Consider the following 144179-nt stretch of genomic DNA (forward strand, 5'->3'; position numbering starts at 1 on the left):
ACTAGCACTATAAGCTAGTTCAAATAATTTTACACTACATTTGAACTAGCTCTATAAGCTAGTTCAAATAATTTTACACTAGAGTTGAACTAGCTCTATAGCCTAGTACAAATAATTTTACACTAGAGTTGAACTAGCACTATAAGCTGGTTCAAATACTCTTACACTGGAGTTGAACTAGCTCTATAGCCTAGTACAAGTAATTTTACCCTAGAGTTGAACTAGCTCTATAAGCTAGTTCAAATAATTTTACACCAGAGTTGAACTAGCTCTATAAGATAATTCAAATAATTTTACACTAGAGTTGAACTAGCACTATAAGCTAGTTCAAATAATTTTACACTAGAGTTGAACTAGCTCTATAGCCTAGTACAAATAATTTTACACCAGAGTTAAACTAGCTCTATAAGCTTGTACAAATAATTTTAGACTAGAGTTGAACTAGCTCTATAAGCTAGTTCAAATAGGTTTACACCAGAGTTGAACTAGCTCTATAAGCTAATTCAAATAATTTCACACTAGAGTTGAACTAGCTCTATAAGGTAGTTTAACTAATTTTACACTAGAGTCGAACTAGCTCTATAGCCTAGTACAAATAATTTTACACTAGAGTTGAACTAGCTCTATAAGCTTGTACAAATAATTTTAGACTAGAGTTGAACTAGCTCTATAAGCTAGTTCAAATAATTTTACACTAGAGTTGAACTAGCACTATAAGTTAGTTCAAATAATTTTACACTACAGTTGAACTAGCTCTATAAGCTAGTTCAAATAATTTTACACTAGATTTGAACTAGCTCTATAGCCTAGTACAAATAATTTTACACTAGAGTTGAACTAGCTCTATAAGCTAGTTCAAATACTCTTACACTGGAGTTGAACTAGCTCTATAGCCTAGTACAAGTAATTTTACACTAGAGTTGAACTAGCTCTATAAGCTAGTTTAAATAATTTTACACTAGAGTTGAACTAGCTCTATAGCCTAGTACAAATAATTTTACACTAGAGTTGAACTAGCTCTATAAGCTTGTACAAATAATTTTACACTATAGTTGAACTAGCTCTATAGTCTAGTACAAATAATTTTACACTGAATGGAACTAGCTCTATAACCTAGTTCAAATAATTTTACACTAGAGTTGAACTAGCTCTATAGCCGAGTACAAATAATTTTACACTAGAGTTGAACTAGATCTATAAGCTAGTTCAAATAATTTTACACTAGAGGTTAACTAGCTGTATAAGCTAGCTCAAATAATTTTACACAAGAGTTGAACTAGCTCTATAGCCTAGTACAAATAATTTTACACTAGAGTTGAACTAGCTCTATAAGCTAGTTCAAATACTCTTACACTGGAGTTGAACTAGCTCTATAGCCCAGTACAAGTAATTTTACACTAGAGTTGAACTAGCTCTATAAGCTAGTTCAATTAATTTTACACCAGAGTTGAACTAGCTCTATAAGCTAATTCAAATAATTTTACACTAGAGTTGAACTAGCACTATAAGCTAGTTCAAATAATTTACACTAAAGTTGAACTAGCTCTATAGCCTAGTACAAATAACTTTACACTAGAGTTAAACTAGCTCTATAAGCTTGTACAAATAATTTTAGACTAGAGTTGAACTAGCTCTATAAGCTAGTTCAAAAATATTTACACTAGAGTTGAACTAGCACTATAAGCTAGGTCAAATAATTTTACACTAGAGTTGAACTAGCTCTATAAGCTCATTCAAATAATTTTACACTAGAGTCGAACTAGCTCTATAGCCTAGTACAAGTAATTTTACACTAGAGTTGAACTAGCTCTATAAGCTTGTACAAATAATTTTAGACTAGAGTTGAACTAGCTCTATAAGCTAGTTCAAATAATTTTACATTACAGTTGAACTAGCACTATAAGCTAGTTCAAATAATTTTACACTTCAGTTGAACTAACTCTATAAGCTAGTTCAAATAATTTTACACTAGAGTTGAACTAGCTCTATAGCCTAGTACAAATAATTTTACACTAGAGTTGAACTAGCTCTATAAGCTAGTTCAAATACTCTTACACTGTAGTTGAACTATCTCTATAGCCTAGTACAAGTAATTTTACACTAGAGTTGAACTAGCTGTATAAGCTAGTTCAAATAATTTTACACTAGAGTTGAACTAGCTCTATAAGCTTGTACAAATAATTTTACACTAGAGTTGAACTAGCTCTATAATCTAGTACAAATAATTTTACACTGAATGGAACTAGCTCTACAACCTAGTTCTAATAAATTTACACTAGAGTTGAACTAGCTCTATAGCCGAGTACAAATAATTTTACACTAGAGTTGAACTAGATCTATAAGCTAGTTCAAATAATTTTACACTAGAGTTGAACTAGCTGTATAAGCTAGCTCAAATAAGTTTACACAAGAGTTGAACTAGCTCTATAGCCTAGTACAAATAATTTTACACTAGAGTTGAACTAGATCTATAAGCTAGTTCAAATACTCTTACACTGGAGTTGAACTAGCTCTATAGCCTAGTACAAGTAGTTTTACACTAGAGTTGAACTAGCTATATAAGCTAGTTCAAATAATTTTACACCAGAGTTGAACAAGCTCTATAAGCTAATTCAAATAATTTTACACTAGAGTTGAACTAGCACTATAAGCTATTTCAAATAATTTACACTAATGTTGAACTATCTCTATAAGCTAGTTCAAAAATATTTACACTAGAGTTGAACTAGCACTATAAGCTAGGTCAAATAATTTTACACTAGAGTTGAACTAGCTCTATAAGCTAGTTCAAATAATTTTACACTAGAGTTGAACTAGCCCTATAAGCTAGTTCAAATAATTTTACACTAGAGTCAAACTAGCTCTATAAGCTTGTACAAATAATTTTACACTAGAGTTGAACTAACTCTATAAGCTAGTTCAAATAATTTTACACTAGAGTCAAACTAGCTCTATAAGCTTGTACAAATAATTTTAGACTAGAGTTGAACTAGCTCTATAAGCTAGTTCAAATAATTTTACACTAGAGTCAAACTAGCTCTATAAGATTGTACAAATAATTTTACACTAGAGTTGAACTAGCTCTATAAGCTAGTTCAAATAATTTTACACTAGAGTCAAACTAGCTCTATAAGCTTGTACAAATAATTTTAGACTAGAGTTGAACTAGCTCTATAAGCTAGTTCAAATAATTTTAGACTAGAGTTGAACTAGCTCTATAAGCTAGTTCAAATAATTTTACACTAGAGTTGAACTAGCACTATAAGCTAGTTCAAATAATTTTACACTACAGTTGAACTAGCTCTATAAGCTAGTTCAAATAATTTTACACTAGAGTTGAACTAGCTCTATAAGCTTGTACAAATAATTTTAGACTAGAGTTTAACTAGCACTATAAGCTAGTTCAAACAATTTTACACTAGAGTTGAACTCGCTCTATAAGCTAGTTCAAATAATTTTACACTAGAGTTGAACTAGCTCTATAGCCTAGTCTAAATAATTTTACACTAGAGTTGAACTAGCTCTATAAGCTAGTTCAAATACTCTTACACTGTAGTTGAACTAGCTCTATAGCCTAGTACAAGTAATTTTACACTAGAGTTGAATTAGCTCTATAAGCTTGTACAAATAATTTTAGACTAGAGTTGAACTAGCTCTATAAGCTAGTTCAAATAATTTTACACTAGAGTTGAACTTGCTCTATAAGCTAGTTCAAATAATTTTACACTAGAGTTGAACTAGCTCTATAAGCTTGTACAAATAATTTTAGACTAGAGTTTAACTAGCACTATAAGCTAGTTCAAACAATTTTACACTAGAGTTGAACTCGCTCTATAAGCTAGTTCAAATAATTTTACACTAGAGTTGAACTAGCTCTATAGCCTAGTCCAAATAATTTTACACTAGAGTTGAACTAGCTCTATAAGCTAGTTCAAATACTCTTACACTGTAGTTGAACTAGCTCTATAGCCAAGTACAAGTAATTTTACACTAGAGTTGAATTAGCTCTATAAGCTTGTACAAATAATTTTAGACTAGAGTTGAACTAGCTCTATAAGCTAGTTCAAATAATTTTACACTAGAGTTGAACTAGCACTATAAGCTAGTTCAAATAATTTTACACTACAGTTGAACTAGCTCTATAAGCTAGTTCAAATAATTTTACACTAGAGTTGAACTAGCTCTATAAGCTTGTACAAATAATTTTAGACTAGAGTTTAACTAGCACTATAAGCTAGTTCAAACAATTTTACACTAGAGTTGAACTCGCTCTATAAGCTAGTTCAAATAATTTTACACTAGAGTTGAACTAGCTCTATAGCCTAGTCCAAATAATTTTACACTAGAGTTGAACTAGCTCTATAAGCTAGTTCAAATACTCTTACACTGTAGTTGAACTAGCTCTATAGCCTAGTACAAGTAATTTTACACTAGAGTTGAATTAGCTCTATAAGCTTGTACAAATAATTTTAGACTAGAGTTGAACTAGCTCTATAAGCTAGTTCAAATAATTTTACACTAGAGTTGAACTTGCTCTATAAGCTAGTTCAAATAATTTTACACTAGAGTTGAACTAGCTCTATAAGTTTGTACAAATAATTTTAGACTAGAGTTGAACTAGCTCTATAAGCTAGTTCAAATAATTTTACACTAGAGTTGAACTAGCTCTATAGCCTAGTACAAATAATTTTACACTAGAGTTGAACTAGCTCTATAAGCTAGTTCAAATACTCTTACACTGTAGTTGAACTAGCTCTATAGCCTAGTACAAGTAATTTTACACAAGAGTTGAACTAGCTCTATAAGCTAGTTCAAATAATTTTACACTAGAGGTTAACTAGCTCTATAGCCTAGTACAAATAATTTTACACTATATTTGAACTAGCTCTATAAGCTAGTTCAAATAATTTTACACTAGAGGTTAACTAGCTGTATAAGCTAGCTCAAATAATTTTACACAAGAGTTGAACTAGCTCTATAGCCTAGTACAAATAATTTTACACTAGAGTTGAACTAGCTCTATAAGCTAGTTCAAATACTCTTACACTGGAGTTGAACTAGCTCTATAGCCCAGTACAAGTAATTTTACACTAGAGTTGAACTAGCTCTATAAGCTAATTCAAATAATTTTACACTAGAGTTGAACTAGCACTATAAGCTAGTTCAAATAATTTACACTAAAGTTGAACTAGCTCTATAGCCTAGTACAAATAACTTTACACTAGAGTTAAACTAGCTCTATAAGCTTGTACAAATAATTTTAGACTAGAGTTGAACTAGCTCTATAAGCTAGTTCAAAAATATTTACACTAGAGTTGAACTAGCACTATAAGCTAGGTCAAATAATTTTACACTAGAGTTGAACTAGCTCTATAAGCTAATTCAAATAATTTTACACTAGAGTCGAACTAGCTTTATAGCCTAGTACAAGTAATTTTACACTAGAGTTGAACTAGCTCTATAAGCTAGTTCAAATACTCTTACACTGTAGTTGAACTATCTCTATAGCCTAGTACAAGTAATTTTACACTAGAGTTGAACTAGCTCTATAAGCTAGTTCAAATAATTTTACACTAGAGTTGAACTAGCTCTATAAGCTTGTACAAATAATTTTACACTAGAGTTGAACTAGCTCTATAATCTAGTACAAATAATTTTACACTGAATGGAACTAGCTCTACAACCTAGTTCTAATAAATTTACACTAGAGTTGAACTAGCTCTATAGCCGAGTACAAATAATTTTACACTAGAGTTGAACTAGATCTATAAGCTAGTTCAAATAATTTTACACTAGAGTTGAACTAGCTGTATAAGCTAGCTCAAATAAGTTTACACAAGAGTTGAACTAGCTCTATAGCCTAGTACAAATAATTTTACACTAGAGTTGAACTAGATCTATAAGCTAGTTCAAATACTCTTACACTGGAGTTGAACTAGCTCTATAGCCTAGTACAAGTAGTTTTACACTAGAGTTGAACTAGCTATATAAGCTAGATCAAATAATTTTACACCAGAGTTGAACAAGCTCTATAAGCTAATTCAAATAATTTTACACTAGAGTTGAACTAGCACTATAAGCTATTTCAAATAATTTACACTAATGTTGAACTATCTCTATAAGCTAGTTCAAAAATATTTACACTAGAGTTGAACTAGCACTATAAGCTAGGTCAAATAATTTTACACTAGAGTTGAACTAGCTCTATAAGCTAGTTCAAATAATTTTACACTAGAGTTGAACTAGCTCTATAAGCTAGTTCAAATAATTTTACACTAGAGTCAAACTAGCTCTATAAGCTTGTACAAATAATTTTACACTAGAGTTGAACTAACTCTATAAGCTAGTTCAAATAATTTTACACTAGAGTCAAACTAGCTCTATAAGCTTGTACAAATAATTTTAGACTAGAGTTGAACTAGCTCTATAAGCTAGTTCAAATAATTTTAGACTAGAGTTGAACTAGCTCTATAAGCTAGTTCAAATAATTTTACACTAGAGTTGAACTAGCACTATAAGCTAGTTCAAATAATTTTACACTACAGTTGAACTAGCTCTATAAGCTAGTTCAAATAATTTTACACTAGAGTTGAACTAGCTCTATAAGCTTGTACAAATAATTTTAGACTAGAGTTTAACTAGCACTATAAGCTAGTTCAAACAATTTTACACTAGAGTTGAACTCGCTCTATAAGCTAGTTCAAATAATTTTACACTAGAGTTGAACTAGCTCTATAGCCTAGTCCAAATAATTTTACACTAGAGTTGAAGTAGCTCTATAAGCTAGTTCAAATACTCTTACACTGTAGTTGAACTAGCTCTATAGCCTAGTACAAGTAATTTTACACTAGAGTTGAATTAGCTCTATAAGCTTGTACAAATAATTTTAGACTAGAGTTGAACTAGCTCTATAAGCTACTTCAAATAATTTTACACTAGAGTTGAACTTGCTCTATAAGCTAGTTCAAATAATTTTACACTAGAGTTGAACTAGCTGTATAAGTTTGTACAAATAATTTTAGACTAGAGTTGAACTAGCTCTATAAGCTAGTTCAAATAATTTTACACTAGATTTGAACTAGCTCTATAGCCTAGTACAAATAATTTTACACTAGAGTTGAACTAGCTCTATAAGCTAGTTCAAATACTCTTACACTGTAGTTGAACTAGCTCTATAGCCTAGTACAAGTAATTTTACACAAGAGTTGAACTAGCTCTATAAGCTAGTTCAAATAATTTTACACTAGAGTTGAACTAGCTCTATAGCCTAGTACAAATAATTTTACACTAGAGTTGAACTAGCTCTATAAGCTTGTACAAATAATTTTACACTAGAGTTGAACTAGCTCTATAGTCTAGTACAAATAATTTTACATTGAATGGAACTAGCTCTATAACCTAGTTCAAATAATTTTACACTAGAGTTGAACTAGCTCTATAGCCGAGTACAAATAATTTTATACTAGAGTTGAACTAAATCTATAAGCTAGTTCAAATAATTTTACACTAGAGTTGAACTAGCTGTATAAGCTAGCTCAAATAATTTTACACAAGAGTTGAACTAGCTCTATAGCCTAGTACAAATAATTTTACACTAGAGTTGAACTAGCTCTATAAGCTAGTTCAAATACTCTTACACTTGAGTTGAACTAGCTCTATAGCCTAGTACAAGTAATTTTACACTAGAGTTGAACTAGCTCTATAAGCTAGTTCAAATACTCTTACACTGTAGTTGAACTAGCTCTATAGCCTAGTACAAGTAATTTTACACAAGAGTTGAACTAGCACTATAAGCTAGGTCAAATAATTTTACACTAGAGTTGAACTAGCTCTATAAGCTAGTTCAAATACTCTTACACTGTAGTTGAACTAGCTCTATAGCCTAGTACAAGTAATTTTACACAAGAGTTGAACTAGCACTATAAGCTAGGTCAAATAATTTTACACTAGAGTTGAACTAGCTCTATAAGCTAGTTCAAATAATTTTACACTAGAGTTGAACTAGCTCTATAAGCTAGTTCAAACAATTTTAGACTAGAGTTGAACTAGCTCTATAAGCTAGTTCAAATAATTTTACACTAGAGTCGAACTAGCTCTATAAGCTAATACAAATAATTTTACACTAGAGTTGAACTAGCTCTATAAGCTAGTTCAAATAATTTTACACTAGAGTCGAACTAGCTCTATAGCCTTGTATAAATAATTTTACACTAGAGTTGAATTAGCTCTATAAGCTTGTACAAATAATTATATACTAGAGTTGAACTAGCTCTATAAGCTAGTTCAAATAATTTTACACTAGAGTTGAACTTGCTCTATAAGCTAGTTCAAATAATTTTACACTAGAGTTGAACTAGCTCTATAAGTTTGTACAAATAATTTTAGACTAGAGTTGAACTAGCTCTATAAGCTAGTTCAAATAATTTTACACTAAAGTTGAACTAGCTCTATAAGCTAGTTCAAATAATTTTACACCAGAGTTGAACAAGCTCTATAAGCTAATTCAAATAATTTTACACTAGAGTTGAACTAGCACTATAAGCTAGTTCAAATAATTTACACTAATGTTGAACTAGCTCTATAGCCTAGTACAAATAATTTTACACTAGAGTTAAACTAGCTCTATAAGCTTGTACAAATAATTTTAGACTAGAGTTGAACTATCTCTATAAGCTAGTTCAAAAATATTTACACTAGAGTTGAACTAGCACTATAAGCTAGCTCAAATAATTTTACACTAGAGTTGAACTAGCTCTATAAGCTAGTTCAAATAATTTTACACTAGAGTTGAACTAGCTCTATAAGCTAGTTCAAATAATTTTACACTAGAGTCAAACTAGCTCTATAAGCTTGTACAAATAATTTTAGACTAGAGTTGAATTAGCTCTATAAGCTAGTTCAAATAATTTTACACTAGAGTTGAACTAGCACTATAAGCTAGTTCAAATAATTTTACACTACAGTTGAACTAGCTCTATAAGCTAGTTCAAATAATTTTACACTATAGTCGAACTAGCTCTATAGCCTAGTACAAATAATTTTACACTAGAGTTGAACTAGCTCTATAAGCTTGTACAAATAATTTTAGACTAGAGTTGAACTATCTCTATAAGCTAGTTCAAAACTATTTACACTAGAGTTGAACTAGCACTATAAGCTAGTTCAAATAATTTTACACTAGAGTTGAACTAGCTCTATAAGCTAGTTCAAATAATTTTACACTAGAGTCAAACTAGCTCTATAAGCTTGTACAAATAATTTTAGACTAGAGTTGAACTAGCTCTATAAGCTAGTTCAAATAATTTTACACTAGAGTTGAACTAGCACTATAAGCTAGTTCAAATAATTTTACACTACAGTTGAACTAGCTCTATAAGCTAGTTCAAATAATTTTACACTAGAGTTGAACTAGCTCTATAAGCTTGTACAAATAATTTTAGACTAGAGTTGAACTAGCTCTATGAGCTAGTTCAAATAATTTTACACTAGAGTTGAACTCGCACTATAAGCTAGTTCAAATAATTTTACACTACAGTTGAACTAGCTCTATAAGCTAGTTCAAATAATTTTACACTAGAGTCGAACTAGCTCTATAGCCTAGTACAAATAATTTTACACTAGAGTTGAACTAGCTCTATAAGCTTGTACAAATAATTTTAGACTAGAGTTGAACTATCTCTGTAAGCTAGTTCAAAAATATTTACACTAGAGTTGAACTAGCACTATAAGCTAGGTCAAATAATTTTACACTAGAGTTGAACTAGCTCTATAAGCTAGTTCAAATAATTTTACACTAGAGTTGAACTAGCTCTATAAGCTAGTTCAAATAATTTTACACTAGAGTCAAACTAGCTCTATAAGCTTGTACAAATAATTTTAGACTAGAGTTGAACTAGCTCTATAAGCTAGTTCAAATAATTTTACACTAGAGTTGAACTAGCACTATAAGCTAGTTCAAATAATTTTACACTACAGTTGAACTAGCTCTATAAGCTAGTTCAAATGATTTTACACTAGAGTCGAACTAGCTCTATAGCCTAGTACAAATAATTTTACACTAGAGTTGAACTAGCTCTATAAGCTTGTACAAATAATTTTAGACTAGAGTTGAACTATCTCTATAAGCTAGTTCAAAAATATTTACACTAGAGTTGAACTAGCACTATAAGCTAGGTCAAATAATTTTACACTAGAGTTGAACTAGCTCTATAAGCTAGTTCAAATAATTTTACACTAGAGTTGAACTAGCTCTATAAGCTAGTTCAAATAATTTTACACTAGAGTCAAACTAGCTCTATAAGCTTGTACAAATAATTTTAGACTAGAGTTGAACTAGCTCTATAAGCTAGTTCAAATAATTTTACACTAGAGTTGAACTAGCACTATAAGCTAGTTCAAATAATTTTACACTACAGTTGAACTAGCTCTATAAGCTAGTTCAAATAATTTTACACTAGAGTCGAACTAGCTCTATAGCCTAGTACAAATAATTTTACACTAGAGTTGAACTAGCTCTATAAGCTTGTACAAATAATTTTAGACTAGAGTTGAACTATCTCTATAAGCTAGTTCAAAAATATTTACACTAGAGTTGAACTAGCACTATAAGCTAGGTCAAATAATTTTACACTAGAGTTGAACTAGCTCTATAAGCTAGTTCAAATAATTTTACACTAGAGTTGAACTAGCTCTATAAGCTAGTTCAAATAATTTTACACTAGAGTTGAACTAGCACTATAAGCTAGTTCAAATAATTTTACACTACAGTTGAACTAGCTCTATAAGCTAGTTCAAATAATTTTACACTAGAGTTGAACTAGCTCTATAAGCTTGTACAAATAATTTTAGACTAGAGTTTAACTAGCACTATAAGCTAGTTCAAACAATTTTACACTAGAGTTGAACTCGCTCTATAAGCTAGTTCAAATAATTTTACACTAGAGTTGAACTAGCTCTATAGCCTAGTACAAATAATTTTACACTAGAGTTGAACTAGCTCTATAAGCTAGTTCAAATACTCTTACACTGTAGTTGAACTAGCTCTATAGCCTAGTACAAGTAATTTTACACTAGAGTTGAATTAGCTCTATAAGCTTGTACAAATAATTTTAGACTAGAGTTGAACTATCTCTATAAGCTAGTTCAAATAATTTTACACTAGAGTTGAACTTGCTCTATCAGCTAGTTCAAATAATTTTACACTAGAGTTGAACTAGCTCTATAAGTTTGTACAAATAATTTTAGACTAGATTTGAACTAGCTCTATAAGCTAGTTCAAATAATTTTACACTAGAGTTGAACTAGCTCTATAGCCTAGTACAAATAATTTTACACTAGAGTTGAACTAGCTCTATAAGCTAGTTCAAATACTCTTACACTGTAGTTGAACTAGCTCTATAGCCTAGTACAAGTAATTTTACACAAGAGTTGAACTAGCTTTATAAGCTAGTTCAAATAATTTTACACTAGAGTTGAACTAGCTCTGTAGCCTTGTACAAATAATTTTACACTAGAAATGAACTAGCTCTATAAGCTTGTACAAATAATTTTACACTAGAGTTGAACTAGCTCTATAGTCTAGTACAAATAATTTTACATTGAATGGAACTAGCTCTATAACCTAGTTCAAATAATTTTACACTAGAGTTGAACTAGCTCTATAGCCGAGTACAAATAATTTTATACTAGAGTTGAACTAAATCTATAAGCTAGTTCAAATAATTTTACACAAGAGTTGAACTAGCTGTATAAGCTAGCTCAAATAATTTTACACAAGAGTTGAACTAGCTCTATAGCCTAGTACAAATAATTTTACACTAGAGTTGAACTAGCTCTATAAGCTAGTTCAAATACTCTTACACTTGAGTTGAACTAGCTCTATAGCCTAGTACAAGTAATTTTACCCTAGAGTTGAACTAGCTCTATAAGCTAGTTCAAATACTCTTACACTTGAGTTGAACTAGCTCTATAGCCTAGTACAAGTAATTTTACACTAGAGTTGAACTAGCTCTGTAAGCTAGTTCAAATAATTTTACACCAGAGTTGAACAAGCTCTATAAGCTAATTCAAATAATTTTACACTAGAGTTGAACTAGCACTATAAGCTAGTTCAAATAATTTACACTAAAGTTGAACTAGCTCTATAGCCTAGTACAAATAATTTTACACTAGAGTTAAACTAGCTCTATAAGCTTGTACAAATAATTTTAGACTAGAGTTGAACTATCTCTATATGCTAGTTCAAAAATATTTACACTAGAGTTGAACACGCACTATAAGCTAGGTCAAATAATTTTACACTAGAGTTGAACTAGCTCTATAAGCTAGTTCAAATAATTTTACACTAGAGTTGAACTAGCTCTATAAGCTAGTTCAAATATTTTAACACTAGAGTCAAACTAGCTCTATAAGCTTGTACAAATAATTTTAGACTAGAGTTGAACTAGCTCTATAAGCTTGTACAAATAATTTTAGACTAGAGTTGAACTAGCTCTATAAGCTAGTTCAAACAATTTTAGACTAGAGTTGAACTAGCTCTATAAGCTAGTTCAAATAATTTTACACTAGAGTCGAACTAGCTCTATAAGCTAATACAAATAATTTTACACTAGAGTTGAACTAGCTCTATAAGCTAGTTCAAATAATTTTACACTAGAGTCGAACTAGCTCTATAGCCTAGTATAAATAATTTTACACTAGAGTTGAATTAGCTCTATAAGCTTGTACAAATAATTTTAGACTAGAGTTGAACTAGCTCTATAAGCTAGTTCAAATAATTTTACACTAGTGTTGAACTTGCTCTATAAGCTAGTTCAAATAATTTTACACTAGAGTTGAACTAGCTCTATAAGTTTGTACAAATAATTTTAGACTAGAGTTGAACTAGCTCTATAAGCTAGTTCAAATAATTTTACACTAGAGTTGAACTAGCTCTATAAGCTAGTTCAAATAATTTTACACCAGAGTTGAACAAGCTCTATAAGCTAATTCAAATAATTTTACACTAGAGTTGAACTAGCACTATAAGCTAGTTCAAATAATTTACACTAATGTTGAACTAGCTCTATAGCCTAGTACAAATAATTTTACACTAGAGTTAAACCAGCTCTATAAGCTTGTACAAATAATTTTAGACTAGAGTTGAACTAGCTCTATAAGCTAGTTCAAACAATTTTAGACTAGAGTTGAACTAGCTCTATAAGCTAGTTCAAATAATTTTACACTAGAGTCGAACTAGCTCTATAAGCTAATACAAATAATTTTACACTACAGTTGAACTAGCTCTATAAGCTAGTTCAAATAATTTTACACTGGAGTCGAACTAGCTCTATAGCCTAGTATAAATAATTTTACACTAGAGTTGAATTAGCTCTATAAGCTTGTACAAATAATTTTAGACTAGAGTTGAACTAGCTCTATAAGCTAGTTCAAATAATTTTACACTAGAGTTGAACTTGCTCTATAAGCTAGTTCAAATAATTTTACACTAGAGTTGAACTAGCTCTATAAGTTTGTACAAATAATTTTAGACTAGAGTTGAACTAGCTCTATAAGCTAGTTCAAATAATTTTACACTAGAGTTGAACTAGCTCTATAAGCTAGTTCAAATAATTTTACACCAGAGTTGAACAAGCTCTATAAGCTAATTCAAATAATTTTACACTAGAGTTGAACTAGCACTATAAGCTAGTTCAAATAATTTACACTAATGTTGAACTAGCTCTATAGCCTAGTACAAATAATTTTACACTAGAGTTAAACTAGCTCTATAAGCTTGTACAAATAATTTTAGACTAGAGTTGAACTATCTCTATAAGCTAGTTCAAAAATATTTACACTAGAGTTGAACTAGCACTATAAGCTAGGTCAAATAATTTTACACTAGAGTTGAACTAGCTCTATAAGCTAGTTCAAATAATTTTACACTAGAGTTGAACTAGCTCTATAAGCTAGTTCAAATAATTTTACACTAGAGTCAAACTAGCTCTATAAGCTTGTACAAATAATTTTAGACTAGAGTTGAACTAGCTCTATAAGCTAGTTCAAATAATTTTACACTAGTGTTGAACTTGCTCTATAAGCTAGTTCAAATAATTTTACACTAGAGTTGAACTAGCTCTATAAGTTTGTACAAATAATTTTAGACTAGAGTTGAACTAGCTCTATAAGCTAGTTCAAATAATTTTACACTAGAGTTGAACTAGCTCTATAAGCTAGTTCAAATAATTTTACACCAGAGTTGAACAAGCTCTATAAGCTAATTCAATTAATTTTACACTAGAGTTGAACTAGCACTATAAGCTAGTTCAAATAATTTACACTAATGTTGAACTAGCTCTATAGCCTAGTACAAATAATTTTACACTAGAGTTAAACCAGCTCTATAAGCTTGTACAAATAATTTTAGACTAGAGTTGAACTAGCTCTATAAGCTAGTTCAAACAATTTTAGACTAGAGTTGAACTAGCTCTATAAGCTAGTTCAAATAATTTTACACTAGAGTCGAACTAGCTCTATAAGCTAATACAAATAATTTTACACTAGAGTTGAACTAGCTCTATAAGCTAGATCAAATAATTTTACACTGGAGTCGAACTAGCTCTATAGCCTAGTATAAATAATTTTACACTAGAGTTGAATTAGCTCTATAAGCTTGTACAAATAATTTTAGACTAGAGTTGAACTAGCTCTATAAGCTAGTTCAAATAATTTTACACTAGAGTTGAACTTGCTCTATAAGCTAGTTCAAATAATTTTACACTAGAGTTGAACTAGCTCTATAAGTTTGTACAAATAATTTTACACTAGAGTTGAACTAGCTCTATAAGCTAGTTCAAATAATTTTACACTAGAGTTGAACTAGCTCTATAAGCTAGTTCAAATAATTTTACACCAGAGTTGAACAAGCTCTATAAGCTAATTCAAATAATTTTACACTAGAGTTGAACTAGCACTATAAGCTAGTTCAAATAATTTACACTGATGTTGAACTAGCTCTATAGCCTAGTACAAATAATTTTACACTAGAGTTAAACTAGCTCTATAAGCTTGTACAAATAATTTTAGACTAGAGTTGAACTATCTCTATAAGCTAGTTCAAAAATATTTACACTAGAGTTGAACTAGCACTATAAGCTAGGTCAAATAATTTTACACTAGAGTTGAACTAGCTCTATAAGCTAGTTCAAATAATTTTACACTAGAGTTGAACTAGCTCTATAAGCTAGTTCAAATAATTTTACACTCGAGTCAAACTAGCTCTATAAGCTTGTACAAATAATTTTAGACTAGAGTTGAACTAGCTCTATAAGCTAGTTCAAATAATTTTACACTAGAGTTGAACTAGCACTATAAGCTAGTTCAAATAATTTTACACTACACTTGAACTAGCTCTATAAGCTAGTTCAAATAATTTTACACTAGATTTGAACTAGCTCATAAGCTTGTACAAATAATTTTAGACTAGAGTTGTACTAGCTCTATAAGCTAGTTCAAACAATTTTAGACTAGAGTTGAACTAGCTCTATAAGCTAGTTCAAATAATTTTACACTAGAGTCAAACTAGCTCTATAAGCTAATACAAATAATTTTACACTAGAGTTGAACTAGCTCCATAAGCTAGTTCAAATAATTTTACACTAGAGTCGAACTAGCTCTATAAGCTAATACAAATAATTTTACACTAGAGTTGAACTAGCTCTATAAGCTAGTTCAAATAATTTCACACTAGAGTCGAACTAGCTCTATAGCCTAGTATAAATAATTTTACACTAGAGTTGAATTAGCTCTATAAGATTGTACAAATAATTTTAGACTAGAGTTGAACTAGCTCTATAAGCTAGTTCAAATAATTTTACACTAGAGTTGAACTTGCTCTATAAGCTAGTTCAAATAATTTTACACTAGAGTTGAACTAGCTCTATAAGTTTGTACAAATAATTTTAGACTAGAGTTGAACTAGCTCTATAAGCTAGTTCAAATAATTTTACACTAGTGTTGAACTTGCTCTATAAGCTAGTTAAAATAATTTTACACTAGAGTTGAACTAGCTCTATAAGTTTGTACAAATAATTTTAGACTAGAGTTGAACTAGCTCTATAAGCTAGTTCAAATAATTTTACACTAGAGTTGAACTAGCTCTATAAGCTAGTTCAAATAATTTTACACCAGAGTTGAACAAGCTCCATAAGCTAATTCAAATAATTTTACACTAGAGTTGAACTAGCACTATAAGCTAGTTCAAATAATTTACACTAATGTTGAACTAGCTCTATAGCCTAGTACAAATAATTTTACACTAGAGTTAAACCAGCTCTATAAGCTTGTACAAATAATTTTAGACTAGAGTTGAACTAGCTCTATAAGCTAGTTCAAACAATTTTAGACTAGAGTTGAACTAGCTCTATAAGCTAGTTCAAATAATTTTACACTAGAGTCGAACTAGCTCTATAAGCTAATACAAATAATTTTACACTACAGTTGAACTAGCTCTATAAGCTAGTTCAAATAATTTTACACTGGAGTCGAACTAGCTCTATAGCCTAGTATAAATAATTTTACACTAGAGTTGAATTAGCTCTATAAGCTTGTACAAATAATTTTAGACTAGAGTTGAACTAGCTCTATAAGCTAGTTCAAATAATTTTACACTAGAGTTGAACTTGCTCTATAAGCTAGTTCAAATAATTTTACACTAGAGTTGAACTAGCTCTATAAGTTTATACAAATAATTTTAGACTAGAGTTGAACTAGCTCTATAAGCTAGTTCAAATAATTTTACACTAGAGTTGAACTAGCTCTATAAGCTAGTTCAAATAATTTTACACCAGAGTTGAACAAGCTCTATAAGCTAATTCAAATAATTTTACACTAGAGTTGAACTAGCACTATAAGCTAGTTCAAATAATTTACACTAATGTTGAACTAGCTCTATAGCCTAGTACAAATAATTTTACACTAGAGTTAAACTAGCTCTATAAGCTTGTACAAATAATTTTAGACTAGAGTTGAACTATCTCTATAAGCTAGTTCAAAAATATTTACACTAGAGTTGAACTCGCACTATAAGCTAGGTCAAATAATTTTACACTAGAGTTGAACTAGCTCTATAAGCTAGTTCAAATAATTTTACACTAGAGTTGAACTAGCTCTATAAGCTAGTTCAAATAATTTTACACTAGAGTCAAACTAGCTCTATAAGCTTGTACAAATAATTTTAGACTAGAGTTGAACTAGCTCTATAAGCTAGTTCAAATAATTTTACACTAGAGTTGAACTAGCACTATAAGCTAGTTCAAATAATTTTACACTACACTTGAACTAGCTCTATAAGCTAGTTCAAATAATTTTACACTAGATTTGAACTAGCTCTATAAGCTTGTACAAATAATTTTAGACTAGAGTTGAACTAGCTCTATAAGCTAGTTCAAACAATTTTAGACTAGAGTTGAACTAGCTCTATAAGCTAGTTCAAATAATTTTACACTAGAGTCGAACTAGCTCTATAAGCTAATACAAATAATTTTACACTAGAGTTGAACTAGCTCCATAAGCTAGTTCAAATAATTTTACACTAGAGTCGAACTAGCTCTATAAGCTAATACAAATAATTTTACACTAGAGTTGAACTAGCTCTATAAGCTAGTTCAAATAATTTTACACTAGAGTCGAACTAGCTCTATAGCCTAGTATAAATAATTTTACACTAGAGTTGAATTAGCTCTATAAGATTGTACAAATAATTTTAGACTAGAGTTGAACTACCTCTATAAGCTAGTTCAAATAATTTTACACTAGAGTTGAACTTGCTCTATAAGCTAGTTCAAATAATTTTACACTAGAGTTGAACTAGCTCTATAAGTTTGTACAAATAATTTTAGACTAGAGTTGAACTAGCTCTATAAGCTAGTTCAAATAATTTTACACTAGAGTTGAACTAGCTCTATAAGCTAGTTCAAATAATTTTACACCAGAGTTGAACAAGCTCTATAAGCTAATTCAAATAATTTTACACTAGAGTTGAAGTAGCACTATCAGCTAGTTCAAATAATTTACACTAATGTTGAACTAGCTCTATAGCCTAGTACAAATAATTTTACACTAGAGTTAAACTAGCTCTATAAGCTTGTACAAATAATTTTAGACTAGAGTTGAACTATCTCTATAAGCTAGTTCAAAAATATTTACACTAGAGTTGAACTAGCACTATAAGCTAGGTCAAATAATTTTACACTAGAGTTGAACTAGCTCTATAAGCTAGTTCAAATAATTTTACACTAGAGTTGAACTAGCTCTATAAGCTAGTTCAAATAATTTTACACTAGAGTCAAACTAGCTCTATAAGCTTGTACAAATAATTTTAGACTAGAGTTGAACTAGCTCTATAAGCTAGTTCAAATAATTTTACACTAGAGTTGAACTAGCACTATAAGCTAGTTCAAATAATTTTACACTACAGTTGAACTAGCTCTATAAGCTAGTTCAAATAATTTTACACTAGAGTTGAACTAGCTCTATAAGTTTGTACAAATAATTTTAGACTAGAGTTGAACTAGCTCTATAAGCTAGTTCAAACAATTTTAGACTAGAGTTGAACTGGCTCTATAAGCTAGTTCAAATAATTTTACACTAGAGTTGAACTTGCTCTATAAGCTAGTTCAAATAGTTTTACACTAGAGTTGAACTAGCTCTATAAGTTTGTACAAATAATTTTAGACTAGAGTTGAACTAGCTCTATAAGCTAGTTCAAATAATTTTACACTAGAGTTGTACTAGCTCTATAGCCTAGTACAAATAATTTTACACTAGAGTTGAACTAGCTCTATAAGCTAGTTCAAATACTCTTACACTAATAGTTGAACTAGCTCTATAGCCTAGTACAAGTAATTTTACACTAGAGTTGAACTAGCTCTATAAGCTAGTTCAAATAATTTTACACTAGAGTTGAACTAGCTCTATAGCCTAGTACAAATGATTTTACACTAGAGTTGAACTAGCTCTATAGTCTAGTACAAATTATTTTACACTAGAGTTGAACTAGCTCTATAGTCTAGTACAAATAATTTTACATTGAATGGAACTAGCTCTATAACCTAGTTCAAATAATTTTACACTAGAGTTGAACTAAATCTATAAGCTAGTTCAAATAATTTTACACTAGAGTTGAACTAGCTGTATAAGCTAGCTCAAATAATTTTACACAAGAGTTGAACTAGCTCTATAGCCTAGTACAAATAATTTTACACTAGAGTTGAACTAGCTCTATAAGCTAGTTCAAATACTCTTACACTTGAGTTGAACTAGCACTATAGCCTAGTACAAGTAATTTTACACTAGAGTTGAACTAGCTCTATAAGCTAGTTCAAATAATTTTACACCAGAGTTGAACAAGCTCTATAAGCTAATTCAAATAATTTTACACTAGAGTTGAACTAGCACTATAAGCTAGTTCGAATAATTTACACTAAAGTTGAACTAGCTCTATAGCCTAGTACAAATAATTTTACACTAGAGTTAAACTATCTCTATAAGTTTGTACAAATAATTTTAGACTAGAGTTGAACTAGCTCTATAAGCTAGTTCAAAAATACTTACACTAGAGTTGAACTAGCACTATAAGCTAGGTCAAATAATTTTACACTAGAGTTGAACTAGCTCTATAAGCTAGTTCAAATAATTTTACACTAGAGTTGAACTAGCTCTATAAGCTAGTTCAAATAATTTTACACTAGAGTCGAACTAGCTCTATAAGCTTGTACAAATAATTTTAGACTAGAGTCGAACTAGCTCTATAAGCTAGTTCAAATAATTTTAGACTAGAGTTGAACTAGCTCTATAAGCTAGTTCAAATAATTTTACACTAGAGTTGAACTAGCACTATAAGCTTGTACAAATAATTTTAGACTAGAGTTGAACTAGCTCTATAAGCTAGTTCAAACAATTTTAGACTAGAGTTGAACTAGCTCTATAAGCTAGTTCAAATAATTTTACACTAGAGTTGAACTTGCTCTATAAGCTAGTTCAAATAATTTTACACTAGAGTTGAACTAGCTCTATAAGTTTGTACAAATAATTTTAGACTAGAGTTGAACTAGCTCTATAAGCTAGTTCAAATAATTTTACGCTAGAATTGAACTAGCTCTATAGCCTAGTACAAATAATTTTACACTAGAGTTGAACTAGCTCTATAAGCTAGTTCAAATACTCTTACACTAATAGTTGAACTAGCTCTATAGCCTAGTACAAGTAATTTGACACTAGAGTTGAACTAGCTCTATAAGATAGTTCAAATAATTTTACACTAGAGTTGAACTAGCTCTATTGCCTAGTACAAATAATTTTACACTAGAGTTGAACTAGCTCTATAGCCTAGTACAAATAATTTTACACTAGAGTTGAACTAGCTCTATAGTCTAGTACAAATAATTTTACATTGAATGGAACTAGCTCTATAACCTAGTTCAAATAATTTTACACTAGAGTTGAACTAAATCTATAAGCTAGTTCAAATAATTTTACACTAGAGTTGAACTAGCTGTATAAGCTAGCTCAAATAATTTTACACAAGAGTTGAACTAGCTCTATAGCTTAGTACAAATAATTTTACACTAGAGTTGAACTAGCTCTATAAGCTAGTTCAAATACTCTTACACTTGAGTTGAACTAGCTCTATAGCCTAGTACAAGTAATTTTACAATAGAGTTGAACTAGCTCTATAAGCTAGTTCAAATAATTTTACACCAGAGTTGAACAAGCTCTATAAGCTAATTCAAATAATTTTACACTAGAGTTGAACTAGCACTATAAGCTAGTTCAAATAATTTACACTAAAGTTGAACTAGCTCTATAGCCTAGTACAAATAATTTTACACTAGAGTTAAACTAGCTCTATAAGCTTGTACAAATAATTTTAGACTAGAGTTGAACTAGCTCTATAAGCTAGTTCAAAAATACTTACACTAGAGTTGAACTAGCACTATAAGCTAGGTCAAATAATTTTACACTAGAGTTGAACTAGCTCTATAAGCTAGTTCAAATAATTTTACACTAGAGTTGAACTAGCTCTATAAGCTAGTTCAAATAATTTTACACTAGAGTCGAACTAGCTCTATAAGCTTGTACAAATAATTTTAGACTAGAGTCGAACTAGCTCTATAAGCTAGTTCAAATAATTTTAGACTAGAGTTGAACTAGCTCTATAAGCTAGTCCAAATAATTTTACACTAGAGTTGAACTAGCACTATTAGCTAGTTCAAATAATTTTACACTACAGTTGAACTAGCTCTATAAGCTAGTTCAAATAATTTTACACTAGATTTGAACTAGCTCTATAAGCTTGTACAAATAATTTTAGACTAGAGTTGAAGTAGCTCTATAAGCTAGTTCAAATAATTTTAGACTAGAGTTGAAAAGCTCTATAAGCTAGTTCAAATAATTTTACACTAGAGTCGAACTAGCTCTATAAGCTGATACAAATAATTTTACACTAGAGTTGAACTAGCTCTATAAGCTAGTTCAAATACTCTTACACTGGAGTTGTACTAGCTCTATAGCCTAGTACAAGTAATTTTACACTAGAGTTGAACTGGCTATATAAGCTAGTTCAAATAATTTTACACCAGAGTTGAACAAGCTCTATAAGCTAATTCAAATAATTTTACATTAGAGTTGAACTAGCACTATAAGCTAGTTCAAATAATTTACACTAAAGTTGAACTAGCTCTATAGCCTAGTACAAATAATTTTACACTAGAGTTAAACTAGCTCTATAAGCTTGTACAAATAATTTTAGAAAAGAGTTGAACTAGCTCTATAAGCTAGTTCAAATAATTTTAGACTAGAGTTGAACTAGCCCTATAAGTTGGTTCAAATAATTTACACTACAATTGAACTAGCTCTATAAGCTAGTTCAAATAATTTTACACTAGAGTTAAACTAGCTCTATAAGCTTGTACAAATAATTTTAGACTAGAGTTGAACTAGCTCTATAAGCTAGTTCAAATAATTTTAGACTAGAGGTGAACTAGCTCTATAAGCTAGTTCAAATAATTTTACACTAGAGTTGAACTAGCACTATAAGCTGGTTCAAATAATTTTACACTACAGTTGAACAAGCTCTATAAGCTAGTTCAAATAATTTTACACTAGAGTTGAACTAGCTCTATAAGCTTGTACAAATAATTTTAGACTAGAGTTGAACTAGCTCTATAAGCTAGTTCAAATAATTTTAGACTAGAGGTGAACTAGCTCTATAAGCTAGTTCAAAAAATTTTACACTACAGTCGAACTAGCTCTATAAGCTAATACAAATAATTTTACACTAGAGTTGAACTAGCTCTATAAGCTAGTTCAAAGAATTTTACACTAGAGTCGAACTAGCTCTATAACCTAGTTCAAATAATTTTACACTAGAGTTGAACTAGCTCTATAGCCGAGTACAAATAATTTTACACTAGAGTTGAACTAGCTCTATAAGCTAGTTCAAATACTCTTACACTGTAGTTGAACTAGCACTATAAGCTAGGTCAAATAATTTTACACTAGAGTTGAACTAGCTCTATAAGCTAGTTCAAATAATTTTACACTAGAGTTGAACTAGCTCTATAGCCTAGTACAAATAATTTTACACTAGAGTTGAACTAGCTCTATAAGCTTGTACAAATAATTTTACACTAGAGTTGAACTAGCTCTATAGTCTAGTACAAATAATTTTACATTGAATGGAACTAGCTCTATAACCTAGTTCAAATAATTTTACACTAGAGCTGAACTAGCTCTATAGCCGAGTACAAATAATTTTACACTAGAGTTGAACTAAATCTATAAGCTAGTTCAAATAATTTTACACTAGAGTTGAACTAGCTGTATAAGCTAGCTCAAATAATTTTACACAAGAGTTGAACTAGCTCTATAGCCTAGTACAAATAATTTTACACTAGAGTTGAACTAGCTCTATAAGCTAGTTCAAATACTCTTACACTTGAGTTGAACTAGCTCTATAGCCTAGTACAAATAATTTTACACTAGAGTTGAACTAGCTCTATAAGCTAGTTCAAATACTCTTACACTAGAGTTGAACTAGCTCTATAGCCTAGTACAAGTAATTTTACACTAGAGTTGAACTAGCTCTATAAGCTAGTTCAAATAATTTTACACCAGAGTTGAACAAGCTCTATAAGCTAATTCAAATAATTTTACACTAGAGTTGAACTAGCACTATAAGCTAGTTCAAATAATTTACACTAAAGTTGAACTAGCTCTATAGCCTAGTACAAATAATTTTACACTAAATTTAAACTAGCTCTATAAGCTTGTACAAATAATTTTAGACTAGAGTTGAACTAGCTCTATAAGCTAGTTCAAAAATATTTACACTAGAGTTGAACTAGCACTATAAGCTAGGTTAAATAATTTTACACTAGAGTTGAACTAGCTCTATACGCTAGTTCAAATAATTTTACACTAGAGTTGAACTTGCTCTATAAGCTAGTTCAAATAATTTTACACTAGAGTCGAACTAGCTCTATAAGCTTGTACAAATAATTTTAGACTAGAGTTGAACTAGCTCTATAAGCTAGTTCAAATAATTTTAGACTAGAGTTGAACTAGCTCTATAAGCTAGTTCAAATAATTTTACACTAGAGTTGAACTAGCACTATAAGCTAGTTCAAATAATTTTACACTACAGTTGAACTAGCTCTATAAGCTAGTTGAAATAATTTTACACTAGAGTTGAACTAGCTCTATAAGCTTGTACAAATAATTTTAGACTAGAGTTGAACTAGCTCTATAAGCTAGTTCAAATAATTTTAGACTAGAGTTGAATAGCTCTATAAGCTAGTTCAAATAATTTTACACTAGAGTCGAACTAGCTCCATAAGCTAATACAAATAATTTTACACTAGAGTTGAACTAGCTCTATAAGCTAGTTCAAATACTCTTACACTGGAGTTGAACTAGCTCTATAGCCTAGTACAAGTAATTTTACACTAGAGTTGAACTAGCTATATAAACTAGTTCAAATAAATTTACACCAGAGTTGAACAAGCTCTATAAGCTAATTCAAATAATTTTACACTAGAGTTGAACTAGCACTATAAGCTAGTTCAAATAATTTACACTAAAGTTGAACTAGCTCTATAGCCTAGTACAAATAATTTTACACTAGAGTTAAACTAGCTCTATAAGCTTGTACAAATAATTTTAGACTAGAGTTGAACTAGCTCTATAAGCTAGTTCAAAAATATTTACACTAGAGTTGAACTAGCACTATAAGCTAGGTCAAATAATTTTACACTAGAGTTGAACTAGCTCTATAAGCTAGTTCAAATAATTTTACACTAGAGTTGAACTAGATCTGTAAGCTAGTTCAAATAATTTTACACTAGAGTCGAACTAGCTCTATAAGATTGTACAAATAATTTTAGACTAGAGTTGAACTAGCTCTATAAGCTAGTTCAAATAATTTTAGACTAGAGTTGAACTAGCTCTATAAGCTAGTTCAAATAATTTTACACTAGAGTGGAACTAGCACTATAAGCTAGTTCAAATAATTTTACACTACAGTTGAACTAGCTCTATAAGCTAGTTCAAATAATTTTACACTAGAGTTGAACTAGCTCTATAAGCTTGTACAAATAATTTTGCACTAGAGTCGAACTAGCTCTATAGCCTAGTACAAATAATTTTACACTAGAGTTGAACTAGCTCTATAAGCTTGTACAAATAATTTTAGACTAGAGTTGAACTAGCTCTATAAGCTAGTTCAAATAATTTTACACTAGAGTTGAACTAGCACTATAAGCTAGTTCAAATAATTTTACACTACAGTTGAACTAGCTCTATAAGCTAGTTCAAATAATTTTACACTAGAGTTGAACTAGCTCTATAAGCTTGTACAAATAATTTTACACCAGAGTTGAACTATCTCTATAAGCTAATTCAAATAATTTTACACTAGAGTTGAACTAGCACTATAAGCTAGTTCAAATAATTTACACTAAAGTTGAACTAGCTCTATAGCTTAGTACAAATAATTTTACACTAGAGTTAAACTAGCTCTATAAGCTTGTACAAATAATTTTAGACTAGAGTTGAACTAGCTCTATAAGCTAGTTCAAAAATACTTACACTAGAGTTGAACTAGCACTATAAGCTAGGTCAAATAATTTTACACTAGAGTTGAACTAGCTCTATAAGATAGTTCAAATAATTTTACACTAGAGTTGAACTAGCTCTATAAGCTAGTTCAATTAATTTTACACTAGAGTCGAACTAGCTCTATAAGCTTGTACAAATAATTTTAGACTAGAGTCGAACTAGCTCTATAAGCTAGTTCAAATAATTTTAGACTAGAGTTGAACTAGCTTTATAAGCTAGTTCAAATAATTTTACACTAGAGTTGAACTAGCTCTATAAGCTAGTTCAAATAATTTTACACTGGAGTCGAACTAGCTCTATAGCCTAGTATAAATAATTTTACACTAGAGTCGAACTAGCTCTATAAGCTAGTTCAAATAATTTTAGACTACAGTTGAACTAGCTCTATAAGCTAGTTCAAATAATTTTAAACTAGATTTGAACTAGCTCTATAAGCTTGTACAAATAATTTTAGACTAGACTTGAAGTAGCTCTATAAGCTAGTTCAAATAATTTTAGACTAGAGTTGATAAGCTCTATAAGCTAGTTCAAATAATTTTACACTAGAGTCGAACTAGCTCTATAAGCTGATACAAATAATTTTACACTAGAGTTGAACTAGCTCTATAAGCTAGTTCAAATACTCTTACACTGGAGTTGTACTAGCTCTATAGCCTAGTACAAGTAATTTTACACTAGAGTTGAACTAGCTATATAAGCTAGTTCAAATAATTTTACACCAGAGTTGAACAAGCTCTATAAGCTAATTCAAATAATTTTACATTAGAGTTGAACTAGCACTATAAGCTAGTTCAAATAATTTACACTAAAGTTGAACTAGCTCTATAGCCTAGTACAAATAATTTTACACTAGAGTTAAACTAGCTCTATAAGCTTGTACAAATAATTTTAGACAAGAGTTGAACTAGCTCTATAAGCTAGTTCAAAAACATTTACACTAGAGTTGAACTAGCACTATAAGCTAGGTCAAATAATTTTACACTAGAGTTGAAATGCTCTATAAGCTAGTTCAAATAATTTTACACTAGAGTTGAACTAGCTCTATAAGCTAGTTCAAATAATTTTACACTAGAGTCGAACTAGCTCTATATGCTTGTACAAATAATTTTGGACTAGAGTTGAACTAGCTCTATAAGCTAGTTCAAATAATTTTAGACTAGAGTTGAACTAGCACTATAAGTTGGTTCAAATAATTTTACACTACAGTTGAACTAGCTCTATAAGCTAGTTCAAATAATTTTACAGTAGAGTTGAACTAGCTCTATAAGCTTGTACAAAGAATTTTAGACTAGAGTTGAACTAGCTCTATAAGCTAGTTCAAATAATTTTAGACTAGAGGTGAACTAGCTCTATAAGCTAGTTCAAATAATTTTACACTAGAGTTGAACTAGCACTATAAGCTGGTTCAAATAATTTTACACTACAGTTGAACAAGCTCTATAAGCTAGTTCAAATAATTTTACACTAGAGTTGAACTAGCTTTATAAACTTGTACAAATAATTTTAGACTAGAGTTGAACTAGCTCTATAAGCTAGTTCAAATAATTTTAGACTAGAGGTGAACTAGCTCTATAAGCTAGTTCAAAAAAATTTACACTACAGTCGAACTAGCTCTATAAGCTAATACAAATAATTTTACACTAGAGTTGAACTAGCTCTATAAGCTAGTTCAAATAATTTTACACTAGAGTCGAACTAGCTCTATAACCTAGTTCAAATAATTTTACACTAGAGTTGAACTAGCTCTATAGCCGAGTACAAATAATTTTACACTAGAGTTGAACTAGCTCTATAAGCTAGTTCAAATACTCTTACACTGTAGTTGAACTAGCACTATAAGCTAGGTCAAATAATTTTACACTAGAGTTGAACTAGCTCTATAAGCTAGTTCAAATAATTTTACACTAGAGTTGAACTAGCTCTATAGCCTAGTACAAATAATTTTACACTAGAGTTGAACTAGCTCTATAAGCTTGTACAAATAATTTTACACTAGAGTTGAACTAGCTCTATAGTCTAGTACAAATAATTTTACATTGAATGGAACTAGCTCTATAACCTAGTTCAAATAATTTTACACTAGAGTTGAACTAGCTCTATAGCCGAGTACAAATAATTTTACACTAGAGTTGAACTAAATCTATAAGCTAGTTCAAATAATTTTACACTAGAGTTGAACTAGCTGTATAAGCTAGCTCAAATAATTTTACACAAGAGTTGAACTAGCTCTATAGCCTAGTACAAATAATTTTACACTAGAGTTGAACTAGCTCTATAAGCTAGTTCAAATACTCTTACACTTGAGTTGAACTAGCTCTATAGCCTAGTACAAGTAATTTTACACTAGAGTTGAACTAGCTCTATAAGCTAGTTCAAATAATTTTACACCAGAGTTGAACAAGCTCTATAAGCTAATTCAAATAATTTTACACTAGAGTTGAACTTGCACTATAAGCTAGTTCAAATAATTTACACTAAAGTTGAACTAGCTCTATAGCCTAGTACAAATAATTTTACACTAAATTTAAACTAGCTCTATAAGCTTGTACAAATAATTTTAGACTAGAGTTGAACTAGCTCTATAAGCTAGTTCAAAAATATTTACACTAGAGTTGAACTAGCACTATAAGCTAGGTTAAATAATTTTACACTAGAGTTGAACTAGCTCTATACGCTAGTTCAAATAATTTTACACTAGAGTTGAACTAGCTCTATAAGCTAGTTCAAATAATTTTACACTAGAGTCGAACTAGCTCTATAAGCTTGTACAAATAATTTTAGACTAGAGTTGAACTAGCTCTATAAGCTAGTTCAAATAATTTTAGACTAGAGTTGAACTAGCTCTATAAGCTAGTTCAAGTAATTTTAAACTAGAGTTGAACTAGCACTATAAGCTAGTTCAAATAATTTTACACTACAGTTGAACTAGCTCTATAAGCTAGTTCAAGTAATTTTACACTAGAGTTGAACTAGCTCTATAAGCTTGTACAAATAATTTTAGACTAGAGTTGAACTAGCTCTATAAGCTAGTTCAAATAATTTTAGACTAGAGTTGAATAGCTCTATAAGCTAGTTCAAATAATTTTACACTAGAGTCGAACTAGCTCCATAAGCTAATACAAATAATTTTACACTAGAGTTGAACTAGCTCTATAAGCTAGTTCAAATACTCTTACACTGGAGTTGAACTAGCTCTATAGCCTAGTACAAGTAATTTTACACTAGAGTTGAACTAGCTATATAAACTAGTTCAAATAAATTTACACCAGAGTTGAACAAGCTCTATAAGCTAATTCAAATAATTTTACACTAGAGTTGAACTAGCACTATAAGCTAGTTCAAATAATTTACACTAAAGTTGAACTAGCTCTATAGCCTAGTACAAATAATTTTACACTAGAGTTAAACTAGCTCTATAAGCTTGTACAAATAATTTTAGACTAGAGTTGAACTAGCTCTATAAGCTAGTTCAAAAATATTTACACTAGAGTTGAACTAGCACTATAAGCTAGGTCAAATAATTTTACACTAGAGTTGAACTAGCTCTATAAGCTAGTTCAAATAATTTACACTAGAGTTGAACTAGCTCTATAAGCTAGTTCAAATAATTTTACACTAGAGTCGAACTGGCTCTATAAGATTGTACAAATAATTTTAGACTAGAGTTGAACTAGCTCTATAAGCTAGTTCAAATAATTTTAGACTAGAGTTGAACTAGCTCTATAAGCTAGTTCAAATAATTTTACACTAGAGTGGAACTAGCACTATAAGCTAGTTCAAATAATTTTACACTACAGTTGAACTAGCTCTATAAGCTAGTTCAAATAATTTTACACTAGAGTTGAACTAGCTCTATAAGCTTGTACAAATAATTTTGCACTAGAGTCGAACTAGCTCTATAGCCTAGTACAAATAATTTTACACTAGAGTTGAACTAGCTCTATAAGCTTGTACAAATAATTTTAGACTAGAGTTGAACTAGCTCTATAAGCTAGTTCAAATAATTTTACACTAGAGTTGAACTAGCACTATAAGCTAGTTCAAATAATTTTACACTACAGTTGAACTAGCTCTATAAGCTAGTTCAAATAATTTTACATTAGAGTTGAACTAGCTCTATAAGCTTGTACAAATAATTTTAGACTAGAGTTGAACTAGCTCTATAAGCTAGTTCAAATAATTTTAGACTAGAGTTGAATAGCTCTATAAGCTAGTTCAAATAATTTTACACTAGAGTCGAACTAGCTCTATAAGCTAATACAAATAATTTTACACTAGAGTTGAACTAGCTCTATAAGCTAGTTCAAATACTCTTACACTGGAGTTGAACTAGCTCTATAGCCTAGTACAAGTAATTTTACACTAGAGTTGAACTAGCTATATAAACTAGTTCAAATAATTTTACACCAAAGTGGAACAAGCTCTATAAGCTAATTCAAATAATTTTACACTAGAGTTGAACTTGCACTATAAGCTAGTTCAAATAATTTACACTAAAGTTGAACTAGCTCTATAGCCTAGTACAAATAATTTTACACTAAATTTAAACTTGCTCTATAAGCTTGTACAAATAATTTTAGACTAGAGTTGAACTAGCTCTATAAGCTAGTTCAAAAATATTTACACTAGAGTTGAACTAGCACTATAAGCTAGGTCAAATAATTTTACACTAGAGTTGAACTAGCTCTATACGCTAGTTCAAATAATTTTACACTAGAGTTGAACTAGCTCTATAAGCTAGTTCAAATAATTTTACACTAGAGTCGAACTACCTCTATAAGCTTGTACAAATAATTTTAGACTAGAGTTGAACTAGCTCTATAAGCTAGTTCAAATAATTTTAGACTAGAGTTGAACTAGCTCTATAAGCTAGTTCAAATAATTTTACACTAGAGTTGAGCTAGCACTATAAGCTAGTTCAAATAATTTTACACTACAGTTGAACTAGCTCTATAAGCTAGTTCAAATAATTTTACACTAGAGTTGAACTAGCTCTATAAGCTTGTACAAATAATTTTAGACTAGAGTTGAACTAGCTCTATAAGCTAGTTCGAATAATTTTACACTAGAGTCGAACTAGCTCTATAAGCTTGTACAAATAATTTTAGACTAGAGTTGAACTAGCTCTATAAGCTAGTTCAAATAATTTTAGACTAGAGTTGAACTAGCTCTATAAGCTAGTTCAAGTAATTTTAAACTAGAGTTGAACTAGCACTATAAGCTAGTTCAAATAATTTTACACTACAGTTGAACTAGCTCTATAAGCTAGTTCAAGTAATTTTACACTTGAGTTGAACTAGCTCTATAAGCTTGTACAAATAATTTTAGACTAGAGTTGAACTAGCTCTATAAGCTAGTTCAAATAATTTTAGACTAGAGTTGAATAGCTCTATAAGCTAGTTCAAATAATTTTACACTAGAGTCGAACTAGCTCCATAAGCTAATACAAATAATTTTACACTAGAGTTGAACTAGCTCTATAAGCTAGTTCAAATACTCTTACACTGGAGTTGAACTAGCTCTATAGCCTAGTACAAGTAATTTTACACTAGAGTTGAACTAGCTATATAAACTAGTTCAAATAAATTTACACCAGAGTTGAACAAGCTCTATAAGCTAATTCAAATAATTTTACACTAGAGTTGAACTAGCACTATAAGCTAGTTCAAATAATTTACACTAAAGTTGAACTAGCTCTATAGCCTAGTACAAATAATTTTACACTAGAGTTAAACTAGCTCTATAAGCTTGTACAAATAATTTTAGACTAGAGTTGAACTAGCTCTATAAGCTAGTTCAAAAATATTTACACTAGAGTTGAACTAGCACTATAAGCTAGGTCAAATAATTTTACACTAGAGTTGAACTAGCTCTATAAGCTAGTTCAAATAATTTTACACTAGAGTTGAACTAGCTCTATAAGCTAGTTCAAATAATTTTACACTAGAGTCGAACTGGCTCTATAAGATTGTACAAATAATTTTAGACTAGAGTTGAACTAGCTCTATAAGCTAGTTCAAATAATTTTAGACTAGAGTTGAACTAGCTCTATAAGCTAGTTCAAATAATTTTACACTAGAGTTAAACTAGCTCTATAAGCTTGTACAAATAATTTTAGACAAGAGTTGAACTAGCTCTATAAGCTAGTTCAAAAACATTTACACTAGAGTTGAACTAGCACTATAAGCTAGGTCAAATAATTTTACACTAGAGTTGAAATGCTCTATAAGTTAGTTCAAATAATTTTACACTAGAGTTGAACTAGCTCTATAAGCTAGTTCAAATAATTTTACACTAGAGTCGAACTAGCTCTATATGCTTGTACAAATAATTTTGGACTAGAGTTGAACTAGCTCTATAAGCTAGTTCAAATAATTTTAGACTAGAGTTGAACTAGCACTATAAGTTGGTTCAAATAATTTTACACTACAGTTGAACTAGCTCTATAAGCTAGTTCAAATAATTTTACAGTAGAGTTGAACTAGCTCTATAAGCTTGTACAAGGAATTTTAGACTAGAGTTGAACTAGCTCTATAAGCTAGTTCAAATAATTTTAGACTAGAGGTGAACTAGCTCTATAAGCTAGTTCAAATAATTTTACACTAGAGTTGAACTAGCACTATAAGCTGGTTCAAATAATTTTACACTACAGTTGAACAAGCTCTATAAGCTAGTTCAAATAATTTTACACTAGAGTTGAACTAGCTTTATAAACTTGTACAAATAATTTTAGACTAGAGTTGAACTAGCTCTATAAGCTAGTTCAAATAATTTTAGACTAGAGGTGAACTAGCTCTATAAGCTAGTTCAAAAAAATTTACACTACAGTCGAACTAGCTCTATAAGCTAATACAAATAATTTTACACTAGAGTTGAACTAGCTCTATAAGCTAGTTCAAATAATTTTACACTAGAGTCGAACTAGCTCTATAACCTAGTTCAAATAATTTTACACTAGAGTTGAACTAGCTCTATAGCCGAGTACAAATAATTTTACACTAGAGTTGAACTAGCTCTATAAGCTAGTTCAAATACTCTTACACTGTAGTTGAACTAGCACTATAAGCTAGGTCAAATAATTTTACACTAGAGTTGAACTAGCTCTATAAGCTAGTTCAAATAATTTTACACTAGAGTTGAACTAGCTCTATAGCCTAGTACAAATAATTTTACACTAGAGTTGAACTAGCTCTATAAGCTTGTACAAATAATTTTACACTAGAGTTGAACTAGCTCTATAGTCTAGTACAAATAATTTTACATTGAATGGAACTAGCTCTATAACCTAGTTCAAATAATTTTACACTAGAGTTGAACTAGCTCTATAGCCGAGTACAAATAATTTTACACTAGAGTTGAACTAAATCTATAAGCTAGTTCAAATAATTTTACACTAGAGTTGAACTAGCTGTATAAGCTAGCTCAAATAATTTTACACAAGAGTTGAACTAGCTCTATAGCCTAGTACAAATAATTTTACACTAGAGTTGAACTAGCTCTATAAGCTAGTTCAAATACTCTTACACTTGAGTTGAACTAGCTCTATAGCCTAGTACAAGTAATTTTACACTAGAGTTGAACTAGCTCTATAAGCTAGTTCAAATAATTTTACACCAGAGTTGAACAAGCTCTATAAGCTAATTCAAATAATTTTACACTAGAGTTGAACTTGCACTATAAGCTAGTTCAAATAATTTACACTAAAGTTGAACTAGCTCTATAGCCTAGTACAAATAATTTTACACTAAATTTAAACTAGCTCTATAAGCTTGTACAAATAATTTTAGACTAGAGTTGAACTAGCTCTATAAGCTAGTTCAAAAATATTTACACTAGAGTTGAACTAGCACTATAAGCTAGGTTAAATAATTTTACACTAGAGTTGAACTAGCTCTATACGCTAGTTCAAATAATTTTACACTAGAGTTGAACTAGCTCTATAAGCTAGTTCAAATAATTTTACACTAGAGTCGAACTAGCTCTATAAGCTTGTACAAATAATTTTAGACTAGAGTTGAACTAGCTCTATAAGCTAGTTCAAATAATTTTAGACTAGAGTTGAACTAGCTCTATAAGCTAGTTCAAGTAATTTTAAACTAGAGTTGAACTAGCACTATAAGCTAGTTCAAATAATTATACACTACAGTTGAACTAGCTCTATAAGCTAGTTCAAGTAATTTTACACTAGAGTTGAACTAGCTCTATAAGCTTGTACAAATAATTTTAGACTAGAGTTGAACTAGCTCTATAAGCTAGTTCAAATAATTTTAGACTAGAGTTGAATAGCTCTATAAGCTAGTTCAAATAATTTTACACTAGAGTCGAACTAGCTCCATAAGCTAATACAAATAATTTTACACTAGAGTTGAACTAGCTCTATAAGCTAGTTCAAATACTCTTACACTGGAGTTGAACTAGCTCTATAGCCTAGTACAAGTAATTTTACACTAGAGTTGAACTAGCTATATAAACTAGTTCAAATAAATTTACACCAGAGTTGAACAAGCTCTATAAGCTAATTCAAATAATTTTACACTAGAGTTGAACTAGCACTATAAGCTAGTTCAAATAATTTACACTAAAGTTGAACTAGCTCTATAGCCTAGTACAAATAATTTTACACTAGAGTTAAACTAGCTCTATAAGCTTGTACAAATAATTTTAGACTAGAGTTGAACTAGCTCTATAAGCTAGTTCAAAAATATTTACACTAGAGTTGAACTAGCACTATAAGCTAGGTCAAATAATTTTACACTAGAGTTGAACTAGCTCTATAAGCTAGTTCAAATAATTTTACACTAGAGTTGAACTAGCTCTATAAGCTAGTTCAAATAATTTTACACTAGAGTCGAACTGGCTCTATAAGATTGTACAAATAATTTTAGACTAGAGTTGAACTAGCTCTATAAGCTAGTTCAAATAATTTTAGACTAGAGTTGAACTAGCTCTATAAGCTAGTTCAAATAATTTTACACTAGAGTGGAACTAGCACTATAAGCTAGTTCAAATAATTTTACACTACAGTTGAACTAGCTCTATAAGCTAGTTCAAATAATTTTACACTAGAGTTGAACTAGCTCTATAAGCTTGTACAAATAATTTTGCACTAGAGTCGAACTAGCTCTATAGCCTAGTACAAATAATTTTACACTAGAGTTGAACTAGCTCTATAAGCTTGTACAAATAATTTTAGACTAGAGTTGAACTAGCTCTATAAGCTAGTTCAAATAATTTTACACTAGAGTTGAACTAGCACTATAAGCTAGTTCAAATAATTTTACACTACAGTTGAACTAGCTCTATAAGCTAGTTCAAATAATTTTACATTAGAGTTGAACTAGCTCTATAAGCTTGTACAAATAATTTTAGACTAGAGTTGAACTAGCTCTATAAGCTAGTTCAAATAATTTTAGACTAGAGTTGAATAGCTCTATAAGCTAGTTCAAATAATTTTACACTAGAGTCGAACTAGCTCTATAAGCTAATACAAATAATTTTACACTAGAGTTGAACTAGCTCTATAAGCTAGTTCAAATACTCTTACACTGGAGTTGAACTAGCTCTATAGCCTAGTACAAGTAATTTTACACTAGAGTTGAACTAGCTATATAAACTAGTTCAAATAATTTTACACCAAAGTGGAACAAGCTCTATAAGCTAATTCAAATAATTTTACACTAGAGTTGAACTTGCACTATAAGCTAGTTCAAATAATTTACACTAAAGTTGAACTAGCTCTATAGCCTAGTACAAATAATTTTACACTAAATTTAAACTTGCTCTATAAGCTTGTACAAATAATTTTAGACTAGAGTTGAACTAGCTCTATAAGCTAGTTCAAAAATATTTACACTAGAGTTGAACTAGCACTATAAGCTAGGTCAAATAATTTTACACTAGAGTTGAACTAGCTCTATACGCTAGTTCAAATAATTTTACACTAGAGTTGAACTAGCTCTATAAGCTAGTTCAAATAATTTTACACTAGAGTCGAACTACCTCTATAAGCTTGTACAAATAATTTTAGACTAGAGTTGAACTAGCTCTATAAGCTAGTTCAAATAATTTTAGACTAGAGTTGAACTAGCTCTATAAGCTAGTTCAAATAATTTTACACTAGAGTTGAACTAGCACTATAAGCTAGTTCAAATAATTTTACACTACAGTTGAACTAGCTCTATAAGCTAGTTCAAATAATTTTACACTAGAGTTGAACTAGCTCTATAAGCTTGTACAAATAATTTTAGACTAGAGTTGAACTAGCTCTATAAGCTAGTTCGAATAATTTTACACTAGAGTCGAACTAGCTCTATAAGCTTGTACAAATAATTTTAGACTAGAGTTGAACTAGCTCTATAAGCTAGTTCAAATAATTTTAGACTAGAGTTGAACTAGCTCTATAAGCTAGTTCAAGTAATTTTAAACTAGAGTTGAACTAGCACTATAAGCTAGTTCAAATAATTTTACACTACAGTTGAACTAGCTCTATAAGCTAGTTCAAGTAATTTTACACTAGAGTTGAACTAGCTCTATAAGCTTGTACAAATAATTTTAGACTAGAGTTGAACTAGCTCTATAAGCTAGTTCAAATAATTTTAGACTAGAGTTGAATAGCTCTATAAGCTAGTTCAAATAATTTTACACTAGAGTCGAACTAGCTCCATAAGCTAATACAAATAATTTTACACTAGAGTTGAACTAGCTCTATAAGCTAGTTCAAATACTCTTACACTGGAGTTGAACTAGCTCTATAGCCTAGTACAAGTAATTTTACACTAGAGTTGAACTAGCTATATAAACTAGTTCAAATAAATTTACACCAGAGTTGAACAAGCTCTATAAGCTAATTCAAATAATTTTACACTAGAGTTGAACTAGCACTATAAGCTAGTTCAAATAATTTACACTAAAGTTGAACTAGCTCTATAGCCTAGTACAAATAATTTTACACTAGAGTTAAACTAGCTCTATAAGCTTGTACAAATAATTTTAGACTAGAGTTGAACTAGCTCTATAAGCTAGTTCAAAAATATTTACACTAGAGTTGAACTAGCACTATAAGCTAGGTCAAATAATTTTACACTAGAGTTGAACTAGCTCTATAAGCTAGTTCAAATAATTTTACACTAGAGTTGAACTAGCTCTATAAGCTAGTTCAAATAATTTTACACTAGAGTCGAACTGGCTCTATAAGATTGTACAAATAATTTTAGACTAGAGTTGAACTAGCTCTATAAGCTAGTTCAAATAATTTTAGACTAGAGTTGAACTAGCTCTATAAGCTAGTTCAAATAATTTTACACTAGAGTGGAACTAGCACTATAAGCTAGTTCAAATAATTTTACACTACAGTTGAACTAGCTCTATAAGCTAGTTCAAATAATTTTACACTAGAGTTGAACTAGCTCTATAAGCTTGTACAAATAATTTTGCACTAGAGTCGAACTAGCTCTATAGCCTAGTACAAATAATTTTACACTAGAGTTGAACTAGCTCTATAAGCTTGTACAAATAATTTTAGACTAGAGTTGAACTAGCTCTATAAGCTAGTTCAAATAATTTTACACTAGAGTTGAACTAGCACTATAAGCTAGTTCAAATAATTTTACACTACAGTTGAACTAGCTCTATAAGCTAGTTCAAATAATTTTACATTAGAGTTGAACTAGCTCTATAAGCTTGTACAAATAATTTTAGACTAGAGTTGAATAGCTCTATAAGCTAGTTCAAATAATTTTACACTAGAGTCGAACTAGCTCTATAAGCTAATACAAATAATTTTACACTAGAGTTGAACTAGCTCTATAAGCTAGTTCAAATACTCTTACACTGGAGTTGAACTAGCTCTATAGCCTAGTACAAGTAATTTTACACTAGAGTTGAACTAGCTATATAAACTAGTTCAAATAATTTTACACCAAAGTGGAACAAGCTCTATAAGCTAATTCAAATAATTTTACACTAGAGTTGAACTTGCACTATAAGCTAGTTCAAATAATTTACACTAAAGTTGAACTAGCTCTATAGCCTAGTACAAATAATTTTACACTAAATTTAAACTAGCTCTATAAGCTTGTACAAATAATTTTAGACTAGAGTTGAACTAGCTCTATAAGCTAGTTCAAAAATATTTACACTAGAGTTGAACTAGCACTATAAGCTAGGTCAAATAATTTTACACTAGAGTTGAACTAGCTCTATACGCTAGTTCAAATAATTTTACACTAGAGTTGAACTAGCTCTATAAGCTAGTTCAAATAATTTTACACTAGAGTCGAACTACCTCTATAAGCTTGTACAAATAATTTTAGACTAGAGTTGAACTAGCTCTATAAGCTAGTTCAAATAATTTTAGACTAGAGTTGAACTAGCTCTATAAGCTAGTTCAAATAATTTTACACTAGAGTTGAACTAGCACTATAAGCTAGTTCAAATAATTTTACACTACAGTTGAACTAGCTCTATAAGCTAGTTCAAATAATTTTACACTAGAGTTGAACTAGCTCTATAAGCTTGTACAAATAATTTTAGACTAGAGTTGAACTAGCTCTATAAGCTAGTTCAAATAATTTTAGACTAGAGTTGAATAGCTCTATAAGCTAGTTCAAATAATTTTACACTAGAGTCGAACTAGCTCTATAAGCTAATACAAATAATTTTACACTAGAGTTGAACTAGCTCTATAAGCTAGTTCAAATACTCTTACACTGGAGTTGAACTAGCTCTATAGCCTAGTACAAGTAATTTTACACTAGAGTTGAACTAGCTATATAAACTAGTTTCAAATAAATTTACACCAGAGTTGAACAAGCTCTATAAGCTAATTCAAATAATTTTACACTAGAGTTGAACTAGCACTATAAGCTAGTTCAAATAATTTACACTAAAGTTGAACTAGCTCTATAGCCTAGTACAAATAATTTTACACTAGAGTTAAACTAGCTCTATAAGCTTGTACAAATAATTTTAGACTAGAGTTGAACTAGCTCTATAAGCTAGTTCAAAAATATTTACACTAGAGTTGAACTAGCACTATAAGCTAGGTCAAATAATTTTACACTAGAGTTGAACTAGCTCTATAAGCTAGTTCAAATAATTTTACACTAGAGTTGAACTAGCTCTATAAGCTTGTACAAATAATTTTACACTAGAGTCGAACTAGCTCTATAAGCTTGTACAAATAATTTTAGACTAGAGTTGAACTAGCTCTATAAGCTAGTTCAAATAATTTTACACTACAGTTGAACTAGCTCTATAAGCTTGTACAAATAATTTTAGACTAGAGTTGAACTAGCTCTATAAGCTAGTTCAAATAATTTTAGACTAGAGTTGAACTAGCTCTATAAGCTAGTTCAAATAATTTTACAGTAGAGTTGAACTAGCACTATAAGCTAGTTCAAATAATTTTACACTACAGTTGAACTAGCTCTATAAGCTAGTTCAAATAATTTTACACTAGAGTTGAACTAGCTCTATAAGCTTGTACAAATAATTTTGCACTAGAGTCGAACTAGCTCTAGAGCCTAGTACAAATAATTTTACACTAGAGTTGAACTAGCTCTATAAGCTTGTACAAATAATTTTAGACTAGAGTTGAACTAGCTCTATAAGCTAGTTCAAATAATATTACACTAGAGTTGAACTAGCACTATAAGCTAGTTCAAATAATTTTACACTACAGTTGAACTAGCTCTATAAGCTAGTTCAAATAATTTTACACTAGAGTTGAACTAGCTCTATAAGCTTGTACAAATAATTTTAGACTAGAGTTGAACTAGCTCTATAAGCTAGTTCAAATAATTTTAGACTAGAGTTGAATAGCTCTATAAGCTAGTTCAAATAATTTTCCACTAGAGTCGAACTAGCTCTATAAGCTAATACAAATAATTTTACACTAGAGTTGAACTAGCTCTATAAGCTAGTTCAAATACTCTTACACTGGAGTTGAACTAGCTCTATAGCCTAGTACAAGTAATTTTACACTAGAGTTGAACTAGATATATAAACTAGTTCAAATAATTTTACACCAAAGTTGAACAAGCTCTATAAGCTAATTCAAATAATTTTACACTAGAGTTGAACTAGCACTATAAGCTAGTTCAAATAATTTACACTAAAGTTGAACTAGCTCTATAGCCTAGTACAAATAATTTTACACTAGAGTTAAACTAGCTCTATAAGCTTGTACAAATAATTTTAGATTAGAGTTGAACTAGCTCTATAAGCTAGTTCAAAAATATTTACACTAGAGTTGAACTAGCACTATAAGCTAGGTCAAATAATTTTACACTAGAGTTGAACTAGCTCTATAAGCTAGTTCAAATAATTTTACACTAGAGTTGAACTAGCTCTATAAGCTAGTTCAAATAATTTTACACTAGAGTCGAACTAGCTCTATAAGCTTGTACAAATAATTTTAGACTAGAGTTGAACTAGCTCTATAAGCTAGTTCAAATAATTTTAGACTAGAGTTGAACTAGCTCGATAAGCTAGTTCAAATAATTTTACACTAGAGTTGAACTAGCACTATAAGCTAGTTCAAATAATTTTACACTACAGTTGAACTAGCTCTATAAGCTAGTTCAAATAATTTTACACTAGAGTTGAACTAGCTCTATAAGCTTGTACAAATAATTTTAGACTAGAGTTGAACTAGCTCTATAAGCTAGTTCAAATAATTTTAGACTAGAGTTGAATAGCTCTATAAGCTAGTTCAAATAATTTTACACTAGAGTCGAACTAGCTCTATAAGCTAATACAAATAATTTTACACTAGAGTTGAACTAGCTCTATAAGCTAGTTCAAATACTCTTACACTGGAGTTGAACTAGCTCTATAGCCTAGTACAAGTAATTTTACACTAGAGTTGAACTAGCTATATAAACTAGTTTCAAATAAATTTACACCAGAGTTGAACAAGCTCTATAAGCTAATTCAAATAATTTTACACTAGAGTTGAACTAGCACTATAAGCTAGTTCAAATAATTTACTCTAAAGTTGAACTAGCTCTATAGCCTAGTACAAATAATTTTACACTAGAGTTAAACTAGCTCTATAAGCTTGTACAAATAATTTTAGACTAGAGTTGAACTAGCTCTATAAGCTAGTTCAAAAATATTTACACTAGAGTTGAACTAGCACTATAAGCTAGGTCAAATAATTTTACACTAGAGTTGAACTAGCTCTATAAGCTAGTTCAAATAATTTTACACTAGAGTTGAACTAGCTCTATAAGCTAGTTCAAATAATTTTACACTAGAGTCGAACTAGCTCTATAAGCTTGTACAAATAATTTTAGACTAGAGTTGAACTAGCTCTATAAGCTAGTTCAAATAATTTTAGACTAGAGTTGAACTAGCTCTATAAGCTAGTTCAAATAATTTTACACTAGAGTTGAACTAGCACTATAAGCTAGTTCAAATAATTTTACACTACAGTTGAACTAGCTCTATAAGCTAGTTCAAATAATTTTACACTAGAGTTGAACTAGCTCTATAAGCTTGTACAAATAATTTTGCACTAGAGTCGAACTAGCTCTAGAGCCTAGTACAAATAATTTTACACTAGAGTTGAACTAGCTCTATAAGCTTGTACAAATAATTTTAGACTAGAGTTGAACTAGCTCTATAAGCTAGTTCAAATAATATTACACTAGAGTTGAACTAGCACTATAAGCTAGTTCAAATAATTTTACACTACAGTTGAACTAGCTCTATAAGCTAGTTCAAATAATTTTACACTAGAGTTGAACTAGCTCTATAAGCTTGTACAAATAATTTTAGACTAGAGTTGAACTAGCTCTATAAGCTAGTTCAAATAATTTTAGACTAGAGTTGAATAGCTCTATAAGCTAGTTCAAATAATTTTCCACTAGAGTCGAACTAGCTCTATAAGCTAATACAAATAATTTTACACTAGAGTTGAACTAGCTCTATAAGCTAGTTCAAATACTCTTACACTGGAGTTGAACTAGCTCTATAGCCTAGTACAAGTAATTTTACACTAGAGTTGAACTAGATATTTAAACTAGTTCAAATAATTTTACACCAAAGTTGAACAAGCTCTATAAGCTAATTCAAATAATTTTACACTAGAGTTGAACTAGCACTATAAGCTAGTTCAAATAATTTACACTAAAGTTGAACTAGCTCTATAGCCTAGTACAAATAATTTTACACTAGAGTTAAACTAGCTCTATAAGCTTGTACAAATAATTTTAGACTAGAGTTGAACTAGCTCTATAAGCTAGTTCAAAAATATTTACACTAGAGTTGAACTAGCACTATAAGCTAGGTCAAATAATTTTACACTAGAGTTGAACTAGCTCTATAAGCTAGTTCAAATAATTTTACACTAGAGTTGAACTAGCTCTATAAGCTAGTTCAAATAATTTTACACTAGAGTCGAACTAGCTCTATAAGCTTGTACAAATAATTTTAGACTAGAGTTGAACTAGCTCTATAAGCTAGTTCAAATAATTTTAGACTAGAGTTGAACTAGCTCTATAAGCTAGTTCAAATAATTTTACACTAGAGTTGAACTAGCACTATAAGCTAGTTCAAATAATTTTACACTACAGTTGAACTAGCTCTATAAGCTAGTTCAAATAATTTTACACTAGAGTTGAACTAGCTCTATAAGCTTGTACAAATAATTTTGCACTAGAGTCGAACTAGCTCTATAGCCTAGCACAAATAATTTTACACTAGAGTTGAACTAGCTCTATAAGCTTGTAGAAATAATTTTAGACTAGAGTTGAACTAGCTCTATAAGCTAGTTCAAATAATTTTACACTAGAGTTGAACTAGCACTATAAGCTAGTTCAAATAATTTTACACTACAGTTGAACTAGCTCTATAAGCTAGTTCAAATAATTTTACACTAGAGTTGAACTAGCTCTATAAGCTTGTACAAATAATTTTAGACTAGAGTTGAACTAGCTCTATAAGCTAGTTCAAATAATTTTAGACTAGAGTTGAATAGCTCTATAAGCTAGTTCAAATAATTTTACACTAGAGTTGAACTAGCACTATAAGCTAGTTCAAATAATTTTACACTACAGTTGAACTAGCTCTATAAGCTAGTTCAAATAATTTTACACTAGAGTCGAACTAGCTCTATAGCCTAGTACAAATAATTTTACACTAGAGTTGAACTAGCTCTATAAGCTTGTACAAATAATTTTAGGCTAGAGTTGAACTAGCTCTATATGCTAGTTCAAATAATTTTACACTACAGTTGAACTAACTCTATAAGCTAGTTCAAATAATTTTACACTACAGTTGAACTAACTCTATAAGCTAGTTCAAATAATTTTACACTAGAGTTGAACTAGCTCTATAGCCTAGTACAAATAATTTTACACTAGAGTTGAACTAGCTCTATAGCCGAGTACAAATAATTTTAGACTAGAGTTGAACTAGCTCTATAAGCTAGTTCAAATAATTTTAGACTAGAGTTGAATAGCTCTATAAGCTAGTTCAAATAATTTTCCACTAGAGTCGAACTAGCTCTATAAGCTAATACAAATAATTTTACACTAGAGTTGAACTAGCTCTATAAGCTAGTTCAATTACTCTTACACTGGAGTTGAACTAGCTCTATAGCCTAGTACAAGTAATTTTACACTAGAGTTGAACTAGATATTTAAACTAGTTCAAATAATTTTACACCAAAGTTGAACAAGCTCTATAAGCTAATTCAAATAATTTTACACTAGAGTTGAACTAGCACTATAAGCTAGTTCAAATAATTTACACTAAAGTTGAACTAGCTCTATAGCCTAGTACAAATAATTTTACACTAGAGTTAAACTAGCTCTATAAGCTTGTACAAATAATTTTAGACTAGAGTTGAACTAGCTCTATAAGCTAGTTCAAAAATATTTACACTAGAGTTGAACTAGCACTATAAGCTAGGTCAAATAATTTTACACTAGAGTTGAACTAGCTCTATAAGCTAGTTCAAATAATTTTACACTAGAGTTGAACTAGCTCTATAAGCTAGTTCAAATAATTTTACACTAGAGTCGAACTAGCTCTATAAGCTTGTACAAATAATTTTAGACTAGAGTTGAACTAGCTCTATAAGCTAGTTCAAATAATTTTAGACTAGAGTTGAACTAGCTCTATAAGCTAGTTCAAATAATTTTACACTAGAGTTGAACTAGCACTATAAGCTAGTTCAAATAATTTTACACTACAGTTGAACTAGCTCTATAAGCTAGTTCAAATAATTTTACACTAGAGTTGAACTAGCTCTATAAGCTTGTACAAATAATTTTGCACTAGAGTCGAACTAGCTCTATAGCCTAGCACAAATAATTTTACACTAGAGTTGAACTAGCTCTATAAGCTTGTAGAAATAATTTTAGACTAGAGTTGAACTAGCTCTATAAGCTAGTTCAAATAATTTTACACTAGAGTTGAACTAGCACTATAAGCTAGTTCAAATAATTTTACACTACAGTTGAACTAGCTCTATAAGCTAGTTCAAATAATTTTACACTAGAGTTGAACTAGCTCTATAAGCTTGTACAAATAATTTTAGACTAGAGTTGAACTAGCTCTATAAGCTAGTTCAAATAATTTTAGACTAGAGTTGAATAGCTCTATAAGCTAGTTCAAATAATTTTACACTAGAGTTGAACTAGCACTATAAGCTAGTTCAAATAATTTTACACTACAGTTGAATTAGCTCTATAAGCTAGTTCAAATAATTTTACACTAGAGTCGAACTAGCTCTATAGCCTAGTACAAATAATTTTACACTAGAGTTGAACTAGCTCTATAAGCTTGTACAAATAATTTTAGGCTAGAGTTGAACTAGCTCTATATGCTAGTTCAAATAATTTTACACTACAGTTGAACTAACTCTATAAGCTAGTTCAAATAATTTTACACTACAGTTGAACTAACTCTATAAGCTAGTTCAAATAATTTTACACTAGAGTTGAACTAGCTCTATAGCCTAGTACAAATAATTTTACACTAGAGTTGAACTAGCTCTATAGCCGAGTACAAATAATTTTAGACTAGAGTTGAACTAGCTCTATAAGCTAGTTCAAATAATTTTAGACTAGAGTTGAATAGCTCTATAAGCTAGTTCAAATAATTTTCCACTAGAGTCGAACTAGCTCTATAAGCTAATACAAATAATTTTACACTAGAGTTGAACTAGCTCTATAAGCTTGTTCAAATACTCTTACACTGGAGTTGAACTAGCTCTATAGCCTAGTACAAGTAATTTTACACTAGAGTTGAACTAGATATTTAAACTAGTTCAAATAATTTTACACCAAAGTTGAACAAGCTCTATAAGCTAATTCAAATAATTTTACACTAGAGTTGAACTAGCACTATAAGCTAGTTCAAATAATTTACACTAAAGTTGAACTAGCTCTATAGCCTAGTACAAATAATTTTACACTAGAGTTAAACTAGCTCTATAAGCTTGTACAAATAATTTTAGACTAGAGTTGAACTAGCTCTATAAGCTAGTTCAAAAATATTTACACTAGAGTTGAACTAGCACTATAAGCTAGGTCAAATAATTTTACACTAGAGTTGAACTAGCTCTATAAGCTAGTTCAAATAATTTTACACTAGAGTTGAACTAGCTCTATAAGCTAGTTCAAATAATTTTACACTAGAGTCGAACTAGCTCTATAAGCTTGTACAAATAATTTTAGACTAGAGTTGAACTAGCTCTATAAGCTAGTTCAAATAATTTTAGACTAGAGTTGAACTAGCTCTATAAGCTAGTTCAAATAATTTTACACTAGAGTTGAACTAGCACTATAAGCTAGTTCAAATAATTTTACACTACAGTTGAACTAGCTCTATAAGCTAGTTCAAATAATTTTACACTAGAGTTGAACTAGCTCTATAAGCTTGTACAAATAATTTTGCACTAGAGTCGAACTAGCTCTATAGCCTAGCACAAATAATTTTACACTAGAGTTGAACTAGCTCTATAAGCTTGTAGAAATAATTTTAGACTAGAGTTGAACTAGCTCTATAAGCTAGTTCAAATAATTTTACACTAGAGTTGAACTAGCACTATAAGCTAGTTCAAATAATTTTACACTACAGTTGAACTAGCTCTATAAGCTAGTTCAAATAATTTTACACTAGAGTTGAACTAGCTCTATAAGCTTGTACAAATAATTTTAGACTAGAGTTGAACTAGCTCTATAAGCTAGTTCAAATAATTTTAGACTAGAGTTGAATAGCTCTATAAGCTAGTTCAAATAATTTTACACTAGAGTTGAACTAGCACTATAAGCTAGTTCAAATAATTTTACACTACAGTTGAACTAGCTCTATAAGCTAGTTCAAATAATTTTACACTAGAGTCGAACTAGCTCTATAGCCTAGTACAAATAATTTTACACTAGAGTTGAACTAGCTCTATAAGCTTGTACAAATAATTTTAGGCTAGAGTTGAACTAGCTCTATATGCTAGTTCAAATAATTTTACACTACAGTTGAACTAACTCTATAAGCTAGTTCAAATAATTTTACACTACAGTTGAACTAACTCTATAAGCTAGTTCAAATAATTTTACACTAGAGTTGAACTAGCTCTATAGCCTAGTACAAATAATTTTACACTAGAGTTGAACTAGCTCTATAGCCGAGTACAAATAATTTTACACTAGAGTTGAACTAGATCTATAAGCTAGTTCAAATAATTTTACACTAGAGTTGAACTAGCTGTATAAGCTAGTTCAAATAATTTTACACTAGAGTTGAACTAGCTCTGTAGCCTAGTACAAATAATTTTACACTAGAGTTGAACTAGCTCTATAAGCTAGTTCAAATACTCTTACACTGGAGTTGAACTAGCTCTATAGCCGAGTACAAATTATTTTACACTAGAGTTGAACTAGATCTATAAGCTAGTTCAAATAATTTTACACTAGAGTTGAACTAGCTGTATAAGCTAGCTCAAATAATTTTACACAGGAGTCGAACTAGCTCTATAGCCTAGTACAAATAATTTTACACTAGAGTTGAACTAGCTCTATAAGCTAGTTCAAATACTCTTACACTGGAGTCGAACTAGCTCTATAGCCTATTACAAGTAATTTTACACTAGAGTTGAACTAGCTCTATAAGGTAGTTCAAATAATTTTACACCAGAGTTGAACTAGCTCTATAAGCTAATTCAAATAATTTTACACTAGAGTTGAACTAGCACTATAAGCTAGTTCAAATAATTTGCACTAAAGTTGAACTAGCTCTATAGCCTAGTACATATAATTTTACACTAGAGTTGAACTAGCTCTATACGCTTGTACAAATAATTTTACACTAGAGGTGAACTAGCACTATTGTCTATTACAAATAATTTTTATACTGACTTGAACTAGCTCTATAACCTAGTTCAAATAATTTTACACTAGAGTTGAACTAGCTCTATAGCCGAGTACAAATAATTTTTACAGTATAGTTGAACTAGATCTATAAGCTAGTTCAAATAATTTAACACTAGAGTTGAACTAGCTGTATAAGCTAGTTCAAATAATTTTACACTAGAGTTGAACTAGCTCTATAGCCTAGTACAAATAATTTTACACTAGAGTTAAACTAGCTCTATAAGCTTGTACAAATAATTTTAGACTAGAGTTGAACTAGCTCTATAAGCTAGTTCAAATAATTTTACACCAGAGTTGAACTAGCTCTATAAGCTAATTCAAATAATTTTACACTAGAGTTGAACTAGCTCTATAAGCTAGTTCAAATAATTTTAGACTAGGGTCGAACTAGCTCTATAGCCTAGTACAAATAATTTTACACTAGAGTTGAACTAGCTCTATAAGCTTGTACAAATAATTTTAGACTAGAGTTGAACTAGCTCTATAAGCTAGTTCAAATAATTTTACACTAGAGTTGAACTAGCACTATAAGCTAGTTCAAATAATTTTACACTACAGTTGAACTAGCTCTATAAGCTAGTTCAAATAATTTTACACTAGAGTCGAACTAGCTCTATAGCCTAGTACAAATAATTTTACACTAGAGTTGAACTAGCTCTATAAGCTTGTACAAATAATTTTAGGCTAGAGCTGAACTAGCTCTATAAGCTAGTTCAAATAATTTTACACTAGAGTTGAACTAGCACTATAAGCTAGTTCAAATAATTTTACACTACAGTTGAACTAACTCTATAAGCTAGTTCAAATAATTTTACACTAGAGTTGAACTAGCTCTATAGCCTAGTACAAATAATTTTACACTAGAGTTGAACTAGCTCTATAGCCGAGTACAACTAATTTTACACTAGAGTTGAACTAGCTCTATAGCCGAGTACAACTAATTTTACACTAGAGGTGAACTAGCTGTATAAGCTAGTTCAAGTAATTTTACAGTAGAGTTGAACTAGCTCTGTAGCCTAGTACAAATAATTTTACACTAGAGTTGACCTAGCTCTATAAGCTAGTTCAAATACTCTTACACTGGAGTTAAACTAGCTCTATAGCCGAGTACAAATTATTTTACACTAGAGTTGAACTAGATCTATAAGCTAGTTCAAATAATTTTACACTAGAGTTGAACTAGCTGTATAAGCTAGCTCAAATAATTTTACACAAGAGTTGAACTAGCTCTATAGCCTAGTACAAATAATTTTACACTAGAGTTAAACTAGCTCTATAAGCTTGTACAAATAATTTTAGACTAGAGTTGAACTAGCTCTATAAGCTAGTTCAAATAATTTTACACCAGAGTTGAACTAGCACTATAAGCTAGTTCAAATAATTTTACACTAGAGTTGAACTAGCTCTATAAGCTAGTTCAAATAATTTTACACTACAGTCGAACTAGCTCTATAAGCTTGTACAAATAATTTTAGACTAGAGTTGAACTAGCTCTATAAGCTAGTTCAAATAATTTTAGACTAGAGTTGAACTAGCTCTATAAGCTAGTTCAAATAATTTTACACTAGAGTTGAGCTAGCACTATAAGCTAGTTAAAATAATTTTCCACTAGAGTTGAGCTAGCTCTATAAGCTAGTTCAAATAATTTTACACTAGAGTTGAACTAGCTCTATAAGCTTGTACAAATAATTTTAGACTAGAGTTGTACTAGCTCTATAAGCTAGTTCAAATAATTTTACACTAGAGTTGAACTAGCTCTATAAGCTAGTTCAAATAATTTTACACTAGAGTCGAACTAGCTCTATAAGCTAATACAAATAATTTTACACTAGAGTTGAACTAGCTGTATAAGCTAGTTCAAATAATTTTACACTAGAGTCGAACTAGCTCTATAGCCTAGTACAAATAATTTTACACTAGAGTTGAACTAGCTCTATAAGCTTGTACAAATAATTTTAGACTAGAGTTGAACTAGCTCTATAAGCTAGTTCAAATGATTTTACACTAGAGTTGAACTAGCACTATAAGCTAGTTCAAATAATTTTACACTAGAGTTGAACTAGCACTATAAGCTAGTTCAAATAATTTACACTAAAGTTGAACTAGCTCTATAGCCTAGTACAAATAATTTTACACTAGAGTTAAACTAGCTCTATAAGCTTGTACAAATAATTTTAGACTAGAGTTGAACTAGCTCTATAAGCTAGTTCAAATAATTTTACACCAGAGTTGAACTAGATCTATAAGCTAATTCAAATAATTTTACACTAGAGTTGAACTAGCTCTATAAGCTAGTTCAAATAATTTTACACTAGAGTCGAACTAGCTCTATAAGCTTGTACAAATAATTTTAGACTAGAGTTGAACTAGCTCTATAAGCTAGTTCAAATAATTTTAGACTAGAGTTGAACTACCTCTATAAGCTAGTTCAAATAATTTTACACTAGAGTTGAACTAGCACTATAAGCTAGTTCAAATAATTTTACACTACATGTTAACTAGCTCTATAAGCTAGTTCAAATAATTTTACACTAGAGTTGCACTAGCTCTATAAGCTTGTACAAATAATTTTAGACTAGAGTTGAACTAGCTCTATAAGCTTCTACAAATAATTTTAGACTAGAGTTAAACTAGCTCTATAAACTAGTTCAAATAATTTTAGACTAGAGTTGAACTAGCTCTATAAGCTAGTTCAAATAATTTTACACTAGAGTCGAACTAGCTCTATAAGCTAATACAAATAATTTTACACTAGAGTCGAACTAGCTCTATAGCCTAGTACAAATAATTTTACACTACAGTTGAACTAGCTCTATAAGCTTGTACAAATAATTTTACACTAGAGTTGAAGTAGCTCTATAAGCTAGTTCAAATAATTTTACACTAGAGTTGAACTAGCACTATAAGCTAGTTCAAATAATTTACACTAAAGTTGAACTAGCTCTATAGCCTAGTACAAATAATTTTACACTAGAGTTAAACTAGCTCTATAAGCTTGTACAAATAATTTTAGCCTAGAGTTGAACTAGCTCTATAAGCTAGTTCAAATAATTTTACACTACAGTTGAACTAGCTCTATAAGCTAGTTCAAATAATTTTACACTAGAGTTGAACTAGCTCTATAAGCTTGTACAAATAATTTTGCACTAGAGTCGAACTAGCTCTATAGCCTAGTACAAATAATTTTACACTAGAGTTGAACTAGCTCTATAAGCTTGTAGAAATAATTTTAGACTAGAGTTGAACTAGCTCTATAAGCTAGTTCAAATAATTTTACACTAGAGTTGAACTAGCACTATAAGCTAGTTCAAATAATTTTACACTACAGTTGAACTAGCTCTATAAGCTTGTACAAATAATTTTACACTAGAGTTGAAGTAGCTCTATAAGCTAGTTCAAATAATTTTACACTAGAGTTGAACTAGCACTATAAGCTAGTTCAAATAATTTACACTAAAGTTGAACTAGCTCTATAGCCTAGTACAAATAATTTTACACTAGAGTTAAACTAGCTCTATAAGCTTGTACAAATAATTTTAGCCTAGAGTTGAACTAGCTCTATAAGCTAGTTCAAATAATTTTACACTACAGTTGAACTAGCTCTATAAGCTAGTTCAAATAATTTTACACTAGAGTTGAACTAGCTCTATAAGCTTGTACAAATAATTTTGCACTAGAGTCGAACTAGCTCTATAGCCTAGTACAAATAATTTTACACTAGAGTTGAACTAGCTCTATAAGCTTGTAGAAATAATTTTAGACTAGAGTTGAACTAGCTCTATAAGCTAGTTCAAATAATTTTACACTAGAGTTGAACTAGCACTATAAGCTAGTTCAAATAATTTTACACTACAGTTGAACTAGCTCTATAAGCTAGTTCAAATAATTTTACACTAGAGTTGAACTAGCTCTATAAGCTTGTACAAATAATTTTAGACTAGAGTTGAACTAGCTCTATAAGCTTGTACAAATAATTTTAGACTAGAGTTAAACTAGCTCTATAAACTAGTTCAAATAATTTTAGACAAGAGTTGAACTAGCTCTATAAGCTAGTTCAAATAATTTTACACTAGAGTCGAACTAGCTCTATAAGCTAATACAAATAATTTTACACTAGAGTCGAACTAGCTCTATAGCCTAGTACAAATAATTTTACACTACAGTTGAACTAGCTCTATAAGCTTGTACAAATAATTTTACACTAGAGTTGAAGTAGCTCTATAAGCTAGTTCAAATAATTTTACACTAGAGTTGAACTAGCACTATAAGCTAGTTCAAATAATTTACACTAAAGATGAACTAGCTCTATAGCCTAGTACAAATAATTTTACACTAGAGTTAAACTAGCTCTATAAGCTTGTACAAATAATTTTAGACTAGAGTTGAACTAGCTCTATAAGCTAGTTCAAATAATTTTACACTACAGTTGCACTAGCTCTATAAGCTAGTTCAAATAATTTTACACTAGAGTTGAACTAGCTCTATAAGCTTGTACAAATAATTTTGCACTAGAGTCGAACTAGCTCTATAGCCTAGTACAAATAATTTTACACTAGAGTTGAACTAGCTCTATAAGCTTGTAGAAATAATTTTAGACTAGAGTTGAACTAGCTCTATAAGCTAGTTCAAATAATTTTACACTAGAGTTGAACTAGCACTATAAGCTAGTTCAAATAATTTTACACTACAGTTGAACTAGCTCTATAAGCTAGTTCAAATAATTTTACACTAGAGTTGAACTAGCTCTATAAGCTTGTACAAATAATTTTAGACTAGAGTTGAACTAGCTCTATAAGCTAGTTCAAATAATTTTAGACTAGAGTTGAATAGCTCTATAAGCTAGTTAAAATAATTTTACACTAGAGTTGAACTAGCACTATAAGCTAGTTCAAATAATTTTACACTACAGTTGAACTAGCTCTATAAGCTAGTTCAAATAATTTTACACTAGAGTCGAACTAGCTCTATAGCCTAGTACAAATAATTTTACACTAGAGTTGAACTAGCTCTATAAGCTTGTACAAATAATTTAGGCTAGAGTTGAACTAGCTCTATAGCCGAGTACAAATAATTTTTACAGTATAGTTGAACTAGATCTATAAGCTAGTTCAAATAATTTAACACTAGAGTTGAACTAGCTGTATAAGCTAGTTCAAATAATTTTACACTAGAGTTGAACTAGCTCTATAGCCTAGTACAAATAATTTTACACTAGAGTTAAACTAGCTCTATAAGCTTGTACAAATAATTTTAGACTACAGTTGAACTAGCTCTATAAGCTAGTTCAAATAATTTTACACCAGAGTTGAACTAGCTCTATATGCTAATTCAAATAATTTTACACTAGAGTTGAACTAGCTCTATAAGCTAGTTCAAATAATTTTAGACTAGGGTCGAACTAGCTCTATAGCCTAGTACAAATAATTTTACACTAGAGTTGAACTAGCTCTATAAGCTTGTACAAATAATTTTAGACTAGAGTTGAACTAGCTCTATAAGCTAGTTCAAATAATTTTACACTAGAGTTGAACTAGCACTATAAGCTAGTTCAAATAATTTTACACTACAGTTGAACTAGCTCTATAAGCTAGTTCAAATAATTTTACACTAGAGTCGAACTAGCTCTATAGCCTAGTACAAATAATTTTACACTAGAGTTGAACTAGCTCTATAAGCTTGTACAAATAATTTTAGGCTAGAGCTGAACTAGCTCTATAAGCTAGTTCAAATAATTTTACACTAGAGTTGAACTAGCACTATAAGCTAGTTCAAATAATTTTACACTACAGTTGAACTAGCTCTATAAGCTAGTTCAAATAATTTTACACTAGAGTCCAACTTGCTCTATAGCCTAGTACAAATAATTTTACACTAGAGTTGAACTAGCTCTATAAGCTTGTACAAATAATTTTAGGCTAGAGCTGAACTAGCTCTATAAGCTAGTTCAAATAATTTTACACTAGAGTTGAACTAGCTCTTTAGCCTAGTACAAATAATTTTACACTAGAGTTGAACTAGCTCTATAAGCTAGTTCAAATACTCTTACACTGGAGTTGAACTAGCTCTATAGCCGAGTACAAATTATTTTACACTAGAGTTGAACTAGATCTATAAGCTAGTTCAAATAATTTTACACTAGAGTTGAACTAGCTGTATAAGCTAGCTCAAATAATTTTACACAGGAGTCGAACTAGCTCTATAGCCTAGTACAAATAATTTTACACTAGAGTTGAACTAGCTCTATAAGCTAGTTCAAATACTCTTACACTGGAGTCGAACTAGCTCTATAGCCTATTACAAGTAATTTTACACTAGAGTTGAACTAGCTCTATAAGGTAGTTCAAATAATTTTACACCAGAGTTGAACTAGCTCTATAAGCTAATTCAAATAATTTTACACTAGAGTTGAACTAGCACTATAAGCTAGTTCAAATAATTTACACTAAAGTTGAACTAGCTCTATAGCCTAGTACATATAATTTTACACTAGAGTTGAACTAGCTCTATACGCTTGTACAAATAATTTTACACTAGAGGTGAACTAGCTCTATTGTCTATTACAAATAATTTTTATACTGACTTGAACTAGCTCTATAACCTAGTTCAAATAATTTTACACTAGAGTTGAACTAGCTCTATAGCCGAGTACAAATAATTTTTACAGTATAGTTGAACTAGATCTATAAGCTAGTTCAAATAATTTAACACTAGAGTTGAACTAGCTGTATAAGCTAGTTCAAATAATTTTACACTAGAGTTGAACTAGCTCTATAGCCTAGTACAAATAATTTTACACTAGAGTTAAACTAGCTCTATAAGCTTGTACAAATAATTTTAGACTACAGTTGCACTAGCTCTATAAGCTAGTTCAAATAATTTTACACTAGAGTTGAACTAGCACTATAAGCTAGTTCAAATAATTTTACACTACAGTTGAACTAACTCTATAAGCTAGTTCAAATAATTTTACACTAGAGTCGAACTAGCTCTATAAGCTAATACAAATAATTTTACACTAGAGTCGAACTAGCTCTATAGCCTAGTACAAATAATTTTACACTAGAGTTGAACTAGCTCTATAAGCTTGTACAAATAATTTTAGACTAGAGTTGAACTAGCTCTATAAGCTAGTTCAAATGATTTTACACTAGAGTTGAACTAGCACTATAAGCTAGTTCAAATAATTTTACACTAGAGTTGAACTAGCTGTATAAGCTAGTTCAAATAATTTACACTAAAGTTGAACTAGCTCTATAGCCTAGTACAAATAATTTTACACTAGAGTTAAACTAGCTCTATAAGCTTGTACAAATAATTTTAGACTAGAGTTGAACTAGCTCTATAAGCTAGTTCAAATAATTTTACACCAGAGTTGAACTAGATCTATAAGCTAATTCAAATAATTTTACACTAGAGTTGAACTAGCTCTATAAGCTAGTTCAAATAATTTTACACTAGAGTCGAACTAGCTCTATAAGCTTGTACAAATAATTTTAGACTAGAGTTGAACTAGCTCTATAAGCTAGTTCAAATAATTTTAGACTAGAGTTGAACTACCTCTATAAGCTAGTTCAAATAATTTTACACTAGAGTTGAACTAGCACTATAAGCTAGTTCAAATAATTTTACACTACATGTTAACTAGCTCTATAAGCTAGTTCAAATAATTTTACACTAGAGTTGCACTAGCTCTATAAGCTTGTACAAATAATTTTAGACTAGAGTTGAACTAGCTCTATAAGCTTCTACAAATAATTTTAGACTAGAGTTAAACTAGCTCTATAAACTAGTTCAAATAATTTTAGACTAGAGTTGAACTAGCTCTATAAGCTAGTTCAAATAATTTTACACTAGAGTCGAACTAGCTCTATAAGCTAATACAAATAATTTTACACTAGAGTCGAACTAGCTCTATAGCCTAGTACAAATAATTTTACACTACAGTTGAACTAGCTCTATAAGCTTGTACAAATAATTTTACACTAGAGTTGAAGTAGCTCTATAAGCTAGTTCAAATAATTTTATACTAGAGTTGAACTAGCACTATAAGCTAGTTCAAATAATTTACACTAAAGTTGAACTAGCTCTATAGCCTAGTACAAATAATTTTACACTAGAGTTAAACTAGCTCTATAAGCTTGTACAAATAATTTTAGCCTAGAGTTGAACTAGCTCTATAAGCTAGTTCAAATAATTTTACACTACAGTTGAACTAGCTCTATAAGCTAGTTCAAATAATTTTACACTAGAGTTGAACTAGCTCTATAAGCTTGTACAAATAATTTTGCACTAGAGTCGAACTAGCTCTATAGCCTAGTACAAATAATTTTACACTAGAGTTGAACTAGCTCTATAAGCTTGTAGAAATAATTTTAGACTAGAGTTGAACTAGCTCTATAAGCTAGTTCAAATAATTTTACACTAGAGTTGAACTAGCACTATAAGCTAGTTCAAATAATTTTACACTACAGTTGAACTAGCTCTATAAGCTAGTTCAAATAATTTTACACTAGAGTTGAACTAGCTCTATAAGCTTGTACAAATAATTTTAGACTAGAGTTGAACTAGCTCTATAAGCTTGTACAAATAATTTTAGACTAGAGTTAAACTAGCTCTATAAACTAGTTCAAATAATTTTAGACAAGAGTTGAACTAGCTCTATAAGCTAGTTCAAATAATTTTACACTAGAGTCGAACTAGCTCTATAAGCTAATACAAATAATTTTACACTAGAGTCGAACTAGCTCTATAGCCTAGTACAAATAATTTTACACTACAGTTGAACTAGCTCTATAAGCTTGTACAAATAATTTTACACTAGAGTTGAAGTAGCTCTATAAGCTAGTTCAAATAATTTTACACTAGAGTTGAACTAGCACTATAAGCTAGTTCAAATAATTTACACTAAAGATGAACTAGCTCTATAGCCTAGTACAAATAATTTTACACTAGAGTTAAACTAGCTCTATAAGCTTGTACAAATAATTTTAGACTAGAGTTGAACTAGCTCTATAAGCTAGTTCAAATAATTTTACACTACAGTTGCACTAGCTCTATAAGCTAGTTCAAATAATTTTACACTAGAGTTGAACTAGCTCTATAAGCTTGTACAAATAATTTTGCACTAGAGTCGAACTAGCTCTATAGCCTAGTACAAATAATTTTACACTAGAGTTGAACTAGCTCTATAAGCTTGTAGAAATAATTTTAGACTAGAGTTGAACTAGCTCTATAAGCTAGTTCAAATAATTTTACACTAGAGTTGAACTAGCACTATAAGCTAGTTCAAATAATTTTACACTACAGTTGAACTAGCTCTATAAGCTAGTTCAAATAATTTTACACTAGAGTTGAACTAGCTCTATAAGCTTGTACAAATAATTTTAGACTAGAGTTGAACTAGCTCTATAAGCTAGTTCAAATAATTTTAGACTAGAGTTGAATAGCTCTATAAGCTAGTTAAAATAATTTTACACTAGAGTTGAACTAGCACTATAAGCTAGTTCAAATAATTTTACACTACAGTTGAACTAGCTCTATAAGCTAGTTCAAATAATTTTACACTAGAGTCGAACTAGCTCTATAGCCTAGTACAAATAATTTTACACTAGAGTTGAACTAGCTCTATAAGCTTGTACAAATAATTTAGGCTAGAGTTGAACTAGCTCTATAGCCGAGTACAAATAATTTTTACAGTATAGTTGAACTAGATCTATAAGCTAGTTCAAATAATTTAACACTAGAGTTGAACTAGCTGTATAAGCTAGTTCAAATAATTTTACACTAGAGTTGAACTAGCTCTATAGCCTAGTACAAATAATTTTACACTAGAGTTAAACTAGCTCTATAAGCTTGTACAAATAATTTTAGACTACAGTTGAACTAGCTCTATAAGCTAGTTCAAATAATTTTACACCAGAGTTGAACTAGCTCTATAAGCTAATTCAAATAATTTTACACTAGAGTTGAACTAGCTCTATAAGCTAGTTCAAATAATTTTAGACTAGGGTCGAACTAGCTCTATAGCCTAGTACAAATAATTTTACACTAGAGTTGAACTAGCTCTATAAGCTTGTACAAATAATTTTAGACTAGAGTTGAACTAGCTCTATAAGCTAGTTCAAATAATTTTACACTAGAGTTGAACTAGCACTATAAGCTAGTTCAAATAATTTTACACTACAGTTGAACTAGCTCTATAAGCTAGTTCAAATAATTTTACACTAGAGTCGAACTAGCTCTATAGCCTAGTACAAATAATTTTACACTAGAGTTGAACTAGCTCTATAAGCTTGTACAAATAATTTTAGGCTAGAGCTGAACTAGCTCTATAAGCTAGTTCAAATAATTTTACACTAGAGTTGAACTAGCACTATAAGCTAGTTCAAATAATTTTACACTACAGTTGAACTAGCTCTATAAGCTAGTTCAAATAATTTTACACTAGAGTCCAACTTGCTCTATAGCCTAGTACAAATAATTTTACACTAGAGTTGAACTAGCTCTATAAGCTTGTACAAATAATTTTAGGCTAGAGCTGAACTAGCTCTATAAGCTAGTTCAAATAATTTTACACTAGAGTTGAACTAGCTCTTTAGCCTAGTACAAATAATTTTACACTAGAGTTGAACTAGCTCTATAAGCTAGTTCAAATACTCTTACACTGGAGTTGAACTAGCTCTATAGCCGAGTACAAATTATTTTACACTAGAGTTGAACTAGATCTATAAGCTAGTTCAAATAATTTTACACTAGAGTTGAACTAGCTGTATAAGCTAGCTCAAATAATTTTACACAGGAGTCGAACTAGCTCTATAGCCTAGTACAAATAATTTTACACTAGAGTTGAACTAGCTCTATAAGCTAGTTCAAATACTCTTACACTGGAGTCGAACTAGCTCTATAGCCTATTACAAGTAATTTTACACTAGAGTTGAACTAGCTCTATAAGGTAGTTCAAATAATTTTACACCAGAGTTGAACTAGCTCTATAAGCTAATTCAAATAATTTTACACTAGAGTTGAACTAGCACTATAAGCTAGTTCAAATAATTTACACTAAAGTTGAACTAGCTCTATAGCCTAGTACATATAATTTTACACTAGAGTTGAACTAGATCTATAAGCTAGTTCAAATAATTTAACACTAGAGTTGAACTAGCTGTATAAGCTAGTTCAAATAATTTTACACTAGAGTTGAACTAGCTCTATAGCCTAGTACAAATAATTTTACACTAGAGTTAAACTAGCTCTATAAGCTTGTACAAATAATTTTAGACTACAGTTGAACTAGCTCTATAAGCTAGTTCAAATAATTTTACACCAGAGTTGAACTAGCTCTATATGCTAATTCAAATAATTTTACACTAGAGTTGAACTAGCTCTATAAGCTAGTTCAAATAATTTTAGACTAGGGTCGAACTAGCTCTATAGCCTAGTACAAATAATTTTACACTAGAGTTGAACTAGCTCTATAAGCTTGTACAAATAATTTTAGACTAGAGTTGAACTAGCTCTATAAGCTAGTTCAAATAATTTTACACTAGAGTTGAACTAGCACTATAAGCTAGTTCAAATAATTTTACACTACAGTTGAACTAGCTCTATAAGCTAGTTCAAATAATTTTACACTAGAGTCGAACTAGCTCTATAGCCTAGTACAAATAATTTTACACTAGAGTTGAACTAGCTCTATAAGCTTGTACAAATAATTTTAGGCTAGAGCTGAACTAGCTCTATAAGCTAGTTCAAATAATTTTACACTAGAGTTGAACTAGCACTATAAGCTAGTTCAAATAATTTTACACTACAGTTGAACTAGCTCTATAAGCTAGTTCAAATAATTTTACACTAGAGTCCAACTTGCTCTATAGCCTAGTACAAATAATTTTACACTAGAGTTGAACTAGCTCTATAAGCTTGTACAAATAATTTTAGGCTAGAGCTGAACTAGCTCTATAAGCTAGTTCAAATAATTTTACACTAGAGTTGAACTAGCTCTTTAGCCTAGTACAAATAATTTTACACTAGAGTTGAACTAGCTCTATAAGCTAGTTCAAATACTCTTACACTGGAGTTGAACTAGCTCTATAGCCGAGTACAAATTATTTTACACTAGAGTTGAACTAGATCTATAAGCTAGTTCAAATAATTTTACACTAGAGTTGAACTAGCTGTATAAGCTAGCTCAAATAATTTTACACAGGAGTCGAACTAGCTCTATAGCCTAGTACAAATAATTTTACACTAGAGTTGAACTAGCTCTATAAGCTAGTTCAAATACTCTTACACTGGAGTCGAACTAGCTCTATAGCCTATTACAAGTAATTTTACACTAGAGTTGAACTAGCTCTATAAGGTAGTTCAAATAATTTTACACCAGAGTTGAACTAGCTCTATAAGCTAATTCAAATAATTTTACACTAGAGTTGAACTAGCACTATAAGCTAGTTCAAATAATTTACACTAAAGTTGAACTAGCTCTATAGCCTAGTACATATAATTTTACACTAGAGTTGAACTAGCTCTATACGCTTGTACAAATAATTTTACACTAGAGGTGAACTAGCTCTATTGTCTATTACAAATAATTTTTATACTGACTTGAACTAGCTCTATAACCTAGTTCAAATAATTTTACACTAGAGTTGAACTAGCTCTATAGCCGAGTACAAATAATTTTTACAGTATAGTTGAACTAGATCTATAAGCTAGTTCAAATAATTTAACACTAGAGTTGAACTAGCTGTATAAGCTAGTTCAAATAATTTTACACTAGAGTTGAACTAGCTCTATAGCCTAGTACAAATAATTTTACACTAGAGTTAAACTAGCTCTATAAGCTTGTACAAATAATTTTAGACTACAGTTGCACTAGCTCTATAAGCTAGTTCAAATAATTTTACACTAGAGTTGAACTAGCACTATAAGCTAGTTCAAATAATTTTACACTACAGTTGAACTAACTCTATAAGCTAGTTCAAATAATTTTACACTAGAGTTGAACTAGCTCTATAGCCTAGTACAAATAATTTTACACTAGAGTTGAACTAGCTCTATAGCCGAGTACAACTAGTTTTACACTAGAGTTGAACTAGATCTATAAGCTAGTTCAAATAATTTTACACTAGAGTTGAACTAGCTGTATAAGCTAGTTCAAATAATTTTACAGTAGAGTTGAACTAGCTCTGTAGCCTAGTACAAATAATTTTACACTAGAGTTGACCTAGCTCTATAAGCTAGTTCAAATACTCTTACACTGGAGTTAAACTAGCTCTATAGCCGAGTACAAATTATTTTACACTAGAGTTGAACTAGATCTATAAGCTAGTTCAAATAATTTTACACTAGAGTTGAACTAGCTGTATAAGCTAGCTCAAATAATTTTACACAAGAGTTGAACTAGCTCTATAGCCTAGTACAAATAATTTTACACTAGAGTTAAACTAGCTCTATAAGCTTGTACAAATAATTTTAGACTAGAGTTGAACTAGCTCTATAAGCTAGTTCAAATAATTTTACACCAGAGTTGAACTAGCACTATAAGCTAGTTCAAATAATTTTACACTAGAGTTGAACTAGCTCTATAAGCTAGTTCAAATAATTTTACACTACAGTCGAACTAGCTATATAAGCTTGTACAAATAATTTTAGACTAGAGTTGAACTAGCTCTATAAGCTAGTTCAAATAATTTTAGACTAGAGTTGAACTAACTCTATAAGCTAGTTCAAATAATTTTACACTAGAGTTGAGCTAGCACTATAAGCTAGTTAAAATAATTTTACACTACAGTTGAACTAGCTCTATAAGCTAGTTCAAATAATTTTACACTAGAGTTGAACTAGCTCTATAAGCTTGTACAAATAATTTTAGACTAGAGTTGTACTAGCTCTATAAGCTAGTTCAAATAATTTTACACTAGAGTTGAACTAGCTCTATAAGCTAGTTCAAATAATTTTACACTAGAGTCGAACTAGCTCTATAAGCTAATACAAATAATTTTACACTAGAGTTGAACTAGCTGTATAAGCTAGTTCAAATAATTTTACACTAGAGTCGAACTAGCTCTATAGCCTAGTACAAATAATTTTACACTAGAGTTGAACTAGCTCTATAAGCTTGTACAAATAATTTTAGGCTAGAGTTGAACTAGCTCTATATGCTAGTTCAAATAATTTTACACTACAGTTGAACTAGCACTATAAGCTAGTTCAAATAATTTTACACTAGAGTTGAACTAGCACTATAAGCTAGTTCAAATAATTTACACTAAAGTTGAAATAGCTCTATAGCCTAGTACAAATAATTTTACACTAGAGTTAAACTAGCTCTATAAGCTTGTACAAATAATTTTAGACTAGAGTTGAACTAGCTCTATAAGCTAGTTCAAATAATTTTACACCAGAGTTGAACTAGATCTATAAGCTAATTCAAATAATTTTACACTAGAGTTGAACTAGCTCTATAAGCTAGTTCAAATAATTTTACACTAGAGTCGAACTAGCTCTATAAACTTGTACAAATAATTTTAGACTAGAGTTGAACTAGCTCTATAAGCTAGTTCAAATAATTTTAGACTAGAGTTGAACTACCTCTATAAGCTAGTTCAAATAATTTTACACTAGAGTTGAACTAGCACTATAAGCTAGTTCAAATAATTTTACACTACAGGTTAACTAGCTCTATAAGCTAGTTCAAATAATTTTACACTAAAGTTGCACTAGCTCTATAAGCTTGTACAAATAATTTTAGACTAGAGTTGAACTAGCTCTATAAGCTTGTACAAATAATTTTAGACTAGAGTTAAACTAGCTCTATAAACTAGTTCAAATAATTTTAGACTAGAGTTGAACTAGCTCTATAAGCTAGTTCAAATAATTTTACACTAGAGTCGAACTAGCTCTATAAGCTAATACAAATAATTTTACACTAGAGTCGAACTAGCTCTATAGCCTAGTACAAATAATTTTACACTACAGTTGAACTAGCTCTATAAGCTTGTACAAATAATTTTACACTAGAGTTGAAGTAGCTCTATAAGCTAGTTCAAATAATTTTACACTAGAGTTGAACTAGCACTATAAGCTAGTTCAAATAATTTACACTAAAGTTGAACTAGCTCTATAGCCTAGTACAAAAAATTTTACACTAGAGTTAAACTAGCTCTATAAGCTTGTACAAATAATTTTAGACTAGAGTTGAACTAGCTCTATAAGCTAGTTCAAATAATTTTACACCAGAGTTGAACTAGCTCTATAAGCTAATTCAAATAATTTTACACTTGAGTTGAACTAGCTCTATAAGCTTGTTCAAATAATTTTACACTAGAGTCGAACTAGCTCTATAAGCTAGTTCAAATAATTTTACACTAGAGTTGAACTATCTCTGTAGCCTAGTACAAATAATTTTACACTAGAGTTGAACTAGCTCTATAAGCTAATACAAATAATTTTACACTAGAGTCGAACTAGCTCTATAAGCTAATACAAATAATTTTACACTAGAGTTGAACTAGCTGTATAAGCTAGTTCAAATAATTTTACACTAGAGTCGAACTAGCTCTATAGCCTAGTACAAATAATTTTACACTAGAGTTGAACTAGCTCTATAAGCTTGTACAAATAATTTTAGGCTAGAGTTGAACTAGCTCTATATGCTAGTTCAAATAATTTTACACTACAGTTGAACTAGCACTATAAGCTAGTTCAAATAATTTTACACTAGAGTTGAACTAGCACTATAAGCTAGTTCAAATAATTTACACTAAAGTTGAAATAGCTCTATAGCCTAGTACAAATAATTTTACACTAGAGTTAAACTAGCTCTATAAGCTTGTACAAATAATTTTAGACTAGAGTTGAACTAGCTCTATAAGCTAGTTCAAATAATTTTACACCAGAGTTGAACTAGATCTATAAGCTAATTCAAATAATTTTACACTAGAGTTGAACTAGCTCTATAAGCTAGTTCAAATAATTTTACACTAGAGTCGAACTAGCTCTATAAACTTGTACAAATAATTTTAGACTAGAGTTGAACTAGCTCTATAAGCTAATACAAATAATTTTACACTAGAGTCGAACTAGCTCTATAAGCTAATACAAATAATTTTACACTAGAGTTGAACTAGCTGTATAAGCTAGTTCAAATAATTTTACACTAGAGTCGAACTAGCTCTATAGCCTAGTACAAATAATTTTACACTAGAGTTGAACTAGCTCTATAAGCTTGTACAAATAATTTTAGGCTAGAGTTGAACTAGCTCTATATGCTAGTTCAAATAATTTTACACTACAGTTGAACTAGCACTATAAGCTAGTTCAAATAATTTTACACTAGAGTTGAACTAGCACTATAAGCTAGTTCAAATAATTTACACTAAAGTTGAAATAGCTCTATAGCCTAGTACAAATAATTTTACACTAGAGTTAAACTAGCTCTATAAGCTTGTACAAATAATTTTAGACTAGAGTTGAACTAGCTCTATAAGCTAGTTCAAATAATTTTACACCAGAGTTGAACTAGATCTATAAGCTAATTCAAATAATTTTACACTAGAGTTGAACTAGCTCTATAAGCTAGTTCAAATAATTTTACACTAGAGTCGAACTAGCTCTATAAACTTGTACAAATAATTTTAGACTAGAGTTGAACTAGCTCTATAAGCTAGTTCAAATAATTTTAGACTAGAGTTGAACTACCTCTATAAGCTAGTTCAAATAATTTTACACTAGAGTTGAACTAGCACTATAAGCTAGTTCAAATAATTTTACACTACAGGTTAACTAGCTCTATAAGCTAGTTCAAATAATTTTACACTAAAGTTGCACTAGCTCTATAAGCTTGTACAAATAATTTTAGACTAGAGTTGAACTAGCTCTATAAGCTAGTTCAAATTTTTTTACACTAGAGTTGAACTAGCTCTATAAGCTAGTTCAAATAATTTTACACTAGAGTCGAACTAGCTCTATAAACTTGTACAAATAATTTTAGACTAGAGTTGAACTAGCTCTATAAGCTAGTTCAAATAATTTTAGACTAGAGTTGAACTACCTCTATAAGCTAGTTCAAATAATTTTACACTAGAGTTGAACTAGCACTATAAGCTAGTTCAAATAATTTTACACTACAGGTTAACTAGCTCTATAAGCTAGTTCAAATAATTTTACACTAAAGTTGCACTAGCTCTATAAGCTTGTACAAATAATTTTAGACTAGAGTTGAACTAGCTCTATAAGCTTGTACAAATAATTTTAGACTAGAGTTAAACTAGCTCTATAAACTAGTTCAAATAATTTTAGACTAGAGTTGAACTAGCTCTATAAGCTAGTTCAAATAATTTTACACTAGAGTCGAACTAGCTCTATAAGCTAATACAAATAATTTTGCACTAGAGTCGAACTAGCTCTATAGCCTAGTACAAATAATTTTACACTACAGTTGAACTAGCTCTATAAGCTTGTACAAATAATTTTACACTAGAGTTGAAGTAGCTCTATAAGCTAGTTCAAATAATTTTACACTAGAGTTGAACTAGCACTATAAGCTAGTTCAAATAATTTACACTAAAGTTGAACTAGCTCTATAGCCTAGTACAAAAAATTTTACACTAGAGTTAAACTAGCTCTATAAGCTTGTACAAATAATTTTAGACTAGAGTTGAACTAGCTCTATAAGCTAGTTCAAATAATTTTACACCAGAGTTGAACTAGCTCTATAAGCTAATTCAAATAATTTTACACTAGAGTCGAACTAGCTCTATAAACTTGTACAAATAATTTTAGACTAGAGTTGAACTAGCTCTATAAGCTAGTTCAAATAATTTTAGACTAGAGTTGAACTACCTCTATAAGCTAGTTCAAATAATTTTACACTAGAGTTGAACTAGCACTATAAGCTAGTTCAAATAATTTTACACTACAGGTTAACTAGCTCTATAAGCTAGTTCAAATAATTTTACACTAAAGTTGCACTAGCTCTATAAGCTTGTACAAATAATTTTAGACTAGAGTTGAACTAGCTCTATAAGCTTGTACAAATAATTTTAGACTAGAGTTAAACTAGCTCTATAAACTAGTTCAAATAATTTTAGACTAGAGTTGAACTAGCTCTATAAGCTAGTTCAAATAATTTTACACTAGAGTCGAACTAGCTCTATAAGCTAATACAAATAATTTTACACTAGAGTCGAACTAGCTCTATAGCCTAGTACAAATAATTTTACACTACAGTTGAACTAGCTCTATAAGCTTGTACAAATAATTTTACACTAGAGTTGAAGTAGCTCTATAAGCTAGTTCAAATAATTTTACACTAGAGTTGAACTAGCACTATAAGCTAGTTCAAATAATTTACACTAAAGTTGAACTAGCTCTATAGCCTAGTACAAAAAATTTTACACTAGAGTTAAACTAGCTCTATAAGCTTGTACAAATAATTTTAGACTAGAGTTGAACTAGCTCTATAAGCTAGTTCAAATAATTTTACACCAGAGTTGAACTAGCTCTATAAGCTAATTCAAATAATTTTACACTTGAGTTGAACTAGCTCTATAAGCTTGTTCAAATAATTTTACACTAGAGTCGAACTAGCTCTATAAGCTAGTTCAAATAATTTTACACTAGAGTTGAACTATCTCTGTAGCCTAGTACAAATAATTTTACACTAGAGTTGAACTAGCTCTATAAGCTAATACAAATAATTTTACACTAGAGTCGAACTAGCTCTATAAGCTAATACAAATAATTTTACACTAGAGTTGAACTAGCTGTATAAGCTAGTTCAAATAATTTTACACTAGAGTCGAACTAGCTCTATAGCCTAGTACAAATAATTTTACACTAGAGTTGAACTAGCTCTATAAGCTTGTACAAATAATTTTAGGCTAGAGTTGAACTAGCTCTATATGCTAGTTCAAATAATTTTACACTACAGTTGAACTAGCACTATAAGCTAGTTCAAATAATTTTACACTAGAGTTGAACTAGCACTATAAGCTAGTTCAAATAATTTACACTAAAGTTGAAATAGCTCTATAGCCTAGTACAAATAATTTTACACTAGAGTTAAACTAGCTCTATAAGCTTGTACAAATAATTTTAGACTAGAGTTGAACTAGCTCTATAAGCTAGTTCAAATAATTTTACACTAGAGTTGAACTAGATCTATAAGCTAATTCAAATAATTTTACACTAGAGTTGAACTAGCTCTATAAGCTAGTTCAAATAATTTTACACTAGAGTCGAACTAGCTCTATAAACTTGTACAAATAATTTTAGACTAGAGTTGAACTAGCTCTATAAGCTAGTTCAAATAATTTTAGACTAGAGTTGAACTACCTCTATAAGCTAGTTCAAATAATTTTACACTAGAGTTGAACTAGCACTATAAGCTAGTTCAAATAATTTTACACTACAGGTTAACTAGCTCTATAAGCTAGTTCAAATAATTTTACACTAAAGTTGCACTAGCTCTATAAGCTTGTACAAATAATTTTAGACTAGAGTTGAACTAGCTCTATAAGCTTGTACAAATAATTTTAGACTAGAGTTAAACTAGCTCTATCAACTAGTTCAAATAATTTTAGACTAGAGTTGAACTAGCTCTATAAGCTAGTTCAAATAATTTTACACTAGAGTCGAACTAGCTCTATAAGCTAATACAAATAATTTTACACTAGAGTCGAACTAGCTCTATAGCCTAGTACAAATAATTTTACACTACAGTTGAACTAGCTCTATAAGCTTGTACAAATAATTTTACACTAGAGTTGAAGTAGCTCTATAAGCTAGTTCAAATAATTTTACACTAGAGTTGAACTAGCACTATAAGCTAGTTCAAATAATTTACACTAAAGTTGAACTAGCTCTATAGCCTAGTACAAAAAATTTTACACTAGAGTTAAACTAGCTCTATAAGCTTGTACAAATAATTTTAGACTAGAGTTGAACTAGCTCTATAAGCTAGTTCAAATAATTTTACACCAGAGTTGAACTAGCTCTATAAGCTAATTCAAATAATTTTACACTTGAGTTGAACTAGCTCTATAAGCTTGTTCAAATAATTTTACACTAGAGTCGAACTAGCTCTATAAGCTAGTTCAAATAATTTTACACTAGAGTTGAACTATCTCTGTAGCCTAGTACAAATAATTTTACACTAGAGTTGAACTAGCTCTATTAGCTAGTTCAAATAATTTTACACTAGAGTTGAACTAGCTGTATAAGCTAGCTCAAATAATTTTACACAGGAGTCGAACTAGCTCTATAGCCTAGTACAAATAATTTTACACTAGAGTTGAACTAGCTCTATAAGCTAGTTCAAATACTCTTACACTGGAGTCGAACTAGCTCTATAGCCTATTACAAGTAATTTTACACTAGAGTTGAACTAGCTCTATAAGGTAGTTCAAATAATTTTACACCAGAGTTGAACTAGCTCTATAAGCTAATTCAAATAATTTTACACTAGAGTTGAACTAGCACTATAAGCTAGTTCAAATAATTTACACTAAAGATGAACTAGCTCTATAGCCTAGTACATATAATTTTACACTAGAGTTGAACTAGCTCTATAAGCTAGTTCAAATAATTTTACACTAGAGTCGAACTAGCTCTATAAGCTTGTACAAATAATTTTAGACTAGAGTTGAACTAGCTCTATTAGTTAGTTCAAATAATTTTAGACTAGAGTTGAACTAGCTCTATAAGCTAGTTCAAATAATTCTACAGTAGAGTTGAACTAGCACTATAAGCTAGTTCAAATAATTTTACACTACAGTTGAACTAGCTCTATAAGCTAGGTCAAATAAATTTAGACTAGAGTTGAACTAGCTCTATAAGCTTGTACAAATAATTTTAGACTAGAGTTGTACTAGCTCTATAAGCTAGTTCAAATAATTTTAGACTAGAGTTGAACTAGCTCTATAAGCTAGTTCAAATAATTTTACACTAGAGTCGAACTAGCTCTATAAGCTAATACAAATAATTTTACACTAGAGTTGAACTAGCACTATAAGCTAGTTCAAATAATTTTACACTAGAGTCGAACTAGCTCTATAGCCTAGTATAAATAATTTTACACTAGAATTGAACTAGCTCTATAAGCTTGTACAAATAATTTTAGACTAGAGTTGAACTAGCTCTATAAGCTAGTTCAAATAATTTTACACTAGATTTGAACTAGCACTATAAGCTAGTTAAAATAATTTTACACTAGAGTTGAACTAGCTCTATAAGCTAGTTCAAATAATTTTACACTAGAGTCGAACTAGCTCTATAGCCTAGTACAAATAATTTTACATTAGAGTTGAACTAGCTCTATAAGCTTGTACAAATAATTTTAGACTAGAATTGAACTAGCTCTATAAGCTAGTTCAAATAATTTTACACTAGAGTTGAACTAGCACTATAAGCTAGTTCAAATAATTTTACACTTTAGTTGAACTAGCTCTATAAGCTAGTTCAAATACTCTTACACTGGAGTCGAACTAGCTCTATAGCCTATTACAAGTAATTTTACACTAGAGTTGAACTAGCTCTATAAGGTAGTTCAAATAATTTTACACCAGAGTTGAACTAGCTCTATAAGCTAATTCAAATAATTTTACACTAGAGTTGAACTAGCACTATAAGCTAGTTCAAATAATTTACACTAAAGTTGAACTAGCTCTATAGCCTAGTACATATAATTTTACACTAGAGTTGAACTAGCTCTATACGCTTGTACAAATAATTTTACACTAGAGGTGAACTAGCTCTATTGTCTATTACAAATAATTTTTATACTGACTTGAACTAGCTCTATAACCTAGTTCAAATAATTTTACACTAGAGTTGAACTAGCTCTATAGCCGAGTACAAATAATTTTTACAGTATAGTTGAACTAGATCTATAAGCTAGTTCAAATAATTTAACACTAGAGTTGAACTAGCTGTATAAGCTAGTTCAAATAATTTTACACTAGAGTTGAACTAGCTCTATAGCCTAGTACAAATAATTTTACACTAGAGTTAAACTAGCTCTATAAGCTTGTACAAATAATTTTAGACTACAGTTGAACTAGCTCTATAAGCTAGTTCAAATAATTTTACACCAGAGTTGAACTAGCTCTATAAGCTAGTTCAAATAATTTTACACTAGAGTTGAACTAGCTCTATAAGCTAGTTCAAATAATTTTACACCAGAGTTGAACTAGCTCTATAAGCTAATTCAAATAATTTTACACTAGAGTTGAACTAGCTCTATAAGCTAGTTCAAATAATTTTAGACTAGGGTCGAACTAGCTCTATAGCCTAGTACAAATAATTTTACACTAGAGTTGAACTAGCTCTATAAGCTTGTACAAATAATTTTAGACTAGAGTTGAACTAGCTCTATAAGCTAGTTCAAATAATTTTACACTAGAGTTGAACTAGCACTATAAGCTAGTTCAAATAATTTTACACTACAGTTGAACTAGCTCTATAAGCTAGTTCAAATAATTTTACACTAGAGTCGAACTAGCTCTATAGCCTAGTACAAATAATTTTACACTAGAGTTGAACTAGCTCTATAAGCTTGTACAAATAATTTTAGGCTAGAGCTGAACTAGCTCTATAAGCTAGTTCAAATAATTTTACACTAGAGTTGAACTAGCACTATAAGCTAGTTCAAATAATTTTACACTACAGTTGAACTAACTCTATAAGCTAGTTCAAATAATTTTACACTAGAGTTGAACTAGCTCTATAGCCTAGTACAAATAATTTTACACTAGAGTTGAACTAGCTCTATAGCCGAGTACAACTAGTTTTACACTAGAGTTGAACTAGATCTATAAGCTAGTTCAAATAATTTTACACTAGAGTTGAACTAGCTGTATAAGCTAGTTCAAATAATTTTACAGTAGAGTTGAACTAGCTCTGTAGCCTAGTACAAATAATTTTACACTAGAGTTGACCTAGCTCTATAAGCTAGTTCAAATACTCTTACACTGGAGTTAAACTAGCTCTATAGCCGAGTACAAATTATTTTACACTAGAGTTGAACTAGATCTATAAGCTAGTTCAAATAATTTTACACTAGAGTTGAACTAGCTGTATAAGCTAGCTCAAATAATTTTACACAAGAGTTGAACTAGCTCTATAGCCTAGTACAAATAATTTTACACTAGAGTTAAACTAGCTCTATAAGCTTGTACAAATAATTTTAGACTAGAGTTGAACTAGCTCTATAAGCTAGTTCAAATAATTTTACACCAGAGTTGAACTAGCACTATAAGCTAGTTCAAATAATTTTACACTAGAGTTGAACTAGCTCTATAAGCTAGTTCAAATAATTTTACACTACAGTCGAACTAGCTATATAAGCTTGTACAAATAATTTTAGACTAGAGTTGAACTAGCTCTATAAGCTAGTTCAAATAATTTTAGACTAGAGTTGAACTAGCTCTATAAGCTTGTACAAATAATTTTAGACTAGAGTTGTACTAGCTCTATAAGCTAGTTCAAATAATTTTACACTAGAGTTGAACTAGCTCTATAAGCTAGTTCAAATAATTTTACACTAGAGTCGAACTAGCTCTATAAGCTAATACAAATAATTTTACACTAGAGTTGAACTAGCTGTATAAGCTAGTTCAAATAATTTTACACTAGAGTCGAACTAGCTCTATAGCCTAGTACAAATAATTTTACACTAGAGTTGAACTAGCTCTATAAGCTTGTACAAATAATTTTATGCTAGAGTTGAACTAGCTCTATATGCTAGTTCAAATAATTTTACACTACAGTTGAACTAGCACTATAAGCTAGTTCAAATAATTTTACACTAGAGTTGAACTAGCACTATAAGCTAGTTCAAATAATTTACACTAAAGTTGAAATAGCTCTATAGCCTAGTACAAATAATTTTACACTAGAGTTAAACTAGCTCTATAAGCTTGTACAAATAATTTTAGACTAGAGTTGAACTAGCTCTATAAGCTAGTTCAAATAATTTTACACCAGAGTTGAACTAGATCTATAAGCTAATTCAAATAATTTTACACTAGAGTTGAACTAGCTCTATAAGCTAGTTCAAATAATTTTACACTAGAGTCGAACTAGCTCTATAAACTTGTACAAATAATTTTAGACTAGAGTTGAACTAGCTCTATAAGCTAGTTCAAATAATTTTAGACTAGAGTTGAACTACCTCTATAAGCTAGTTCAAATAATTTTACACTAGAGTTGAACTAGCACTATAAGCTAGTTCAAATAATTTTACACTACAGGTTAACTAGCTCTATAAGCTAGTTCAAATAATTTTACACTAAAGTTGCACTAGCTCTATAAGCTTGTACAAATAATTTTAGACTAGAGTTGAACTAGCTCTATAAGCTTGTACAAATAATTTTAGACTAGAGTTAAATTAGCTCTATAAACTAGTTCAAATAATTTTAGACTAGAGTTGAACTAGCTCTATAAGCTAGTTCAAATAATTTTACACTAGAGTCGAACTAGCTCTATAAGCTAATACAAATAATTTTACACTAGAGTCGAACTAGCTCTATAGCCTAGTACAAATAATTTTACACTACAGTTGAACTAGCTCTATAAGCTTGTACAAATAATTTTACACTAGAGTTGAAGTAGCTCTATAAGCTAGTTCAAATAATTTTACACTAGAGTTGAACTAGCACTATAAGCTAGTTCAAATAATTTACACTAAAGTTGAACTAGCTCTATAGCCTAGTACAAAATTTTTTACACTAGAGTTAAACTAGCTCTATAAGCTTGTACAAATAATTTTAGACTAGAGTTGAACTAGCTCTATAAGCTAGTTCAAATAATTTTACACCAGAGTTGAACTAGCTCTATAAGCTAATTCAAATAATTTTACACTAGAGTTGAACTAGCTCTATAAGCTTGTTCAAATAATTTTACACTAGAGTCGAACTAGCTCTATAAGCTAGTTCAAATAATTTTACACTAGAGTTGAACTATCTCTGTAGCCTAGTACAAATAATTTTACACTAGAGTTGAACTAGCTCTATAAGCTAGTTCAAATAATTTTACACTAGAGTTGAACTAGCTGTATAAGCTAGCTCAAATAATTTTACACAGGAGTCGAACTAGCTCTATAGCCTAGTACAAATAATTTTACACTAGAGTTGAACTAGCTCTATAAGCTAGTTCAAATACTCTTACACTGGAGTCGAACTAGCTCTATAGCCTATTACAAGTAATTTTACACTAGAGTTGAACTAGCTCTATAAGGTAGTTCAAATAATTTTACACCAGAGTTGAACTAGCTCTATAAGCTAATTCAAATAATTTTACACTAGAGTTGAACTAGCACTATAAGCTAGTTCAAATAATTTACACTAAAGTTGAACTAGCTCTATAGCCTAGTACATATAATTTTACACTAGAGTTGAACTAGCTCTATAAGCTAGTTCAAATAATTTTACACTAGAGTCGAACTAGCTCTATAAGCTTGTACAAATAATTTTAGACTAGAGTTGAACTAGCTCTATTAGTTAGTTCAAATAATTTTAGACTAGAGTTGAACTAGCTCTATAAGCTAGTTCAAATAATTCTACAGTAGAGTTGAACTAGCACTATAAGCTAGTTCAAATAATTTTACACTACAGTTGAACTAGCTCTATAAGCTAGGTCAAATAAATTTAGACTAGAGATGAACTAGCTCTATAAGCTTGTACAAATAATTTTAGACTAGAGTTGTACTAGCTCTATAAGCTAGTTCAAATAATTTTAGACTAGAGTTGAACTAGCTCTATAAGCTAGTTCAAATAATTTTACACTACAGTCGAACTAGCTCTATAAGCTAATACAAATAATTTTACACTAGAGTTGAACTAGCACTATAAGCTAGTTCAAATAATTTTACACTAGAGTCGAACTAGCTCTATAGCCTAGTATAAATAATTTTACACTAGAATTGAACTAGCTCTATAAGCTTGTACAAATAATTTTAGACTAGAGTTGAACTAGCTCTATAAGCTAGTTCAAATAATTTTACACTAGATTTGAACTAGCACTATAAGCTAGTTAAAATAATTTTACACTAGAGTTGAACTAGCTCTATAAGCTAGTTCAAATAATTTTACACTAGAGTCGAACTAGCTCTATAGCCTAGTACAAATAATTTTACATTAGAGTTGAACTAGCTCTATAAGCTTGTACAAATAATTTTAGACTAGAATTGAACTAGCTCTATAAGCTAGTTCAAATAATTTTACACTAGAGTTGAACTAGCACTATAAGCTAGTTCAAATAATTTTACACTTTAGTTGAACTAGCTCTATAAGCTAGTTCAAATACTCTTACACTGGAGTCGAACTAGCTCTATAGCCTATTACAAGTAATTTTACACTAGAGTTGAACTAGCTCTATAAGGTAGTTCAAATAATTTTACACCAGAGTTGAACTAGCTCTATAAGCTAATTCAAATAATTTTACACTAGAGTTGAACTAGCACTATAAGCTAGTTCAAATAATTTACACTAAAGTTGAACTAGCTCTATAGCCTAGTACATATAATTTTACACTAGAGTTGAACTAGCTCTATACGCTTGTACAAATAATTTTACACTAGAGGTGAACTAGCTCTATTGTCTATTACAAATAATTTTTATACTGACTTGAACTAGCTCTATAACCTAGTTCAAATAATTTTACACTAGAGTTGAACTAGCTCTATAGCCGAGTACAAATAATTTTTACAGTATAGTTGAACTAGATCTATAAGCTAGTTCAAATAATTTAACACTAGAGTTGAACTAGCTGTATAAGCTAGTTCAAATAATTTTACACTAGAGTTGAACTAGCTCTATAGCCTAGTACAAATAATTTTACACTAGAGTTAAACTAGCTCTATAAGCTTGTACAAATAATTTTAGACTACAGTTGAACTAGCTCTATAAGCTAGTTCAAATAATTTTACACCAGAGTTGAACTAGCTCTATAAGCTAATTCAAATAATTTTACACTAGAGTTGAACTAGCTCTATAAGCTAGTTCAAATAATTTTAGACTAGGGTCGAACTAGCTCTATAGCCTAGTACAAATAATTTTACACTAGAGTTGAACTAGCTCTATAAGCTTGTACAAATAATTTTAGACTAGAGTTGAACTAGCTCTATAAGCTAGTTCAAATAATTTTACACTAGAGTTGAACTAGCACTATAAGCTAGTTCAAATAATTTTACACTACAGTTGAACTAGCTCTATAAGCTAGTTCAAATAATTTTACACTAGAGTCGAACTAGCTCTATAGCCTAGTACAAATAATTTTACACTAGAGTTGAACTAGCTCTATAAGCTTGTACAAATAATTTTAGGCTAGAGCTGAACTAGCTCTATAAGCTAGTTCAAATAATTTTACACTAGAGTTGAACTAGCACTATAAGCTAGTTCAAATAATTTTACACTACAGTTGAACTAACTCTATAAGCTAGTTCAAATAATTTTACACTAGAGTTGAACTAGCTCTATAGCCTAGTACAATTAATTTTACACTAGAGTTGAACTAGCTCTATAGCCGAGTACAACTAGTTTTACACTAGAGTTGAACTAGATCTATAAGCTAGTTCAAATAATTTTACACTAGAGTTGAACTAGCTGTATAAGCTAGTTCAAATAATTTTACAGTAGAGTTGAACTAGCTCTGTAGCCTAGTACAAATAATTTTACACTAGAGTTGACCTAGCTCTATAAGCTAGTTCAAATACTCTTACACTGGAGTTAAACTAGCTCTATAGCCGAGTACAAATTATTTTACACTAGAGTTGAACTAGATCTATAAGCTAGTTCAAATAATTTTACACTAGAGTTGAACTAGCTGTATAAGCTAGCTCAAATAATTTTACACAAGAGTTGAACTAGCTCTATAGCCTAGTACAAATAATTTTACACTAGAGTTAAACTAGCTCTATAAGCTTGTACAAATAATTTTAGACTAGAGTTGAACTAGCTCTATAAGCTAGTTCAAATAATTTTACACCAGAGTTGAACTAGCACTATAAGCTAGTTCAAATAATTTTACACTAGAGTTGAACTAGCTCTATAAGCTAGTTCAAATAATTTTACACTACAGTCGAACTAGCTATATAAGCTTGTACAAATAATTTTAGACTAGTGTTGAACTAGCTCTATAAGCTAGTTCAAATAATTTTAGACTAGAGTTGAACTAGCTCTATAAGCTTGTACAAATAATTTTAGACTAGAGTTGTACTAGCTCTATAAGCTAGTTCAAATAATTTTACACTAGAGTTGAACTAGCTCTATAAGCTAGTTCAAATAATTTTACACTAGAGTCGAACTAGCTCTATAAGCTAATACAAATAATTTTACACTAGAGTTGAACTAGCTGTATAAGCTAGTTCAAATAATTTTACACTAGAGTCGAACTAGCTCTATAGCCTAGTACAAATAATTTTACACTAGAGTTGAACTAGCTCTATAAGCTTGTACAAATAATTTTAGGCTAGAGTTGAACTAGCTCTATATGCTAGTTCAAATAATTTTACACTACAGTTGAACTAGCACTATAAGCTAGTTCAAATAATTTTACACTAGAGTTGAACTAGCACTATAAGCTAGTTCAAATAATTTACACTAAAGTTGAAATAGCTCTATAGCCTAGTACAAATAATTTTACACTAGAGTTAAACTAGCTCTATAAGCTTGTACAAATAATTTTAGACTAGAGTTGAACTAGCTCTATAAGCTAGTTCAAATAATTTTACACCAGAGTTGAACTAGATCTATAAGCTAATTCAAATAATTTTACACTAGAGTTGAACTAGCTCTATAAGCTAGTTCAAATAATTTTACACTAGAGTCGAACTAGCTCTATAAACTTGTACAAATAATTTTAGACTAGAGTTGAACTAGCTCTATAAGCTAGTTCAAATAATTTTAGACTAGAGTTGAACTACCTCTATAAGCTAGTTCAAATAATTTTACACTAGAGTTGAACTAGCACTATAAGCTAGTTCAAATAATTTTACACTACAGGTTAACTAGCTCTATAAGCTAGTTCAAATAATTTTACACTAAAGTTGCACTAGCTCTATAAGCTTGTACAAATAATTTTAGACTAGAGTTGAACTAGCTCTATAAGCTTGTACAAATAATTTTAGACTAGAGTTAAATTAGCTCTATAAACTAGTTCAAATAATTTTAGACTAGAGTTGAACTAGCTCTATAAGCTAGTTCAAATAATTTTACACTAGAGTCGAACTAGCTCTATAAGCTAATACAAATAATTTTACACTAGAGTCGAACTAGCTCTATAGCCTAGTACAAATAATTTTACACTACAGTTGAACTAGCTCTATAAGCTTGTACAAATAATTTTACACTAGAGTTGAAGTAGCTCTATAAGCTAGTTCAAATAATTTTACACTAGAGTTGAACTAGCACTATAAGCTAGTTCAAATAATTTACACTAAAGTTGAACTAGCTCTATAGCCTAGTACAAATTTTTTTACACTAGAGTTAAACTAGCTCTATAAGCTTGTACAAATAATTTTAGACTAGAGTTGAACTAGCTCTATAAGCTAGTTCAAATAATTTTACACCAGAGTTGAACTAGCTCTATAAGCTAATTCAAATAATTTTACACTAGAGTTGAACTAGCTCTATAAGCTTGTTCAAATAATTTTACACTAGAGTCGAACTAGCTCTATAAGCTAGTTCAAATAATTTTACACTAGAGTTGAACTATCTCTGTAGCCTAGTACAAATAATTTTACACTAGAGTTGAACTAGCTCTATAAGCTAGTTCAAATAATTTTACACTAGAGTTGAACTAGCTGTATAAGCTAGCTCAAATAATTTTACACAGGAGTCGAACTAGCTCTATAGCCTAGTACAAATAATTTTACACTAGAGTTGAACTAGCTCTATAAGCTAGTTCAAATACTCTTACACTGGAGTCGAACTAGCTCTATAGCCTATTACAAGTAATTTTACACTAGAGTTGAACTAGCTCTATAAGGTAGTTCAAATAATTTTACACCAGAGTTGAACTAGCTCTATAAGCTAATTCAAATAATTTTACACTAGAGTTGAACTAGCACTATAAGCTAGTTCAAATAATTTACACTAAAGTTGAACTAGCTCTATAGCCTAGTACATATAATTTTACACTAGAGTTGAACTAGCTCTATAAGCTAGTTCAAATAATTTTACACTAGAGTCGAACTAGCTCTATAAGCTTGTACAAATAATTTTAGACTAGAGTTGAACTAGCTCTATTAGTTAGTTCAAGTAATTTTAGACTAGAGTTGAACTAGCTCTATAAGCTAGTTCAAATAATTCTACAGTAGAGTTGAACTAGCACTATAAGCTAGTTCAAATAATTTTACACTACAGTTGAACTAGCTCTATAAGCTAGGTCAAATAAATTTAGACTAGAGTTGAACTAGCTCTATAAGCTTGTACAAATAATTTTAGACTAGAGTTGTACTAGCTCTATAAGCTAGTTCAAATAATTTTAGACTAGAGTTGAACTAGCTCTATAAGCTAGTTCAAATAATTTTACACTACAGTCGAACTAGCTCTATAAGCTAATACAAATAATTTTACACTAGAGTTGAACTAGCACTATAAGCTAGTTCAAATAATTTTACACTAGAGTCGAACTAGCTCTATAGCCTAGTATAAATAATTTTACACTAGAATTGAACTAGCTCTATAAGCTTGTACAAATAATTTTAGACTAGAGTTGAACTAGCTCTATAAGCTAGTTCAAATAATTTTACACTAGATTTGAACTAGCACTATAAGCTAGTTAAAATAATTTTACACTAGAGTTGAACTAGCTATATAAGCTAGTTCAAATAATTTTACACTAGAGTCGAACTAGCTCTATAGCCTAGTACAAATAATTTTACATTAGAGTTGAACTAGCTCTATAAGCTTGTACAAATAATTTTAGACTAGAATTGAACTAGCTCTATAAGCTAGTTCAAATAATTTTACACTAGAGTTGAACTAGCACTATAAGCTAGTTCAAATAATTTTACACTTTAGTTGAACTAGCTCTATAAGCTAGTTCAAATAATTTTACACTAGAGTCGAACTAGCTCTATAAGCTAATACAAATAATTTTACACTAGAGTTGAACTAGCTCTATAAGCTAGTTCAAATAATTTTACACTAGAGTCGAACTAGCTCTATAGCCTAGTACAAATAATTTTACACTACAGTTGAACTAGCTCTATAAGCTTGTACAAATAATTTTACACTAGAGTTGAACTAGCTCTATAAGCTAGTTCAAATAATTTTACACTAGAGTTGAACCAGCACTATAAGCTAGTTCAAATAATTTACACTAAAGTTGAACTAGCTCTATAGCCTAGTACAGATAATTTTACACTAGAGTTAAACTAGCTCTATAAGCTTGTACAAATAATTTTAGACTATAGCTGAACTAGCTCTATAATCTAGTTCAAATAATTTTACACCAGAGTTGAACTAGCTCTATAAGCTAATTCAAATAATTTTACACTAGAGTTGAACTAGCTCTATAAGCTAGTTCAAATAATTTTACACTAGAGTCGAACTAGCTCTATAAGCTTGTACAAATAATTTTAGACTAGAGTTGAACTAGCTCTATAAGCTAGTTCAAATAATTTTAGACTAGAGTTGAACTACCTCTATAAGCTAGTTCAAATAATTTTACACTAGAGTTGAACTAGCACTATAAGCTAGTTCAAATAATTTTAGACTAGAGTTGAACTAGCTCTATAAGCTAGTTCAAATAATTTTACACTAGAGTTGAACAAGCACTATAAGCTAGTTCAAATAAATTTACACTACAGTTGAACTAGCTCTATAAGCTAGTTCAAATAATTTTACACTAGAGTCGAACTAGCTGTATAACCTAGTACAAATAATTTTACACTAGAGTTGAACTAGCTCTATAAGCTTGTACAAATAATTTTAGACTAGAGTTGAACTAGCTCTATAAGCTAGTTCAAATAATTTTACACTAGAGTTGAACTAGCACTATAAGCTAGTTCAAATAATTTTACACTACAGTTGAACTAACTCTATAAGCTAGTTCAAATAATTTTACACTAGAGTTGAACTAGCTCTATAGCCTAGTACAAATGATTTTACACTAGAGTTGAACTAGCTCTATAGCCAAGTACAAATAATTTTGCACTAGAGTTGAACTAGATCTATAAGCTAGTTCAAATAATTTTACACTAGAGTTGAACTAGCTGTATAAGCTAGTTCAAATTATTTTACACAAGGGTTGAACTAGCTCTATAGCCTAGTACAAATAATTTTACACTAGAGTTGAACTAGCTCTATAAGCTAGTTCAAATACTCTTACACTAGAGTTGAACTAGCTCTATAGCCTAGTACAAGTAATTTTACACTAGAGTTGAACTAGCACTATAAGCTAGTTCAAATAATTTACACTAAAGTTGAACTAGCTCTATAGCCTAGTACAAATAATTTTACACTAGAGTTGAACTAGCACTATAAGCTAGTTCAAATAATTTTACACTAGAGTTGAACTAGCACTATAAGCTAGTTCAAATAATTTACACTAAAGTTGAACTAGCTCTATAGCCTAGTACAAATAATTTTACACTAGAGTTAAACTAGCTCTATAAGCTTGTACAAATAATTTTAGACTAGAGTTGAGCTAGCTCTATAAGTTAGTTCAAATAATTTTACACCAGAGTTGAACTAGCACTATAAGCTAGTTCAAATAATTTTACACTTTAGTTGAACTAGCTCTATAAGCTAGTTCAAATAATTTTACACTAGAGTCGAACTAGCTCTATAAGCTAATACAAATAATTTTACACTAGAGTTGAACTAGCTCTATAAGCTAGTTCAAATAATTTTACACTAGAGTCGAACTAGCTCTATAGCCTAGTACAAATAATTTTACACTACAGTTGAACTAGCTCTATAAGCTTGTACAAATAATTTTACACTAGAGTTGAACTAGCTCTATAAGCTAGTTCAAATAATTTTACACTAGAGTTGAACCAGCACTATAAGCTAGTTCAAATAATTTCACACTAGAGTCGAACTAGCTCTATAGCCTAGTACATATAATTTTACTCTACAGTTGAACTAGCTCTATAAGCTTGTACAAATAATTTTACACTAGAGTTGAACTAGCTCTATAAGCTAGTTCAAATAATTTTACACTATAGTTGAACTAGCACTATAAGCTAGTTCAAATAATTTACACTAAAGTTGAACTAGCTCTATAGCCTAGTACAAATAATTTCACACTAGAGTTAAACTAGCTCTATAGCCTAGTACATATAATTTTACTCTACAGTTGAACTAGCTCTATAAGCTTGTACAAATAATTTTACACTAGAGTTGAACTAGCTCTATAAGCTAGTTCAAATAATTTTACACTAGAGTTGAACTAGCACTATAAGCTAGTTCAAATAATTTACACTAAAGTTGAACTAGCTCTATAGCCTAGTACAAATAATTTTACACTAGAGTTAAACTAGCTCTATAAGTTTGTACACATAATTTTAGACTAGAGTTTAACTAGCTCTATAAGCTAGTTCAAATAATTTTACACTAGAGTTGAACTAGCTCTATAAGCTAATTCAAATAATTTTACACTAGAGTTGAACTAGCTCTATAAGCAAGTTCAAATAATTTTACACTAGAGTCGAACTAGATCTATAAGCTTGTACAAATAATTTTAGACTAGAGTTGAACTAGCTCTATAAGCTAGTTCGAATAATTTTAGACTAGAGTTGAACTACCTCTATAAGCTAGTTCAAATAATTTTACACTAGAGTTGAACTAGCACTATAAGCTAGTTCAAATAATTTTACACTACAGTTGAACTAGCTCTATAAGCTAGTTCAAATAATTTTACACTAGAGTTGAACTAGCTCTATAGCCTAGTACAAATAATTTTACACTAGAGTTGAACTAGCTCTATAGCCTAGTACAAATAATTTTACACTAGAGTTAAACTAGCTCTATAAGCTTGTACAAATAATTTTAGACTAGAGTTGAACTAGCTCTATAAGCTAGTTCAAATAATTTTACACCAGAGTTGAACTAGCACTATAAGCTAGTTCAAATAATTTTACACTAGAGTTGAACTAGCTCTATAAGCTAGTTCAAATAATTTTACACTACAGTCGAACTAGCTATATAAGCTTGTACAAATAATTTTAGACTAGAGTTGAACTAGCTCTATAAGCTAGTTCAAATAATTTTAGACTAGAGTTGAACTAGCTCTATAAGCTTGTACAAATAATTTTAGACTAGAGTTGTACTAGCTCTATAAGCTAGTTCAAATAATTTTACACTAGAGTTGAACTAGCTCTATAAGCTAGTTCAAATAATTTTACACTAGAGTCGAACTAGCTCTATAAGCTAATACAAATAATTTTACACTAGAGTTGAACTAGCTGTATAAGCTAGTTCAAATAATTTTACACTAGAGTCGAACTAGCTCTATAGCCTAGTACAAATAATTTTACACTAGAGTTGAACTAGCTCTATAAGCTTGTACAAATAATTTTAGGCTAGAGTTGAACTAGCTCTATATGCTAGTTCAAATAATTTTACACTACAGTTGAACTAGCACTATAAGCTAGTTCAAATAATTTTACACTAGAGTTGAACTAGCACTATAAGCTAGTTCAAATAATTTACACTAAAGTTGAAATAGCTCTATAGCCTAGTACAAATAATTTTACACTAGAGTTAAACTAGCTCTATAAGCTTGTACAAATAATTTTAGACTAGAGTTGAACTAGCTCTATAAGCTAGTTCAAATAATTTTACACCAGAGTTGAACTAGATCTATAAGCTAATTCAAATAATTTTACACTAGAGTTGAACTAGCTCTATAAGCTAGTTCAAATAATTTTACACTAGAGTCGAACTAGCTCTATAAACTTGTACAAATAATTTTAGACTAGAGTTGAACTAGCTCTATAAGCTAGTTCAAATAATTTTAGACTAGAGTTGAACTACCTCTATAAGCTAGTTCAAATAATTTTACACTAGAGTTGAACTAGCACTATAAGCTAGTTCAAATAATTTTACACTACAGGTTAACTAGCTCTATAAGCTAGTTCAAATAATTTTACACTAAAGTTGCACTAGCTCTATAAGCTTGTACAAATAATTTTAGACTAGAGTTGAACTAGCTCTATAAGCTTGTACAAATAATTTTAGACTAGAGTTAAATTAGCTCTATAAACTAGTTCAAATAATTTTAGACTAGAGTTGAACTAGCTCTATAAGCTAGTTCAAATAATTTTACACTAGAGTCGAACTAGCTCTATAAGCTAATACAAATAATTTTACACTAGAGTCGAACTAGCTCTATAGCCTAGTACAAATAATTTTACACTACAGTTGAACTAGCTCTATAAGCTTGTACAAATAATTTTACACTAGAGTTGAAGTAGCTCTATAAGCTAGTTCAAATAATTTTACACTAGAGTTGAACTAGCACTATAAGCTAGTTCAAATAATTTACACTAAAGTTGAACTAGCTCTATAGCCTAGTACAAAATTTTTTACACTAGAGTTAAACTAGCTCTATAAGCTTGTACAAATAATTTTAGACTAGAGTTGAACTAGCTCTATAAGCTAGTTCAAATAATTTTACACCAGAGTTGAACTAGCTCTATAAGCTAATTCAAATAATTTTACACTAGAGTTGAACTAGCTCTATAAGCTTGTTCAAATAATTTTACACTAGAGTCGAACTAGCTCTATAAGCTAGTTCAAATAATTTTACACTAGAGTTGAACTATCTCTGTAGCCTAGTACAAATAATTTTACACTAGAGTTGAACTAGCTCTATAAGCTAGTTCAAATAATTTTACACTAGAGTTGAACTAGCTGTATAAGCTAGCTCAAATAATTTTACACAGGAGTCGAACTAGCTCTATAGCCTAGTACAAATAATTTTACACTAGAGTTGAACTAGCTCTATAAGCTAGTTCAAATACTCTTACACTGGAGTCGAACTAGCTCTATAGCCTATTACAAGTAATTTTACACTAGAGTTGAACTAGCTCTATAAGGTAGTTCAAATAATTTTACACCAGAGTTGAACTAGCTCTATAAGCTAATTCAAATAATTTTACACTAGAGTTGAACTAGCACTATAAGCTAGTTCAAATAATTTACACTAAAGTTGAACTAGCTCTATAGCCTAGTACATATAATTTTACACTAGAGTTGAACTAGCTCTATAAGCTAGTTCAAATAATTTTACACTAGAGTCGAACTAGCTCTATAAGCTTGTACAAATAATTTTAGACTAGAGTTGAACTAGCTCTATTAGTTAGTTCAAATAATTTTAGACTAGAGTTGAACTAGCTCTATAAGCTAGTTCAAATAATTCTACAGTAGAGTTGAACTAGCACTATAAGCTAGTTCAAATAATTTTACACTACAGTTGAACTAGCTCTATAAGCTAGGTCAAATAAATTTAGACTAGAGTTGAACTAGCTCTATAAGCTTGTACAAATAATTTTAGACTAGAGTTGTACTAGCTCTATAAGCTAGTTCAAATAATTTTAGACTAGAGTTGAACTAGCTCTATAAGCTAGTTCAAATAATTTTACACTACAGTCGAACTAGCTCTATAAGCTAATACAAATAATTTTACACTAGAGTTGAACTAGCACTATAAGCTAGTTCAAATAATTTTACACTAGAGTCGAACTAGCTCTATAGCCTAGTATAAATAATTTTACACTAGAATTGAACTAGCTCTATAAGCTTGTACAAATAATTTTAGACTAGAGTTGAACTAGCTCTATAAGCTAGTTCAAATAATTTTACACTAGATTTGAACTAGCACTATAAGCTAGTTAAAATAATTTTACACTAGAGTTGAACTAGCTCTATAAGCTAGTTCAAATAATTTTACACTAGAGTCGAACTAGCTCTATAGCCTAGTACAAATAATTTTACATTAGAGTTGAACTAGCTCTATAAGCTTGTACAAATAATTTTAGACTAGAATTGAACTAGCTCTATAAGCTAGTTCAAATAATTTTACACTAGAGTTGAACTAGCACTATAAGCTAGTTCAAATAATTTTACACTTTAGTTGAACTAGCTCTATAAGCTAGTTCAAATAATTTTACACTAGAGTCGAACTAGCTCTATAAGCTAATACAAATAATTTTACACTAGAGTTGAACTAGCTCTATAAGCTAGTTCAAATAATTTTACACTAGAGTCGAACTAGCTCTATAGCCTAGTACAAATAATTTTACACTACAGTTGAACTAGCTCTATAAGCTTGTACAAATAATTTTACACTAGAGTTGAACTAGCTCTATAAGCTAGTTCAAATAATTTTACACTAGAGTTGAACTATCTCTGTAGCCTAGTACAAATAATTTTACACTAGAGTTGAACTAGCTCTATAAGCTAGTTCAAATAATTTTACACTAGAGTTGAACTAGCTGTATAAGCTAGCTCAAATAATTTTACACAGGAGTCGAACTAGCTCTATAGCCTAGTACAAATAATTTTACACTAGAGTTGAACTAGCTCTATAAGCTAGTTCAAATACTCTTACACTGGAGTCGAACTAGCTCTATAGCCTATTACAAGTAATTTTACACTAGAGTTGAACTAGCTCTATAAGGTAGTTCAAATAATTTTACACCAGAGTTGAACTAGCTCTATAAGCTAATTCAAATAATTTTACACTAGAGTTGAACTAGCACTATAAGCTAGTTCAAATAATTTACACTAAAGTTGAACTAGCTCTATAGCCTAGTACATATAATTTTACACTAGAGTTGAACTAGCTCTATAAGCTAGTTCAAATAATTTTACACTAGAGTCGAACTAGCTCTATAAGCTTGTACAAATAATTTTAGACTAGAGTTGAACTAGCTCTATTAGTTAGTTCAAATAATTTTAGACTAGAGTTGAACTAGCTCTATAAGCTAGTTCAAGTAATTCTACAGTAGAGTTGAACTAGCACTATAAGCTAGTTCAAATAATTTTACACTACAGTTGAACTAGCTCTATAAGCTAGGTCAAATAAATTTAGACTAGAGTTGAACTAGCTCTATAAGCTTGTACAAATAATTTTAGACTAGAGTTGTACTAGCTCTATAAGCTAGTTCAAATAATTTTAGACTAGAGTTGAACTAGCTCTATAAGCTAGTTCAAATAATTTTACACTACAGTCGAACTAGCTCTATAAGCTAATACAAATAATTTTACACTAGAGTTGAACTAGCACTATAAGCTAGTTCAAATAATTTTACACTAGAGTCGAACTAGCTCTATAGCCTAGTATAAATAATTTTACACTAGAATTGAACTAGCTCTATAAGCTTGTACAAATAATTTTAGACTAGAGTTGAACTAGCTCTATAAGCTAGTTCAAATAATTTTACACTAGATTTGAACTAGCACTATAAGCTAGTTAAAATAATTTTACACTAGAGTTGAACTAGCTCTATAAGCTAGTTCAAATAATTTTACACTAGAGTCGAACTAGCTCTATAGCCTAGTACAAATAATTTTACATTAGAGTTGAACTAGCTCTATAAGCTTGTACAAATAATTTTAGACTAGAATTGAACTAGCTCTATAAGCTAGTTCAAATAATTTTACACTAGAGTTGAACTAGCACTATAAGCTAGTTCAAATAATTTTACACTTTAGTTGAACTAGCTCTATAAGCTAGTTCAAATAATTTTACACTAGAGTCGAACTAGCTCTATAAGCTAATACAAATAATTTTACACTAGAGTTGAACTAGCTCTATAAGCTAGTTCAAATAATTTTACACTAGAGTCGAACTAGCTCTATAGCCTAGTACAAATAATTTTACACTACAGTTGAACTAGCTCTATAAGCTTGTACAAATAATTTTACACTAGAGTTGAACTAGCTCTATAAGCTAGTTCAAATAATTTTACACTAGAGTTGAACCAGCACTATAAGCTAGTTCAAATAATTTACACTAAAGTTGAACTAGCTCTATAGCCTAGTACAGATAATTTTACACTAGAGTTAAACTAGCTCTATAAGCTTGTACAAATAATTTTAGACTATAGCTGAACTAGCTCTATAATCTAGTTCAAATAATTTTACACCAGAGTTGAACTAGCTCTATAAGCTAATTCAAATAATTTTACACTAGAGTTGAACTAGCTCTATAAGCTAGTTCAAATAATTTTACACTAGAGTCGAACTAGCTCTATAAGCTTGTACAAATAATTTTAGACTAGAGTTGAACTAGCTCTATAAGCTAGTTCAAATAATTTTAGACTAGAGTTGAACTACCTCTATAAGCTAGTTCAAATAATTTTACACTAGAGTTGAACTAGCACTATAAGCTAGTTCAAATAATTTTAGACTAGAGTTGAACTAGCTCTATAAGCTAGTTCAAATAATTTTACACTAGAGTTGAACAAGCACTATAAGCTAGTTCAAATAAATTTACACTACAGTTGAACTAGCTCTATAAGCTAGTTCAAATAATTTTACACTAGAGTCGAACTAGCTGTATAACCTAGTACAAATAATTTTACACTAGAGTTGAACTAGCTCTATAAGCTTGTACAAATAATTTTAGACTAGAGTTGAACTAGCTCTATAAGCTAGTTCAAATAATTTTACACTAGAGTTGAACTAGCACTATAAGCTAGTTCAAATAATTTTACACTACAGTTGAACTAACTCTATAAGCTAGTTCAAATAATTTTACACTAGAGTTGAACTAGCTCTATAGCCTAGTACAAATGATTTTACACTAGAGTTGAACTAGCTCTATAGCCAAGTACAAATAATTTTGCACTAGAGTTGAACTAGATCTATAAGCTAGTTCAAATAATTTTACACTAGAGTTGAACTAGCTGTATAAGCTAGTTCAAATTATTTTACACAAGGGTTGAACTAGCTCTATAGCCTAGTACAAATAATTTTACACTAGAGTTGAACTAGCTCTATAAGCTAGTTCAAATACTCTTACACTAGAGTTGAACTAGCTCTATAGCCTAGTACAAGTAATTTTACACTAGAGTTGAACTAGCTCTATAAGCTAGTTCAAATAATTTTACACCAAAGTTGAACTAGCTCTATATGCTAATTCAAATAATTTTACACTAGAGTTGAACTAGCACTATAAGCTAGTTCAAATAATTTACACTAAAGTTGAACTAGCTCTATAGCCTAGTACAAATAATTTTACACTAGAGTTGAACTAGCACTATAAGCTAGTTCAAATAATTTTACACTAGAGTTGAACTAGCACTATAAGCTAGTTCAAATAATTTACACTAAAGTTGAACTAGCTCTATAGCCTAGTACAAATAATTTTACACTAGAGTTAAACTAGCTCTATAAGCTTGTACAAATAATTTTAGACTAGAGTTGAGCTAGCTCTATAAGTTAGTTCAAATAATTTTACACCAGAGTTGAACTAGCACTATAAGCTAGTTCAAATAATTTTACACTTTAGTTGAACTAGCTCTATAAGCTAGTTCAAATAATTTTACACTAGAGTCGAACTAGCTCTATAAGCTAATACAAATAATTTTACACTAGAGTTGAACTAGCTCTATAAGCTAGTTCAAATAATTTTACACTAGAGTCGAACTAGCTCTATAGCCTAGTACAAATAATTTTACACTACAGTTGAACTAGCTCTATAAGCTTGTACAAATAATTTTACACTAGAGTTGAACTAGCTCTATAAGCTAGTTCAAATAATTTTACACTAGAGTTGAACCAGCACTATAAGCTAGTTCAAATAATTTCACACTAGAGTCGAACTAGCTCTATAGCCTAGTACATATAATTTTACTCTACAGTTGAACTAGCTCTATAAGCTTGTACAAATAATTTTACACTAGAGTTGAACTAGCTCTATAAGCTAGTTCAAATAATTTTACACTAGAGTTGAACTAGCACTATAAGCTAGTTCAAATAATTTACACTAAAGTTGAACTAGCTCTATAGCCTAGTACAAATAATTTCACACTAGAGTTAAACTAGCTCTATAGCCTAGTACATATAATTTTACTCTACAGTTGAACTAGCTCTATAAGCTTGTACAAATAATTTTACACTAGAGTTGAACTAGCTCTATAAGCTAGTTCAAATAATTTTACACTAGAGTTGAACTAGCACTATAAGCTAGTTCAAATAATTTACACTAAAGTTGAACTAGCTCTATAGCCTAGTACAAATAATTTTACACTAGAGTTAAACTAGCTCTATAAGTTTGTACACATAATTTTAGACTAGAGTTTAACTAGCTCTATAAGCTAGTTCAAATAATTTTACACTAGAGTTGAACTAGCTCTATAAGCTAATTCAAATAATTTTACACTAGAGTTGAACTAGCTCTATAAGCAAGTTCAAATAATTTTACACTAGAGTCGAACTAGATCTATAAGCTTGTACAAATAATTTTAGACTAGAGTTGAACTAGCTCTATAAGCTAGTTCGAATAATTTTAGACTAGAGTTGAACTACCTCTATAAGCTAGTTCAAATAATTTTACACTAGAGTTGAACTAGCACTATAAGCTAGTTCAAATAATTTTACACTACAGTTGAACTAGCTCTATAAGCTAGTTCAAATAATTTTACACTAGATTTGAACTAGCTCTATAAGCTTGTACAAATAATTTTAGACTAGAGTTGAACTAGCTCTATAAGCATGTACAAATAATTTTAGACCAGAGTTAAACTAGCTCTATAAACTAGTTCAATAATTTTGGACTAGAGTTGAACTAGCTCTATAAGCTAGTTCAAATAATTTTACACTAGAGTCGAACTAGCTCTATAAGCTAATACAAATAATTTTACACTAGAGTTGAACTAGCTCTATAAGCTAGTTCAAATAATTTTACACTAGAGTCGAACTAGCTCTATAGCCTAGTACAAATAATTTTACACTACAGTTGAACTAGCTCTATAAGCTTGTACAAATAATTTTAGACTAGAATTGAACTAGCTCTATAAGCTAGTTCAAATGATTTTACACTAGAGTTGAACTAGCACTATAAGCTAGTTCAAATAATTTTACACTAGAGTTGAACTAGCACTATAAGCTAGTTCAAATAATTTACACTAAAGTTGAACTAGCTCTATAGCCTAGTACAAATAATTTTACACTAGAGTTAAACTAGCTCTATAAGCTTGTACAAATAATTTTAGACTAGAGTTGAACTAGCACTATAAGCTAGTTCAAATAATTTTACACTAGAGTTGAACTAGCTCTATAAGCTAATTCAAATAATTTTACACTAGAGTTGAACTAGCTCTATAAGCTAGTTCAAATAATTTTGCACTAGAGTCGAACTAGCTCTATAAGCTTGTACAAATAATTTTAGACTAGAGTTGAACTAGCTCTATAAGCTAGTTCAAATAATTTTAGACTAGAGTTGAACTAGCTCTATAAGCTAGTTCAAATAATTTTACACTAGAGTTGAACTAGCACTATAAGCTAGTTCAAATAATTTTACACTACATTTGAACTAGCTCTATAAGCTATTCAAATAATTTTACACCAGAGTTGAACTAGCACTATAAGCTAGTTCAAATAATTTTACACTAGAGTTGAACTAGCTCTATAAACTAGTTCAAATAATTTTACACTAGAGTTGAACTAGCTCTATAGCCTAGTACAAATAATTTTACACTAGAGTTGTACTAGCTCTATAAGCTTGTACAAATAATTTTACACTAGAGTTGAACTAGCACTATAAGCTAGTTCAAATAATTTTACACTACAGTTGAACTAGCTCTATAAGCTAGTTCAAATAATTTTACACTAGAGTCGAACTAGCTCTATAGCCTAGTACAAATAATTTTACACTAGAGTTGAACTAGCTCTATAAGCTTGTACAAATAATTTTAGGCTAGAGCCGAACTAGCTCTATAAGCTAGTTCAAATAATTTTACACTAGAGTTGAACTAGCACTATAAGCTAGTTCAAATAATTTTACACTACAGTTGAACTAACTCGATAAGCTAGTTCAAATAATTTTACACTAGAGTTGAACTAGCTCTATAGCCTAGTACAAATAATTTTACACTAGAGTTGAACTAGCTCTATAGCCGAGTACAACTAATTTTACACTAGAGTTGAACTAGATCTATAAGCTAGTTCAAATAATTTTACACTAGAGTTGAACTAGCTGTATAAGCTAGTTCAAGTAATTTTACAGTAGAGTTGAACTAGCTTTGTAGCCTAGTACAAATAATTTTACACTAGAGTTGACCTAGCTCTATAAGCTAGTTCAAATACTCTTACACTGGAGTTAAACTAGCTCTATAGCCGAGTACAAATTATTTTACACTAGAGTTGAACTAGATCTATAAGCTAGTTCAAATAATTTTACACTAGAGTTGAACTAGCTGTATAAGCTAGCCCAAATAATTTTACACAAGAGTTGAACTAGCTCTATAGCCTAGTACAAATAATTTTACACTAGACTTAAACTAGCTCTATAAGATTGTACAAATAATTTTAGACTAGAGTTGAACTAGCTCTATAAGCTAGTTCAAATAATTTTACACCAGAGTTGAACTAGCACTATAAGCTAGTTCAAATAATTTTACACTAGAGTTGAACTAGCTCTATAAGCTAGTTCAAATAATTTTACACTACAGTCGAACTAGCTCTATAAGCTTGTACAAATAATTTTAGACTAGAGTTGAACTAGCTCTATAAGCTAGTTCAAATAATTTTAGACTAGAGTTGAACTAGCTCTGTAAGCTAGTTCAAATAATTTTACACTAGAGTTGAGCTAGCACTATAAGCTAGTTAAAATAATTTTACACTACAGTTGAACTAGCTCTATAAGCTAGTTCAAATAATTTTACACTAGAGTTGAACTAGCTCTATAAGCTTGTACAAATAATTTTAGACTAGAGTTGTACTAGCTCTATAAGCTAGTTCAAATAATTTTACACTAGAGTTGAACTAGCTCTATAAGCTAGTTCAAATAATTTTACACTAGAGTCGAACTAGCTCTATAAGCTAATACAAATAATTTTACACTAGAGTTGAACTAGCTCTATAAGCTAGTTCAAATAATTTTACACTAGAGTCGAACTAGCTCTATAGCCTAGTACAAATAATTTTACACTAGAGTTGAACTAGCTCTATAAGCTTGTACAAATAATTTTAGACTAGAGTTGAACTAGCTCTATAAGCTAGTTCAAATGATTTTACACTAGAGTTGAACTAGCACTATAAGCTAGTTCAAATAATTTTACACTAGAGTTGAACTAGCACTATAAGCTAGTTCAAATAATTTACACTAAAGTTGAACTAGCTCTATAGCCTAGTACAAATAATTTTACACTAGAGTTAAACTAGCTCTATAAGCTTGTACAAATAATTTTAGACTAGAGTTGAACTAGCTCTATAAGCTAGTTCAAATAAGTTTACACCAGAGTTGAACTAGATCTATAAGCTAATTCAAATAATTTTACACTAGAGTTGAACTAGCTCTATAAGCTAGTTCAAATAATTTTACACTAGAGTCGAACTAGCTCTATAAGCTTGTACAAATAATTTTAGACTAGAGTTGAACTAGCTCTATAAGCTAGTTCAAATAATTTTAGACTAGAGTTGAACTACCTCTATAAGCTAGTTCAAATAATTTTACACTAGAGTTGAACTAGCACTATAAGCTAGTTCAAATAATTTTACACTACAGGTTAACTAGCTCTATAAGCTAGTTCAACTAATTTTACACTAGAGTTGCACTAGCTCTATAAGCTTGTACAAATAATTTTAGACTAGAGTTGAACTAGCTCTATAAGCTTGTACAAATAATTTTAGACTAGAGTTAAACTAGCTCTATAAACTAGTTCAAATAATTTTAGACTAGAGTTCAACTAGCTCTATAAGCTAGTTCAAATAATTTTACACTAGAGTCGAACTAGCTCTATAAGCTAATACAAATAATTTTACACTAGAGTCGAACTAGCTCTATTGCCTAGTACAAATAATTTTACACTACAGTTGAACAAGCTCTATAAGCTTGTACAAATAATTTTACACTAGAGTTGAAGTAGCTCTATAAGCTAGTTCAAATAATTTTACACTAGAGTTGAACTAGCACTATAAGCTAGTTCAAATAATTTACACTAAAGTTGAACTAGCTCTATAGCCTAGTACAAATAATTTTACACTAGAGTTAAACTAGCTCTATAAGCTTGTACAAATAATTTTAGACTAGAGTTGAACTAGCTCTATAAGCTAGTTCAAATAATTTTACACCAGACTTGAACTAGCTCTATAAGCTAATTCAAATAATTTTAGACTAGAGTTGAAATAGCTCTATAAGCTAGTTCAAATAATTTTAGACTAGAGTTGAACTACCTCTATAAGCTAGTTCAAATAATTTTACACTAGAGTTGAACTAGCACTATAAGCTAGTTCAAATAATTTTAGACTAGAGTTGAACTAGCTCTATAAGCTAGTTCAAATAATTTTACACTAGAGTTGAACTAGCACTATAAGCTAGTTCAAATAATTTTACACTACAGTTGAACTAGCTCTATAAGCTAGTTCAAATAATTTTACACTAGAGTCGAACTAGCTCTATAGCCTAGTACAAATAATTTTACACTAGAGTTGAACTAGCTCTATAAGCTTGTACAAATAATTTTAGACTAGAGTTGAACTAGCTCTATAAGCTAGTTCAAATAATTTTACACTAGAGTTGAACTAGCACTATAAGCTAGTTCAAATAATTTTACACTACAGTTGAACTAACTCTATAAGCTAGTTCAAATAATTTTACACTAGAGTTGAACTAGCTCTATAGCCTAGTACAAATAATTTTACACTAGAGTTGAACTAGCTCTATAGCCAAGTACAAATAATTTTGCACTAGAGTTGAACTAGATCTATAAGCTAGTTCAAATAATTTTACACTAGAGTTGAACTAGCTGTATAAGCTAGTTCAAATTATTTTACACTAGGGTTGAACTAGCTCTATAGCCTAGTACAAATAATTTTACACTAGAGTTGAACTAGCTCTATAAGCTAGTTCAAATACTCTTACACTGGAGTTGAACTAGCTCTATAGCCTAGTACAAGTAATTTTACACTAGAGTTGAACTAGCTCTATAAGCTAGTTCAAATAATTTTACACCAAAGTTGAACTAGCTCTATATGCTAATTCAAATAATTTTACACTAGAGTTGAACTAGCACTATAAGCTAGTTCAAATAATTTACACTAAAGTTGAACTAGCTCTATAGCCTAGTACAAATAATTTTACACTAGAGTTGAATTAGCACTATAAGCTAGTTCAAATAATTTTACACTAGAGTTGAACTAGCACTCTAAGCTAGTTCCAATAATTTACACTAAAGTTGAACTAGCTCCATAGCCTAGTACAAATAATTTTACACTAGAGTTAAACTAGCTCTATAAGCATGTACAAATAATTTTAGACTAGAGTTGAACTAGCTCTATAAGCTAGTTCAAATAATTTTACACCAGAGTTGAACTAGCTCTGTAAGCTAATTCAAATAATTTTACACTAGAGTTGAACTAGCTCTATAAGCTAGTTCAAATAATTTTACACTAGAGTCCAACTAGCTCTATAAGCTTGTACAAATAATTTTAGACTAGAGTTGAACTAGCTCTATAAGCTAGTTCAAATAATTTTAGACTAGAGTTGAACTACCTCTATAAGCTAGTTCAAATAATTTTACACTAGAGTTGAACTAGCACTATAAGCTAGTTCAAATAATTTTACACTACAGTTGAACTAGCTCTATAAGCTAGTTCAAATAATTTTACACTAGAGTTGAACTAGCTCTATAAGCTTGTACAAATAATTTTAGACTAGAGTTGAACTAGCTCTATAAGCTTGTACAAATAATTTTAGACTAGAGTTAAACTAGCTCTATAAACTAGTTCAAATAATTTTAGACTAGAGTTGCACTAGCTCTATAAGCTAGTTCAAATAATTTTACACTAGAGTCGAACTAGCTCTATAAGTTAATACAAATAATTTTACACTAGAGTTGAACTAGCTCTATAGGCTAGTTCAAATAATTTCACACTAGAGTCGAACTAGCTCTATAGCCTAGTACATATAATTTTACTCTATAGTTGAACTAGCTCTATAAGCTTGTACAAATAATTTTAGACTAGAGTTGAACTAGCTCTATAAGCTTGTACAAATAATTTTAGACTAGAGTTAAACTAGCTCTATAAACTAGTTCAAATAATTTTAGACTAGAGTTGAACTAGCTCTATAAGCTAGTTCAAATAATTTTACACTAGAGTCGAACTAGCTCTATAAGCTAATACAAATAATTTTACACTAGAGTTGAACTAGCTCTATAAGCTAGTTCAAATAATTTCACACTAGAGTCGAACTAGCTCTATAGCCTAGTACATATAATTTTAATCTACAGTTGAACTAGCTCTATAAGCTTGTACAAATAATTTTACACTAGAGTTGAACTAGCTCTATAAGCTAGTTCAAATAATTTTACACTAGAGTTGAACTAGCACTATAAGCTAGTTCATATAATTTACACTAAAGTTGAACTAGCTCTATAGCCTAGTACAAATAATTTTACACTAGAGTTAAACTAGCTCTATAAGCTTGTACACATAATTTTAGACTAGAGTTGAACTAGCTCTATAAGCTAGTTCAAATAATTTTACACTAGAGTTGAACTAGCTCTATAAGCTAATTCAAATAATTTTACACTAGAGTTGAACTAGCTCTATAAGCTAGTTCAAATAATTTTACACTAGAGTCGAACTAGCTCTATAAGCTTGTACAAAAAATTTTAGACTAGAGTTGAACAAGCTCTATAAGCTAGTTCAAATAATTTTGGACTAGAGTTGAACTACCTCTATAAGCTAGTTCAAATAATTTTACACTAGAGTTGAACTAGCACTATAAGCTAGTTCAAATAATTTTACACTACAGTTGAACTAGCTCTATAAGCTAGTTGTAATAATTTTACACTAGAGTTGAACTAGCTCTATAAGCTTGTACAAATAATTTTAGACTAGAGTTTAACTAGCTCTATAAGCTTGTACAAATAATTTTAGACTAGAGTTAAACTAGCTCTATAAACTAGTTCAATAATTTTAGACTAGAGTTGAACTAGCTCTATAAGCTAGTTCAAATAATTTTACACTAGAGTCGAACCAGCTCTATAAGCTAATACAAATAATTTTACACTACAGTTGAACTAGCTCTATAAGCTTGTTCAAATAATTTTACACTAGAGTCGAACTAGCTCTATAGCCTAGTACAAATAATTTTACACTACAGTTGAACTAGCTCTATAAGCTTGTACAAATAATTTTACACTAGAGTTGAACTAGCTCTATAAGCTAATTCAAATAATTTTACACTAGAGTAGAACTAGCTCTATAAGCTAGTTCAAATAATTTTACACTAGAGTCGAACTAGCTCTATAAGCTTGTACAAATAATTTTAGACTAGAGTGGAACTAGCTCTATAAGCTAGTTCAAATAATTTTGGACTAGAGTTGAACTAGCTCTATAAGCTAGTTCAAATAATTTTACACTAGAGTTGAACTAGCACTATAAGCTAGTTCAAATAATTTTGCACTACAGTTGAACTAGCTCTATAAGCTAGTTCAAATAATTTTACACTAGAGTTGAACTAGCTCTATAACCTTGTACAAATAATTTTAGACTAGAGTTGAACTAGCTCTATAAGCATGTACAAATAATTTTAGACCAGAGTTAAACTAGCTCTATAAACTAGTTCAAATAATTTTAGACTAGAGTTGAACTAGCTCTATAAGCTAGTTCAAATAATTTTACACTAGAGTTGAACTAGCACTATAAGCTAGTTCAAATAAGTTTACACTACAGTTGAACTAGCTCTATAGCCTAGTACAAATAATTTTACACCAGAGTTGAACTAGCACTATAAACTAGTTCAAATAATTTTACACTAGAGTTGAACTAGCTCTATAAGCTAGTTCAAATAATTTTACAGTAGAGTTGAACTAGCTCTATAGCCTAGTACAAATAATTTTACACTAGAGTTGAACTAGCTCTATAAGCTTGTACAAATAATTTTACACTAGAGTTGAACTAGCTCCATAAGCTAGTTCAACTAATTTTACACTAGAGTGGAACTAGCACTATAAGCTTGTTAAAATAATTTTACACTAGAGTTGAACTAGCTCTATAAGCTAGTTCAAATAATTTTACACTAGAGTCGAACTAGCTCTATAGCCTAGTACAAATAATTTTACACTAGAGTTGAACTAGCTCTATAAGCTTGTACAAATAATTTTAGACTAGAGTTGAACTAGCTCTATAAGCTAGTTCAAATAATTTTACACTACAGTTGAACTAGCTCTATAAGCTAGTTCAAATAATTTTACACTAGAGTCGAACTAGCTCTATAGCCTAGTACAAATAATTTTACACTAGAGTTGAACTAGCTCTATAAGCTTGTACAAATAATTTTAGACTAGAGTTGAACTAGCTCTATAAGCTAGTTCAAATAATTTTACACTAGAGTTGAACTAGCACTATAAGCTAGTTCAGATAATTTTACACTACAGTTGAACTAACTCTATAAGCTAGTTCAAATAATTTTACACTAGAGTTGAACTAGCTCTATAGCCTAGTACAAATAATTTTACACTAGAGTTGAACTAGCTCTATAGCCGAGTACAAATAATTTTACACTAGAGTTGAACTAGATCTATAAGCTTGTTCAAATAATTTTACACTAGAGTTGAACTAGCTGTATAAGCTAGTTCAAATAACTTTACACTAGAGTTGAACTAGCTCTATAGCCTAGTACAAATAATTTCACACTAGAGTTGAACCAGCTCTATAAGCTAGTTCAAATACTCTTACACTGGAGTTGAACTAGCTCTATAGCCTAGTACAAGTAATTTTACACTAGAGTTGAACTAGCTCTATAAGCTAGTTCAAATAATTTTACACCAGAGTTGAACTAGCTCTATAAGCTAATTCAAATAATTTTACACTAGAGTTGAACTAGCACTATAAGCTAGTTCAAATAATTTACACTAAAGTGGAACTAGCTCTATAGCCTAGTACAAATAATTTTACACTAGAGTTAAACTAGCTCTATAAGCTTGTACAAATAATTTTAGACTAGAGTTGAACTAGCTCTATAAGCTAGTTCAAAAATATTTACACTAGAGTTGAACTAGCACTATAAGCCTGGTCAAATAATTTTACACTAGAGTTGAACTAGCTCTATAAGCTAATTCAAATAATTTTACACTAGAGTAGAACTAGCTCTATAAGCTAGTTCAAATAATTTTACACTAGAGTCGAACTAGCTCTATAAGCTTGTACAAATAATTTTAGACTAGAGTGGAACTAGCTCTATAAGCTAGTTCAAATAATTTTGGACTAGAGTTGAACTAGCTCTATAAGCTAGTTCAAATAATTTTACACTAGAGTTGAACTAGCACTATAAGCTAGTTCAAATAATTTTGCACTACAGTTGAACTAGCTCTATAAGCTAGTTCAAATAATTTTACACTAGAGTTGAACTAGCTCTATAACCTTGTACAAATAATTTTAGACTAGAGTTGAACTAGCTCTATAAGCTTGTACAAATAATTTTAGACCAGAGTTAAACTAGCTCTATAAGCTAGTTCAAATAATTTTACACTAGAGTTGAACTAGCTCTATAGCCTAGTACAAATGATTTTACACTAGAGTTGAACTAGCTCTATAGCCAAGTACAAATAATTTTGCACTAGAGTTGAACTAGATCTATAAGCTAGTTCAAATAATTTTACACTAGAGTTGAACTAGCTGTATAAGCTAGTTCAAATTATTTTACACTAGGGTTGAACTAGCTCTATAGCCTAGTACAAATAATTTTACACTAGAGTTGAACTAGCTCTATAAGCTAGTTCAAATACTCTTACACTAGAGTTGAACTAGCTCTATAGCCTAGTACAAGTAATTTTACACTAGAGTTGAACTAGCTCTATAAGCTAGTTCAAATAATTTTACACCAAAGTTGAACTAGCTCTATATGCTAATTCAAATAATTTTACACTAGAGTTGAACTAGCACTATAAGCTAGTTCAAATAATTTACACTAAAGTTGAACTAGCTCTATAGCCTAGTACAAATAATTTTACACTAGAGTTGAACTAGCACTATAAGCTAGTTCAAATAATTTTACACTAGAGTTGAACTAGCACTATAAGCTAGTTCAAATAATTTACACTAAAGTTGAACTAGCTCTATAGCCTAGTACAAATAATTTTACACTAGAGTTAAACTAGCTCTATAAGCTTGTACAAATAATTTTAGACTAGAGTTGAGCTAGCTCTATAAGCTAGTTCAAATAATTTTACACCAGAGTTGAACTAGCTCTGTAAGCTAATTCAAATAATTTTACACTAGAGTTGAACTAGCTCTATAAGCTAGTTCAAATAATTTTACACTAGAGTCCAACTAGCTCTATAAGCTTGTACAAATAATTTTAGACTAGAGTTGAACTAGCTCTATAAGCTAGTTCAAATAATTTTAGACTAGAGTTGAACTACCTCTATAAGCTAGTTCAAATAATTTTACACTAGAGTTGAACTAGCACTATAAGCTAGTTCAAATAATTTTACACTATAGTTGAACTAGCTCTATAAGCTAGTTCAAATAATTTTACACTAGAGTTGAACTAGCTCTATAAGCTTGTACAAAAAATTTTAGACTAGAGTTGAACTAGCTCTATAAGCTTGTACAAATAATTTTAGACTAGAGTTAAACTAGCTCTATAAACTAGTTCAAATAATTGTAGACTAGAGTTGAACTAGCTCTATAAGCTAGTTCAAATAATTTTACACTAGAGTCGAACTAGCTCTATAAGCTAATACAAATAATTTTACACTAGAGTTGAACTACCTCTATAACCTAGTTCAAATAATTTCACACTAGAGTCGAACTAGCTCTATAGCCTAGTACATATAATTTTACTCTACAGTTGAACTAGCTCTATAAGCTTGTACAAATAATTTTACACTAGAGTTGAACTAGCTCTATAAGCTAGTTCAAATAATTTTACACTAGAGTTGAACTAGCACTATAAGCTAGTTCAAATAATTTACACTAAAGTTGAACTAGCTCTATAGCCTAGTACAAATAATTTTACACTAGAGTTAAACTAGCTCTATAAGTTTGTACACATAATTTTAGACTAGAGTTTAACTAGCTCTATAAGCTAGTTCAAATAATTTTACACTAGAGTTGAACTAGCTCTATAAGCTAATTCAAATAATTTTACACTAGAGTTGAACTAGCTCTATAAGCAAGTTCAAATAATTTTACACTAGAGTCGAACTAGATCTATAAGCTTGTACAACTAATTTTAGACTAGAGTTGAACTAGCTCTATAAGCTAGTTCGAATAATTTTAGACTAGAGTTGAACTACCTCTATAAGCTAGTTCAAATAATTTTACACTAGAGTTGAACTAGCACTATAAGCTAGTTCAAATAATTTTACACTACAGTTGAACTAGCTCTATAAGCTAGTTCAAATAATTTTACACTAGAGTTGAACTAGCTCTATAAGCTTGTACAAATAATTTTAGACTAGAGTTGAACTAGCTCTATAAGCATGTACAAATAATTGTAGACCAGAGTTAAACTAGCTCCATAAACTAGTTCAATAATTTTAGACTAGAGTTGAACTAGCTCTATAAGCTAGTTCAAATAATTTTACACTAGAGTCGAACTAGCTCTATAAGCTAATACAAATAATTTTACACTAGAGTTGAACTAGCTCTATAAGCTAGTTCAAATAATTTTACACTAGAGTCGAACTAGCTCTATAGCCTAGTACAAATAATTTTACACTACAGTTGAACTAGCTCTATAAGCTTGTACAAATAATTTTAGACTAGAATTGAACTAGCTCTATAAGCTAGTTCAAATGATTTTACACTAGAGTTGAACTAGCACTATAAGCTAGTTCAAATAATTTTACACTAGAGTTGAACTAGCACTATAAGCTAGTTCAAATAATTTACACTAAAGTTGAACTAGCTCTATAGCCTAGTACAAATAATTTTACACTAGAGTTAAACTAGCTCTATAAGCTTGTACAAATAATTTTAGACTAGAGTTGAACTAGCACTATAAGCTAGTTCAAATAATTTTACACCAGAGTTGAACTAGCTCTATAAGCTAATTCAAATAATTATACACTAGAGTTGAACTAGCTCTATAAGCTAGTTCAAATAATTTTGCACTAGAGTCGAACTAGCTCTATAAGCTTGTACAAATAATTTTAGACTAGAGTTGAACTAGCTCTATAAGCTAGTTCAAATAATTTTAGACTAGAGTTGAACTAGCTCTATAAGCTAGTTCAAATAATTTTACACTAGAGTTGAACTAGCACTATAAGCTAGTTCAAATAATTTTACACTACAGTTGAACTAGCTCTATAAGCTATTCAAATAATTTTACACCAGAGTTGAACTAGCACTATAAGCTAGTTCAAATAATTTTACACTAGAGTTGAACTAGCTCTATAAGCTAGTTCAAATAATTTTACACTAGAGTTGAACTAGCTCTATAGCCTAGTACAAATAATTTTACACTAGAGTTGTACTAGCTCTATAAGCTTGTACAAATAATTTTACACTAGAGTTGAACTAGCACTATAAGCTAGTTCAAATAACTTTACACTACAGTTGAACTAGCTCTATAAGCTAGTTCAAATAATTTTACACTAGAGTCGAACTAGCTCTATAGCCTAGTACAAATAATTTTACACTAGAGTTGAACTAGCTCTATAAGCTTGTACAAATAATTTTAGGCTAGAGCCGAACTAGCTCTATAAGCTAGTTCAAATAATTTTACACTAGAGTTGAACTAGCACTATAAGCTAGTTCAAATAATTTTACACTACAGTTGAACTAACTCTATAAGCTAGTTCAAATAATTTTACACTAGAGTTGAACTAGCTCTATAGCCTAGTACAAATAATTTTACACTAGAGTTGAACTAGCTCTATAGCCGAGTACAACTAATTTTACACTAGAGTTGAACTAGATCTATAAGCTAGTTCAAATAATTTTACACTAGAGTTGAACTAGCTGTATAAGCTAGTTCAAGTAATTTTACAGTAGAGTTGAACTAGCTTTGTAGCCTAGTACAAATAATTTTACACTAGAGTTGACCTAGCTCTATAAGCTAGTTCAAATACTCTTACACTGGAGTTAAACTAGCTCTATAGCCGAGTACAAATTATTTTACACTAGAGTTGAACTAGATCTATAAGCTAGTTCAAATAATTTTACACTAGAGTTGAACTAGCTGTACAAGCTGGCTCAAATAATTTTACACAAGAGTTGAACTAGCTCTATAGCCTAGTACAAATAATTTTACACTAGACTTAAACTAGCTCTATAAGATTGTACAAATAATTTTAGACTAGAGTTGAACTAGCTCTATAAGCTAGTTCAAATAATTTTACACCAGAGTTGAACTAGCACTATAAGCTAGTTCAAATAATTTTACACTAGAGTTGAACTAGCTCTATAAGCTAGTTCAAATAATTTTACACTACAGTCGAACTAGCTCTATAAGCTTGTACAAATAATTTTAGACTAGAGTTGAACTAGCTCTATAAGCTAGTTCAAATAATTTTAGACTAGAGTTGAACTAGCTCTGTAAGCTAGTTCAAATAATTTTACACTAGAGTTGAGCTAGCACTATAAGCTAGTTAAAATAATTTTACACTAGAGTTGTACTAGCTCTATAAGCTAGTTCAAATAATTTTACACTAGAGTTGAACTAGCTCTATAAGCTTGTACAAATAATTTTAGACTAGAGTTGTACTAGCTCTATAAGCTAGTTCAAATAATTTTACACTAGAGTTGAACTAGCTCTATAAGCTAGTTCAAATAATTTTACACTAGAGTCGAACTAGCTCTATAAGCTAATACAAATAATTTTACACTAGAGTTGAACTAGCTCTATAAGCTAGTTCAAATAATTTTACACTAGAGTCGAACTAGCTCTATAGCCTAGTACAAATAATTTTACACTAGAGTTGAACTAGCTCTATAAGCTTGTACAAATAATTTTAGACTAGAGTTGAACTAGCTCTATAAGCTAGTTCAAATGATTTTACACTAGAGTTGAACTAGCACTATAAGCTAGTTCAAATAATTTTACACTAGAGTTGAACTAGCACTATAAGCTAGTTCAAATAATTTACACTAAAGTTGAACTAGCTCTATAGCCTAGTACAAATAATTTTACACTAGAGTTAAACTAGCTCTATAAGCTTGTACAAATAATTTTAGACTAGAGTTGAACTAGCTCTATAAGCTAGTTCAAATAATTTTACACCAGAGTTGAACTAGATCTATAAGCTAATTCAAATAATTTTACACTAGAGTTGAACTAGCTCTATAAGCTAGTTCAAATAATTTTACACTAGAGTCGAACTAGCTCTATAAGCTTGTACAAATAATTTTAGACTAGAGTTGAACTAGCTCTATAAGCTAGTTCAAATAATTTTAGACTAGAGTTGAACTACCTCTATAAGCTAGTTCAAATAATTTTATACTAGAGTTGAACTACCACTATAAGCTAGTTCAAATAATTTTACACTACAGGTTAACTAGCTCTATAAGCTAGTTCAAATAATTTTACACTAGAGTTGCACTAGCTCTATAAGCTTGTACAAATAATTTTAGACTAGAGTTGAACTAGCTCTATAAGCTTGTACAAATAATTTTAGACTAGAGTTAAACTAGCTCTATAAACTAGTTCAAATAATTTTAGACTAGAGTTCAACTAGCTCTATAAGCTAGTTCAAATAATTTTACACTAGAGTCGAACTAGCTCTATAAGCTAATACAAATAATTTTACACTAGAGTCGAACTAGCTCTATTGCCTAGTACAAATAATTTTACACTACAGTTGAACAAGCTCTATAAGCTTGTACAAATAATTTTACACTAGAGTTGAAGTAGCTCTATAAGCTAGTTCAAATAATTTTACACTAGAGTTGAACTAGCACTATAAGCTAGTTCAAATAATTTACACTAAAGTTGAACTAGCTCTATAGCCTAGTACAAATAATTTTACACTAGAGTTAAACTAGCTCTATAAGCTTGTACAAATAATTTTAGACTAGAGTTGAACTAGCTCTATAAGCTAGTTCAAATAATTTTACACCAGAGTTGAACTAGCTCTATAAGCTAATTCAAATAATTTTAGACTAGAGTTGAAATAGCTCTATAAGCTAGTTCAAATAATTTTAGACTAGAGTTGAACTACCTCTATAAGCTAGTTCAAATAATTTTACACTAGAGTTGAACTAGCACTATAAGCTAGTTCAAATAATTTTAGACTAGAGTTGAACTAGCTCTATAAGCTAGTTCAAATAATTTTACACTAGAGTTGAACTAGCACTATAAGCTAGTTCAAATAATTTTACACTACAGTTGAACTAGCTCTATAAGCTAGTTCAAATAATTTTACACTAGAGTCGAACTAGCTCTATAGCCTAGTACAAATAATTTTACACTAGAGTTGAACTAGCTCTATAAGCTTGTACAAATAATTTTAGACTGGAGTTGAACTAGCTCTATAAGCTAGTTCAAATAATTTTACACTAGAGTTGAACTAGCACTATAAGCTAGTTCAAATAATTTTACACTACAGTTGAACTAACTCTATAAGCTAGTTCAAATAATTTTACACTAGAGTTGAACTAGCTCTATAGCCTAGTACAAATAATTTTACACTAGAGTTGAACTAGCTCTATAGCCAAGTACAAATAATTTTTCACTAGAGTTGAACTAGATCTATAAGCTAGTTCAAATAATTTTACACTAGAGTTGAACTAGCTGTATAAGCTAGTTCAAATTATTTTACACTAGGGTTGAACTAGCTCTATAGCCTAGTACAAATAATTTTACACTAGAGTTGAACTAGCTCTATAAGCTAGTTCAAATACTCTTACACTGGAGTTGAACTAGCTCTATAGCCTAGTACAAGTAATTTTACACTAGAGTTGAACTAGCTCTATAAGCTAGTTCAAATAATTTTACACCAAAGTTGAACTAGCTCTATATGCTAATTCAAATAATTTTACACTAGAGTTGAACTAGCACTATAAGCTAGTTCAAATAATTTACACTAAAGTTGAACTAGCTCTATAGCCTAGTACAAATAATTTTACACTAGAGTTGAATTAGCACTATAAGCTAGTTCAAATAATTTTACACTAGAGTTGAACTAGCACTATAAGATAGTTCAAATAATTTACACTAAAGTTGAACTAGCTCCATAGCCTAGTACAAATAATTTTACACTAGAGTTAAACTAGCTCTATAAGCATGTACAAATAATTTTAGACTAGAGTTGAACTAGCTCTATAAGCTAGTTCAAATAATTTTACACCAGAGTTGAACTAGCTCTGTAAGCTAATTCAAATAATTTTACACTAGAGTTGAACTAGCTCTATAAGCTAGTTCAAATAATTTTACACTAGAGTCCAACTAGCTCTATAAGCTTGTACAAATAATTTTAGACTAGAGTTGAACTAGCTCTATAAGCTAGTTCAAATAATTTTAGACTAGAGTTGAACTACCTCTATAAGCTAGTTCAAATAATTTTACACTAGAGCTGAACTAGCACTATAAGCTAGTTCAAATAATTTTACACTACAGTTGAACTAGCTCTATAAGCTAGTTCAAATAATTTTACACTAGAGTTGAACTAGCTCTATAAGCTTGTACAAATAATTTTAGACTAGAGTTGAACTAGCTCTATAAGCTAGTTCAAATAATTTTAGACTAGAGTTGAACTAGCTCTATAAGCTTGTACAAATAATTTTAGACTAGAGTTGAACTAGCTTTATAAGCTAGTTCAAATTATTTTACACTAGGGTTGAACTAGCTCTATAGCCTAGTACAAATAATTTTACACTAGAGTTGAACTAGCTCTATAAGCTAGTTCAAATACTCTTACACTGGAGTTGAACTAGCTCTATAGCCTAGTAAAAGTAATTTTACACTAGAGTTGAACTAGCTCTATAAGCTAGTTCAAATAATTTTACACCAAAGTTGAACTAGCTCTATATGCTAATTCAAATAATTTTACACTAGAGTTGAACTAGCACTATAAGCTAGTTCAAATAATTTACACTAAAGTTGAACTAGCTCTATAGCCTAGTACAAATAATTTTACACTAGAGTTGAATTAGCACTATAAGCTAGTTCAAATAATTTTACACTAGAGTTGAACTAGCACTATAAGATAGTTCAAATAATTTACACTAAAGTTGAACTAGCTCCATAGCCTAGTACAAATAATTTTACACTAGAGTTAAACTAGCTCTATAAGCATGTACAAATAATTTTAGACTAGAGTTGAACTAGCTCTATAAGCTAGTTCAAATAATTTTACACCAGAGTTGAACTAGCTCTGTAAGCTAATTCAAATAATTTTACACTAGAGTTGAACTAGCTCTATAAGCTAGTTCAAATAATTTTACACTAGTCCAACTAGCTCTATAAGCTTGTACAAATAATTTTAGACTAGAGTTGAACTAGCTCTATAAGCTAGTTCAAATAATTTTAGACTAGAGTTGAACTACCTCTATAAGCTAGTTCAAATAATTTTACACTAGAGTTGAACTAGCACTATAAGCTAGTTCAAATAATTTTACACTACAGGTTAACTAGCTCTATAAGCTAGTTCAAATAATTTTACACTAGAGTTGAACTAGCTCTATAAGCTTGTACAAATAATTTTAGACTAGAGTTGAACTAGCTCTATAAGCTTGTACAAATAATTTTAGACTAGAGTTAAACTAGCTCTATAAACTAGTTCAAATAATTTTAGACTAGAGTTGCACTAGCTCTCTAAGCTAGTTCAAATAATTTTACACTAGAGTCGAACTAGCTCTATAAGCTAATACAAATAATTTTACACTAGAGTTGAACTAGCTCTATAGGCTAGTTCAAATAATTTCACCCTAGAGTCGAACTAGCTCTATAGCCTAGTACATATAATTTTACTCTATAGTTGAACTAGCTCTATAAGCTTGTACAAATAATTTTAGACTAGAGTTGAACTAGCTCTATAAGCTTGTACAAATAATTTTAGACTAGAGTTAAACTAGCTCTATAAACTAGTACAAATATTTTTAGACTAGAGTCGAACTAGCTCTATAAGCTAATACAAATAATTTTACACTAGAGTTGAACTAGCTCTATAAGCTAGTTCAAATAATTTCACACTAGAGTCGAACTAGCTCTATAGCCTAGTACATATAATATTACTCTACAGTTGAACTAGCTCTATAAGCTTGTACAAATAATTTTACACTAGAGTTGAACTAGCTCTATAAGCTAGTTCAAATAATTTTACACTAGAGTTGAACTAGTACTATAAGCTAGTTCATATAATTTACACTAAAGTTGAACTAGCTCTATAGCCTAGTACAAATAATTTTACACTAGAGTTAAACTAGCTCTATAAGCTTGTACACATAATTTTAGACTAGAGTTGAACTAGCTCTATAAGCTAGTTCAAATAATTTTACACTAGAGTCCAACTAGCTCTATAAGCTAATTCAAATAATTTTACACTAGAGTTGAACTAGCTCTATAAGCTAGTTCAAATAATTTTACACTAGAGTCGAACTAGCTCTATAAGCTTGTACAAATAATTTTAGACTAGAGTTGAACAAGCTCTATAAGCTAGTTCAAATAATTTTGGACTAGAGTTGAACTACCTCTATAAGCTAGTTAAAATAATTTTACACTAGAGTTGAACTAGCACTATAAGCCAGTTCAAATAATTTTACACTACAGTTGAACTAGCTCTATAAGCTAGTTGTAATAATTTTACACTAGAGTTGAACTAGCTCTATAAGCTTGTACAAATAATTTTAGACTAGAGTTGAACTAGCTTTATAAGCTAGTTCAAATTATTTTACACTAGGGTTGAACTAGCTCTATAGCCTAGTACAAATAATTTTACACTAGAGTTGAACTAGCTCTATAAGCTAGTTCAAATACTCTTACACTGGAGTTGAACTAGCTCTATAGCCTAGTAAAAGTAATTTTACACTAGAGTTGAACTAGCTCTATAAGCTAGTTCAAATAATTTTACACCAAAGTTGAACTAGCTCTATATGCTAATTCAAATAATTTTACACTAGAGTTGAACTAGCACTATAAGCTAGTTCAAATAATTTACACTAAAGTTGAACTAGCTCTATAGCCTAGTACAAATAATTTTACACTAGAGTTGAATTAGCACTATAAGCTAGTTCGAATAATTTTACACTAGAGTTGAACTAGCACTATAAGATAGTTCAAATAATTTACACTAAAGTTGAACTAGCTCCATAGCCTAGTACAAATAATTTTACACTAGAGTTAAACTAGCTCTATAAGCATGTACAAATAATTTTAGACTAGAGTTGAACTAGCTCTATAAGCTAGTTCAAATAATTTTACACCAGAGTTGAACTAGCTCTGTAAGCTAATTCAAATAATTTTACACTAGAGTTGAACTAGCTCTATAAGCTAGTTCAAATAATTTTACACTAGTCCAACTAGCTCTATAAGCTTGTACAAATAATTTTAGACTAGAGTTGAACTAGCTCTATAAGCTAGTTCAAATAATTTTAGACTAGAGTTGAACTACCTCTATAAGCTAGTTCAAATAATTTTACACTAGAGTTGAACTAGCACTATAAGCTAGTTCAAATAATTTTACACTACAGGTTAACTAGCTCTATAAGCTAGTTCAAATAATTTTACACTAGAGTTGAACTAGCTCTATAAGCTTGTACAAATAATTTTAGACTAGAGTTGAACTAGCTCTATAAGCTTGTACAAATAATTTTAGACTAGAGTTAAACTAGCTCTATAAACTAGTTCAAATAATTTTAGACTAGAGTTGCACTAGCTCTCTAAGCTAGTTCAAATAATTTTACACTAGAGTCGAACTAGCTCTATAAGCTAATACAAATAATTTTACACTAGAGTTGAACTAGCTCTATAGGCTAGTTCAAATAATTTCACACTAGAGTCGAACTAGCTCTATAGCCTAGTACATATAATTTTACTCTATAGTTGAACTAGCTCTATAAGCTTGTACAAATAATTTTAGACTAGAGTTGAACTAGCTCTATAAGCTTGTACAAATAATTTTAGACTAGAGTTAAACTAGCTCTATAAACTAGTACAAATATTTTTAGACTAGAGTCGAACTAGCTCTATAAGCTAATACAAATAATTTTACACTAGAGTTGAACTAGCTCTATAAGCTAGTTCAAATAATTTCACACTAGAGTCGAACTAGCTCTATAGCCTAGTACATATAATTTTACTCTACAGTTGAACTAGCTCTATAAGCTTGTACAAATAATTTTACACTAGAGTTGAACTAGCTCTATAAGCTAGTTCAAATAATTTTACACTAGAGTTGAACTAGTACTATAAGCTAGTTCATATAATTTACACTAAAGTTGAACTAGCTCTATAGCCTAGTACAAATAATTTTACACTAGAGTTAAACTAGCTCTATAAGCTTGTACACATAATTTTAGACTAGAGTTGAACTAGCTCTATAAGCTAGTTCAAATAATTTTACACTAGAGTTGAACTAGCTCTATAAGCTAATTCAAATAATTTTACACTAGAGTTGAACTAGCTCTATAAGCTAGTTCAAATAATTTTACACTAGAGTCGAACTAGCTCTATAAGCTTGTACAAATAATTTTAGACTAGAGTTGAACAAGCTCTATAAGCTAGTTCAAATAATTTTGGACTAGAGTTGAACTACCTCTATAAGCTAGTTAAAATAATTTTACACTAGAGTTGAACTAGCACTATAAGCCAGTTCAAATAATTTTACACTACAGTTGAACTAGCTCTATAAGCTAGTTGTAATAATTTTACACTAGAGTTGAACTAGCTCTATAAGCTTGTACAAATAATTTTAGACTAGAGTTTAACTAGCTCTATAAGCTTGTACAAATAATTTTAGACTAGAGTTAAACTAGCTCTATAAACTAGTTCAATAATTTTAGACTAGAGTTGAACTAGCTCTATAAGCTAGTTCAAATAATTTTACACTAGAGTCGAACCAGCTCTATAAGCTAATACAAATAATTTTACACTACAGTTGAACTAGCTCTATAAGCTTGTTCAAATAATTTTACACTAGAGTCGAACTAGCTCTATAGCCTAGTACAAATAATTTTACACTACAGTTGAACTAGCTCTATAAGCTTGTACAAATAATTTTAGACTAGAGTTGAACTAGCTCTATAAGCTAGTTCAAATGATTTTACACTAGAGTTGAACTAGCACTATAAGCTAGTTCAAATAATTTTACACTAGAGTTGAACTAGCACTATAAGCTAGTTCAAATAATTTACACTAAAGTTGAACTAGCTCTATAGCCTAGTACAAATAATTTTACACTAGAGTTAAACTAGCTCTATAAGCTTGTACAAATAATTTTTGACTAGAGTTGATCTAGCTCTATAAGCTAGTTCAAATAATTTTACACCAGAGTTGAACTAGCTCTATAAGCTAATTCAAATAATTTTACACTAGAGTTGAACTAGCTCTATAAGCTAGTTCAAATAATTTTACACTAGAGTCGAACTAGCTCTATAAGCTTGTACAAATAATTTTAGACTAGAGTTGAACTAGCTCTATAAGCTAGTTCAAATAATTTTAGACTAGAGTTGAACTAGCTCTATAAGCTAGTTCAAATAATTTTACACTAGAGTTGAACTAGCACTATAAGCTAGTTCAAATAATTTTACACTACAGTTGAACTAGCTCTATAGCCTAGTACAAATAATTTTACACCAGAGTTGAACTAGCACTATAAGCTAGTTCAAATAATTTTACACTAGAGTTGAACTAGCTCTATAAGCTAGTTCAAATAATTTTACAGTAGAGTTGAACTAGCTCTATAGCCTAGTACAAATAATTTTACACTAGAGTTGAACTAGCTCTATAAGCTTGTACAAATAATTTTACACTAGAGTTGAACTAGCTCCATAAGCTAGTTCAACTAATTTTACACTAGAGTGGAACTAGCACTATAAGCTTGTTAAAATAATTTTACACTAGAGTTGAACTAGCTCTATAAGCTAGTTCAAATAATTTTACACTAGAGTCGAACTAGCTCTATAGCCTAGTACAAATAATTTTACACTAGAGTTGAACTAGCTCTATAAGCTTGTACAAATAATTTTAGACTAGAGTTGAACTAGCTCTATAAGCTAGTTCAAATAATTTTACACTAGAGTTGAACTAGCTCTATAAGCTAGTTCAAATAATTTTACACTAGAGTCGAACTAGCTCTATAGCCTAGTACAAATAATTTTACACTAGAGTTGAACTAGCTCTATAAGCTTGTACAAATAATTTTAGACTAGAGTTGAACTAGCTCTATAAGCTAGTTCAAATAATTTTACACTAGAGTTGAACTAGCACTATAAGCTAGTTCAGATAATTTTACACTACAGTTGAACTAACTCTATAAGCTAGTTCAAATAATTTTACACTAGAGTTGAACTAGCTCTATAGCCTAGTACAAATAATTTTACACTAGAGTTGAACTAGCTCTATAGCCGAGTACAAATAATTTTACACTAGAGTTGAACTAGATCTATAAGCTAGTTCAAATAATTTTACACTAGAGTTGAACTAGCTGTATAAGCTAGTTCAAATAACTTTACACTAGAGTTGAACTAGCTCTATAGCCTAGTACAAATAATTTCACACTAGAGTTGAACCAGCTCTATAAGCTAGTTCAAATACTCTTACACTGGAGTTGAACTAGCTCTATAGCCTAGTACAAGTAATTTTACACTAGAGTTGAACTAGCTCTATAAGCTAGTTCAAATAATTTTACACCACCGTTGAACTAGCTCTATAAGCTAATTCAAATAATTTTACACTAGAGTTGAACTAGCACTATAAGCTAGTTCAAATAATTTACACTAAAGTGGAACTAGCTCTATAGCCTAGTACAAATAATTTTACACTAGAGTTAAACTAGCTCTATAAGCTTGTACAAATAATTTTAGACTAGAGTTGAACTAGCTCTATAAGCTAGTTCAAAAATATTTACACTAGAGTTGAACTAGCACTATCAGCCTGGTCAAATAATTTTACACTAGAGTTGAACTAGCTCTATAAGCTAATTCAAATAATTTTACACTAGAGTAGAACTAGCTCTATAAGCTAGTTCAAATAATTTTACACTAGAGTCGAACTAGCTCTATAAGCTTGTACAAATAATTTTAGACTAGAGTGGAACTAGCTCTATAAGCTAGTTCAAATAATTTTGGACTAGAGTTGAACTAGCTCTATAAGCTAGTTCAAATAATTTTACACTAGAGTTGAACTAGCACTATAAGCTAGTTCAAATAATTTTGCACTACAGTTGAACTAGCTCTATAAGCTAGTTCAAATAATTTTACACTAGAGTTGAACTAGCTCTATAACCTTGTACAAATAATTTTAGACTAGAGTTGAACTAGCTCTATAAGCTAGTTCAAATAATTTTAGACTAGAGTTGAACTAGCTCTATAAGCTAGTTCAAATAATTTTACACTAGAGTTGAACTAGCTCTATAAGCTAATACAAATAATTTTACACTACAGTTGAACTAGCTCTATAGCCTAGTACAAATAATTTTACGCCAGAGTTGAACTAGCACTATAAGCTAGTTCAAATAATTTTACACTAGAGTTGAACTAGCTCTATAAGCTAGTTCAAATAATTTTACAGTAGAGTTGAACTAGCTCTATAGCCTAGTACAAATAATTTTACACTAGAGTTGAACTAGCTCTATAAGCTTGTACAAATAATTTTACACTAGAGTTGAACTAGCTCCATAAGCTAGTTCAACTAATTTTACACTAGAGTGGAACTAGCACTATAAGCTTGTTAAAATAATTTTACACTAGAGTTGAACGAGCTCTATAAGCTAGTTCAAATAATTTTACACTAGAGTCGAACTAGCTCTATAGCCTAGTACAAATAATTTTACACTAGAGTTGAACTAGCTCTATAAGCTTGTACAAATAATTTCAGACTAGAGTTGAACTAGCTCTATAAGCTAGTTCAAATAATTTTACACTATTGTTGAACTAGCACTACAAGCTAGTTCAAATAATTTTACACTACAGTTGAACTAGCTCTATAAGCTAGTTCAAATAATTTTACACTAGAGTCGAACTAGCTCTATAGCCTAGTACAAATAATTTTACACTAGAGTTGAACTAGCTCTATAAGCTTGTACAAATAATTTTAGACTAGAGTTGAACTAGCTCTATAAGCTAGTTCAAATAATTTTACACTAGAGTTGAACTAGCACTATAAGCTAGTTCAAATAATTTTACACTACAGTTGAACTAACTCTATAAGCTAGTTCAAATAATTTTACACTAGAGTTGAACTAGCTCTATAGCCTAGTACAAATAATTTTACACTAGAGTTGAACTAGCTCTATAGGCTAGTACAAATAATTTTACACTAGAGTTGAACTAGATATATAAGCTAGTTCAAATAATTTTACACTAGAGTTGAACTAGCTGTATAAGCTAGTTCAAATAACTTTACACTAGAGTTGAACTAGCTCTATAGCCTAGTACAAATAATTTCACACTAGAGTTGAACCAGCTCTATAAGCTAGTTCAAATACTCTTACACTTGAGTTGAACTAGCTCTATAGCCTAGTACAAGTAATTTTACACTAGAGTTGAACTAGCTCTATAAGCTAGTTCAAATAATTTTACACCAGAGTTGAACTAGCTCTATAAGCTAATTCATATAATTTTACACTAGAGTTGAACTAGCACTATAAGCTAGTTCAAATAATTTACACTAAAGTGGAACTAGCTCTATAGCCTAGTACAAATAATTTTACACTAGAGTTAAACTAGCTCTATAAGCTTGTACAAATAATTTTAGACTAGAGTTGAACTAGCTCTATAAGCTAGTTCAAAAATATTTACACTAGAGTTGAAATAGCACTATAAGCCTGGTCAAATAATTTTACACTAGAGTTGAACTAGCTCTATAAGCTAATTCAAATAATTTTACACTAGAGTTGAACTAGCTCTATAAGCTAGTTCAAATAATTTTACACTAGAGTCGAACTAGCTCTATAAGCTTGTACAAATAATTTTAGACTAGAGTTGAACTAGCTCTATAAGCTAGTTCAAATAATTTTTGACTAGAGTTGAACTAGCTCTATAAGCTAGTTCAAATAATTTTACACTAGAGTTGAACTAGCACTATAAGCTAGTTCAAATAATTTTACACTACAGTTGAACTAGCTCTATAAGCTAGTTCAAATAATTTTACACTAGAGTTGAACTAGCTCTATAAGCTTGTACAAATAATTTTAGACTAGAGTTGAACTAGCTCTATAAGCTAGTTCAAATAATTTTAGACTAGAGTTGAACTAGCTCTATAAGCTAGTTCAAATAATTTTACACTAGAGTTGAACTAGCTCTATAAGCTAATACAAATAATTTTACACTAGAGTTGAACTAGCTCTATAAGCTAGTTCAAATAATTTTACACTAGAGTCGAACTAGCTCTATAGCCTAGTATAAATAATTTTACACTAGAGTTGAACTAGTTTTATAAGCTTGTACAAATACTTTTGGACTAGAGTTGAACTAGCTCTATAAGCTAGTTCAAATAATTTTACACCAGAGTTGAACTAGCACTATAAGCTAGTTAAAATAATTTTACACTAGAGTTGAACTAGCTCTATAAGCTAGTTCAAATAATTTTACACTAGAGTCGAACTAGCTCTATAGCCTAGTACAAATAATTTTACACTAGAGTTGAACTAGCTCTATAAGCTTGTACAAATAATTTTAGACTAGAGTTGAACTAGCTCTATAAGCTAGTTCAAATAATTTTACACTAGAGTTGAACTAGCAGTACAAGCTAGTTCAAATAATTTTACACTACAGTTGAACTAGCTCTATAAGCTAGTTCAAATAATTTTACACTAGAATCGAACTAGCTCTATAGCCTAGTACAAATAATTTTACAATAGAGTTGAACTACCTCTCTAAGCTTGTACAAATAATTTTAGACTAGAGTTGAACTAGCTCTATAAGCTAGTTCAAATAATTTTACACTAGAGTTGAACTAGCACTATAAGCTAGTTCAAATAATTTTACAGTACAGTTGAACTAACTCTATAAGCTAGTTCAAATAATTGTACACTAGAGTTGAACTTGCTCTATAGCCTAGTACAAATAATTCTACACTAGAGTTGAACTAGATCTATAAGCTAGTTCAAATAATTTTACACTAGAGTTGAACTAGCTGTATAAGCTAGTTCAAATTATTTTACACTAGAGTTGAACTAGCTCTATAGCCTAGTACAAGTAATTTTACACTAGAGTTGAACTAGCTCTATAAGCTAGTTCAAATACTCTTACACTGGAGTTGAACTAGCTCTATAGCCTAGTACAAGTAATTTTACACTAGAGTTGAACTAGCTCTATAAGCTAGTTCAAATAATTTTACACCAGAGTTGAACTAGCTCTATAAGCTAATTCAAATAATTTTACACTAGAGTTGAACTAGCTCTATAAGCTAGTTCAAATAATTTTACACTAGAGTCGAACTAGCACTATAAGCCCGGTCAAATAATTTTACACTAGAGTTGAACTAGCTCTATAAGCTAATTCAAATAATTTTACACTAGAGATGAACTAGCTCTATAAGCTAGTTCAAATAATTTTACACTAGAGTCGAACTAGCTCTATAAGCTTGTACAAATAATTTTAGACTAGAGTTGAACTAGCTCTATAAGCTAGTTCAAATAATTTTAGACTAGAGTTGAACTAGCTCTATAAGCTAGTTCAAATAATTTTGGACTAGAGTTGAACTAGCTCTATAAGCTAGTTCAAATAATTTTACACTAGAGTTGAACTAGCACTATAAGCTAGTTCAAATAATTTTACACTACAGTTGAACTAGCTCTATAAGCTAGTTCAAATAATTTTACACTAGAGTTGAACTAGCTCTATAAGCTTGTACAAATAATTTTAGACTAGAGTTGAACTAGCTCTATAAGCTAGTTCAAATAATTTTAGACTAGAGTTGAACTAGCTCTATAAGCTAGTTCAAATAATTTTACACTAGAGTTGAACTAGCTCTATAAGCTAATACAAATAATTTTACACTAGAGTTGAACTAGCTCTATAAGCTAGTTCAAATAATTTTACACTAGAGTCGAACTAGCTCTATAGCCTAGTATAAATAATTTTACACTAGAGTTGAACTAGTTTTATAAGCTTGTACAAATACTTTTGGACTAGAGTTGAACTAGCTCTATAAGCTAGTTCAAATAATTTTACACCAGAGTTGAACTAGCACTATAAGCTAGTTAAAATAATTTTACACTAGAGTTGAACTAGCTCTATAAGCTAGTTCAAATAATTTTACACTAGAGTCGAACTAGCTCTATAGCCTAGTACAAATAATTTTACACTAGAGTTGAACTAGCTCTATAAGCTTGTACAAATAATTTTAGACTAGAGTTGAACTAGCTCTATAAGCTAGTTCAAATAATTTTACACTAGAGTTGAACTAGCAGTACAAGCTAGTTCAAATAATTTTACACTACAGTTGAACTAGCTCTATAAGCTAGTTCAAATAATTTTACACTAGAATCGAACTAGCTCTATAGCCTAGTACAAATAATTTTACAATAGAGTTGAACTAGCTCTATAAGCTTGTACAAATAATTTTAGACTAGAGTTGAACTAGCTCTATAAGCTAGTTCAAATAATTTTACACTAGAGTTGAACTAGCACTATAAGCTAGTTCAAATAATTTTACACTACAGTTGAACTAACTCTATAAGCTAGTTCAAATAATTGTACACTAGAGTTGAACTAGCTCTATAGCCTAGTACAAATAATTTTACACTAGAGTTGAACTAGATCTATAAGCTAGTTCAAATAATTTTACACTAGAGTTGAACTAGCTGTATAAGCTAGTTCAAATTATTTTACACTAGAGTTGAACTAGCTCTATAGCCTAGTACAAGTAATTTTACACTAGAGTTGAACTAGCTCTATAAGCTAGTTCAAATACTCTTACACTGGAGTTGAACTAGCTCTATAGCCTAGTACAAGTAATTTTACAATAGAGTTGAACTAGCTCTATAAGCTAGTTCAAATAATTTTACACCAGAGTTGAACTAGCTCTATAAGCTAATTCAAATAATTTTACACTAGAGTTGAACTAGCTCTATAAGCTAGTTCAAATAATTTTACACTAGAGTCGAACTAGCACTATAAGCCCGGTCAAATAATTTTACACTAGAGTTGAACTAGCTCTATAAGCTAATTCAAATAATTTTACACTAGAGATGAACTAGCTCTATAAGCTAGTTCAAATAATTTTACACTAGAGTCGAACTAGCTCTATAAGCTTGTACAAATAATTTTAGACTAGAGTTGAACTAGCTCTATAAGCTAGTTCAAATAATTTTGGACTAGAGTTGAACTAGCTCTATAAGCTAGTTCAAATAATTTTACACTAGAGTTGAACTAGCTCTATAAGCTTGTACAAATAATTTTAGACTAGAGTTGAACTAGCTCTATAAGCTAGTTCAAATAATTTTAGACTAGAGTTGAACTAGCTCTATAAGCTAGTTCAAATAATTTTACACTAGAGTTGAACTAGCTCTATAAGCTAATACAAATAATTTTACACTAGAGTTGAACTAGCTCTATAAGCTAGTTCAAATAATTTTACACTAGAGTCGAACTAGCTCTATAGCCTAGTATAAATAATTTTACACTAGAGTTGAACTAGTTTTATAAGCTTGTACAAATACTTTTGGACTAGAGTTGAACTAGCTCTATAAGCTAGTTCAAATAATTTTACACCAGAGTTGAACTAGCACTATAAGCTAGTAAAAATAATTTTACACTAGAGTTGAACTAGCTCTATAAGCTAGTTCAAATAATTTTACACTAGAGTCGAACTAGCTCTCTAGCCCAGTACAAATAATTTTACACTAGAGTTGAACTAGCTCTATAAGCTTGTACAAATAATTTTAGACTAGAGTTGAACTAGCTCTATAAGCTAGTTCAAATAATTTTACACTAGAGTTGAACTAGCAGTATAAGCTAGTTCAAATAATTTTACACTACAGTTGAACTAGCTCTATAAGCTAGTTCAAATAATTTGACACTAGAATCGAACTAGCTCTATAGCCTAGTACAAATGATTTTACACTAGAGTTGAACTAGCTCTATAAGCTTGTACAAATAATTTTAGACTAGAGTTGAACTAGCTCTATAAGCTAGTTCAAATAATTTTACACTAGAGTTGAACTAGCACTATAAGCTTGTACAAATAATTTTAGACTAGAGTTGAACTAGCTCTATAAGCTAGTTCAAATAATTTTAGACTAGAGTTGAACTAGCTCTATAAGCTAGTTCAAATAATTTTACAGTAGAGTTGAACTAGCTCTATAAGCTAATACAAATAATTTTACACTAGAGTTGAACTAGCTCTATAAGCTAGTTCAAATAATTTTACACTAGAGTCGAACTAGCTCTATAGCCTAGTATAAATAATTTTACACTAGAGTTGAACTAGTTTTATAAGCTTGTACAAATACTTTTGGACTAGAGTTGAACTAGCTCTATAAGCTAGTTCAAATAATTTTACACCAGAGTTGAACTAGCACTATAAGCTAGTTAAAATAATTTTACACTAGAGTTGAACTAGCTCTATAAGCTAGTTCAAATAATTTTACACTAGAGTCGAACTAGCTCTATAGCCTAGTACAAATAATTTTACACTAGAGTTGAACTAGCTCTATAAGCTTGTACAAATAATTTTAGACTAGAGTTGAACTAGCTCTACAAGCTAGTTCAAATAATTTTACACTAGAGTTGAACTAGCAGTATAAGCTAGTTCAAATAATTTTACACTACAGTTGAACTAGCTCTATAAGCTAGTTCAAAACATTTGACACTAGAATCGAACTAGCTCTATAGCCTAGTACAAATAATTTTACACTAGAGTTGAACTAGCTCTATAACCTTGTACAAATAATTTTAGACTAGAGTTGAACTAGCTCTATAAGCTAGTTCAAATAATTTTAGACTAGAGTTGAACTAGCTCTATAAGCTAGTTCAAATAATTTTACACTAGAGTTGAACTAGCTCTATAAGCTAATACAAATAATTTTACACTACAGTTGAACTAGCTCTATAGCCTAGTTCAAATAATTTTACACTAGAGTTGAACTAGCTCTATAAGCTAGTTCAAATAATTTTACAGTAGAGTTGAACTAGCTCTATAGCCTAGTACAAATAATTTTACACTAGAGTTGAACTAGCTCTATAAGCTTGTACAAATAATTTTACACTAGAGTTGAACTAGCTCCATAAGCTAGTTCAACTAATTTTACACTAGAGTGGAACTAGCACTATAAGCTTGTTAAAATAATTTTACACTAGAGTTGAACGAGCTCTATAAGCTAGTTCAAATAATTTTACACTAGAGTCGAACTAGCTCTATAGCCTAGTACAAATAATTTTACACTAGAGTTGAACTAGCTCTATAAGCTTGTACAAATAATTTCAGACTAGAGTTGAACTAGCTCTATAAGCTAGTTCAAATAATTTTACACTAGTGTTGAACTAGCACTACAAGCTAGTTCAAATAATTTTACACTACAGTTGAACTAGCTCTATAAGCTAGTTCAAATAATTTTACACTAGAGTCGAACTAGCTCTATAGCCTAGTACAAATAATTTTACACTAGAGTTGAACTAGCTCTATAAGCTTGTACAAATAATTTTAGACTAGAGTTGAACTAGCTCTATAAGCTAGTTCAAATAATTTTACACTAGAGTTGAACTAGCACTATAAGCTAGTTCAAATAATTTTACACTACAGTTGAACTAACTCTATAAGCTAGTTCAAATAATTTTACACTAGAGTTGAACTAGCTCTATAGCCTAGTACAAATAATTTTACACTAGAGTTGAACTAGCTCTATAGGCTAGTACAAATAATTTTACACTAGAGTTGAACTAGATATATAAGCTAGTTCAAATAATTTTACACTAGAGTTGAACTAGCTGTATAAGCTAGTTTAAATAACTTTACACTAGAGTTGAACTAGCTCTATAGCCTAGTACAAATAATTTCACACTAGAGTTGAATCAGCTCTATAAGCTAGTTCAAATACTCTTACACTGGAGTTGAACTAGCTCTATAGCCTAGTACAAGTAATTTTACACTAGAGTTGAACTAGCTCTATAAGCTAGTTCAAATAATTTTACACCAGAGTTGAACTAGCTCTATAAGCTAATTCATATAATTTTACACTAGAGTTGAACTAGCACTATAAGCTAGTTCAAATAATTTACACTAAAGTGGAACTAGCTCTATAGCCTATTACAAATAATTTTACACTAGAGTTAAACTAGCTCTATAAGCTTGTACAAATAATTTTAGACTAGAGTTGAACTAGCTCTATAAGCTAGTTCAAAAATATTTACACTAGAGTTGAACTAGCACTATAAGCCTGGTCAAATAATTTTACACTAGAGTTGAACTAGCTCTATAAGCTAATTCAAATAATTCTACACTAGAGTTGAACTAGCTCTATAAGCTAGTTCAAATAATTTTACACTAGAGTCGAACTAGCTCTATAAGCTTGTACAAATAATTTTAGACTAGAGTTGAACTAGCTCTATAAGCTAATTCAAATAATTTTGGACTAGAGTTGAACTAGCTCTATAAGCTAGTTCAAATAATTTTACACTAGAGTTGAACTAGCACTATAAGCTAGTTCAAATAATTTTACACTACAGTTGAACTAGCTCTATAAGCTAGTTCAAATAATTTTACACTAGAGTTGAACTAGCTCTATAAGCTTGTACAAATAATTTTACACTAGAGTTGAACTAGCTCTATAAGCTAGTTCAAATAATTTTAGACTAGAGTTGAACTAGCTCTATAAGCTAGTTCAAATAATTTTACACTAGAGTTGAACTAGCTCTATAAGCTAATACAAATAATTTTACACTAGAGTTGAACTAGCTCTATAAGCTAGTTCAAATAATTTTACACTAGAGTCGAACTAGCTCTATAGCCTAGTTCAAATAATTTTACACTAGAGTTGAACTAGCTCTATAGTCTAGTACAAATAATTTTACACTTGAGTTGAACTAGCTTTGTAAGCTACTTCAAATAATTTTACACCAGAGTTGAACTAGCACTATAAGCTAGTTAAAATAATTTTACACTAGAGTTGAACTAGCTCTATAAGCTAGTTCAAATAATTTTACACTAGAGTCGAACTAGCTCTATAGCCTAGTACAAATAATTTTACACTAGAGTTGAACTAGCTCTATAAGCTTGTACAAATAATTTTAGACTAGAGTTGAACTAGCTCTATAAGCTAGTTCAAATAATTTTACACTAGAGTTGAACTAGCAGTACAAGCTAGTTCAAAGAATTTTACACTACAGTTGAACTAGCTCTATAAGCTAGTTCAAATAATTTTACACTAGAATCTAACTAGCTCTATAGCCTAGTACAAATAATTTTACAATAGAGTTGAACTAGCTCTATAAGCTTGTACAAATAATTTTAGACTAGAGTTGAACTAGCTCTATAAGCTAGTTCAAATAATTTTACACTAGAGTTGAACTAGCACTATAAGCTAGTTCAAATAATTTTACACTACAGTTGAACTAGCTCTATAAGCTAGTTCAAATAATTTTACACTAGAATCGAACTAGCTCTATAGCCTAGTACAAATAATTTTACACTAGAGTTGAACTAGCTCTATAAGCTTGTACAAATAATTTTAGACTAGAGTTGAACTAGCTCGCTAGTTCAAATAATTTTACACTAGAGTTGAACTAGCACTATAAGCTAGTTCAAATAATTTTACACTACAGTTGAACTAACTCTATAAGCTAGTTCAAATAATTTTACACTAGAGTTGAACTAGCTCTATAGCCTAGTACAAATAATTTTACACTAGAGTTGAACTAGATCTATAAGCTAGTTCAAATAATTTTACACTAGAGTTGAACTAGCTGTATAAGCTAGTTCAAATTATTTTACACTAGAGTTGAACTAGCTCTATAGCCTAGTACAAGTAATTTTACACTAGAGTTGAACTAGCTCTATAAGCTAGTTCAAATACTCTTACACTGGAGTTGAACTAGCTCTATAGCCTAGTACAAGTAATTTTACACTAGAGTTGAACTAGCTCTATAAGCTAGTTCAAATAATTTTACACATCAGAGTTGAACTAGCTCTATAAGCTAATTCAAATAATTTTACACTACAGTTGAACTAGCTCTATAAGCTAGTTCAAATAATTTTACACTAGAGTCGAACTAGCACTATAAGCCCGGTCAAATAATTTTACACTAGAGTTGAACTAGCTCTATAAGCTAATTCAAATAATTTTACACTAGAGATGAACTAGCTCTATAAGCTAGTTCAAATAATTTTACACTAGAGTCGAACTAGCTCTATAAGCTTGTACAAATAATTTTAGACTAGAGTTGAACTAGCTCTATAAGCTAGTTCAAATAATTTTGGACTAGAGTTGCACTAGCTCTATAAGCTAGTTCAAATAATTTTACACTAGAGTTGAACTAGCTCTATAAGCTTGTACAAATAATTTTAGACTAGAGTTGAACTAGCTCTATAAGCTAGTTCAAATAATTTTACACTAGAGTTGAACTAGCTCTATAAGCTAATACAAATAATTTTACACTAGAGTTGAACTAGCTCTATAAGCTAGTTCAAATAATTTTACACTAGAGTCGAACTAGCTCTATAGCCTAGTATAAATAATTTTACACTAGAGTTGAACTAGTTTTATAAGCTTGTACAAATACTTTTGGACTAGAGTTGAACTAGCTCTATAAGCTAGTTCAAGTAATTTTACACCAGAGTTGAACTAGCACTATAAGCTAGTTAAAATAATTTTACACTGGAGTTGAACTAGCTCTATAAGCTAGTTCAAATAATTTTACACTAGAGTCGAACTAGCTCTATAGCCCAGTACAAATAATTTTACACTAGAGTTGAACTAGCTCTATAAGCTTGTACAAATAATTTTAGACTAGAGTTGAACTAGCTCTATAAGCTAGTTCAAAAAATTTTACACTAGAGTTGAACTAGCAGTATAAGCTAGTTCAAATAATTTTACACTACAGTTGAACTAGCTCTATAAGCTAGTTCAAATAATTTGACACTAGAATCGAACTAGCTCTATAGCCTAGTACAAATAATTTTACACTAGAGTTGAACTAGCTCTATAAGCTTGTACAAATAATTTTAGACTAGAGTTGAACTAGCTCTATAAGCTAGTTCAAATAATTTTACACTAGAGTTGAACTAGCTCTATAGTCTAGTACAAATAATTTTACACTTGAGTTGAACTAGCTTTGTAAGCTACTTCAAATAATTTTACACCAGAGTTGAACTAGCACTATAAGCTAGTTAAAATAATTTTACACTAGAGTTGAACTAGCTCTATAAGCTAGTTCAAATAATTTTACACTAGAGTCGAACTAGCTCTATAGCCTAGTACAAATAATTTTACACTAGAGTTGAACTAGCTCTATAAGCTTGTACAAATAATTTTAGACTAGAGTTGAACTAGCTCTATAAGCTAGTTCAAATAATTTTACACTAGAGTTGAACTAGCAGTACAAGCTAGTTCAAAGAATTTTACACTACAGTTGAACTAGCTCTATAAGCTAGTTCAAATAATTTTACACTAGAATCGAACTAGCTCTATAGCCTAGTACAAATAATTTTACAATAGAGTTGAACTAGCTCTATAAGCTTGTACAAATAATTTTAGACTAGAGTTGAACTAGCTCTATAAGCTAGTTCAAATAATTTTACACTAGAGTTGAACTAGCACTATAAGCTAGTTCAAATAATTTTACACTACAGTTGAACTAGCTCTATAAGCTAGTTCAAATAATTTTACACTAGAATCGAACTAGCTCTATAGCCTAGTACAAATAATTTTACACTAGAGTTGAACTAGCTCTATAAGCTTGTACAAATAATTTTAGACTAGAGTTGAACTAGCTCGCTAGTTCAAATAATTTTACACTAGAGTTGAACTAGCACTATAAGCTAGTTCAAATAATTTTACACTACAGTTGAACTAACTCTATAAGCTAGTTCAAATAATTTTACACTAGAGTTGAACTAGCTCTATAGCCTAGTACAAATAATTTTACACTAGAGTTGAACTAGATCTATAAGCTAGTTCAAATAATTTTACACTAGAGTTGAACTAGCTGTATAAGCTAGTTCAAATTATTTTACACTAGAGTTGAACTAGCTCTATAGCCTAGTACAAGTAATTTTACACTAGAGTTGAACTAGCTCTATAAGCTAGTTCAAATACTCTTACACTGGAGTTGAACTAGCTCTATAGCCTAGTACAAGTAATTTTACACTAGAGTTGAACTAGCTCTATAAGCTAGTTCAAATAATTTTACACATCAGAGTTGAACTAGCTCTATAAGCTAATTCAAATAATTTTACACTAGAGTTGAACTAGCTCTATAAGCTAGTTCAAATAATTTTACACTAGAGTCGAACTAGCACTATAAGCCCGGTCAAATAATTTTACACTAGAGTTGAACTAGCTCTATAAGCTAATTCAAATAATTTTACACTAGAGATGAACTAGCTCTATAAGCTAGTTCAAATAATTTTACACTAGAGTCGAACTAGCTCTATAAGCTTGTACAAATAATTTTAGACTAGAGTTGAACTAGCTCTATAAGCTAGTTCAAATAATTTTGGACTACAGTTGCACTAGCTCTATAAGCTAGTTCAAATAATTTTACACTAGAGTTGAACTAGCTCTATAAGCTTGTACAAATAATTTTAGACTAGAGTTGAACTAGCTCTATAAGCTAGTTCAAATAATTTTACACTAGAGTTGAACTAGCTCTATAAGCTAATACAAATAATTTTACACTAGAGTTGAACTAGCTCTATAAGTTAGTTCAAATAATTTTACACTAGAGTCGAACTAGCTCTATAGCCTAGTATAAATAATTTTACACTAGAGTTGAACTAGTTTTATAAGCTTGTACAAATACTTTTGGACTAGAGTTGAACTAGCTCTATAAGCTAGTTCAAGTAATTTTACACCAGAGTTGAACTAGCACTATAAGCTAGTTAAAATAATTTTACACTAGAGTTGAACTAGCTCTATAAGCTAGTTCAAATAATTTTACACTAGAGTCGAACTAGCTCTATAGCCCAGTACAAATAATTTTACACTAGAGTTGAACTAGCTCTATAAGCTTGTACAAATAATTTTAGACTAGAGTTGAACTAGCTCTATAAGCTAGTTCAAATAATTTTACACTAGAGTTGAACTAGCAGTATAAGCTAGTTCAAATAATTTTACACTACAGTTGAACTAGCTCTATAAGCTAGTTCAAATAATTTGACACTAGAATCGAACTAGCTCTATAGCCTAGTACAAATAATTTTACACTAGAGTTGAACTAGCTCTATAAGCTTGTACAAATAATTTTAGACTAGAGTTGAACTAGCTCTATAAGCTAGTTCAAATAATTTTACACTAGAGTTGAACTAGCTCTATAGTCTAGTACAAATAATTTTACACTTGAGTTGAACTAGCTTTGTAAGCTACTTCAAATAAGTTTACACCAGAGTTGAACTAGCACTATAAGCTAGTTAAAATAATTTTACACTAGAGTTGAACTAGCTCTATAAGCTAGTTCAAATAATTTTACACTAGAGTCGAACTAGCTCTATAGCCTAGTACAAATAATTTTACACTAGAGTTGAACTAGCTCTATAAGCTTGTACAAATAATTTTAGACTAGAGTTGAACTAGCTCTATAAGCTAGTTCAAATAATTTTACACTAGAGTTGAACTAGCAGTACAAGCTAGTTCAAAGAATTTTACACTACAGTTGAACTAGCTCTATAAGCTAGTTCAAATAATTTTACACTAGAATCGAACTAGCTCTATAGCCTAGTACAAATAATTTTACAATAGAGTTGAACTAGCTCTATAAGCTTGTACAAATAATTTTAGACTAGAGTTGAACTAGCTCTATAAGCTAGTTCAAATAATTTTACACTAGAGTTGAACTAGCACTATAAGCTAGTTCAAATAATTTTACACTACAGTTGAACTAGCTCTATAAGCTAGTTCAAATAATTTTACACTAGAATCGAACTAGCTCTATAGCCTAGTACAAATAATTTTACACTAGAGTTGAACTAGCTCTATAAGCTTGTACAAATAATTTTAGACTAGAGTTGAACTAGCTCGCTAGTTCAAATAATTTTACACTAGAGTTGAACTAGCACTATAAGCTAGTTCAAATAATTTTACACTACAGTTGAACTAACTCTATAAGCTAGTTCAAATAATTTTACACTAGAGTTGAACTAGCTCTATAGCCTAGTACAAATAATTTTACACTAGAGTTGAACTAGATCTATAAGCTAGTTCAAATAATTTTACACTAGAGTTGAACTAGCTGTATAAGCTAGTTCAAATTATTTTACACTAGAGTTGAACTAGCTCTATAGCCTAGTACAAGTAATTTTACACTAGAGTTGAACTAGCTCTATAAGCTAGTTCAAATACTCTTACACTGGAGTTGAACTAGCTCTATAGCCTAGTACAAGTAATTTTACACTAGAGTTGAACTAGCTCTATAAGCTAGTTCAAATAATTTTACACATCAGAGTTGAACTAGCTCTATAAGCTAATTCAAATAATTTTACACTAGAGTTGAACTAGCTCTATAAGCTAGTTCAAATAATTTTACACTAGAGTCGAACTAGCTTTGTAAGCTACTTCAAATAAGTTTACACCAGAGTTGAACTAGCACTATAAGCTAGTTAAAATAATTTTACACTAGAGTTGAACTAGCTCTATAAGCTAGTTCAAATAATTTTACACTAGAGTCGAACTAGCTCTATAGCCTAGTACAAATAATTTTACACTAGAGTTGAACTAGCTCTATAAGCTTGTACAAATAATTTTAGACTAGAGTTGAACTAGCTCTATAAGCTAGTTCAAATAATTTTACACTAGAGTTGAACTAGCAGTACAAGCTAGTTCAAAGAATTTTACACTACAGTTGAACTAGCTCTATAAGCTAGTTCAAATAATTTTACACTAGAATCGAACTAGCTCTATAGCCTAGTACAAATAATTTTACAATAGAGTTGAACTAGCTCTATAAGCTTGTACAAATAATTTTAGACTAGAGTTGAACTAGCTCTATAAGCTAGTTCAAATAATTTTACACTAGAGTTGAACTAGCACTATAAGCTAGTTCAAATAATTTTACACTACAGTTGAACTAGCTCTATAAGCTAGTTCAAATAATTTTACACTAGAATCGAACTAGCTCTATAGCCTAGTACAAATAATTTTACACTAGAGTTGAACTAGCTCTATAAGCTTGTACAAATAATTTTAGACTAGAGTTGAACTAGCTCGCTAGTTCAAATAATTTTACACTAGAGTTGAACTAGCACTATAAGCTAGTTCAAATAATTTTACACTACAGTTGAACTAACTCTATAAGCTAGTTCAAATAATTTTACACTAGAGTTGAACTAGCTCTATAGCCTAGTACAAATAATTTTACACTAGAGTTGAACTAGATCTATAAGCTAGTTCAAATAATTTTACACTAGAGTTGAACTAGCTGTATAAGCTAGTTCAAATTATTTTACACTAGAGTTGAACTAGCTCTATAGCCTAGTACAAGTAATTTTACACTAGAGTTGAACTAGCTCTATAAGCTAGTTCAAATACTCTTACACTGGAGTTGAACTAGCTCTATAGCCTAGTACAAGTAATTTTACACTAGAGTTGAACTAGCTCTATAAGCTAGTTCAAATAATTTTACACATCAGAGTTGAACTAGCTCTATAAGCTAATTCAAATAATTTTACACTAGAGTTGAACTAGCTCTATAAGCTAGTTCAAATAATTTTACACTAGAGTCGAACTAGCACTATAAGCCCGGTCAAATAATTTTACACTAGAGTTGAACTAGCTCTATAAGCTAATTCAAATAATTTTACACTAGAGATGAACTAGCTCTATAAGCTAGTTCAAATAATTTTACACTAGAGTCGAACTAGCTCTATAAGCTTGTACAAATAATTTTAGACTAGAGTTGAACTAGCTCTATAAGCTAGTTCAAATAATTTTGGACTAGAGTTGCACTAGCTCTATAAGCTAGTTCAAATAATTTTACACTAGAGTTGAACTAGCTCTATAAGCTTGTACAAATAATTTTAGACTAGAGTTGAACTAGCTCTATAAGCTAGTTCAAATAATTTTACACTAGAGTTGAACTAGCTCTATAAGCTAATACAAATAATTTTACACTAGAGTTGAACTAGCTCTATAAGTTAGTTCAAATAATTTTACACTAGAGTCGAACTAGCTCTATAGCCTAGTATAAATAATTTTACACTAGAGTTGAACTAGTTTTATAAGCTTGTACAAATACTTTTGGACTAGAGTTGAACTAGCTCTATAAGCTAGTTCAAGTAATTTTACACCAGAGTTGAACTAGCACTATAAGCTAGTTAAAATAATTTTACACTAGAGTTGAACTAGCTCTATAAGCTAGTTCAAATAATTTTACACTAGAGTCGAACTAGCTCTATAGCCCAGTACAAATAATTTTACACTAGAGTTGAACTAGCTCTATAAGCTTGTACAAATAATTTTAGACTAGAGTTGAACTAGCTCTATAAGCTAGTTCAAATAATTTTACACTAGAGTTGAACTAGCAGTATAAGCTAGTTCAAATAATTTTACACTACAGTTGAACTAGCTCTATAAGCTAGTTCAAATAATTTGACACTAGAATCGAACTAGCTCTATAGCCTAGTACAAATAATTTTACACTAGAGTTGAACTAGCTCTATAAGCTTGTACAAATAATTTTAGACTAGAGTTGAACTAGCTCTATAAGCTAGTTCAAATAATTTTACACTAGAGTTGAACTAGCACTATAAGCTTGTACAAATAATTTTAGACTAGAGTTGAACTAGCTCTATAAGCTAGTTCAAATAATTTTAGACTAGAGTTGAACTAGCTCTATAAGCTAGTTCAAATAATTTTACAGTAGAGTTGAACTAGCTCTATAAGCTAATACAAATAATTTTACACTAGAGTTGAACTAGCTCTATAAGCTAGTTCAAATAATTTTACACTAGAGTCGAACTAGCTCTATAGCCTAGTATAAATAATTTTACACTAGAGTTGAACTAGTTTTATAAGCTTGTACAAATACTTTTGGACTAGAGTTGAACTAGCTCTATAAGCTAGTTCAAATAATTTTACACCAGAGTTGAACTAGCACTATAAGCTAGTTAAAATAATTTTACACTAGAGTTGAACTAGCTCTATAAGCTAGTTCAAATAATTTTACACTAGAGTCGAACTAGCTCTATAGCCTAGTACAAATAATTTTACACTAGAGTTGAACTAGCTCTATAAGCTTGTACAAATAATTTTAGACTAGAGTTGAACTAGCTCTACAAGCTAGTTCAAATAATTTTACACTAGAGTTGAACTAGCAGTATAAGCTAGTTCAAATAATTTTACACTACAGTTGAACTAGCTCTATAAGCTAGTTCAAAACATTTGACACTAGAATCGAACTAGCTCTATAGCCTAGTACAAATAATTTTACACTAGAGTTGAACTAGCTCTATAAGCTAGTTCAAATAATTTTACACTAGAGTTGAACTAGCTCTATAAGCTTGTACAAATAATTTTAGACAAGAGTTGAACTAGCTCTATAAGCTAGTTCAAATAATTTTATACTAGAGTTGAACTAGCTCTATAAGCTAGTTCAAATAATTTCACACTAGAGTTGAACTAGCTCTATAAGCTAATACAAATAATTTTACACTAGAGTTGAACTAGCTCTATAAGCTAGTTCAAATAATTTTACACTAGAGTCGAACTAGCTCTATAGCCTAGTATAAATAATTTTACACTAGAGTTGAACTAGTTTTATAAGCTTGTACAAATACTTTTGGACTAGAGTTGAACTAGCTCTATAAGCTAGTTCAAATAATTTTACACCAGAGTTGAACTAGCACTATAAGCTAGTTAAAATAATTTTATACTAGAGTTGAACTAGCTCTATAAGCTAGTTCAAATAATTTTACACTAGAGTCGAACTAGCTCTATAGCCCAGTACAAATAATTTTACACTAGAGTTGAACTAGCTCTATAAGCTTGTACAAATAATTTTAGACTAGAGTTGAACTAGCTCTATAAGCTAGTTCAAATAATTTTACACTAGAGTTGAACTAGGAGTATAAGCTAGTTCAAATAATTTTACACTAGAGTTGAACTAGCTCTATAAGCTAGTTCAAATAATTTGACACTAGAGTTGAACTAGCTCTATAAGCTTGTACAAATAATTTTAGACTAGAGTTGAACTAGCTCTATAAGCTAGTTCAAATAATTTTAGACTAGAGTTGAACTAGCTCTATAAGCTAGTTCAAATAATTTTACACTAGAGTTGAACTAGCTCTATAAGCTAATACAAATAATTTTACACTAGAGTTGAACTAGCTCTATAAGCTAGTTCAAATAATTTTACACTAGAGTCGAACTAGCTCTATAGCCTAGTATAAATAATTTTACACTAGAGTTGAACTAGTTTTATAAGCTTGTACAAATACTTTTGGACTAGAGTTGAACTAGCTCTATAAGCTAGTTCAAATAATTTTACACCAGAGTTGAACTAGCACTATAAGCTAGTTAAAATAATTTTACACTAGAGTTGAACTAGCTCTATAAGCTAGTTCAAATAATTTTACACTAGAGTCGAACTAACTCTATAGCCCAGTACAAATAATTTTACACTAGAGTTGAACTAGCTCTATAAGCTTGTACAAATAATTTTAGACTAGAGTTCAACTAGCTCTATAAGCTAGTTCAAATAATTTTACACTAGAGTTGAACTAGCAGTATAAGCTAGTTCAAATAATTTTACACTACAGTTGAACTAGCTCTATAAGCTAGTTCAAATAATTTGACACTAGAATCGAACTAGCTCTATAGCCTAGTACAAATAATTTTACACTAGAGTTGAACTAGCTCTATAAGCTTGTACAAATAATTTTAGACTAGAGTTGAACTAGCTCTATAAGCTAGTTCAAATAATTTTACACTAGAGTTGAACTAGCTCTATAAGCTTGTACAAATAATTTTAGACTAGAGTTGAACTAGCTCTATAAGCTAGTTCAAATAATTTTACACTAGAGTTGAACTAGCACTATAAGCTTGTACAAATAATTTTAGACTAGAGTTGAACTAGCTCTATAAGCTAGTTCAAATAATTTTAGACTAGAGTTGAACTAGCTCTATAAGCTAGTTCAAATAATTTTACAGTAGAGTTGAACTAGCTCTATAAGCTAATACAAATAATTTTACACTAGAGTTGAACTAGCTCTATAAGCTAGTTCAAATAATTTTACACTAGAGTCGAACTAGCTCTATAGCCTAGTATAAATAATTTTACACTAGAGTTGAACTAGTTTTATAAGCTTGTACAAATACTTTTGGACTAGAGTTGAACTAGCTCTATAAGCTAGTTCAAATAATTTTACACCAGAGTTGAACTAGCACTATAAGCTAGTTAAAATAATTTTACACTAGAGTTGAACTAGCTCTATAAGCTAGTTCAAATAATTTTACACTAGAGTCGAACTAGCTCTATAGCCTAGTACAAATAATTTTACACTAGAGTTGAACTAGCTCTATAAGCTTGTACAAATAATTTTAGACTAGAGTTGAACTAGCTCTACAAGCTAGTTCAAATAATTTTACACTAGAGTTGAACTAGCAGTATAAGCTAGTTCAAATAATTTTACACTACAGTTGAACTAGCTCTATAAGCTAGTTCAAAACATTTGACACTAGAATCGAACTAGCTCTATAGCCTAGTACAAATAATTTTACACTAGAGTTGAACTAGCTCTATAAGCTAGTTCAAATAATTTTACACTAGAGTTGAACTAGCTCTATAAGCTTGTACAAATAATTTTAGACAAGAGTTGAACTAGCTCTATAAGCTAGTTCAAATAATTTTATACTAGAGTTGAACTAGCTCTATAAGCTAGTTCAAATAATTTCACACTAGAGTTGAACTAGCTCTATAAGCTAATACAAATAATTTTACACTAGAGTTGAACTAGCTCTATAAGCTAGTTCAAATAATTTTACACTAGAGTCGAACTAGCTCTATAGCCTAGTATAAATAATTTTACACTAGAGTTGAACTAGTTTTATAAGCTTGTACAAATACTTTTGGACTAGAGTTGAACTAGCTCTATAAGCTAGTTCAAATAATTTTACACCAGAGTTGAACTAGCACTATAAGCTAGTTAAAATAATTTTATACTAGAGTTGAACTAGCTCTATAAGCTAGTTCAAATAATTTTACACTAGAGTCGAACTAGCTCTATAGCCCAGTACAAATAATTTTACACTAGAGTTGAACTAGCTCTATAAGCTTGTACAAATAATTTTAGACTAGAGTTGAACTAGCTCTATAAGCTAGTTCAAATAATTTTACACTAGAGTTGAACTAGGAGTATAAGCTAGTTCAAATAATTTTACACTAGAGTTGAACTAGCTCTATAAGCTAGTTCAAATAATTTGACACTAGAGTTGAACTAGCTCTATAAGCTTGTACAAATAATTTTAGACTAGAGTTGAACTAGCTCTATAAGCTAGTTCAAATAATTTTAGACTAGAGTTGAACTAGCTCTATAAGCTAGTTCAAATAATTTTACACTAGAGTTGAACTAGCTCTATAAGCTAATACAAATAATTTTACACTAGAGTTGAACTAGCTCTATAAGCTAGTTCAAATAATTTTACACTAGAGTCGAACTAGCTCTATAGCCTAGTATAAATAATTTTACACTAGAGTTGAACTAGTTTTATAAGCTTGTACAAATACTTTTGGACTAGAGTTGAACTAGCTCTATAAGCTAGTTCAAATAATTTTACACCAGAGTTGAACTAGCACTATAAGCTAGTTAAAATAATTTTACACTAGAGTTGAACTAGCTCTATAAGCTAGTTCAAATAATTTTACACTAGAGTCGAACTAACTCTATAGCCCAGTACAAATAATTTTACACTAGAGTTGAACTAGCTCTATAAGCTTGTACAAATAATTTTAGACTAGAGTTCAACTAGCTCTATAAGCTAGTTCAAATAATTTTACACTAGAGTTGAACTAGCAGTATAAGCTAGTTCAAATAATTTTACACTACAGTTGAACTAGCTCTATAAGCTAGTTCAAATAATTTGACACTAGAATCGAACTAGCTCTATAGCCTAGTACAAATAATTTTACACTAGAGTTGAACTAGCTCTATAAGCTTGTACAAATAATTTTAGACTAGAGTTGAACTAGCTCTATAAGCTAGTTCAAATAATTTTACACTAGAGTTGAACTAGCTCTATAAGCTTGTACAAATAATTTTAGACTAGAGTTGAACTAGCTCTATAAGCTAGTTCAAATAATTTTAGACTAGAGTTGAACTAGCTCGATAAGCTAGTTCAAATAATTTTACACTAGAGTTGAACTAGCTCTATAAGCTAATACAAATAATTTTACACTAGAGTTGAACTAGCTCTATAAGCTAGTTCAAATAATTTTACACTAGAGTCGAAGTAGCTCTATAGCCTAGTATAAATAATTTTACACTAGAGTTGAACGAGTTTTATAAGCTTCTACAAATACTTTTGGACTAGAGTTGAACTAGCTCTATAAGCTAGTTCAAATAATTTTACACCAGAGTTGAACTAGCACTATAAGCTAGTTAAAATAATTTTACACTAGAGTTGAACTAGCTCTATAAGCTAGTTCAAATAATTTTACACTAGAGTCGAACTAGCTCTATAGCCTAGTACAAATAATTTTACACTAGAGTTGAACTAGCTCTATAAGCTTGTACAAATAATTTTAGACTAGAGTTGAACTAGCTCTATAAGCTAGTTCAAATAATTTTACACTAGAGTTGAACTAGCAGTATAAGCTAGTTCAAATAATTTTACACTACAGTTGAACTAGCTCTATAAGCTAGTTCAAATAATTTTACACTAGAATCGAACTAGCTCTATAGCCTAGTACAAATAATTTTACACTAGAGTTGAACTAGCTCTATAAGCTTGTACAAATAATTTTAGACTAGAGTTGAACTAGCTCGCTAGTTCAAATAATTTTACACTAGAGTTGAACTAGCACTATAAGCTAGTTCAAATAATTTTACACTACAGTTGAACTAACTCTATAAGCTAGTTCAAATAATTTTACACTAGAGTTGAACTAGCTCTATAGCCTAGTACAAATAATTTTACACTAGAGTTGAACTAGATCTATAAGCTAGTTCAAATAATTTTACACTAGAGTTGAACTAGCTCTATAGCCTAGTACAAGTAATTTTACACTAGAGTTGAACTAGCTCTATAAGCTAGTTCAAATACTCTTACACTGGAGTTGAACTAGCTCTATAGCCTAGTACAAGTAATTTTACACTAGAGTTGAACTAGCTCTATAAGCTAGTTCAAATAATTTTACACCAGAGTTGAACTAGCTCTATAAGCTAATTCAAATAATTTTACACTAGAGTTGAACTAGCTCTATAAGCTAGTTCAAATAATTTTACTCTAGAGTCGAACTAGCACTATAAGCCTGGTCAAATAATTTTACACTAGAGTTGAACTAGCTCTATAAGCTAATTCAAATAATTTTACACTAGAGATGAACTAGCTCTATAAGCTAGTTCAAATAATTTTACACTAGAGTCGAACTAGCTCTATAAGCTTGTACAAATAATTTTAGACTAGAGTTGAACTAGCTCTATAAGCTAGTTCAAATAATTTTGGACTAGAGTTGAACTAGCTCTATAAGCTAGTTCAAATAATTTTACACTAGAGTTGAACTAGCTCTATAAGCTTGTACAAATAATTTTAGACTAGAGTTGAACTAGCTCTATAAGCTAGTTCAAATAATTTTAGACAAGAGATGAACTAGCTCTATAAGCTAGTTCAAATAATTTTACACTAGAGTTGAACTAGCTCTATAAGCTAATACAAATAATTTTACACAAGAGTTGAACTAGCTCTATAAGCTAGTTCAAATAATTTTACACTAGAGTCGAACTAGCTCTATAGCCTAGTATAAATAATTTTACACTAGAGTTGAACTAGTTTTATAAGCTTGTACAAATACTTTTGGACTAGAGTTGAACTAGCTCTATCAGCTAGTTCAAATAATTTTACACCAGAGTTGAACTAGCACTATAAGCTAGTTAAAATAATTTTACACTAGAGTTGAACTAGCTCTATAAGCTAGTTCAAATAATTTTACACTAGAGTCGAACTAGCTCTATAGCCCAGTACAAATAATTTTACACTAGAGTTGAACTAGCTCTATAAGCTTGTACAAATAATTTTAGACTAGAGTTGAACTAGCTCTATAAGCTAGTTCAAATAATTTTACACTAGAGTTGAACTAGCAGTATAAGCTAGTTCAAATAATTTTACACTACAGTTGAACTAGCTCTATAAGCTAGTTCAAATAATTTGACACTAGAATCGAACTAGCTCTATAGCCTAGTACAAATAATTTTACACTAGAGTTGAACTAGCTCTATAAGCTTGTACAAATAATTTTAGACTAGAGTTGAACTAGCTCTATAAGCTAGTTCAAATAATTTTACACTAGAGTTGAACTAGCACTATAAGCTTGTACAAATAATTTTAGACTAGAGTTGAACTAGCTCTATAAGCTAGTTCAAATAATTTTAGACTAGAGTTGAACTAGCTCTATAAGCTAGTTCAAATAATTTTACAGTAGAGTTGAACCAGCTCTATAAGCTAATACAAATAATTTTACACTAGAGTTGAACTAGCTCTATAAGCTAGTTCAAATAATTTTACACTAGAGTCGAACTAGCTCTATAGCCTAGTATAAATAATTTTACACTAGAGTTGAACTAGTTTTATAAGCTTGTACAAATACTTTTGGACTAGAGTTGAACTAGCTCTATAAGCTAGTTCAAATAATTTTACACCAGAGTTGAACTAGCACTATAAGCTAGTTAAAATAATTTTACACTAGAGTTGAACTAGCTCTATAAGCTAGTTCAAATAATTTTACACTAGAGTCGAACTAGCTCTATAGCCTAGTACAAATAATTTTACACTAGAGTTGAACTAGCTCTATAAGCTTGTACAAATAATTTTAGACTAGAGTTGAACTAGCTCTACAAGCTAGTTCAAATAATTTTACACTAGAGTTGAACTAGCAGTATAAGCTAGTTCAAATAATTTTACACTACAGTTGAACTAGCTCTATAAGCTAGTTCAAAACATTTGACACTAGAATCGAACTAGCTCTATAGCCTAGTACAAATAATTTTACACTTGAGTTGAACTAGCTCTATAAGCTAGTTCAAATAATTTTACACTAGAGTTGAACTAGCTCTATAAGCTTGTACAAATAATTTTAGACTAGAGTTGAACTAGCTCTATAAGCTAGTTCAAATAATTTTATACTAGAGTTGAACTAGCTCTATAAGCTAGTTCAAATAATTTTACACTAGAGTTGAACTAGCTCTATAAGCTAATACAAATAATTTTACACTAGAGTTGAACTAGCTCTATAAGCTAGTTCAAATAATTTTACACTAGAATCGAACTAGCTCTATAGCCTAGTATAAATAATTTTACACTAGAGTTGAACTAGTTTTATAAGCTTGTACAAATACTTTTGGACTAGAGTTGAACTAGCTCTATAAGCTAGTTCAAATAATTTTACACCAGAGTTGAACTAGCACTATAAGCTAGTTAAAATAATTTTATACTAGAGTTGAACTAGCTCTATAAGCTAGTTCAAATAATTTTACACTAGAGTCGAACTAGCTCTATAGCCCAGTACAAATAATTTTACACTAGAGTTGAACTAGCTCTATAAGCTTGTACAAATAATTTTAGACTAGAGTTGAACTAGCTCTATAAGCTAGTTCAAATAATTTTACACTAGAGTTGAACTAGGAGTATAAGCTAGTTCAAATAATTTTACACTACAGTTGAACTAGCTCTATAAGCTAGTTCAAATAATTTGACAGTAGAGTTGAACTAGCTCTATAAGCTTGTACAAATAATTTTAGACTAGAGTTGAACTAGCTCTATAAGCTAGTTCAAATAATTTTAGACTAGAGTTGAACTAGCTCTATAAGCTAGTTCAAATAATTTTACACTAGAGTTGAACTAGCTATATAAGCTAATACAAATAATTTTACACTAGAGTTGAACTAGCTCTATAAGCTAGTTCAAATAATATTACACTAGAGTCGAACTAGCTCTATAGCCTAGTATAAATAATTTTACACTAGAGTTGAACTAGCTCTATAAGATTGTACAAATACTTTTGGACTAGAGTTGAACTAGCTCTATAAGCTAGTTCAAATAATTTTACACCAGAGTTGAACTAGCACTATAAGCTAGTTAAAATAATTTTACACTAGAGTTGAACTAGCTCTATAAGCTAGTTCAAATAATTTTACACTAGAGTCGAACTAACTCTATAGCCCAGTACAAATAATTTTACACTAGAGTTGAACTAGCTCTATAAGCTTGTACAAATAATTTTAGACTAGAGTTGAACTAGCTCTATAAGCTAGTTCAAATAATTTTACACTAGAGTTGAACTAGCAGTATAAGCTAGTTCAAATAATTTTACACTACAGTTGAACTAGCTCTATAAGCTAGTTCAAATAATTTTAGACTAGAGATGAACTAGCTCTATAAGCTAGTTCAAATAATTTTACACTAGAGTTGAACTAGCTCTATAAGCTAATACAAATAATTTTACACAAGAGTTGAACTAGCTCTATAAGCTAGTTCAAATAATTTTACACTAGAGTCGAACTAGCTCTATAGCCTAGTATAAATAATTTTACACTAGAGTTGAACTAGTTTTATAAGCTTGTACAAATACTTTTGGACTAGAGTTGAACTAGCTCTATCAGCTAGTTCAAATAATTTTACACCAGAGTTGAACTAGCTCTATAAGCTAATACAAATAATTTTACACTAGAGTTGAACTAGCTCTATAAGCTAGTTCAAATAATTTTACACTAGAGTCGAACTAGCTCTATAGCCCAGTACAAATAATTTTACACTAGAGTTGAACTAGCTCTATAAGCTTGTACAAATAATTTTAGACTAGAGTTGAACTAGCTCTATAAGCTAGTTCAAATAATTTTACACTAGAGTTGAACTAGCAGTATAAGCTAGTTCAAATAATTTTACACTACAGTTGAACTAGCTCTATAAGCTAGTTCAAATAATTTGACACTAGAATCGAACTAGCTCTATAGCCTAGTACAAATAATTTTACACTAGAGTTGAACTAGCTCTATAAGCTTGTACAAATAATTTTAGACTAGAGTTGAACTAGCTCTATAAGCTAGTTCAAATAATTTTACACTAGAGTTGAACTAGCACTATAAGCTTGTACAAATAATTTTAGACTAGAGTTGAACTAGCTCTATAAGCTAGTTCAAATAATTTTAGACTAGAGTTGAACTAGCTCTATAAGCTAGTTCAAATAATTTTACAGTAGAGTTGAACCAGCTCTATAAGCTAATACAAATAATTTTACACTAGAGTTGAACTAGCTCTATAAGCTAGTTCAAATAATTTTACACTAGAGTCGAACTAGCTCTATAGCCTAGTATAAATAATTTTACACTAGAGTTGAACTAGTTTTATAAGCTTGTACAAATACTTTTGGACTAGAGTTGAACTAGCTCTATAAGCTAGTTCAAATAATTTTACACCAGAGTTGAACTAGCACTATAAGCTAGTTAAAATAATTTTACACTAGAGTTGAACTAGCTCTATAAGCTAGTTCAAATAATTTTACACTAGAGTCGAACTAGCTCTATAGCCTAGTACAAATAATTTTACACTAGAGTTGAACTAGCTCTATAAGCTTGTACAAATAATTTTAGACTAGAGTTGAACTAGCTCTACAAGCTAGTTCAAATAATTTTACACTAGAGTTGAACTAGCAGTATAAGCTAGTTCAAATAATTTTACACTACAGTTGAACTAGCTCTATAAGCTAGTTCAAAACATTTGACACTAGAATCGAACTAGCTCTATAGCCTAGTACAAATAATTTTACACTTGAGTTGAACTAGCTCTATAAGCTAGTTCAAATAATTTTACACTAGAGTTGAACTAGCTCTATAAGCTTGTACAAATAATTTTAGACTAGAGTTGAACTAGCTCTATAAGCTAGTTCAAATAATTTTATACTAGAGTTGAACTAGCTCTATAAGCTAGTTCAAATAATTTTACACTAGAGTTGAACTAGCTCTATAAGCTAATACAAATAATTTTACACTAGAGTTGAACTAGCTCTATAAGCTAGTTCAAATAATTTTACACTAGAATCGAACTAGCTCTATAGCCTAGTATAAATAATTTTACACTAGAGTTGAACTAGTTTTATAAGCTTGTACAAATACTTTTGGACTAGAGTTGAACTAGCTCTATAAGCTAGTTCAAATAATTTTACACCAGAGTTGAACTAGCACTATAAGCTAGTTAAAATAATTTTATACTAGAGTTGAACTAGCTCTATAAGCTAGTTCAAATAATTTTACACTAGAGTCGAACTAGCTCTATAGCCCAGTACAAATAATTTTACACTAGAGTTGAACTAGCTCTATAAGCTTGTACAAATAATTTTAGACTAGAGTTGAACTAGCTCTATAAGCTAGTTCAAATAATTTTACACTAGAGTTGAACTAGGAGTATAAGCTAGTTCAAATAATTTTACACTACAGTTGAACTAGCTCTATAAGCTAGTTCAAATAATTTGACAGTAGAGTTGAACTAGCTCTATAAGCTTGTACAAATAATTTTAGACTAGAGTTGAACTAGCTCTATAAGCTAGTTCAAATAATTTTAGACTAGAGTTGAACTAGCTCTATAAGCTAGTTCAAATAATTTTACACTAGAGTTGAACTAGCTATATAAGCTAATACAAATAATTTTACACTAGAGTTGAACTAGCTCTATAAGCTAGTTCAAATAATATTACACTAGAGTCGAACTAGCTCTATAGCCTAGTATAAATAATTTTACACTAGAGTTGAACTAGTTTTATAAGATTGTACAAATACTTTTGGACTAGAGTTGAACTAGCTCTATAAGCTAGTTCAAATAATTTTACACCAGAGTTGAACTAGCACTATAAGCTAGTTAAAATAATTTTACACTAGAGTTGAACTAGCTCTATAAGCTAGTTCAAATAATTTTACACTAGAGTCGAACTAACTCTATAGCCCAGTACAAATAATTTTACACTAGAGTTGAACTAGCTCTATAAGCTTGTACAAATAATTTTAGACTAGAGTTGAACTAGCTCTATAAGCTAGTTCAAATAATTTTACACTAGAGTTGAACTAGCAGTATAAGCTAGTTCAAATAATTTTACACTACAGTTGAACTAGCTCTATAAGCTAGTTCAAATAATTTGACACTAGAATCGAACTAGCTCTATAGCCTAGTACAAATAATTTTACACTAGAGTTGAACTAGCTCTATAAGCTTGTACAAATAATTTTAGACTAGAGTTGAACTAGCTCTATAAGCTAGTTCAAATAATTTTACACTAGAGTTGAACTAGCTCTATAAGCTTGTACAAATAATTTTAGACTAGAGTTGAACTAGCTCTATAAGCTAGTTCAAATAATTTTAGACTAGAGTTGAACTAGCTCTATAAGCTAGTTCAAATAATTTTACACTAGAGTTGAACTAGCTCTATAAGCTAATACAAATAATTTTACACTAGAGTTGAACTAGCTCTATAAGCTAGTTCAAATAATTTTACACTAGAGTCGAACTAGCTCTATAGCCTAGTATAAATAATTTTACACTAGAGTTGAACTAGTTTTATAAGCTTGTACAAATACTTTTGGACCAGAGTTGAACTAGCTCTATAAGCTAGTTCAAATAATTTTACACCAGAGTTGAACTAGCACTATAAGCTAGTTAAAATAATTTTACACTAGAGTTGAACTAGCTCTATAAGCTAGTTCAAATAATTTTACACTAGAGTCGAACTAGCTCTATAGCCTAGTACAAATAATTTTACACTAGAGTTGAACTAGCTCTATAAGCTTGTACAAATAATTTTAGACTAGAGTTGAACTAGCTCTATAAGCTAGTTCAAATAATTTTACACTAGAGTTGAACTAGCAGTATAAGCTAGTTCAAATAATTTTACACTACAGTTGAACTAGCTCTATAAGCTAGTTCAAATAATTTTACACTAGAATCGAACTAGCTCTATAGCCTAGTACAAATAATTTTACACTAGAGTTGAACTAGCTCTATAAGCTTGTACAAATAATTTTAGACTAGAGTTGAACTAGCTCGCTAGTTCAAATAATTTTACACTAGAGTTGAACTAGCACTATAAGCTAGTTCAAATAATTTTACACTACAGTTGAACTAACTCTATAAGCTAGTTCAAATAATTTTACACTAGAGTTGAACTAGCTCTATAGCCTAGTACAAATAATTTTACACTAGAGTTGAACTAGATCTATAAGCTAGTTCAAATAATTTTACACTAGAGTTGAACTAGCTCTATAGCCTAGTACAAGTAATTTTACACTAGAGTTGAACTAGCTCTATAAGCTAGTTCAAATACTCTTACACTTGAGTTGAACTAGCTCTATAGCCTAGTACAAGTAATTTTACACTAGAGTTGAACTAGCTCTATAAGCTAGTTCAAATAATTTTACACCAGAGTTGAACTAGCTCTATAAGCTAATTCAAATAATTTTACACTAGAGTTGAACTAGCTCTATAAGCTAGTTCAAATAATTTTACACTAGAGTCGAACTAGCACTATAAGCCTGGTCAAATAATTTTACACTAGAGTTGAACTAGCTCTATAAGCTAATTCAAATAATTTTACACTAGAGATGAACTAGCTCTATAAGCTAGTTCAAATAATTTTACACTAGAGTCGAACTAGCTCTATAAGCTTGTACAAATAATTTTAGACTAGAGTTGAACTAGCTCTATAAGCTAGTTCAAATAATTTTGGACTAGAGTTGAACTAGCTCTATAAGCTAGTTCAAATAATTTTACACTAGAGTTGAACTAGCTCTATAAGCTTGTACAAATAATTTTAGACTAGAGTTGAACTAGCTCTATAAGCTAGTTCAAATAATTTTAGACTAGAGTTGAACTAGCTCTATAAGCTAGTTCAAATAATTTCACACTAGAGTTGAACTAGCTCTATAAGCTAATACAAATAATTTTACACTAGAGTTGAACTAGCTCTATAAGCTAGTTCAAATAATTTTACACTAGAGTCGAACTAGCTCTATAGCCTAGTATAAATAATTTTACACTAGAGTTGAACTAGTTTTATAAGCTTGTACAAATACTTTTGGACTAGAGTTGAACTAGCTCTATAAGCTAGTTCAAATAATTTTACACCAGAGTTGAACTAGCACTATAAGCTAGTTAAAATAATTTTACACTAGAGTTGAACTAGCTCTATAAGCTAGTTCAAATAATTTTACACTAGAGTCGAACTAGCTCTATAGCCCAGTACAAATAATATTACACTAGAGTTGAACTAGCTCTATAAGCTTGTACAAATAATTTTAGACTAGAGTTGAACTAGCTCTATAAGCTAGTTCAAATAATTTTACTCTAGAGTTGAACTAGCAGTATAAGCTAGTTCAAATAATTTTACACTACAGTTGAACTAGCTCTATAAGCTAGTTCAAATAATTTGACACTAGAATCGAACTAGCTCTATAGCCTAGTACAAATAATTTTACACTAGAGTTGAACTAGCTCTATAAGCTTGTACAAATAATTTTAGACTAGAGTTGAACTAGCTCTATAAGCTAGTTCAAATAATTTTACACTAGAGTTGAACTAGCACTATAAGCTAGTTCAAATAATTTTACACTACAGTTGAACTAACTCTATAGCCTAGTTCAAATAATTTTACACTAGAGTTGAACTAGCTCTATAAGCTAGTTCAAATACTCTTACACTAGAGTTGAACTAGATCTATAAGCTAGTTCAAATAATTTTACACTAGAGTTGAACTAGCTCTATAAGCTAGTTCAAATAATTTTACACCAGAGTTGAACTAGCTCTATAAGCTAATTCAAATAATTTTACACTAGAGTTGAACTAGCTCTATAAGCTAGTTCAAATAATTTTACACTAGAGTCGAACTAGCACTATAAGCCTGGTCAAATAATTTTACACTCGAGTTGAACTAGCTCTATAAGCTAATTCAAATAATTTTACACTAGAGATGAACTAGCTCTATAAGCTAGTTCAAATAATTTTACACTAGAGTCGAACTAGCTCTATAAGCTTGTACAAATAATTTTAGACTAGAGTTGAACTAGCTCTATAAGCTAGTTCAAATAATTTTGGACTAGAGTTGAACTAGCTCTATAAGCTAGTTCAAATAATTTTACACTAGAGTTGAACTAGCACTATAAGCTAGTTCAAATAATTTTACACTACAGTTGAACTAGCTCTATAAGCTAGTTCAAATAATTTTACACTACAGTTGAACTAGCTCTATAAGCTTGTACAAATAATTTTAGACTAGAGTTGAACTAGCTCTATAAGCTAGTTCAAATAATTTTAGACTATAGTTGAACTAGCTCTATAAGCTAGTTCAAATAATTTTGCAATAGAGTTGAACTAGCTCTATAAGCTAATACAAATAATTTTACACTAGAGTTGAACTAGCTCTATAAGCTAGTTCAAATAATTTTACACTAGAGTCGAACTAGCTCTATGGCCTAGTATAAATAATTTTACACTAGAGTTGAACTAGTTTTATAAGCTTGTACAAATACTTTTGGACTAGAGTTGAACTAGCTCTATAAGCTAGTTCAAATAATTTTACACCAGAGTTGAACTAGCACTATAAGCTAGTTAAAATAATTTTACACTAGAGTTGAACTAGCTCTATAAGCTAGTTCAAATAATTTTACACTAGAGTCGAACTAGCTCTATAGCCTAGTACAAATAATTTTACACTAGAGTTGAACTAGCTCTATAAGCTTGTACAAATAATTTTACAATAGAGTTGAACTAGCTCTATAAGCTAGTTCAAATAATTTTACACTAGAGTTGAACTAGCTCTATAGCCTAGTACAAATAATTTTACACTACAGTTGAACTAGCTCTATAAGCTAGTTCAAATAATTTTACACTACAGTCGAACTAGCTCCATAAGCTAGTTCAACTAATTTTACACTAGAGTGGAACTAGCACTATAAGCTTGTTAAAATAATTTTACACTAGAGTTGAACTAGCTCTATAAGATAGTTCAAATAATTTTACACTAGAGTCGAACTAGCCCTATAGCCTAGTACAAATAATTTTACACTACAGTTGAACTAGCTCTATAAGCTTGTACAAATAATTTTACACTAGAGTTGAACTAGCTCTATAGCCTAGTACAAATAATTTTACACTAGAGTTGAACTAGATCTATAAGCTAGTTCAAATAATTTTACACTAGAGTTGAACTAGCTGTATAAGCTAGTTCAAATTATTTTACACTAGAGTTGAACTAGCTCTATAGCCTAGTACAAGTAATTTTACACTAGAGTTGAACTAGCTCTATAGCCTAGTACAAGTAATTTTACACTAGAGTTGAACTAGCTCTATAAGCTAGTTCAAATAATTTTACACCAGAGTTGAACTAGCTCTATAAGCTAATTCAAATAATTTTACACTAGAGTTGAACTAGCTCTATAAGCTAGTTCAAATAATTTTACACTAGAGTCGAACTAGCTCTATAAGCTTGTACAAATAATTTTAGACTAGAGTCGAACTAGCTCTATAAGCTAGTTCAAATAATTTTAGAATAGAGTTCAACTAGCTCTATAAGCTAGTTCAAATAATTTTACACTAGAGTTGAACTAGCACTATAAGCTAGTTTATATAATTTTACACTACAGTTGAACTAGCTCTATAAGCTAGTTCAAATAATTTTACACTAGAGTTGAACTAGCTCTATAAGCTTGTACAAATAATTTTAGACTAGAGTTGTACTAGCTCTATAAGCTAGTTCAAATAATTTTAGACTAGAGTTGAAATAGCTCTATAAGCTAGTTCAAATAATTTTACACTAGAGTCGAACTAGCTCTATAAGCTAATACAAATAATTTTACACTAGAGTTGAACTAGCTCTATAAGCTAGTTCAAATAATTTTACACTAGAGTCGAACTAGCTCTATAGCCTAGTACAAATAATTTTACACTAGAGTTGAGCTAGCTCTATAAGTTTGTACAAATAATTTTTGACTAGAGTTGAACTAACTCTATAAGCTAGTTCAAATGATTTTACAGTAGAGTTGAACTAGCACTATAAGCTAGTT

The sequence above is a fragment of the Aegilops tauschii genome, chromosome 5 (genome assembly GCF_002575655.3).
Source record: "Aegilops tauschii subsp. strangulata cultivar AL8/78 chromosome 5, Aet v6.0, whole genome shotgun sequence".
Classification (NCBI taxonomy): Eukaryota; Viridiplantae; Streptophyta; class Magnoliopsida; order Poales; family Poaceae; genus Aegilops; species Aegilops tauschii.